The sequence below is a fragment of the Nematostella vectensis genome, chromosome 1, assembly GCF_932526225.1.
Source record: "Nematostella vectensis chromosome 1, jaNemVect1.1, whole genome shotgun sequence".
In the NCBI taxonomy this organism is placed as follows: domain Eukaryota; kingdom Metazoa; phylum Cnidaria; class Anthozoa; order Actiniaria; family Edwardsiidae; genus Nematostella; species Nematostella vectensis.
Genome location: NC_064034.1, coordinates 11,622,899 through 11,758,077, shown reverse-complemented (window position 1 = coordinate 11,758,077; position 135,179 = coordinate 11,622,899). Strand labels below are relative to the sequence as shown.

Sequence of the window (135,179 nt, the reverse complement as noted above, 5' to 3'; positions counted from 1 at the left end):
TTGTTAGCACGGGGCTTATAAAGTGTGCCCTCCATGCACGGCAAAAATAATGTTTTCATAAAAAAAACTAGAGCGCTTATGTCATGGCAAGATGATAAAGTGCGCAACGTTCGGAAACCGCCGGCACACAGTGTACATACTTTGTGCAAAAGGCTAACATTTAATTGTGCCGAACAAATAGCTCACACTGGACAGACTTCACCATACAGACAGTGCACACACCATAGAATTCACCGTACAGCCAGCGCGCAATGTACAGACTTTACCAGATAGACAGTGCATACACCATAGAATTCACCGTACAGCCAGAGCGCAATGTACAGACTTTACCAGACAGACAGTGCACACACCATGGAATTCACCGTACAGCCAGCGCGCAATGTAGAGACTTTACCAGATAGACAGTGCATACACCATAGAATTCACCGTACAGCCAACGCGCAATGTACAGACTTCACCATACACAGTGCACACACCATAGAATTCACCGTACAGCCAGCGCGCAATGTACAAACAGCGCGCAATGTACAGACTTCACCATACAGACAGTGCACACACCATGGAATTCACCGTAGAGCCAGCGCGTAATGTACAGACTACCATACACTGTGCACCACCCTAGAAATCACCGTACAGCCAGTGCGCAATGTACAGACTTCACCATACACTGTGCACCACCATAGAATTCACCGTACAGCCAGTGCGCAATGTACAGACTTCACCATACACAGTGCACACACCATAGAATTCACCGTACAGCCAACGCGCAATGTACAGACTTTACCAGATAGACAGTGCACACACCATGGAATTCACCGTACAGCCAGCGCGCAATGTACAGACTTCATCATACAGACAGTGCATACACCATAGAATTCACCGTACAGCCAGCGCACAATGTACAGACTTTACCTGACGGACAGTGCACGCATAATGGGATTCACCGTACAGCCAGCGCGCAATGTACTGACTTCACCATACACAGTGCACACACCATGAAATTCACCGTAGAGCCAGCGCGCAATGTACAGACTTCACCATACACAGTGCACACACCATAGAATTCACCGTACAGCCAGTGCGCAATGTACAGACTTCACCATACACAGTGCACACACCATGGAATTCACCGTAGAGCCAGCGCGCAATGTACAGACTTTACCATACACTGTGCACCACCCTAGAATTCACCGTACAGCCAGTGCGCAATGTACAGACTTCACCATACACTGTGCACCACCATAGAATTCACCGTACAGCCAGTGCGCAATGTACAAACTTCACCATACATACAGTGCACATACCATAGAATTCACCGTACAGCCAGCGTGCAATGTACAGACTTTACCAGACAGACAGTGCATACACCATAGAATTCACCGTACAGCCAGCGCGCAATGTACAGACTTCACCATACACTGTGCACACACCATAGAATTTACCGTAGAGCCAGCACGCAACAGCGCTCCACCAGTCTTCCCCATACAGACATTGCGCAATGCATTGAATTCACCAGAGAGACAGCGCACTCTGAACAGATTTCGCCAAATTGCTCAGAGCAAATAAACTGTACAGATTCTACCAGATAGACAGCGCAAACCGGGCAGTCTTCATCATACAGATAGCGCGCACTGAACAGACCTCACCAGACTGACAGCGCGCAATGTTCAGACTTCACCAGACAGACAGCGCGCACTGTACAGACCTTATAAGACAGACGGCGCGCACTGAACAGAAAGACAGCAAGTAATGTAGAGACCTCAACCGGATAGACAGCGCGCAATGTTCAGACTTCACCAGACAAGCGCGCAATGTACAGACCTCACCAGACAGACAGCGCGCAATGTTCAGACTTCACCAGACAGACAACGTGCAACGTACAGACCTCATAGTCAGACAGCGCGCAATGCACAGAACTCACCAGTCAGACAGCGCGCATTGTACAGACCTCACCTGACAGACAGCGCGCAATGTACAGACCTCACCAGTCAGACAGCGCGCATTGTACAGACCTCACCAGACAGACCTCAGCAGTCAGACAGCGCAGATTGCACAGACCTCACCAGACAGATAGCGCGCAATGTACAGACCTCACCAGACAGATAGCGCGCAGTGTACAGACCTCACCAGTCAGACAGCGCGCATTGTACAGACCTCACCAGACAGACAGCGCGCAGTGTACAGACGTCACCAGACAGACAGCGCGCATTGTACAGACCTTACCAGAGCGCGCATTTTACAGACTTCACAAGACAGACAGCACACACTGTACTAGCATGCGTAGCAAGCGAACGTTGATATAAACGCTTGCCCGTACTTGTCTTTTCATTTTCTGATCGCATTCAAGGTGTCTGATTGGCGTATCCAAGGCTGAGCGCATTTCGCAGTGCTCGTACACGACGACTGACAGACTGCCCTTTTTTATCTTATAGCTCTGTACAGACCTAAACAGAAACAAACAGCGGGTAAAGTACAGACTTTCCCAAACAGACAGCGCGCATTGGACAGACCTAACCAGAAAGCGCGCATTGGACAGACCTAACCAGAAAGCGCGCACTGTACAGACTTCACCAGAAAGCGCGCACTGTACAGACTTCACCAGAAAGCGCGCACTGTACAGACTTCACCAGACAGACAGTGCGCACTGTACAAAACTGGGGCTCTACGGACGTAATCAGACAATGCGCAGACACGAACAGCGCACAATGTACAGCGCTAACAAATATACCATGTCAGGCGCGCTAGGATTTGCTAGGAGATGCTCATGCATCAGTATCACATGCAAAATGTCTAAAACCGCATTCACACTAGCACTTAAACCAGTTTAAAGGTGGTTTGATTAGACCGGTTTAAATCTCAATCTCTTAAGAGTGGACAGAACCAAGAAGAAAAATCAATAGACTGTGCTATACATGTTACTATAGTGATCATTTAGCTAGTAAAAATTCAACACAATGAGAAACTTGGCAAGTTATCAGACAAAAAAACCTTGTTTAACTAAACATGGCTCTGGTGAATGCAGCATAATATTTGTCGATTCTTTTAGAAAAAATAACCGCTTTTTGGTAGCCAAGAGCCTGTTATGTGCTGTAGCAACGGTCTTGTATTGTCTTCTTTTTTCTAGATTTCTTAACCCCTATCCTTTGTCCCTTGACATAATAAAATCGGTACGACATGAACATTTGAAAATTTTTATTATGCGCAGATCGAGACGTTTGGCAGCAAAAGTAAGCGGCGCTTCCTGAAAGCATATGTGTACCACTTACAAGTGCACACCCATGTGCACATTACTGGGACATATGCATAGTGTAAAACAATACATTACGTATGACATGCAAGTTACAGACATCGATAACGCATGCTTCAGAATTATCAGAAGTGAAACACGGATATTCATATTAAATCCTTATTCAGGTTCAACTCAGTCCGCATTAGGATCATTTTATTAGACATTCCTTGAAAGGGTGTGGTCGCCCACGATTCAGGAGTTGAGACACATACTTCATTTAGTCAGTTAAGATCCGAGCCATCCATCCGAGCTATGACTGATCACAGTCAAGTAAAATATACTCCATTATTTCCTATGGATTATTCACTAATTATACTTAATTATCAATGTTTGCGGCAGATGCTTATTGCCTAATTATGATAATTCTATCACATTTTTAATAATAAAATATCTGAAGACATCGATAACGCATGATGCATCTTTCTTTTCAATTACATTTACAGTATATACAGTAGATAGTCACAGCATTGGCTATATTTTAGGCATTAACCCCTCCCTCTGAACTTCCCTTCCAGCGAAACATGGAAAAATATGAATCGACACGCGCTGTTACGGTACGTTTCTGACTCCACGCCCTTAAAAATAGAGAAATTTATGAAATATCTCCCGCTTTGAAGGACAGCAAAGGTTACTCACGGATGTTTCCGCGATACAGGGAATGACATTTCTTAATGCGTTCTGACTGGGGTGTGACGAACGAGAAAATAAAAAAGAGCGATCAATGGCAAACAATCCCACACCCCACCCTCCCCCCCAGGAAGCCATCAACTAAGTAAAATACCCTCCAGAAATATTGAAGTGCACTGCGCGATTTAAAACAGCTCTATCCCCACCCCCTTCTCGTCTATTTTCAAAAAAGCGCGTCGCTGATCTACATAAGTATTCTAGCCCTACCTATATCCATTACCACTGTCCCCTCCCCCGTTGGGGTAGTTATAGTACGGGTATGCATTCGGAGGCATGCTGGGATAGTTGCCTGCCCAGTGGTAGTACCCAGGGTTCGCATAATACTGCGCATAGTTCTGGGGTAGCTGTGGCGCCGATGGGTAGCTGTATCCGCCTGTGTACTGTATGCTCGTGGGGTACTGGTACCCAGGCATGCCCGCGGCCTGGTACAGCGGTTCCATAGCGGGCGTCCTTTGTTGAGCGATCGCCTCATCAACAGGAGTGATCTGAGTCATGTCCTGTGCCGAAGCCGCTTGGCTGTGCTCCAAGCCAGTGTCCTTCTTCTTTGCCCTTTTACTCCCTCCAGGGGGTGTCTTGCGCCGTTTGTTCCCATTGTCCCCGTTCGACACAACTTCGCGAGCCTGCGCGAGCATGAGAGGACTGGGGATGAGGGTTTTCCCCTCACCGACCGGGCTGGGCAAGAGGAGTTTCCCTTGAGGGCTGACCCGGTCTGGGCTGTAGCCGCAGCTGACAGGACTTGTGCTGGTGGTGGAGTTGGCGTCGCTGTCGTGGCTCGCCGCAGAGGCTCCGCTATCGCTGTCGTACTGCATGAGAAGGCGTAGAGCTCCTTGCTTCTTGTTTGCAACCTTCTTACCTCTCGGCTTGGAGGCTTTGGTGACAGGAGACCTTTTAGATTTTTCTTTAGGTGAGGTGCTATTGCTGGAGTTGTTTTTGCTCGAGGTGTTGTTGGGCGAGGTGTTGTTGGGCGAGGTGTTGTTGGGCGAGGTGTTTTTGGGAGAGTCATTTAGTAGTACACTGAAAGAAGAGGTTTTTTTTCAAACTAACGCTAATGAGATGGTACTCATAAAAATAATCTAGCGTACAAAAGGATAGAATAATAGACAGACAAATAGAAATGCAAATAAAAGGGAACAATGGACAGACAAACGAATAGAAAAGTAGAAGATGGGATGAGGGGTGAGTGGACGGATGAACAAATAGATGGATGGACAGACAAATAGAAATGCAGATGGAAGGGAACAATGGACAGATGAACAGAAAGACGGATAGTCGGACAAATAGAGATGCGGACGGAAGTGAAGAGTGGACAGATGAACAAATAGATGGATGGACAGACAGATAGAAATGCAGATGGAAGGGGAAAATGGACAGATGAACAGAAAGACGGATAGTCGGACAAATAGAGATGCGGACGGAAGTGAAGAGTGGACAGATGAACAAATAGATGGATGGACAGGCAAATAGAAATGCAAATAAAAGGGAACAATGGACAGACAAACGAATAGAAAAGTAGAAGATGGGATGAGGGGTGAGTGGACGGATGAACAAATAGATGGATGGACAGACAAATAGAAATGCAGATGGAAGGGAACAATGGACAGATGAACAGAAAGACGGATAGTCGGACAAATAGAGATGCGGACGGAAGTGAAGAGTGGACAGATGAACAAATAGATGGATGGACAGACAGATAGAAATGCAGATGGAAGGGGAAAATGGACAGATGAACAGAAAGACGGATAGTCGGACAAATAGAGATGCGGACGGAAGTGAAGAGTGGACAGATGAACAAATAGATGGATGGACAGGCAAATAGAAATGCAGATGGAAGGGGAAAATGGACAGATGAACAAAAAGAAGCACGGACAGACAATTGAAATACAGACGGAAGGGAAGAATTGACAGAGAAGCAGACAAACAAATGGAGATGGAGAGGGAAGTGAAGAGTGGACAGATGAACAGAAAGACGGATAAACAGACACATAGAAATGCAGACGGAAGGGAAGAATGGACAGACAAGCAGACAGACGAATAGACAAATAGAAATGCAGACGGAAGGGATGAGTGGACAGATGAACAGACAGACGGATAGACACAAACAGAAATACAGACCGAAGGGAAGAAAGGACAACTTACCTATCAGGAGCAGGAGGGAATGACTTCTGTTTTGTTGGTGAAAACATGGCATCAAATGACGGCAAAGGTGCGCTCCCTCCCCGAGATGAAGGTGAGGCGGGCATGCGTATTGGACTTCGGGAAGAGCATGGGTTGCTATCCACAAGCGTCGGGGCTGCATCCTCTGCAACACCACACTTGTGCTCAGAGGAAGAGATGGATGGAGATTGCGGGAGGGGTTCCTTGGATAGAAGACTGCTGACCTCCACATCATGTCCATCGACAATCGGCTCTTGCACCGGCACTGACAAGCTGCTCGACTGAGACACGCACGGTGGGCTGTGTTTTCTAGGAGGCACATCACTTGACGAAACAACCTTCCCAGTGGGTGACATGACAGAGGACACCTCATCTCGGGACACCTCCACAGGAGGGGGGACAACCTTAGCTGGTTTCTCTTTGGGTGGATACTTTCTCGGCCTTCCAGGTCCGCGTTTCTTAGGGGTGGCCATTGATGGGCTATCCGCAATGACCATGTATCCGCCCTCACTTACAGGCATGGTGACAGATGGTGGGATGTCCACATTGGGTCTGTCATTTGTAGCAAGCCTACTTGCATCCCTCAGAGTCTCCTGGCCTGATAAGACCGGGGAGGAGGAGGTTAGTCTGAAATTAGCAGCCTTTCTTGTGCCCTGTTCCTGAGGTTGGCTCACAGTATGTGGACTTCTTGGCTGGCACTGTGGGTCATTGTAGCTTTTCACCTGCGATTCTAATCCAGCCAGTGCTGAAATTTGAGAGACAGGAGGACTGTGATGTGTTGGTTGTGGTGACTGGGTTGCTACAGGAGAACAAGAACTGTTCAAGTCCTTTGTTAAATGTGCAATACTGAAATTCGAAGGCAGTGAGCTCTTTCTTGATCCAGGGCTCTCTCTGGCCATTGAAGGTGTGTGATGAATCACAGGAAGCGTCGCCCCAGGGGTACTTCTCAAAGCATCCGCCATTAACTTAGACGGACTCTCTCTTGCTCGGCTACCAGACAGATGCAGAAGAAGCTCTGCCCTGTTGCTATCTGAGTCTAGAGCACCTATTTCCGAGGGAAAGATTGGGATGGGTTTAGCAGTAGATGGACTGTCCCTCTTACTTGATACCAGCTGAGGGGGACTAGCGCTGGTTATCACTGGGGTAGGCTTCGCAGTAACAGCAAGCTGAGACTCGGGAGAACTTGTCCTCACAATGTGACTGATACTAAAGGGTGAACTCCTTGAGGATTTGTCAACAGGGGAGTTGACAGGTTTTGGAGAGCGCTTCTTCGCTGGTGAAGACTTTCCATGTCCAGTGGCTGGGGATGTACGTTTACCAGGCCTCTTGTTACTGCCAATGGCAGTCTGATCTACAGTCTTGGCAGAGGTCTGGTGAGCTTGCACAGGCACCAAAGAAGCTGACAGCTGTGCTTGTGCCTGATGATTCACCCGTTCCTGGGTGCTACTAAGGGTTGAAGAAGCAGAGGGCGGTGTTGAGAGGGACATAGGAGTGCTAACAGGGTGAGGGAGTGCAGCAGTGGTCGACAATGGCTGCTCTGGGAGTGTCCCATTCAACAGGTCACAGAGGAGCTGAATCCCAGACGTTCCATACTGCGGTTGTTCTCTTGACTGCTCGGCCTTTTCTGGCTCTGACCCACTCACTCCTCTACTGTTGGTAGAGTCTGTAAGGAAACAGTTCTGGGGTTTTAGACAATGAATTCCCGGATGGGCGAGTGCTGCCATATTTAGTGACCAAGTTTGCACTTTCTCAGCTCCACCAATTGTAGTGTGGTACGTGGGTTTCTGATTTCGCTTTTGAGACCCTGAAAATCCCCCATTAGTCTTTTGGGGAATGTGATTATCAGGGCTTAATGGAGTAATGTGTGACAAAGCTTTCTGTGCAAAAGATGCTACTGTGCCATATCTACCAGGTAACTGTGGTAAAGTGCTATCATGTGCCTTGTGCTGGGGCAGACTAGATCCTGAGAATGTCAACTTGGCATTTATGCCATGGATCTTCTCAGAAGGTGCATCTAAAGTGCAAGGTACCCCTCTACCTGTAGCATGGCTACTGGGCTCCGTGCCAGGCGTTGTCCCTCCCAGCTCGCTCTCCATGTGGTTAATTTTCTCCATCAGGGTCTTGCGCTGTACCCAAGCCTCGTGGATACTGTTCATTAGCACCTTCTGCATTTTGATGCTGGCTTGCGGCTGTGACAGTAGGAAAAACTGTAATTAGATTCAGATCCACTAAGGCTACTATGCCCTAATAATATGTGCTAATATTTGCTCTAATAATCTTTATCATGAAGCCCAGTGAAAACCGCTCCAACAGCAATGACACCCATCAATGAGTCTGGTCAGATTCTGGACTACATTATGGAAGCCTTTAGGTTTTAACAGGTTGGTGATCAATTCAATCATTAACCACTATATAACCACCTTATTACACTCTAATGTGAGTAAGATGAATGTCTGTGTACTAACCGGATGGGCAACAGTTTGAGTGAATTCTCCATTTACAGGTTTGTCTTGCTTTGATATTTCCTCTGGAGGCAACTGCAAAAAAAAAAATAATAAAAAAAAATTTCTAATAAAACAGAAAAACTCTAGGTAACACACTTCATTGTGTGCCCTTGCCCATAATCACACTATGCCCCTTAGTCTTGCATTAGCTCTTAACTTGCAATAATCAACTCATTCATCTAATATGACACACACATACTGTATGGATACCTGCCTCAAACTGACGCCACAGAAGACTCAAAATTTTAAGACATATTACACCCTCAAGCAGTCACATATTTCTGTTTCCAATTTCCATTCTATTCACAATGAATACGGCCCACTCTTGCCTCCATACTTTGCATTTTACTTATGTTCAAGATACTTCTGCTCTTCCCTCTAAATCAATTTACATTTCTTCACCATTTTCTTTTCCCTTCCTCCAAAAAACATGTAAAAGTATTATTGACATTTTACTCCCTCTTCAAGCCCTTCCATTAAATGCTAACTCCTCATTACTTCTTTACTTTTCCATTCTTTTCTACTTTTTCAGAGTGGAACCTGGATACAATGGATATCCTAGAAAACAGTTACAATTTTTGGTTCTGACAAAAAAAAACATGGGAAATATTTTTGCTCTTAAAGGCCATACCAGCTAAAACACACGCGCACTGCATGTACAGTATGTAGGTTACTGTGATAAATTTGTCCAACAAACTATACAAACGCATGCGCTGCATTCTGGTTGCTGTGGTAGCCGGCCTAGGCATTTCTGAATGAAAATGAACATGCGCACTTATAGCTGGAATCACCTATTATTTCTCATTGATAACAATACCATGTGTATGTCCCTTGCCATGTCTTGTAAAGGCAATAAAACGCACCTGTGTCTTGACAATGTTGTTGTTGTTGTTGTTGTTGTTGTTTATATTGTTGTTATTGTTGCGCTCTAGACCTTTAACATCCTTCTCCAGTCTCTTGACTTTTTCCTTCAGTTTCTTGTGCTGGGTCAGTAGCTCTCCTGCTTTGATCAGCAGTTCTCGTGGAGTGGTAACCCCAAGACCAATCTGCAAGTTACCAAATAATCAATTCTAAATTCACAACATAATCCAGAACCTTTTTGCTTTGGATTTCTCTTTCAAAGTGAGTATTTCTTGCTTCTTGTCATGATTCATTTACTACTTTTGTTATTTAGAGAGTGACGGGGGACACAAGCATGTTCAATAAAGTTGAAGCTATGTACTTTAAACTTTGATCTATCCAGGTTCAGCCACTAAGCAACTATTTGGAACCAATTTGTTTTCTTATTCACTGTCCACTAACTTGGTATGGCTGCCCAACTATCAAAAGTACAGTTCAACAATAATTAATTAAGAAAAAAAAGGACATCTGGCCAATGTACATATTCATGATTATTTTGTTTGGCTGTTACAGGACAGATGAAATGGGAAATGACCTCATTTTTGTTTTGTGTTTTGTTTTGTTTTTGTGTTGTGTACTCTGTTTAGCTGCCTTAACTAAATCTTAGCATGGGCTATTGGATAACTTTACTCCAAAATGAGGTCTAATGTCTTGTTAGTGTTGAATAAAGCACATAATCCTTCCTAAACTGGATATTACCTACGCGTTACCTCGTACCACTTTCAAAAGCATGCTTTTTAACTGCCACTGCCTGGTAAATGATTAACTCGAACCCCAGCAGATCCTTGTTTTCTTTCCCCACTAGAATTTATCAGGGTAGGAAACAGATGCACTTTCCATTGTTCTCTCGTCTGCTTGTCTTCTTACCCATGACTTGACCAGTTACTAGGGACAGTTATTATGGGTCCATCCTTATCAAAACACATCCAACCACCAACATCCCCTGTAGATACCAACTATCCTATAGCCCGTGACCTTAGCCTACGTTTTTTCTCCATTTGCTATTTAGTTCCCAATTAACTAACCTCATCCATTCTTTTAGCCAATGATCCAAGTGCGTCTTTCTGCAGGCCAACAATCTGAACTTCCATTTGACTTATTTTACTCAGAAAATCTTTTTTCCTTTTCTGAAAATGAAAAAGTACAGTATTAAAAAAATTAGAGTAACAAGAGCATCTTGGGTGAGAAGACATCTTGGGCAAGGAGGCATCAGTTCTTAAGACATTCACAGATTCTTTCCATTAGTTGTATGAATAAGCCATGTAACTGACAAATTTGTTACTACATTTGCAAAGAAAAAGATATTCCTGTGCCTTACCTCTTCATGTTCAATCTGCAGCTTGATACTCTCAGTATAGGAAGGTGTAAGCATGTGGTTGAAAAATTGGATATACTGCTGACGGAACATTTCTGCAAAAAGAATGCTGTATGTATGATTTAAATTAAAGGGCAAAATAGATTAGAGTGAAAAAAAAAATGTTGTCAAGACATTTCTACAAGAAAAAATAAGGATGAATGGAATGAACCAAATTATGATTGATGGATGTGCAGTCAACAAGACAGGCAAACAGACAGACAGACTATGTAAAGTATGTGGTAAACTGAGGCTCTTAAGTGCCATAATTCAGAAAAAGTTACAATAATCTACCAATCTCTTAGGGCTAGTCCCCTATTGAACAATTAACTAAAAGGTCCTTCATTTATTACACATTATTCAGTGGGAAAATGAAATAATAGATGAATTTCTCTTTGTTGGTGGGAGTGCTCACACACAAATCTTTTCTTGACAAAGGACTAAAGCAAACTGATCTACATTGTAACTGATGTAAATTGGCTGTCCCAGAAAAAAACAATAAACAAGCAATTGACAGATAAAACATACCTAATAGGTTGTATAATCCTGGAAGATCCTTATGTTGTTTTTGCCAATCTCCTGGTTGAGCACGGTACAAGTTTGAGACAGGCGGTGGAGTGGCAGACAGCAGCCGCAGACCATTTTCTGATGGCAACTTTGGAGTCAGGTTCTGACAAAGGAAATGACAGAGTAAGAAGCCTACAGAAGAGGGTAAGGTGGCATGGGGGAACATGCGTGTACCACATTAGTTTCTTTTTGAAGGATCATCAATACAATCCTACTTTTATTTGATACCTATGACTGCAAACACCCCTCAAAAAATGCTGAGTTTGTGCCTACAGCAGACTGAATGTAATGATGTTGTACTGTAGTTCTTCGCCATTGTCACACACCTGAAGTGCACTTCTTGTTGCTGCTTCAAGTGCTGCAGCGGCAGAAACCTTAGGCTTGCTCCTTACTTTCTTGTCTTTCAACCTGGTGAGAGAAGGCTTAATGGCCTTCTTTGTGACCCTTCCACCTTTAGGGCGGTCTTTCTTGTTCTTGAACTTCTGCTTTGTCTTTTGCTGTTGCTTGTACTTCCTCCGTACCTTTTGAGCTGCACTTGGTCGGGATCCCTAGAGAAATAAGACCATATACAACGTGTGAGAATTTTCCTATTTATATTATCAAGACAGTACTTAATCCATTAGTAATTAAAGGTCTGATCGATAAAAGCTAAGGCAGTTCACTATTCACAATTAGAACGCAACATACTTGTAGTTTACTAAGGATGTCCCCTCCATTTTCCTTTTCTGGCATCTTTCCTTTCACTTTCCTGTCCATCTTGGCCTGTTCACGAGCCCTCTCTACATTAAAACTGTTGGTAGACTCAATCTGTTTGATGAGCTGACTCCATTGTTGCCGCGTGGACACGCCCATCATTACATCGTCAAGGTCGTCCAGGTTAGCTCGGCTTGTTGCCGATTCACTTAGGCTGCTGACATCACTGAAGTCCTTACCCTCCTGATAAAAAATAAATCCACTTTGATTCAAATTTTTAATTACTGTATATATGGTGAAGTTAAAACATGCAGAGTGAAGAAATGATAATAAACAAGCACAGTACTATAAAACCCACGGCAACCACACCAACAACTTATAATTTTCAAATTAGAAAGGAAAAAAAAATTACAGAAGCATTTGGATACCTTACCTTTCTTCTTTTCTGGTCCGCAAAAAATGTTTCCAGCTATAAGGTAAAGGTAAAAAAATGTCAGACATTGAAAAGTGACTTCAAAATTTTTCACAACCGCAATTCTATGTTTTGTTGCCTTGATCTGTCCATTTGTTTTTGATGTACAGTAATAAGAGGTCTTGTGTCACTCGATACATGTCTCATGCTGCGAACAGAGCAAACCATCCATTCGCACCTCAAGTCAGTTTCCCGCCAAACAAAGCACGCAGTAGCTTGACCATATAAAGTTTATAGGCCCATATAGAGCGAAAAATTTTAGCGAAAAATCTCGCTTTAATAGCCTGAAGAAGCATCACAACACATTTGTAGCCAAGTTTGCTTCTAGCTATTTTACTAGCGTTTTAATATTTCTGCATGAAATTTTAAGACAAGCGAGAATACTGCAAAATCTAAATTCTCACAGGAGAGCAACATCATCAAACAACTTCTCTTCGAATGCGGGTTGATTTTCGATTTTTAACATTCTTATTTCACTTCCCAAAAAAATTCAAATGAACATTTTGTGTCACACTCCGGCTAGATTTTTTTTTAATAACTAAGGAAGGTATTTGTGAAGGAATTTTTATATCAATAGCTTGCATAGTCGCGGAGAAATTTGCCACGAAGATGAAATTTGCCACGAAGATGAAGTTTGCGTGGCTCACAGATTGTGGGTATCAGATTTCGCATTTTCAAACGGATTGACTCGAAAATATTTTTCCTATAAACCTGAATAACTTCTTAAACTTTCACTGAAGTTTCAAAGGAATTCGGCTTTTTGTGTAGAAGATATTACAGCTCAAACTTGGTTAACAATTTCCAGGAAATAGCCTCTGGTAGTACCTTAAGTGCACAGCTGATGTGTTCATTTAGGGTTCTTACCTCTATTTCTCGTAAAAAAAGGAGAGATTATCTTCGTAAGAGTGCGATATTTCGAACTGAATTTCGAAAACAAATAAAATGACTAGGCGTTTTTTGCTAAACCGTGAAGGCCTAGAACTAATAATAAAATACCTTTTTTAATTGGCTGGTGGCTAGGTGCCAATGAAAACTCGCCTAAGATATTTTCACGCAAAAAAAATTAACCTTATCAAGTTATTTTGTGCTTTCCTTCGGTACAAAATGCAGTTTGGGCGTAACAGTTGATATTCCGTGTAATTTAACATGTAATTTAGTAAAGAATCCTGCAAAATTTTGATTTTTAAAGAAAAATGTATAGCAAAATCCAGCGTAATTTAGTGCGTAATGATTGATTTTGCGTGTAATTTAGCAGAGAATCCCGCTAAATTTTGAGTTTTTTTTCAGCGAATTTTTTTTTTTATTAGCTTCGCCACAATAGGCAGGGTAGCTGCAACAGCATGGCCATTTACTGCGGACCCTTAATTCCAAAAGCCCTGACTTGATAGTTTTCACATAACAGCAGAGCACAGGTACAAGCCACCAAAACAGTTGCTGTTGTTGTGTGTGAAATGCTTGACACGGCAGTGACTGCTTAGAGTCTAGCAAATCCATTTCCCAGTCTACTTTTTTAAGACAGGCAGCACCCTCTCCCTTATAAAATCTCTTACTTAAGACTTATCTTTATAAAAAATATTGATTTTTCTGTAGTATTTTCACTGTAGCATTGTAAAGCAACATGGAGCAGTAAGCGAATATATGGCATTAATAAAAAATATAAATATTATGATATTATTCATAGAAAAAACATGCTTACCAAGCTCCTATCTACGACATGCACATAGTATGAGACAGATTTCCCTGTCCAAGACACAGCACGAGCTAAAGGTTTCAGCTCAGTAACATGCAAGATGGTACCAATATCTGGAAAAGACAAGGCTGTAAGGATAGGGCCAATAATAGCTTAAACCAGCAATTGCATCAGTTTACTTCTTGTCAACTGCGTAACAATTTCCCAGCAACTGGGCTTCTTGAAGCAATGATCTTTAAAGGTATATGTAAAAAATATATCAAAAATGAAAAAGCAGCATGTCTTTTTCGGAAGATTCTTCAAGAATGTGACTGGTTTAAAACCCCTTAAATATTTTAATAGATTCTTATGTCTATGGCAGTGGTTGGGGCTCTTGTCGGCTCAGTTCTTGTAAACTGATTGATGCTGTAAGCAACAATCAAAAAACATAAATACTGACAAAGCATCTTTCAGCAAGCAAAACAGTAGTAAAGATTTTTTTGTCAACAATTCTGTTCGCAGGGGCTTTATGAGAATAGAATAGAATATTGCTTAACTTTTGAGCATATTCTCCCATCCCTGTTCAACAAGCCACATTGGCATCTCTCTTGTAATCAGAGACAGGGGGGGTACAGTATATTGATGGTGCATTATTACTTAACCCAAGTTTCATGATAAATGAAAACAGAGTTCAAGGATAATGCAGGTAAAGTAATTGAGAAACCATGCAATACCTGGGACACATGCATAAGTCCTAAATAAAATTATATATACTTAGATTGCCCATTTATGGGTTTTGCAATTGCAATAACTTTGCATTAGTTATACAGGTGTATGGATTTCATGATCTGTATGGATTTCTTGTAGTAAGGATTTTATTGCCAGATAAAGCTATGTATCTTTATTTGACACTACGAGCAAATGAACTATAGATAAATTTTCAGCAAATATCAAGTGTATGAAAAAAGTAATACATTGTATTCCTTTTCACACACAGTCGTTTGAAAAAAGGTTATCGTCAACGGGCCTTGCGACTACTGTACGAGACAAGCCCGCATGTAAGCATGGGTAAAAAACACTAAAGAGCCTAGCTGCATATATTAGCCACTGCATAACTTCAGACTTATGTAGAGGAGGTAGCAGTGGCTAATAAATGCAGCAAGGTGCTTCATTAGTTTTCACCCATTTACATGAAGGCTTGCCCCATAGTCCCAAACCCGGTTAGCAACAACATTTTGTCAAACAACTGTCTTCACAAATTTCACAATGTTTGCGTTTTGAACAATTTCCTGATCACATGCTATATAAATCTTATCACTATATTATAAGCATTTGCCATACATACCTGAAAGGTTTCTAGTTGTAGTTCTAAAGTTCAGTGGACAAAAAGCCTTAGAGGATATAATCATACTTCCTGAGGCAGAAAAACCAAAACAAAGGACAAGTGACAAGCATGTTGAAATGGACCACAGCTTTACACATAATACAAGTATGAATCATCAAGACACCACATTAAACTCACCATCTTTCATAGTTGAAAATCTTTCTTTCAGTTGATGGTCCACAGAGGGACCAAAGGCAAAATTATTTACAAAAATAATGCTGAAAATAAGAAGAGAATGTCAGGATGTAGAACAGAGGCCACAAATAGTCAAATAACCAAGCAATAAGCTAATACATACTCTGTTGTGGTAAGTCTCTCTCTCATTTTCTCATCTAGAAAGTCTCCCTTTACCAACTGGGAAAAATAATATGATAAGCTCTCACATTTAGCAAGTGTTCATGAAATGCAATGGTCATCTGGACTACTTAGTATTTTAACAAATAGAGAGATAAAACTACCTTTGGTAGCCCCAGCTGATCCTAATCAACAGTTTAGAAGTTTGTGGGGGATATCATTTTCAAAGAAATATTGTCAGCTCAAATGGCAAATGCCATGAAATAACAATTGTACCCATATAAATATGGATAAATAACCTACTTGTCTTAAAGCATCAGCCAGTCTTAAATGTCATTTGCATTCACAGTATTTTCTGGAATAAGTACATAACTTACTGTGAATGGCTTGTAGGTCTTGCCAAACCAATGCATCCATTTTCTAAAACATCTGTCCATCTCCTGAAGTAACCAAGTATTTGAAACAAAAGAACTGTAAGCAACAATTTTTTACAGTCTATAATATAGCCATAGCAGGCCAAGCATTATTGGAGGGGGGGTATGATACACAAACACCAAACAGCCACGCCCCTACTGGTCATTTCCTTATATTTTTTTAAAATATCGGGGGGGGGGGGGGGGGGGGGGTGCATCAAGTGCACCCAGTGCCCCACCAACTGCTACAGCCCTGTTTAATAAGGTTCTGTTTTTGTAGGGGCCTTACTAAAAGAGGTGCTTATGGAGATATATTTGAGCGCATCAAATTTTGAAGTTTTCAAAAAAGAAACACCACTTTAGTCAGTTAATAGCAGATGTTACCATACCATCCCAAATCCCATACCATTGAGTAAAGGACACACACTACTAACTGCCTGCCTGTTTTTCTTCATACTTTGTAATTTCCGGACAAATACATACAACTTGTAAAACATTGCGCACCTTTGCATATCTAGCAGGTGTATCAGCTTTTTCTACCCCAAAGCACTCCTTGACATTCCCTGAAGCAGCCACCTGAAGAATCACTTGACCAACCCCTTGAGAATTATTAGAAAAAAATATCAAAATATCAATAAAAATAGAAAGAGTGTAAAAAAAAAACAATTAAATTTGACACATATTAAATGTCTGAGTACAATACAACAGTGAAAGCCATCGAATTCCTCATCACATGACACTAATGTACAAACTCAGGCATACAGTGATAAATACACCACTAACGCATTACGGTTGTACCTTCTCATTCCCAGTAGATAGTGAGTAATCAAGTATGGTTGGTTATAGGATATTTGTATTATATGACACAAAACCAACACATACTGCCAGAGCAAGTACAATTTTTGGTAGTGTGAGAACAATTAACTACAAGCCAATGTGAGAACCAGCTGATGTAGACTGAGGAAAACCTACCGCTTCCTAAGTCTATAAATGTCTTTTCTCTTCCCATAGGCACTTCCCTTATCATCTGAGCCACCAAGTCAAATGACGTCTCCCCATACACCTCAAGTTCAAAGAGCACAATGACGCATATGAGAATTCAGATAGTGGCTATGGAATACTTAAGCTAGAAGATGGAGCTATAAAAGGCTCACAAAGCAGATATTATTTGAGAGAAAAAAATGTAAAGATAGGCTAAATCTATCAATTCTAAAAGGTAATACTGAGTTGTGCTAAGACTACATCACACAATCCAGGGTTAACAATGGGACTTTAATTTAAGACTTTTGAGCCATAATTCAAATGCCAGTAACTTTAAACATCAAAACATTAATTACCTCTGGTGAGAATGGTTCATAGGAGTTCAGCTTCTCTGGGTCGCGGACAGCCTTTGCATAGACTGTCTGTATGATGTGGCGGAGTAGATCAGTAGAGGGTGGGATACCTATACAAGGTGGCGGAGCCCTTCCCTTCCACTAGAGCAACATAAACAAATATTTTGTTTGAGCCTCTGATATAAATCAGTCAACAAGAATAGTGGAATTTCGCTCTTGTCATAGGGCAAGCGACAGAGAGGGTGAATTGCTAAATCGATAAATTCTATCGTACTAATTTGATCATTGCCAGGACCCAAAATGCTGATTGTTACATAAACTATTGTTATATTGAGGCTCTTCTGTACAACTGGCTAAACTATGAAATAAATAAAAAATGCCACAACAATAAAATAAAAAAGATAGTGTAAAAACAATACACATAAGAGGGGTAAGAAGGGTTATTTATAAAAACAATACACATGTAACAAGGGTTAATCAAAAAAACAAATTATGCTCCAAAAATAAAATAGGTAAAAAATTTGATTTGAAAAAATACACAAAGTGGGAATGACAAAATGGGTTGTATGTCAACAGGATTGTTATTAACAACAATTGGAACTGATTAAGCCTACAGCCTACTAATGCACCTGCTAGAATATACTGCTAAAACAAAGGGATTACACTGTACAGAAATGGTATTATTTACAGAGGCACTAGAAAGAACAAAAGCACCTTATGATCTTAAGATAAATATTTGACAGACAAATAAAAATTGATTTGAATTAAATGATTCATATTTCTCTATAGGAATGTAAACATTAATCTGGACATAACAATTTGATTAACTTATTACAAATTCTAGGAATGTTTAACTGGAAAAGAAAACATAATATATCAGTTTGGTTAGACATAGCAAAGCCTAGACAAGTTGTGTTAGGTAAAAAGGATCTTTAAGTGATTTTATATACCGTGTGTAAAGGATTTGAAAACAATACCAATGACATTAGTGAAACACGTGTTTTCAAATTAAAAAATGAGGCGTTCCAAATAAAGCCATTTCAGATATCACGAAACTCAAAAATCGAAAACAAGCGGTTAAAATCGACAATTTCAACAGGCAAATTTTCAACCTAGAATTCCCCCGTCAATTCGTCGCTCACTAGCTAGCAAACCCGGAAACAAGAATAATTATAAAGTGCAAGTGTAAATCGGTGAACTTGGCGAAACATTCCGCGAATTAAATTTATAAAATAAATTCGTAAGGAACTTACCAATTGTAAAATACCATCGATCGCTCTGTTGTATCGCTCGCAGAGTTTCGACATACTCTCATAGCTAAATCAATTTTAAAAATGTGTTACCTTATAAATTTATTCCAGCAAGAGGGAATGAGTCTCTACGCATTTGTAGGGGAATGCACCGGCGAAGCAGTGTTTTGCATGTAATTTGCACTAAAATAATTGTTGAGTAATTTCTTGCATAGTCTGCAAGGTAGATGTAACAGATCTTACCTTTCAGGATCGAAGCTGCTTAGAACATAATTTTCAACGGCTAGTTTGAGCTCGGGAAAATCTTCGCACACCCATCTGAGAAGATAAAGCGGTTGTGTTTGGTTTTAGATGGAGCTTCGGGAAAAAAATAACTGCCTTGTTTGAAGTTAGTACTAAGTGTCTACTTGCAAATCGATCGGTACCTTATTGCTTCGACGATCTCTGAAGCGTCATCTCTTCCATCCTGAGGACAATAAACAGGTAAGAAGTCTTGCTCAGATACTAAAAAAGCTACCATAAGGATTGGAAAGCAGACGAGAGCGCTTTCTAGGAGGAAGCTTCCGACTTCCCCTACCTTGTTTAGCGGCCATGTATACACCAACGAATCACCCCCAGCCGGGCTCTTTAACTTCAGCTCTTTCGCCATTCCCTGGCCTATTTTCTTGAAAATAAAGAGTTAAAATAAAGACTAAATTGGAAAACTTAAAAGCAAAACGGTGGACGCCATTTTGCCACCTAAAACTCGCGGGTTACAGCCATGCGTCCCCTCAGCTGCATAGTTATGCCACGTGACGGGTATCGCGCCTTTGATTGGCTAATACTAAAAGAGGATAAATGGTCGTTTGTTATTCACCTGTGGCTGTGTTGTGAAAAGTGTGGAAATAATTAGGGAAATGTTTAGAATCACAAGACGCATAAACCTACGATTATTGAGTTGTCATAATTGGCAATATTTTTTATGAATAAATATAGTTTGTATAAGTAAATATACCCGATAAGACCCCTGTCTAACGGTTGTAAACTTTGATAATCTCATCTCTTACTTTTTTTCCAAGAACGGAAGCTTCTTTAGATTCTTTCCTGTAGAAGCTGACCAAGTTGTCACGTCTAAAAGCCGCTCATAATCACTCTATGTTTTATACTTTCTGATGGAGTGTGTAGGCTACGCTTAAACTAACACAATAATAATCACAGCTCGCCCACATCGAGTTTGTCGTAACCGAAGTACGTCATCTAAAAACGCGGGAAGTTAATATTCCGCGTGACGTCACAAGTTGAAGCGTTTATATATTTAGCAATCAGCTTGCCTAAGGTAATTTGGCGCTATAAAAATAACGTGTCATTATCATACTTTAGAACCAAGCAGAATTTTGTAATTACTTAAAGAAAAGTAATTAACTACTGAGACACGCGATCTCGCTATAAAACAATAATACTCTTTTTTATACGTAACCATAGGTCATTTCCTTATAATTTTTCAAAATATTGGAGGGTACACGTGCCCCCAGTGTCCCACCCCCTGCTACGGCCCTGAAAAGGCATTCGTCAATGAATATTTAGCCCATTTTTCTCAACAACAATAACCCAAAAAAGCAACGGAATGTGTTTTAAAATGTGAACTTCCGAGTCTTTTTTTGTTTTAGTGGATGAGGGAGGTGGGATAAACGACTATTTACAGGCTACCCACAATGTCAGATTTCTTCAGAAAATCTTTTTATTGCTTTATACAAAGAAAAATTACTATTTTACATTTTGTTTAGTGGTCATGATCTAACCGGGAGTTATATCGGCTGTGACTGGATGTGGGACATCTTATGCAAACTGCACCAACATCACCCATCATTGCTGGTGCAGACCCTTCAAACAGAAGGCAGAGCGCCAACATCACCGATCATTGCTGACATAGCCACCTCAATCGCTAGGTCCAGCAAAGCTGTGTTTATCTGGCATGCTAGTGATCATTTCATGGCTAGACAGGAAAACTTTCTACTAGCATTATTGCTATGCAGCCAGGTCAAGTCTCAAGTTATTATGCTAAAAAGCTACAGTCAAGGAGAGGCTTATGTAGGTAATTTGTGTACAAAAATAATGTATTACTGACTAGAAACTGTCAAGCTGTCACGTTTAAGTAGACAAGAAACTGCCAAGCTGTCACATTCAAGTAACAATGGTATGTATACCCCATTGTAAAGAGGGCTATACAATAAATAGTGATCTGTTCAACCTAAATCTGCAATGATGCATTTTGCATCAGTGAAGAGAGTGCATAGGCAAGTTCTGAGTAGATAGACAGCTCCAACTCATGGCTGTCTGGCTCTGGGCAAATGCAAGCATAGTTGTGACGAGTGACAAGCCCCAAGGTCCCAAACCCCAACTCATAGCTGTCTGGCTCTGGGCATAATGCAAGCATAGTTGTGATGACTGACAAGCCCCAAGGACCTTTGCTTGGTTAAGATCTTTTCAGCAAGGCTATAACCCCAGCAGTGCCTTGGCCTCTTGACTTTGCTGCATGAGAGCTTCACTGGCATACTTGTCAAGCAGTTCCTGAGAGGAGGAAAAGGGATTAGTTAGAGTGGACTGTTGCTTCAAGTCACCCTCTATGATACCCTTACAGGTGAAGTCAGTATGTTTACATCCTGCAATGATTGAGAGAAACCTTAGGGGAATGATCTGTTTATCTAGTAACACTCGCAAAAGAGCAATGTGTAAATAACAAACAATTTAACTTATTTAAAAGATAACTTGTATAACCTACCCTTTTCTTTCTCTGAACAAGAAGCTCCTCAACCTGAAAAAAAATTATCATATCTTATAAATTTTGAAACTTTTCATCCTTATCTAGTTCTATGAGGAATATTGTTAGCAAAATCAATAATAATAAAATATTGTACATTTAAATAAAAGAAGTAAAATGAAGTTAAACAAAATAAAAGCATGTGTGCTACAATAAAACTTCAGTTTTGTGTGGTTGTTTGAATCTGGCATTAAAATAGGCTAACCCTATTTATAAAAAAATATATACCAATGGCAATGGAACTGCCCCTCCTTTGAACCTGTCCCTAGATAATTCAAACCAAAGTAGCATCATACATGGTATACCCGTCTATTATTTAGTCAGCATAAGGAAGAAGAGCAGTGGGGTCAGTTTTGGATCAGCAATTTTCCCAAGGGGGTGGGGATCAGAAAGTGGCATCAGAAATGGCCCTACTAAAGGCTATCCTACAAACTCCCCCTTCCCTGCTAGCTATGACCCCCACACAGGTATGGACAGCATCTCCCCATCTTACTAGGACCCTCTTCTACTTGCTAACGACACCCTTTCATCTGCTAGTTACAACCCCTTGCCAAATCTATCTACAGCTTTTTACTGCCTCTCCCTATCCTACCTAGTGAGGGGGAGGGGTCACCTGGCTAGCATTACCCCTTATCTCCTTGATAGTTACTTTATGACACCCGTTCTAGCTACAGCTCTCTTCAGTATCCAAGCTCACCTCTTTCTGTGAGGGTACTGGGACATGTGCAACAAAAGATTGCTCCTTCTCTGCCCCTTCTTCAGTATCCATATCCTCGTCATCACCCTGTGTGTAAAAACAGTTAATTGATGAGGTGTAACATATACACAGTAACAATAGCCTAGTACTACTACTAGACTAGTACTACTACTACTTTTACTACTAGAAGAATAGCTCGCTCCAAAGTACTTATTAAAAAAAAAGTCCCTGTTAACAGGGTCTATACCTCAGGTCCAGGTTTTACAGCATAAATGTCTTCCTCGTCTTCATCTTCTAGTTCAACTTGGCCTTCCTCCTTTTTCCTCTTCCACTCATCCATGGCTCTGGAAATCGCTACAAAAACCCGCATTAAAAAACACTCTCGACAATGGCAAAAAATCAAATTTAAAGGGTTACTAGAATTCATAGATCGGACGTGTGCACGAATATCTAATCAGAAAGCAGCAAATAAAAGCCAGCAAAGTGCAACCCAGATGTCCCACAAAAGTCCCACAAATTGTACAACATGTTGGATGAGGTCAGTGAGTCCTGCTCAGATTTATCTAAAATAAAGACATTAGGGGTTTTCCTGCATCTTGGGAAATAAAACACGGTCACCTAAGATGATGGGAACTTGTCTTGTTGTCCAAGCTTGGTGAAAATCTTGTAAAAAAGCATAGAAATAGATAACTACTAGTATCGTTGTTGAATGGAAACGGAATAAATCCAGCTCAAAATACGAAAACTTGGAAATGATAAGATAAAGCGGTGCTCTCTTCGGTAGGTACTATGTGTTTATGTGTCTCCAAAGTTATTTTTGTCAGAGATTTAAGTGTGGGGAAAAGTAGAAGAGAAAGCCAATTTCGCTGTTTATGCCTGACTTCTAAACTACAATTTTTATCGGCAAACGTCAAGATTTATAGCAAAAGTACAAATGACAGTCTCATTTTTATATGTAATTAAGTCTTTCATTACTATTATGCCCTGAGACGCCTGTAAAATATAGGCCCAACTCCAAAATGTCAGAAATGCAAACTAAACATCACCAGACCCGGATACTCATGGATTTCTCCAAGGCATAGACGACCTTCAAAAGCGCATCCAAGAAATGTAATAGAATTTACTCTTTTGTCAAAATATCAACCTTGATTTCTGATCAATTCGTAAACAAATGCTTAAACTCAGAAACGTTTCCTTACCAAAAAAGACACAAAATTCTGAACTACAAATAGAAACAAGCAAACACAGATCAAGTCACAAATAGATACTTTTATTGCACTCCGTCAGGTCCCATTTTACAGCAACCAGTAACAATAATCAATTCTAGAACCTCCATTAGAAGCGAGTCACCATGTTTAGCCTATTTTGCATGCCTGCACTGCATCATCGGAGTCTTGGAAACACCTTGACAGACAGGCTGGCAATCTCCTCCTCCAGAATCATAACAGTTTTTTTTATAAGTCTCTGTGCCCTGAAGCCAAACAAAACATTTCCAGGTCCAAGGAACCCAGAATAAGCCTGAAAACAATTTTTGAATAAGGTTGGGTAGCAAAGATGGCCCACATTGGAGAGTATGAGGCCATTCACTAGAGAAAATTCCTTTCTCACTTGGTGAAGCCCTTACAAGGAATTATCCCATTGAATCAACCTCAGCATGCAAACATCCATAAGCACAGCATTAATTATGCCCAAATAGACTTTATGATGTCCTAAGGCACTCTCCAGATGTGAAAAAACTGTAATTTTTAAGCAAATTACAAGCAACAGGCTGTAGCAGTGCAGTCGCTAGAAAGAAAAGGCACAGTGCATTGTTGGAAACTTCAAGGCATACCTTCTTGGGTCAGCGGTAGCTTAGCTTAACTGGTAGTGTTGGACTTGAAATAGGGGTGGGGGAGGTTTCTGTTTTCAGTCTGTTTTTCTTACAATTTTGCTCAAACGTTCCCAGGAGTGAAAGGGTTAAAGTAACCTAGGATAATATCAAACACAAGTTTAATGGTAGGACTTAAACTGCCCTTGTATGTGGTTTGTTTGCTTTTTGTTTTTCTTTCCTCATAGTAAACTGTACATGTTTTTCCTGCAATTTGAGTTGCCATCCCGATTGCCGACTTTGTGGGACATTTGTGGGACCACATGACTGTTATTACATCATCTCTTTCCTGATTGATATTCGTGTGTATGTGATTCACATGCCGGATTTATGAATCGATTTACTATTGTGACTCTATATCAGTCATAAAACTTGAAAATGCAAAGTTATAAGCAGATCATTCATCCTCATCCTTATAATAAGGCATTAAATCCCAATTGAGAAAAAGGATACAGTTTTCTGTGGAGTAACATGTGGGAAAGTTACAGATTTACTAACCTTTCACATTTTTAAGTGCTTCAATCATGTCTAAGTCAATCAAGCCAATCAATATCGCTCTCACAACAAAAATGTCTTTGCCATAATCTGTTGGACTTTTCTTTTCAAAATAATTAAATGGATTGTGTATCATATTAACTATAAGTATCTTATGTAGCTTGTTATTCACTGAAGTACAGTATGTAAAGAAATTTGGACCTAACATAGTGAGTTTAATATATCCAATGTATTCTGATAATAATCATGATAACACCCACCCTCTTCCTCGGCTTCTTGCTCTATAGGCACCAACACACCATCATCCTCATCGCGGTAACCATAGTAATCAGCATCAATATCCTTATACAGCTCCCCCCTGGTTTTTCTTGGAGGTGCAGGAGCTGAAGAGAAACACGAAATGTAAACATGGATTTTATCAAAGTGAAGGAGATAAGAAAGAAATTAAAGCAAAATGCCTGGTTTTGAAGACTGTCAATTTTCTAGCTTTCTCAGTCAATTACTTCTGGGGACTTATTTTCTTCCACCTCAATCATATTTTCTCTTTTTTATTGCCCTAAAATTCTCTTGGCTTCAAATTATTGTGTTGTTTATATCCAAAACCACATTTAATTGCTGAGGGCATGGCAAAAATGTCCTCAGCAATGAATTTCTTGGCATGAAAGCTGCATAATTTTCTTGTCCAATCCATTTTTGTGTGAGATGGCCTAGGAATTGTAGAAAAGGAATTTACTAATCTATAAAGGCTTATTTATGGCAACTTACGCTCCTGCTCAAATAGTTCTCTGACTCCAGGAAGCTCTTTTGCTGCACCAAAGTACCTGTTAAATAGTTTTTCGTTTATTTATTTACTATTATATGGATAAAAACAGAATGCCACAATTATGATTTCATCGTGTGTATTGCATGAATCATCTCATATCAAGACACAGACAATTTTACCTATCTACCGTACAATAAAATTTACGTAAACAATTTTACGTATCTATCTGTACAATAACATTTTCATTTCATGCATGTTACTTAACTTACTTATAACCTCTGTTTCCTGGGACCTCTTTCCCTTCATGGTCAAGCATTTTGGGTCCAATTTTCTAAAGACAATGTTTTTTTAAATATAAAGTGTGAATTTGTGTACAAGCACTGTCAATGAGCATGGTACCCCAGCCCAGTATCCCAATACAGGTTCATTCTTAACCAAGAGCAAGAGAAATAGTGTTATAAATACAGTACAATAGTCAACCTCGAGAGGGCCAGGTATTTATACTGAAAAGGGAAAGTAAAAAATACCCTCGAACACTGGCTTGAAAAGGACAGCCCATACCACTGAGCTTTAACAGCTCTTATTAACCATTACCGTATCTACCGTATCATTTTGACAAAACAAATAAGGGGCTTTTTTTATAGGAATATCCTTCTTCCCCATTCAAAACACTAAATGTACAAATTACTCACCCCATAATCAGGCCCTCCAAGCTCTTTGATCCTGTCTTCCCAATGGCGCTTCTCTCTCAACAACTTATTGATTTCATCATTGAGATCACGGATGCGAAATTCACCAAGACCAGCTAATGCAAAAATGATAAATAATATATGTGAGAATTAGAATGTTATCTGTAATAGTAAAACAATATCAACTCACCATTTTGAATTTGAGCCACTTTCTTTGCAACCTCTCGGATTATCTAATGAGCAAAAGTTATGAACATACTTATTTTCCACCTGGAAGTTGTTTAGGGTTTTAAATAGTTGGAGCAAATAGTGGGAGCAAATTTGTGGAAAAATTCCTTAGGGACCACTCTGTCCATGCAGGAGTCAATAAATTCATTATATTACCTGATGCCTCCATTTCTCAGCTTCTTGGAGATTATCGCATTCAGTTGCCAAGAAAGGTCTTCTTTCCTAAACAGATAAGGAAAATGCTCTAAACCAACTTACTACAACTGTGTTATACCTTAAATTGGCTTGAAGATTGCTGTTTTTTAGAAAAGAAACAAACTGCTTGGCCCAAGGTAACCATAAATGTGACGACTCACGCGAAAACGTACGACCAAACTCGCGCCCGTTTTGCGGAAAGCTTGTGGCCTTCTCGCAGAGTGCCCGCGCTTTTCTTGCGGAATGCTCGCGCCTTAATAACGGAAAGCTCGCGCCCAACTCGCAGAACGCTCGCGCCTAAATAACGAAAAGCTCGCGCCTATCTCGCGGAACGCGGGAAGCCTCGCGACTTGCTAAACACAACTTGCAGGTTGTATCTTATAAAAGACACGGAATAGCGACCAGCAAGTTGATCCTTATTCAACTCCGATTTTTCGAAAGGACTATTTTTTTTTACCAGCACAGAGCGACGGCTTTGTCTAGAATTTGTGTTGTTACAGCTTTTTTAGAAGAGTACCCAAGCACCTTGACAAACTTTCACAGATCGTACTCGCTCTCGAATCGCAAATACATACGAAATAGTTAGCCTGGCAATTTAAGGACAGTTTTGTGTAAATTACTAGAGATAAGTAGTGTATTCGGGGAATAAGGATGACAGTTTTTGACATGAACTCTTGAAAGTCTTTTTGGTGACTGTTTTTTTAAACAAAGGGTTACCGAAGCCCGATATCAAACTATCACTGATCGTTCTAGTGCTACTGAAAACGAAAAGAAATATGTCCTTATGTAGTGTTGTATTTTGGCGGAACAATTTGGTGAAGTAACGTAGGAATTCGTAATGTATTGGGTAATAAAGGCGAAATGCGTTTTGGAACTCGTATCGGTTTCAAGCTTCACCTATCACAAAGATCTCTATTCCAAATGAGATCTTTGCTATATGTTATCCCCAAAAAAGATTCCCCGATATGTGAGCTTTCTTTTGCAATAAACATTGTCGCAAATGCTACATTGCTCCATTAGATGGAGCCGAGCGCAAACCAAGGAAGCGGCGCCGTTGTTGAACAACGACGACATGTTAATGTGTAGCGGCGGCGACGACTAAATCATGCCAGTTTATGTTTGCTCAATAACTCGCGTATTAAACAGACCCCCCAAAAAAAGATTCCCCGATATGTGAGCTTTCTTTTGAAATAAAGATTGTCGCAATCGCTACATTGCTCAATTATATAGAGCCGAACGCAAACAAAGGAAGCATCCCTGTTCGAGTGTCTTTGTTGAAAAACAACGACATGTTAACATGCCGCATTGCCTCAAATACTTGCATTATTGTGTCTGAATACTATTCAGATGTTTACTTCTATCCTAAGAGAGGCTTTTTCTAATGTATAGACCTCAGTAGATGTCTATCGCGTTTCACCGACTTTGGAAATTGAAAGATTCAGCCCTTTTGCCGATTGTTACGTTATGTGCTCGCGACTCAACAACGAAAGTCTCGCGCCCGTTTTGCAAAAGCTCGCGCCTGACTCGCGGAACGCTCGCGCTTATCTCGCTGAACGCTCGCGCCTATCTCGCGGAAAGCTCGCGCCTATCTCGCGGAAAGCTCGCGCCTATCTCACGGAATGCTTGCGCCTATCTTGGGGACTGCTCGGGCTTATTTCGCGGAATGCTCGCGCCCGTTTCGCAGAACGCTCGCGCTCGTTTCGCAGAACGCTCGCGCCCGTTTCGCGGGTTAATTTGCGGAATTGAGAAGCTTTAAGGTACGTTTTTGCGTGAGTCGTCACAAATACTTCTGTGTAAGCTAGGGAAAAAACAAATTTACTCAAGTTAAAAAAAACTATTATGTTTTCTCTTATTTATCATTGCTGTTTAATTTTCAATATTTTAAAATCAAGTGCTGGCCTTTACTGAAAACCAGTTTTATTTTCTTTCAAACATAGGACCTCGTTACTATTTATAAGTACCTTTATTCCTTTGCCTGCCTCCTTTCTTTGCACATCATACCACCTTGACAGCATGGTCCTATAACGGAGAGATACCTGTACTATGAACCTCTAGATCTAAGCAATATGCGGAGTGAACATTGCCTTGTTCTACCATCTCATTATCTACACTTTTTAGGGAAGGGAAGAAGGCCAGATGTGCAGTTAGGCGGGTGATCCGAGACCATACGCACTCTCCTAAACTGCCAAAAAGTGGGTCTTTTTTATTATGAAAAGAAAAACCTGGTTGTGTGTCTGGAAGGGAACCTTAGGAGATTTCTTTTTTTGCCTGTTCTTTTCATATCCATGGAATTTTGGCTGAAACCACGCCATGTTCCTGAAACCTAATCATCACAAAACTAGGAGGGGAGGGGAGCTTTGGATATGTTTGATGATTTTGTTTTTTAATCCCAGTTTTCTGTGACTACACCATATTTTGGACTGTCCAATTGTACTAAAGTTAGCCAAACAAAAACAACTACAAATAAATTAGTTAACAGAATACTTTGTGCAATTATTCAACTTACATCGCTTTTTCAGCGTTTCTAGCCTGTGGAAAAAGGAAACCAATTTGTCAAAGCAAGGTCGTGAAGTGAATGTAAGTCAAATAAGAACCGAACAGATCCAATCTAAGCATTCTATTTTTAAAAATCAAAAACTTACCATGCTGATGAATGTATTTTGGGGCAATTAACCGGGAATCTCTGAAGAAATCAAGTTATTTTGATAGTTTTGAACGCGCTTAGCGCTACATTAACGTTTTCCGCCATATGCAATTTTGCAAGCGGCGTGGAAACTGGTAACTAGCACATTCACTCCCCGAATAGCCACGAGTAGATGACGGAATTGTCCGGTGCATTTTCGTTTAGTGCTCGTGAAATGATGCTTTCCGCTGACCAGTGGTTTAGTTCTGATCCGCCATTTTGTTTTGCCACCAAAATGTCGAAGATTCAACAGTCTTTGAAGTTTGTGAAGGAAATAGGCGGCGTCAAAGGTGCATTTTGGCGTTTCATGCGAGAAAACACAGCCCGCATTGGAGTCTTTGTTGGAGAGGATAAATATGGTAACAAATATTATGAGAACAACAAGTATTTATTTGGAAGAAATCGGTTTGTGGAATATCCATATGCTGGACGGATGGAGTACCATGCTACACAAGTCCCCCCTGAATGGCATCGCTGGTTGCACAACATGACCGATGACCCCCCTTCCAAGGTGCCCCCAGTACCGAGAAAGTTTTTTTTGGATCATGAGACAAGCAAGACGGGAACGGATGAGAAATATGTGCCATACAGTACCACAAGACCAAAAATTGAGAGTTGGACTCCACCAAAAGCCAAGTAGCAATTGCGGTATTTTGAGGGGAAGCAAGTTATGAGACATTTGATGGAACATGTCACTTAACAATCAAACAATATTTTCTGTAAATGGCCAATTTCTCAACTGTATGTAATATAAGTTTAAAAAAAGGATTGTAAAATGTTAGAAAGACTGTGTTTTTTCACTGTACGTGAAATTCCATAAAAAACAATTGTGTCCGGGTATAGGCATCCCAGGGCTGTATACAGTTTTTAGCCGGCTATCAAGATTTTGCTAATATTCGGCCATTTGGGTGTATTTCATCATAACCTGTTTTTGATCCCTGACTATTAGTTGGCTGAATTTACAAAAAAAGAGACCGAAAACAGATACCTCCCCCTATTTTAAGTTTTTGACAGCCTTTCAAAGTGAAACACTGCTGCACCTAGTCAGCGGTATCCAAGCTTTCCAACAGTGCTTTACAATCCTAACTCTAAAGCAAGTTGAGGAAGTTGTTTGTATTTTTTTATCAAATATTACAGTGTGCTGTGCTCATGGATGTTTGCAAGCTAAGGATTCATGATGATTTTTTTCTTATTTGGCTTTGCAACAGCTCTCCTGACTTTGGCTTTGAAACAGCTCTCCTTTGCAACAGCTCTTCTGAATGCAAACCAAATTTTCTCAAAAACTGTTACTCTACTATTCTGGGTCTGTATGACCTGGAATTGATTTACTCGGTTTTGGGGTGAAAAGACTTATAAAAACCGTTTAACTGTGGGAAAGGTGTGTTGACTGGCCGCATTGTTGTGAATTCTTCTATGGATATCCCAGAATGCTTTGCAATCTGTTGGTTTCATTAGCCTTCAAGGATTGAACATAGCGTTTTGAGGACAGGAAAATGGACCTGGAGGATAAGAATAAAGGTATATATTTGTGTCTCGAGTTGTATTTGCTGATCTCGTTCTCTTGTGTGGAATTTTGGGTTTTGTCAAGAGGGTCAGCTCTGCTGATTTTGATTTGAAATTTGTCATCTAAGAACCTGAGCTTTTAAATGGCTGAAGAGTAGATGCTATCATCTTGGTTGGATACATAACTTCAAGACCATTTCTCCCTTAGAACATACATTCTTAGAATGATACATGAGTGTCTCGATCTCGTTGTATTTATTTTGAATATATGAATTTTTGGGCGGTACAGGCCGGTTGATGGGGCAATGGGTTAAAAAGATCTTCAAAAAGCTTTGTTAGGGGGATTATAACTGACTGAAAGACTTGTACTCCCCTGCAGGGTTTTGTCCCTAACCCTTACGAACTAGAGCCCAACCAAAATCAATTTCCTTTGCATAAGCATCATTATACAATGTATTTCGATCTCCAGTAATTTAAACCAAAATTGATTGCTTTAGGTACATTGCTAGGATGTGCCTGTTCCGTTTAACTTCTTTGCTTTTATTGTCATATCCTTAGGATTCTTTTTAATCAGAGCTCAAACAAATAAAGAAGAAACAATAGATCAGCTTTTCGAGAACAAAGTAATTTTTTTTATCTTTCCAATTTCTATACAATTAGCCCACCCACAGTATTCAAACCAGTTTTAAAATCTATTATTTGGTAGAGTATAGACGTCGGTTCGTCTACATTGCTGTAAAATTTCTTTTTTTTTTTACACAATGGGAAAAAATGAAGTTCTGTATCTTTTACTAAACACACTACTTTTCAAACTTTTTTCGGAAGATGCAGTTCCTAAACATCTCGTACTTAAACTCATCGTCAGATAAGTTGGGGTTAGGTATCGGAGCGCGTACTCGTTGCCAGACCAAGCGCTACCCAGGGAACCATGGCAACCGGGCCACAGCTCCCCGCCACAAGGGATACCCGTCACACTGATCTCAGTGGAATATACTTACCATAAGCTTTGGGAGGGTGGGTGGGGACTAAAAAGCGTGGATCATATAGGTTAGCTTCACTCGAAACGCTGCCAGTGCAAGAAAGGCGCGGGGTTGTCGTTCTCCTGACCAGGGGCCGGCATTCGTCCCCAAGGAACGCGACCGTGACTCGGTTTAACTTCGTCTAAATTTCATTCAGACACAATTAAACTCATCGTCAGATAGGTTGGGGTTAGGTATCGGAGCGCATACTGGTCGCCCGACCAAGCGCTACCCAGGGAACCATGGCAACCGGGCCGTAGCTCCCCGCCAACCAGGTGCTTGAAAAGGAGGGACTGTGGCTCGGCTACCATGGGACCTCCTGACCCCAACAAAACCAAGCACCAACCACAGAATGAACAGGAGGTATCTCTTATTAAACCAAACTAACAGAAGCGGCTGCTAACGACTCTACGGGGGTACGGATGTAGCCCTTATACGCAACACTAGACCAACGGCCAAGAGATTGGATCAGATGATCTGAGAGCCCATTCCTAGCCGCCACGGTGGCGGCACCAATACGGAAGCTGTGGCTGGAGTAATCATCGGCGAAACATGCTGCTCTCATAATCTGTCGCAACCAAGACGTCAGGATAGGCCGAGACAAGGGCTGACCCGACTGCAACAAAAAGAGAGGGCCCGGTGTAAGCTAGGATGGCCTCAACCGCACACAGGGGAGGTCTGGCTTTACCAATATAGATGAAGGTTCCTTTGCGAAAGGGGTCAGTCTTAGAGGCCTTGATGTTGACACGTATGTACTTGGGAGCCGACATGGAATCTAACGTAATGTCCTGAGGCTGCAGGTGTCGCTGTGACGAGAAGCTGTTCAACGAGTCTACTGTAAACTCAGATGCTCTCAGAAAGCAAAGTAGGCGAGGCAGCAGGCAGCCAAAAACATAAGGTGGTCTGGAAGCCCGAGGTCCAGGTGGCGGTGGATAGTATACATTACCTCATCGGTAATCGGTAACCGGGACGAGGGATTCACACCGCGAACCCTTTTGATGCCCCTCAATACTCTCTCGAGTCGTAAACAGCCCGCAAGAGGGTCCTGGAACCCCTGTTCAATGTGCATAGCACGAACTCCAGGCAAGTAAACCTTGATTGACGACGGCTGAACAAAATCCGCAAGAAAGGACGCAAACAAGCAAAGCGTCCACTCATATGCCGGGCATGGAGACCCGGTCAAGGGGTTGAGCTTTCCCAATTGCGCTCAAAAGTTGACAAACTTTCGCTGACCTGTACCATACGACTTACGAGTGGACGGGGCAAGCCCCTCGGAGTTGAACCTCCAGCACCTTGTTTCTATGGGTGAGAGATATTTGCCAAAAGCCACGCCGGGATGGGAGTATGGGAAGGACGAGCCCAAGGCGCCAAGCGCAGAAATTCCTGCCAATTGAAACGGGAAAGAGCGTCATCAAGGGAATTTTCAATCCCTGGAACATGGGCTGCGGCGAAAGAAAAACCACATCTCGCAGCCCACATGGGTAGCCTACGCAGCAATTTCATGATGCACGGAACCTTCGAGGTCCTAGAGTTAACGATGTGAACCACGGCTTTATTGTCGGACCTGGAAGGGCATGTCCCCTACCCCATCCGTGTCCCCATACATGCGCTGTGATAATAGGGAAGAGCTCCTTGTAAGCTATTGACTGCGAGGTCTGAGAGGCGAACCAGAGCCCATTAAACCACTCCGTCCCAAAATAGGCTCCATAGCCAAAGGCGCCTGCTGCGTCAGAGGTGACGATAACCGTAGGCGTCGCTTCTAAAACAGGATAAAGCCAGAAGCTGACACCGTTCCAAGATTCCAAGAACTGTTGACACCACGCCAAGTCGCGACGAGTTTCATTGTTAATGCGAATTGGGTGTCTGTCATGTCTGAAGCATCGGAGTTGATCGATCAAGCGCCGGATGAACGCCCGGCCAGGCCACACTACTTTAGCAGCGTGATGAAGGTGGCCGATTAAAGATTCTAAACCGTGCCTGGTGCACCAATCTAGGCAAGACCACTTATTGATAAGTGCGCGTAGATTCGCCAACTTGTCTGCTGGTAACCGGGCTACGCGGTTGACTGAATGTAGTTCTATACCTAGAACGGTAAGTGTCGAGGAGGGGCCATCACACTTGCCCGGTTGCAAAGGAAGGCCAAGATTGGCGCAGACCTGTAGCGCCACTGCCAGATCTCGCGCACACCTCGGAGAGTCTGGTGGGCCCCCCAAAATAAAATCGTCAAGGTAGTGCATAATGTCCGACACTTGGTGATTGTTTACCAGAATCCACTCCACCATAGAGGCCACTGTATTGAAGATGTATGGGGCGGATAGGAGGCCGAACGGCAATGCAAGATCAACATAATAATGTGCGCGCCATCTCATACCCAAAGATAACGATCGGAGGGGTGGACTGGGACGTTCCGGTACGCCGACATGACGTCGAATTTTGCAATAAAAGCCCCCGGGCCGAATTTGTCGACTCGTATGTAGTTCAAGGTAAACTGTTCGGGATCAATCACGTCATTCACACTAGCACCCTCAGGCGATGATAGGTCGACAATCAAACGTCATTTCCCGGGCTGCCCGCTCTTGGGGATCACCCCAAATTTGCTGATGTGTAGGTTGGGAAATGGAGGGTATGCAAACGGCCCAGCCACTCTACCTAGCGATACCTCATTCGCCAGATAATCGTCTACCACCGAAGGGTGCTCCTGTGCAGATTGCTTATTCTTTTTGCTCGACTGGAGTGCTGAAGACCCGTCAAATCCTACTCTAAACCCATGGCGTATACCATCCAGTACATATGCCACCAGGTGTTGATTGGGGTGTTTAATCAACTGTGCAGCGAACCTGTCGGGCTTTAGAGGCGTCACCGATGGGACTGATGCGAGCAATGCTGCAACAAAAAGTCACTCATCAACTCCCAAAGCCACTAGAGCAGGCAGGCTGAAAACGGAGGAGGGGAGGGGGCAAGCTGGCCCCTGCCGCGAGCTCAGAGGATCCTTGAAGATAGAATTACCCTAGGAGTTGGTAAACCTGGGTGAAGTGTGGACTCCCGTGAGCGGTGTCGAATCGCTCGATGAATGGTGGTGAACCTTGCACCACGCGGGCGTAGATCAAACCCCCCTTAAAGCAGATCTGGCCGCACCAACCTGCATGTGCCATGCTGTAAACACTCTTCTTGAACACCCTGCCCGAATAAGCGACCTGTAACAAACGCAAACCTTGCTATCGCGCATGCAAAGTAACACCCAGCGCGAAGCATCCTGGGAGAAGGATGAAGAACTATCTCACGTGCGCAGCCACATCCTACGCGAAACAACCCGCACGAGCGACCTTTCATCGCGTATGCACCGAAACCACCCGGCGCGAAGCATCCTGGGAGAAGGGGGAACCTTACCATCCCGCATGCGCAGTAACAAACCCTTCGAGTAGGATCCGAGGAGAAAAACCGGACCGAACCAGGCCACATGCGCTGTAACAACCCTGCGCGAATCGTCCTGGGAGAAGGGCGCACCTTACCATCCCACACGCGCAGCAACAACCCTGCGAGTAGTATTCTGGGCGAAGAATGACAAGAGGCAAGTACCGTGCGCGGTAACAACCCTGCGCGAAGCACCCTGTGGGAGGTCCAGACCAGATCAAGTCGCGTGCGCGAAGGCAACCCTGCGCAAAGCATCCTGGGAGAAGGGCGAACCTTACCATCCCGCATGCGCAGTAACAACCCTGCGCATAGCCTCCCGGGCGAAGACTTGACCGAACCAGGTCAAATGCGCAGTAACAACCCTGCACGAAGCATCCTTGGAGAAGGGCGAACCTTACCATCCCGTATGCGCAGTAATAACCCTGCGCGACGCCTTCTGGGCGAAAACTTGACCGGACAAAGTCGCGTGCGCAGTGACAGCCCTGCGCGAGGAATCCTGGTAGAAGGGCGAATCTCACCATCCCACATGCGCATTAACAACACCGCGCGAAGCACCCCGCTTGAGGAAGGCTTAACATCCTGCGGGCGCAGTAACCACTTGCGTGCGTGCGCGGCAATGTCCCGCCTTGGAGGACGGCAAACCTGTTCAGCGCTGAAACCGCACTGCATGAAACACCCTGGAAGCATATATCTATCTATCTATTTTTTATTTATTTATTTATTTATTTTTATTTATTTTTTTATTATTATTATTTAATATCCCAACCAACCTACGTGCGCAATATCCCCCACGGGAAGAATCCTGGAAAGCGGGCGAGCCTTCCTATCGCTATCGGTGCCGCAACCTGCGCGAAGAGTACGGGAAAGGAATAACCTCAACATACTCCGCCCCCCTTACCGGGTGCAATAACAACCTACGCACTCGTAGTCGAGGCGCGCTATCCTAGACCAGAAGCGAAGTCCGAAACCTAGACTTGGCCTCGAGGGGGGAGGCAGATGGGAAATACCAATCCCGGCCCGCAACAACTCTGCGCTAAGTATGCTGGGAGACGGCACGCTAATATAACACCTAACACCATAGAATAAAGCCAAACTCGTGGTTAATAGAGCTCGACTGCTCTTGACAAGTGCATCCAAAAGTTAGGCTTACCGAGCCTAATACTACATACACAATAGATGCTCCTACTAATTGACTACGCAATAATGAGCCTACTGAGCATAACAAGTGTCACTTATCCGACCTATAGGTTAATATAGGTTTGCAAAGTCAATATCTACAACCTTATCGGTGATTTTGGAGGCTTGGTGCTGGGAGAGGAGGAGCGCGCTCTGTTGGGTTTGCGTCCCCGGCTAGCACACTCCACTTGTGGGTGAGGTTCGGAACAGGTCGCACAGCGGTGGGACAACTGACAGACAAAAAACGTCGGTGAAGTGCACTTCCCACGATTCCACGAGTAACATTTCCCGTCAGCAGATGAGGATGCCCGGGGCGATGCACCTGCCGTGTGGAAGCTAAACAGCTGTGCGTCTATCTGGGACCAATCGGTCAGTTGGTTTGCGGCTGCCTGTTCTCGAAAGGCACAATCGTACGACAACCAAGCTTTCCCGCCGAATTGACGAAAGGTACGCAGAATGGAAAGTTTATACTTTGTGAGATCTTGCCACCGATTAGGAAAATAAGACACTAGTACCGTCGAATAAATAGTGAAGGCTTCGCACCACGACACGACGTCCTCCAGTCGCCTTTTCGGTTTCTTGGAGCGGGGAGCCGACAACAACAAATGCCCGTCGAGTAACAATTGAGGTTCAGGCTCGGACATTGGCGAGAGATTTGCTGGTAGCAACTCGGAGAGGTCGACAAACTTATTCGACACAATCTGAAGAACCAGATAACCCTGATAAGGGACTAGTATGCTGGGAGACGGCACGCTAATATAACACCTAACACCATAGAATAAAGCCAAACTCGTGGTTAATAGAGCTCGACTGCTCTTGACAAGTGCATCCAAAAGTTAGGCTTACCGAGCCTAATACTACATACACAATAGATGCTCCTACTAATTGACTACGCAATAATGAGCCTACTGAGCATAACAAGTGTCACTTATCCGACCTATAGATTAATATAGGTTTGCAAAGTCAATATCTACAACCTTATCGGTGATTTTGGAGGCTTGGTGCTGGGAGAGGAGGAGCGCGCTCTGTTGGGTTTGCGTCCCCGGCTAGCACACTCCACTTGTGGGTGAGGTACGGAACAGGTCGCACAGCGGTGGGACAACTGACAGACAAAAAACGTCGGTGAAGTGCACTTCCCACGATTCCACGAGTAACATTTCCCGTCAGCAGATGAGGATGCCCGGGGCGATGCACCTGCCGTGTGGAAGCTAAACAGCTGTGCGTCTATCTGGGACCAATCGGTCAGTTGGTTTGCGGCTGCCTGTTCTCGAAAGGCACAATCGTACGACAACCAAGCTTTCCCGCCGAATTGACGAAAGGTACGCAGAATGGAAAGTTTATACTTTGTGAGATCTTGCCACCGATTAGGAAAATAAGACACTAGTACCGTCGAATAAATAGTGAAGGCTTCGCACCACGACACGACGTCCTCCAGTCGCCTTTTCGGTTTCTTGGAGCGGGGAGCCGACAACAACAAATGCCCGTCGAGTAACAATTGAGGTTCAGGCTCGGACATTGGCGAGAGATTTGCTGGTAGCAACTCGGAGAGGTCGACAAACTTATTCGACACAATCTGAAGAACCAGATAACCCTGATAAGGGACTAGTATGCTGGGAGACGGCACGCTAATATAACACCTAACACCATAGAATAAAGCCAAACTCGTGGTTAATAGAGCTCGACTGCTCTTGACAAGTGCATCCAAAAGTTAGGCTTACCGAGCCTAATACTACATACACAATAGATGCTCCTACTAATTGACTACGCAATAATGAGCCTACTGAGCATAACAAGTGTCACTTATCCGACCTATAGATTAATATAGGTTTGCAAAGTCAATATCTACAACCTTATCGGTGATTTTGGAGGCTTGGTGCTGGGAGAGGAGGAGCGCGCTCTGTTGGGTTTGCGTCCCCGGCTAGCACACTCCACTTGTGGGTGAGGTACGGAACAGGTCGCACAGCGGTGGGACAACTGACAGACAAAAAACGTCGGTGAAGTGCACTTCCCACGATTCCACGAGTAACATTTCCCGTCAGCAGATGAGGATGCCCGGGGCGATGCACCTGCCGTGTGGAAGCTAAACAGCTGTGCGTCTATCTGGGACCAATCGGTCAGTTGGTTTGCGGCTGCCTGTTCTCGAAAGGCACAATCGTACGACAACCAAGCTTTCCCGCCGAATTGACGAAAGGTACGCAGAATGGAAAGTTTATACTTTGTGAGATCTTGCCACCGATTAGGAAAATAAGACACTAGTACCGTCGAATAAATAGTGAAGGCTTCGCACCACGACACGACGTCCTCCAGTCGCCTTTTCGGTTTCTTGGAGCGGGGAGCCGACGACAACAAATGCCCGTCGAGTAACAATTGAGGTTCAGGCTCGGACATTGGCGAGAGATTTGCTGGTAGCAACTCGGAGAGGTCGACAAACTTATTCGACACAATCTGAAGAACCAGATAACCCTGATAAGGGACTAGTATGCTGGGAGACGGCACGCTAATATAACACCTAACACCATAGAATAAAGCCAAACTCGTGGTTAATAGAGCTCGACTGCTCTTGACAAGTGCATCCAAAAGTTAGGCTTACCGAGCCTAATACTACATACACAATAGATGCTCCTACTAATTGACTACGCAATAATGAGCCTACTGAGCATAACAAATGTCACTTATCCGACCTATAGGTTAATATAGGTTTGCAAAGTCAATATCTACAACCTTATCGGTGATTTTGGAGGCTTGGTGCTGGGAGAGGAGGAGCGCGCTCTGTTGGGTTTGCGTCCCCGGCTAGCACACTCCACTTGTGGGTGAGGTCCGGAACAGGTCGCACAGCGGTGGGACAACTGACAGACAAAAAACGTCGGTGAAGTGCACTTCCCACGATTCCACGAGTAACATTTCCCGTCAGCAGATGAGGATGCCCGGGGCGATGCACCTGCCGTGTGGAAGCTAAACAGCTGTGCGTCTATCTGGGACCAATCGGTCAGTTGGTTTGCGGCTGCCTGTTCTCGAAAGGCACAATCGTACGACAACCAAGCTTTCCCGCCGAATTGACGAAAGGTACGCAGAATGGAAAGTTTATACTTTGTGAGATCTTGCCACCGATTAGGAAAATAAGACACTAGTACAGTCGAATAAATAGTGAAGGCTTCGCACCACGACACGACGTCCTCCAGCCGCCTTTTTGGTTTCTTGGAGAGGGGAGCCGACGACAACAAATGCCCGTCGAGTAACAATTGAGGTTCAGGCTCGGACATTGGCGAGAGATTTGCTGGTAGCAACTCGGAGAGGTCGACAAACTTATTCGACACAATCTGAAGAACCACCTTCGAGGGGATCGGGGAATACCCTGGGCCCACCACAAACGAGTTGTGTAAAATTGGGACTGCTGATAAGGGACTAGTTGTCGCTGGGGTGGACAAAGTTGACACGAGTGGAGTCATCAATGGAGTAGACCCGGCCAACGATAAACCAGAGCAAACCGATGCGACCGATGTTGGGGAAAACACTTGTAAAAATTCTGGAACTGACCTACCTCCTGGGCCAACCGGCGACCGTGCAACCGAGGTGCTCGCCTGAGGCAGTGAGAAGGAATTTGACGTCATCCCGGCCGCCGCAACCACTGTTGTACCTTTGCTAGAGACAGGAATCTCGTTGTTACATGGCTGGTTGTTAGCGCTCAGTCGCGCTTGAAATCCCTGCTGGACGGCCATCTGAATCGCTGTGAGCACTGCCGGGGCCAGACTAGGTGTTGTTGTTTCAGGATTCATAATTAGCTTTTTTTGTGAGTGAAAACTATGATCTTTTAGACTAAAAATCGTGGATCATATAGGTTAGCTTCACTCGAAACGCTGCCAGTGCAAGAAAGGCGCGGGGTGGTCGTTCTCCTGACCAGGGGCCGGCATTCGGCCCCAGGGCGCGCGACAGTGACTCGGTTTAACTTCGTCTAAATTTCATTCAGACACATTTAAACAATTATTTTTTTAAAGATATTGAATGATCAGAGCGAACAAAATCTTTTATAACGCGTTGGACATCCATTGGATAGCTGTGTTATTGAACATTCACATCTATTTATAATTTCTTTGATGGGAATATTTTTATTGAAAAGACGGGAGTAAGAAGTAGATAACAGCAAGGAGCCCAAGGGCATTTACCGATAGAAATAAGCCGGTGGGGTTCACTTACAAGATTCAAACAGGTGCAAAGAATGATATTAATTTCTTAATATTATCTAACTTACTGATATTGTCATTTTTAAGTAGTGTATGTGTAAATACAACAATTAACAGGTAATGGCAGAGTCGATTCTTCCACCGAAAATCCCTGGGGTTACTAAAACAATCGTTCGATTGGTCTGGTCACAACTTTGTGATACCGAAAAATTCGCACAGCGCATGGGTTTACAATGAATAATTACATATGGCGGACTCAAAGGCCGGAATATCGGCGCAAATGGCTACAACACTATCTAACAGATCGTTTCATATCAATTTTGCTTTTGGGATAAAACTATTCGTGAAAATTCCAGTACTTTGCCAGTGGAACTGCATAAGGACGGTAGTGCATATAAATTTGGATAGGAATTTTTGGATAGTTCGATGTGATTCGTGCGATTATTAAGCAGGCTGTGCACATTAGCGTCAAAGATCTGTGCTGTGCTTAGTCTCTGTGATTCTTCGCACAGAAAATGCTTATATTGTATACACTCATTTTGTTTTACAAGAACCTATTTTCACAAGAACGTCCAGCCTGAGATTTCATCAAGTTCTAAGAACATGCAAAGAACATGCCTAGGCTCTAATAGCAGCAAAACAATGTTTTGTTTGTGTGATTGTTATTGTATCCCTGTTTTATAATATGTTATGTTTCTGCCATCCGATATCAGAAACATAATAGTGATTCTGCGTGGAAACAGAATCAAATTGTGTCCATATAAACCTTAGATATTATATACTCTGAATATTTCCAGTCTTAAAATGCTCGAAAAATAAGAACGACCTCAACTGTAAATTTTAGACCATAGTTAGTCGATAGACGTTCTATTACAAATAGATGTAATGCCAAATAAACAATCATGTCCATGTTTTAACTAGCAAAAAAACTGGGGGAAATAACTCCGCAAAATAAAAAGACGCAGTACGCCCAAAATGTTATGGTTAGCACAGCTTTCTTTCTGTTTGTTTCTATCAGTTCACTTATCTGTGTCGCGTCTCTGTTCTTTTGCGTTCTTGTTTGTTTACGGACACAAACAAACGTGAAAAGAAGGAATAAGGCTCTGTTAGGAAGGTAATGGTCAAGTGAAAGGCGAATGTTATTAGCTAAATAGGCGTTTCAGTTGATGAGGGGACTTCCAGGGAATGCGCAAATTCCGAATGCCCATAACATAAACCTTTTTCTGTTTACCTTGCCAGACGCTCCTTTAATTTGAGACTGAAAATACCTTCCTCTCGGATAGGATGTCCTGTCTTCTAATACTATATTTAAGATGCCTAATCAATCCTTTGGTATTGCTTGCTTTTGATATTGGATGACAAATTATTGAAATTATGCAATGAAATATCAAAATGACTAATAGTTTTATTGTTCATTCTATATTCGAGTTTGTTTTCTGAAAAAAAGGCTATCCTATTATAAATTCTTTGCTCGATTGATTTTGGTTTTCTCGGAGAAATACGCAATCTTTTTTACAAGCTTACATCCACAAACTTAACTCCGCATTCAGAGGTTGTGGCTCTCATCTCCCCACTCCAACCCCCCCCCCCCCCACCCCCCAATCCGAGTTTGCTTAATTCGATCGGTCCAAACTTCAATCAACCTTTCAAGATGCCGTAAATTAATATCACATACGGAACTGTTTTCAATATATCGGTTATGATAATCGATTGTTTTCATTTAAGCAGTGAAACATTATCAAAGTTTGAAACGTAATGAATGTTTTATTCACTCACCAATCCGAATACAACCAGGGAAGTGCACTTCCCTGATACAACAGAGTCTTGAATGATATTTGAAAATTCGCCTTATAGCGATTTTTTATTATAAAAAAAAGAAGAAACAAATGCTACCGCGGTGCAACGTATCACTCTGTAAAATCCTTTGTTGTGGGACCGCTTTATTTTAGACTTTAATAAGTTAGCCTTTTTATTGATCAATGAACCGTCAACGAAACGAAGTCACGCCCTCCTTTGCCTGTTTAATTAACTGGTCAACAGATTGTATCAAAGGGCTGGGTAATATAAGGAATGTCAAAACATCGTTAACAAATGTCGTGTAAATGCCGCGCCCCAAGAATTCTTCAATAAATTCTTCTTGCCCAGGAATTCAATACTTCTCATACGCGAGAATTCTAAACATCAGGGATAAAAACATACCTCAAATCATGGTAACAGTTTTTGGGAGCATTTTTGCCCTTTTTTACTTCAAACGGGCTTCGTCTACAGTTTGCGCATTACAAAAACGTTTGGAACGTGTTGGGACTCTGCGATTCTTTCAATATATCAAGCGAAAATGAGAATGAACAAAAGATTCATGGGGAATTCTTCAGATTAGCTTCCGTTATTCCAATGGCGGGTTGTGACTATTCAACCAAATTCAACCATTTTGAAAGAGAGTCAACTATTCAAATAGACACGTTTTTAAATAGAATACCACAACATAAAAGACAAATAGGTTTGGAGACATATTATGCTAAAAGACTCCCCAAGAACCGACAGGTTTTGTCAATGTTTACAAAACATTTTCTTTGAAGGTGAATTTATGTCAACAGCCCTATCGATGTCCCCTGTAGTCGTTTTGTAATACTTGTTAGCGTCATTAGCAACGATTTCTCCCCCATCTCCCCCCAACTAACCTATGGTAAAAATGAATGCTACGGCTGTCCTGATGCGTTTGTAAAACGACCAGTTGAGTTATGCAGTGAGGCAAGCAATACCAATGAGCTTTTGATAAGCCGACAAGCCGCAAAACCTGCGCTTTTGAATTATGGAGCCCTTCCTGCTTTCTCTCAGACTCTCTTTTTTCATTTGGTTTGCGCAAACTTAAAGGGAGGTGAAGTAGAAATTTAAAAAAAAGAAGTCTTTAGTTTTTGGCTCGCAAGTTTTAGCTTGACGCTCGTTTCTGGAATTTGCTTGGTTGTTGGATACAAGGTTTCATAAATAATTTCTATGTTTTGATAATATTATGAAAGACTTGACAAATTGGCACAAATTAGTTCTTCCGACACACTATACCGTAACAACGACGTCTATTCATCAGTGTTCTCTTATTGAGGCTTTATTAAACAAAACATCAATTGGTTAACACTCGAATGTCAAGGGAGATAAAATCGTCGTTTAGCCTTTTATTTCCATGTAAACAAAGCTAGACGGTCTCCAAATAGAGCGTGAAAACGAGACTTTGTACGTAAGCATTCCGAAGGTGAATTTATTGATTGATGTACAAGCCACAATTTGATGAGCATTAACACGTACTTTAGGGTTAGTTGAAATCAAAACATCACATACTTGACAGCTGTTTTTTTACCGAACTACCTTGAATCACAGATGTCCGGCGTGTAAAATTTTACTCTTGTCGTTTTTTTCGGGAAAAAGGCATACACAATCCCTCGACACGAGATTAAAATGAAACCTCAAGGTTGCATTCTAACGATTACACCGTCGATCTGTTAATAGAAAATTGCTAAGTTAACGTCCAATTAGAGCATATTATGGTATTACAGGTGTAATAGACAATGCCCATTGTAAGACCACTCAGGCTTTCAATTGAGAAACAATAACACAGCCACTTGTTGTTTGTGTTGAATGAATGGCGTTTGAATACCCATCGGGTCGTGTCCTGTGCTGTATTCTAGTGGGCTACAAAAGCAAGACGCGTGTGTGGAGTGCAAACAACACAGCTCAATCCACGGTCGCACGTGTGTATTCAGTACGCCCTACTCGGCTCTATTAAGTGTCAATCCGCCACTCAGCAAAGCACAGTCGAGTACAAACCCAGCAGACGTCGCCTTTTTAAACGCGCTGCAGAACGCCCAGAGTCAGTTGACGACTCGAACCGTGCAAAAGCTACAGTCCGAGCCTCGAAAACCATTTAGACTTTGAAAGAATTTCAAGCCAAGAAAATGCCTAAGTCCTTCCTTCTCAAACGGAATTTTCATCAAGTTGGTACCTGTAAGGGACAACGCACTCGGAAAGAGAAGTTTATAGGTATTTATTTGTATTTTTATTTTTATGTCGTTCTGCACTCTTTCATTGGAGACTCTAATAATGTTGGAACAACCACAAAGTCTAGAGGTGCAAATGTAGGTTGTTAATGATAGAAAGTGTACAATTAGTTTTCTTTATGTACTTGCTAGAGTACCTGTTGTATCGATTAGTTTACATGCTCGCAGAATAAGAATTCGAAAATAGTGCACGACTTTGGAGTTTAACAAAAAGGCGTGTTCCAATAGACACTTTCTCTTTTCTGAAGAAAGCAATGTAACTTACGCCCCCAAAAGATAATCTTTTCAAAGATTTAAAAGTTGCTTATGGTCCACAAAAGGCAATATGAATTTGAATGTAACCGTCTTTTGTTTGTTGCTGTTTTAGTTTTCGAAAAGGACGCAGTTTTGGAAAAAGACAGGGAGTTTGAGAGAGGAGTCTATGGAGAAGACGCCACGAGAATCCACTTCCAAAAAGAACACCATCCCAGCGCATTCATAAAATACGGCCCGACCTTCGAAAATCAGCGCTTCAACCAATACGATCTCAGACAAAATCCACTCTACTACCCGCTCGGTCTTCCAAATACGACTGTTATCCAACGGTGCTACCAAGAAGAAGCATTTCCGCTCTACTATTGCCAGACTGAATTACCCTTGCCCACGTCTTTTGCAAACCACGGATGGCCACCAAAAGACGAAGTGTACCCGTTGAATGCAGACATTCTGAAAGTCGACGACAGCGAATTGAAGCATCCCTTGAAGTGCAAGCAATGCGGGAAGAACTTTAAGACCAAATATACCCTGGCGATTCATATGAAGATGCCATCTCATACAGGCACTCGTCCCTTCGTGTGCGGCGTCTGTGGAAAAGGGTTCCGACTCTCGAGTACCCTTTGTAGACACAAGATCATCCACACCACAGACAGGCCCCACAAGTGCCACATTTGCAACAAGGCATTTAACAGGTCATCCACGCTCAAAACTCACATTCGCACGCACAGTGAGGTAAAAGAGTATATCTGCGAGGTATGCGGAAAGGGGTTCCACCAAAAAGGCAATCTCCGAAACCACAGTCTTATTCACACTGGCGAAAAACCGTATAAGTGCGCTCTCTGTGAGAAAGCGTTTAACAAACTGTCCAATTTAAAGTTTCATATGCATGTACATACGGATAATTCCCCGTACAGATGTAAATACTGTAAAGTATCATTCTCGAGAAGGTGTGACCTGAAGTCACACATCGCAAATGTTCACGAAAATCAAAACTAAATGTATTTTTAAGCAGTGAAGTGTAAAATGTATATAAAAGCATGCACACATATTAGACATCAAAGTTCACATTTTTTAATATCAGAAGCTTATTAGCTCTTCTTATTTACCTTTTCACAACACTAAACTTAAAATTAAGTACATTGTACGATTTTTCTTTAGACTTCGCAGCTTTTTATCTTTAATGCTTTTGTAATATTTTAGTGTCATAAGGCGTAAATATAAACGAAAAATCATCTGGAGGATACAGTTATTTTAGAATCATGCAGAGATAATCATAATGAAAGAAGATAGTTTGCTAGAATAAAGGCTTACGGCGGCGCGGTATACATGCTTTAATAAAAAGCAATAAATAGCTAATGAATGAATGTATTATTGTAAATTACTGCTATACAATAGCAAAACAAATAAGCGAAAATAAAAGAATGAATAGAATGTGGTAATACAGTCAAATGATGGAACCTTACCGAAGCGAGAATGGTTTTGACTCACAAAACATAAAAAGAATAAAAAATACCCCCGTTTCATTATTGTTGCCACCACAAACACCATCCGAAAAAAAAATAGTTTTGTAGTGTTTGATTGAAAAGGGGAAAAATAAACTGATAATGCGAGAAATAAAAATAAATAAAAATCAAGGAGAAAAAAATAACCAAATGCAAACTGAGTACGAGGCCTCAAATGTTAACTGTATTGTCTTGTGGTTAACCACCTCCAATTAGGCCTTTTCAAAATCAAGTGACCGAAACCACCGAAACCCAAACCGATAATCACGCAAAATTGTCGGTTATTTAACTGAAAACTCTCTTAAAGCCATAACGATACCTTTTGATATCAAAATGAAATCCCCCCTGAAAGACTTCAAGTAAATCTAGTGCTTAGTTGAAAAAAGTAAGCGAAAATTTGCTGTTAAACATGGTCACCTGTTGTTACGTGTGTGACAGCGACCCCAGACGACATGTGGCCTGAAAATGGCGGGAAAACTATCCAAAACAGGTATTAAAAGCTATCAATTAGTCATAAGCTTGTTGTTCTGGATGCTTTGACATCGCTAACGACCTTTTAGAGTTGACACCTGAAATGCTATTAAGGCAATAAACATTTGCAAGTAAATCATTAAACATTTTGAACTTTTTTCACGAAAGCGATAAGAGAGCAACCGAGCAGTCAGACTCTTCCCTTAACCCTAACCCAGATAGGTTGAATACTAAATCCAAAACTTTATTCATTAGTCTCAATACCTTTGGTTCCCCAATAAAGCCGATTAATCCAGCGGAAACCGAGACGTTTTCCGAGAATAGTAAGAAGAAAACGTATTTGGTGAACATTTTGTTTCCACAGTGTCATTACACCGTAAACAAATAATACATCAGTTCAATTGTATCCGGATTAAATTTGGAGGATTTTAGATGTTTTAGACTTGTTTCTTGCGTGTGTTTGTGATTAACGTTCAATCACGAGTTGTTGAAATCATCTTGACGAATAAAATCCGAGGAGTGTCAATATTTTTTCGATGTATAGACATCGAAATATCATGTCGACCCTTTCATGGTTTTGTATCGTTTTACTCGCTGATTGAATTGTTTCTTATCGTGAATATACAACGAAGTAAAAAAAATTACATAAATTTAAATAATTTTTGTTACGCTAATCACCCTATTCGCAGTTGAAACGCTGACTTATTAAAGGTGCGTCGAAGTGAGTCAAAGGCACTTCAAGCACGCTATGCTACCGCCATACAAATCCTAAATGACAACAATCGAAATTGTGCCAACCAGGTTCTTATGGAGGGAGGGAAACCGGTTCCCTTCTGCGCAGAGCTTTCTGTGTCGCTCGTTTACTTTGCTCACAAGCAAAGTAGACAGGTAGAACACCCAGGGGCGGATACAGGGGGGTGGATTGGCTGGATATCCACCTCCCTTTTTGAGCAAAAAATATTGAAAAGTCACTTTGTTTGAAAAAATTACGGAGAAGGTACAATTTATGTGCCATCGCCTGCTTGACTTTGCTGCATGACGCGACAAATTCAGCTTGAAGTATTGTTAGATCTATGTGACCTACCAAGAACCACTGGATCAGATACAAGCCGCCTAGGCCATTATCTACCCCCTATTTTGAAATCCTGGATCCGCCCTTGAAATCAAAGATCCCGAACAAAAACCCTCGGGGCGAAGGCAAGGGCTTTAGAACTAAACAAAATCGACTCACGTAGGGAATTGAACTCCTGAACTCGGAAACAAGCGCCGAGCGGCGAAAGGCACAAACACGGAGCTCTGCCAACTGCGGTCGCTCAATAAAATGCATACCAGCAAGATAGACCTGTTGTAATGAGGGTGCATTATTTGACACAATTTTTTTCCCTGACTTGTCATAATCATTATTTTTTGTCATCAGAAGCCTGAATAATCAGTGTGTTGTATATTGTCTAGATGACCTTGAGCGACTCCCCCCTCCCACCCTCCCATCTCGCAGAATGAGGGATTCATTATTTATTTGCGGTTTCACTGGCTGGAATAGAGTTGGAATAGAGCATCTGAAAACAAAAATTCCCTCAAAAAAATAATACGCTTATATTGTACTTCTTTCAAAAATGTTAATATTTGCTTTGTTATACGATTAGTTTATACAAAAGTTGATTTCTTTTGTATATTCATTCAAAGTATGAAGTCGTGTAATATTTTTAAATATTTATTATCTAATATTTCATAGCTAATTCCAAAATCAATCAAACAAGACTTATAAGAACGAAAAAGCTTTTTTATAAAAATAAGTACAAAAATATAACGGTGAAAACAAGCCGTAAAGAAAAGGAACATAAACATAAAACGCAATATAAAATGGATTGGAAGGGTGAATGTCCAGGATCCTCCTCAGTTGTTGATTATGAATGGGAAAACGTCTATGACCTAAAGCGTTTTCAGGGTCCATGTCCATAATTTGGTCAATGATTAGCGGAATTAAACAGTAAACAGCGTTCCAATTTGATAGAGTTTGGAATCCATATTGATCTCGACAATGAAGACTAGATATCTAAAACGTGTTCTATGGAAACAGAGACAGAAAATTTTCATATGAATAAAAATAGAAGAGTAGGAAATGTCTGAATTTAATGCACAGGGAAATCTCCACATTAGAATGGTAAAAACGGTAGGATTGCATGATCTGATCCCACTTTATTGTGAACAGATACCAGGCACTGATCCATGCCTATTTACACATGTAAACTACCGCCGTGAACATATCGAAATGTTTAGAGTTAGTGTGTATGAGCTACATTTCTTCATTCTGTGTTCAGCGCTTTTTTTCCTAAACAAGTCAGAATTTTATTTGCTGGATCACGCGCGCCCAAGTTTACCATCCCTCACTTATGTTTTCTATGTATTCGAGCCATTCAAAAACCTTGTTAGTTTTCATCATTTGGAATTCGCACACAACATGATAAGTCCATGAAGGGTTTATAAAAAGCGAGTGGCATCTGATTTTTTAAATTGACCGAAGCTATGACCTCCTATTTTGAGTCCTTTACTTCTACAAAAATGATGAAAAAAAAAAAAAACTCAAAAGGCACGTTGGAAAAGGAGTAATTAGGAGAAGTATCACAATAATTGAAGCCTGAGTAATTAAGACTAGCTTGAGGTACCTCGCAGGGTTATTAAGAAGAGCATAACTAGATCCTCCCAAGAAACAACATATGGAGATGTGACAACGAACTCAAGCGTGGGAAAATCGGCCTATTTACATTACCACCGCGTGAAGTTATCCTAGCTTTTGAGTAATACTTAGCTTCCCTAGTAACAGGTTTCTAAAGACCTGCTGGGTGAGAGACCCATATATGCCCGGAAGGATGCGTTTAATGCATACCTTACAATGGAAAGAAGATTTGAAAAAGGAGACATTAAAACTTTTTGGCGAGAACTGCGCTTCGCATATACCGGTTAAACCAACTCAAAAAAGAAAGAATAAAAGTGAAGCCTTTTATGAAACGAAAGTAAAGTAGAAAAAAAAAACCTGGAGATGGATCTTTTTTTTTCATTTAACGATATACAGCGATTTTTATGCAAAGTTAAGAACATAAAAATTTAGCAAGCCGCAAAACCATCAAATCGCATAGAAATGGTCATTACATCGCAGAGAGATAGTCAAGCGCCCCTATCGGGTGACCAAGTGAACCACAAAAGTTCATGTAGTACTCTACATGTCCAATTCTTATCGCAGACTTTAAAAAAAACCGTAGTCCACGAAACACATTGATAATTGCGTTCTTTAAGAAAGAAGTCTGGTAGAAAAGCCTTGGAGAAGACTGCGCCGCTTGCATCCACCATTACTCAGCTTCTTGCGATTTAGCAAATTGTCTCGCAGAATGTGCTGCCGTTTCTATGCGGTTTATCGGGCAACAGCCTTTGCTTGCTTAATCGCTTTGGGCTGTCAAAAATTTTAAATGTGACACTCTTCTTGTTAATGTCCGATACCGTTTTCCCCGAATTGTCTTTGTGTTTTCCCTCCTTTCTTGGGCCTTCTGTGGTAGAGATGGCTGGTTGGAAAGCTGGTGTCTCGTCCCAGTCCTCCTCTGACTCGGCATTGCTATCCACGTGTGTGTACATATCACTTATGTACTTGGTCATGTCAAGATCAAGATAATGCTGCAAATATCATACAGATATTTTAGCAACTGAAGTATTTTTAGTCAAAGATCACACATATATTTGCGATATTAGCAACTAAGGTTTTTCCAGATATTAGCAACTGCGTAATGACAACTGAATAAAAATGAAATGTGTTAAACGGAATCTGAAAAGGGGCGTTGCAGGGGGTAGGGCAACGGGGGCATATGAACCCCCAATATTTCCAGAAATTATAAGGGAATGACCAGTAGGGAAGTTTATGTGCCCCCACCCCCAATAATATCTTAATGGGTCTATATTGTGCCCCCCCAATCTTACATGACCTGCAAAGTCCTAGCAGTCGCCGTAACAATTATGTTTATGTCCCTTAAGTACTTCATACCTGCTCTTCAAGGATCTTTAGCATGGTGTCATGAAGCTGGTCAAATGTCGGGCGATCTTCAGGGTCTTCTCTCCAGCACTCTGTCATGATCTGATAACTGTCACAATACAGAACAAGAATAAGAGGAAATATGTAAACCAGCCATGGACTGATAACCCCACCCACTCCATCCCCCCCCTCCCCGGGAGCGTTGCGTGACTTCGACACAATCGGTTCATGGGTAACGTATAATAAATGGCTGAATCCTAGTCTTCGAAAACCATGCGAGTGTTTACGGACAAAAGAATGCTTCACTTTTCATAACCTGAATTTGTTTGAATTTACACTTATACAGTTATATCCTCATGTATTTGATACCCATGGGGCAATGCGGATTATGACTCAATCATTCTCCGAGTGCAAACGTATTTGAAATAGATGTATGACTGTTTTAACAGGTGGGGCGTACTTACAGGTCATGGCTGACATGTTCTGGTCTAGGTATGCGATATCTGTTCGCTTGAAGCTCGTAGATTACTTTATACTCTCCCCAAGAGGGGTAGGGTACGCCGCCTGTGGCATCCAAGAATAATAATCTTAACCATCACACATTAATCTATTGCCGAGAAATGATCAAGCCAGTCTTACCAAGGGTGAAAATCTCGTACAAAACGATGCCATACGACCACCTATGGGAAATGAAGAAAGAATGTATTATACTTCGATGCACGCTACTGACAAAAGTTTTTAGAAATTTAAGGTTGTTATGTACTTCAACAGGGGCGGATCCAGGATTTCTAAATGGGGGGTGGATGATCGCCGGATAGACGGCTTACAACTGATCAAGTGGTTCTTGGTAGGTCACTACATAGATCTTACGCTGAATTGGTTTGTGGCGGCAAAGTCAAGCAGGCGAAGGATAATGGACAGTACCTTCCGTCCCTCAGACATTTATTTTCTTCAAACAAAGAGAATTTTTTTTTACTCAAAAAGGGGGTTGGGTATCCACCCCACCCCACCCCCCTGTACCCGCCCCTGTCCAAGTACGATATCTGAATTGTGCGTATTGAATGAGATACAGATAAAAGTCTGCTTGGCCTTAACGCACTTCGCTTAGCTGGACATTCTCTGAGTCACACTGAACATTGTCCAACCGAAGCGATGTCATAGGGCGAATAACGTAAAGGTTATACCGCTAAGGCGATCCAAGCGAGAATTTATACGCCAAGGTTGTAAAACAGGTCAGAATTACGAGGGGAAAAAATTATCTTACCACACATCGCATTTAGAGGACACTGAATACATGCTAAGTGAGAATAGAAGCTCCCCGGTGAAGTATGCCTACACAGGGTAAAAATTACTCTTACTTACACATCGCATTTAGAGGACACTGAATACATGCTAAGTGAGAATAGAAGCTCCCCGGTGAAGTATGCCTACACAGGGTAAAAATTACTCTTACTTACACATCGCATTTATATGACACCGAATACTTGCTATCTGAGAACAGAAGCTCAGGGGCGCTCCACTTGATGGGTAATCGACCCTGCAGAGATATACGAACAATTGGGTGTAAGCAGACGATAAGCAGTCAATAAAGTAAACCAGGCGCGTAACTTCCCCCCTACCCCCACCACTCCTCGTTTCAGTCCTGCATTCCACACAATAGAAGTCAGCGCTGGCATGGGTAACGTTCTCGATTTGAGCCGCGCGATAGCTCAGAGGTTCAAGCTTCGCTTCTCAAGCCATATTGATTTGGTCATGTCAGCTTGGAATATATTTATTGGAATATTATTTACTGTTTATTTAGGTAAAGAAAAAAAATCGACACAAATCTTTATTGGAAAATAATGTCATCAAGGGCGTGGGTACGTTAATGGCGTTATCGTCGAGCTTACCGACCTGTAGATAGGAAAACGTCAAAAGCCCAATCCCCCCCCCCCAGCCACGCCGTTATAAGATACCAAACTTCCTAGCAGTATTCCCATATTTGTACATGGACTTGGGTAACGGACCTGTAGATAAGGAACGTCAAAAGCCCAATCCCCCCCCCCCCCCCCCAGCCACGCCGTTATAAGATACCAAACTTCCTAGCAGTATTCCCATATTTGTACATGGACTTGGGTAACGGACCTGTAGATAAGGAACGTCAATAGCCCAATCCCCCCAGCCACGCCGTTATAAGATACCAACCTTCCTAGCAGTATTTCCATATTTGTACATAGACTTGGTGAACGCCAGGCCAAAGTCGGTGATTTTACATGTGTTGTTTGTTCCCACCAGCACATTCCTGGCAGCCAGATCTCGATGAAGAATCTAAAAATAATAATAATTAAAATGATAAATTAAAAAGACAAAGGCTAAAGTTTGCACGCGATTAAAATATGATATAAACAGGCGAGCGGGACAATCCCGACAAGCAGCAAAGATTGAAATATCTCTATAGCAGACACCCTCGGCTGCTTAAGATTGTGTTAGTCGGTACTTTACAAAATAAGAAGTGAAACCCTTGTAGAAGAACTGGTGATATGGTTGTCGAACCCAGGGGTGGTTCCGTGGGATCAATAGAACCACCCTCTTTAATGAATGTCGATCAACCACTCCCTTGTTATTGTTTATCATTAAAAATACAGCGGTTTATTCGAAAGGACAGTTAGTTCCTGTTATTGACGATATTTGGTTGAAAAAATATTGGTTTCTCGCTTGAATTAGCCGATGGAAATAGATGCTTTGTGTGACTCGACAGCGAGAGCATAAAATGGCTGCGTGATTAGCCTTCTTTAGACACACCGATGGTCGTCCTTAGGAGCAAGCGATTGGAGGCTTGGAAAACTTTAGCATAGTTTCATTCTCCATTGGATAATCAGTCTCGTACACAGGGCCCCCCTTTGGCCTAAAAAAACATGGGTCCCTTGTTATTGAAGGCCCTTCAAATAGAGTGGAACCTCGATTTAACAAACCTCTGTATAACGAATCCTGGGTATAATAAACAATTTCCTTCCTTCAGCCCGGCCAAATTTACAGTAACACGTATGAAAAAAACCCTCGATATAACAAACCTTCGATATGACGAAAAGATTTTCCCATTTCCTTGGCACTTCGCTAAATCGAGGTTCTACTGTCCTATTCTTTTTCCATAAGATACCTATGCCCCCTCCCCCCTGCTCAGCCAATCCTGGGTACGCGGCTGATAATGGGCCTTTTTGAAGCACTGAACCTTTCTTGAGGCGAGAAAACACATCCCCGCTGCAATTTGCCTGGCGAAGGAGATCATGTCGTAGTTGGTGATCTCGACTCGGCGTTTCTCCGCGCATGCGTAGTACTTGTCTTCAAGACCTCGGCTGAGGCGCAGGTAGCCCAACAAATCCCCATAAGGAACATACTCCATGATCAGCATTAGAGAACCTGCAAACACCATGATCAGCATTACAGAACCTGCAAACACCATGATCATCATTACATAACCTGCAAACACCATGATCAGCATTACAGAACCTGCAAACACCATGATCTGCATTACAGAACCTACAAACACCATGATCAGCATTACAGAACCTGCAAACACCATGATCTGCATTACAGAACCTGCAAACACCATGATCAGCATTACAGAACCTGCAAACACTATGATCAGCATTACAGAACCTGCAAACACCATGATCAGCATTACAGAACCTGCAAACACCATGATCTGCATTACAGAACCTGCAAACACCATGATCAGCATTACAGAACCTACAAACACCATGATCAGCATTACAGAACTTGCAAACACCATGATCAGCATTACAGAACCTGCAAACACCATGATCATCATTACAGAACCTGCAAACACCATGATCATCATTACATAACCTGCAAACACCATGATCAGCATTACAGAACCTGCAAACACCACGATCAGCATTACAGAACCTGCAAACACCATGATCAGCATTACAGAACCTGCAAACACCATGATCATCATTACAGAACCTGCAAACACTATGATCATCATTACATAACCTGCAAACACCATGATCAGCATTACAGAACCTACAAACACCATGATCAGCATTACAGAACCTGCAAACACCACGATCAGCATTACAGAACCTACAAACACCATGATCATCATAACAGAACCTGCTAACACCATGATCAGCATTAGAAAACCTGCAAACACCACGATCAGCATTACAGAACCTGCTAACACCATGATCAGCATTACAGAACCTACAAACACTATGATCAGCATTACAGAACCTACAAACACCATGATCAGCATTACAGAACCTACAAACACCACGATCAGCATTACAGAACCTACAAACACCATGATCATCATAACAGAACCTGCTAACACCATGATCAGCATTACAGAACCTGCTAACACCATGATCAGCATTAGAAAACCTGCAAACACCACGATCAGCATTACAGAACCTGCTAACACCATGATCAGCATTACAGAACCTACAAACACTATGATCAGCATTACAGAACCTACAAACACCATGATCAGCATTACAGAACCTGCAAACACCACGATCAGCATTACAGAACCTGCAAACACCATGATCAGCATTACAGAACCTACAAACACCATGATCAGCATTACAGAACCTGCAAACACCATGATCAGCATTACAGAACCTGCAAACACCATGATCAGCATTACAGAACCTACACACACCATGATCAGCATTACAGAACCTGCAAACACCATGATCAGCATTACAGAACCTGCAAACACCATGATCGGCATTACAGAACCTGCAAACACCACGATAAGCATTACAGAACCTGCAAACACCATGATCAGCATTACAGAACCTACACACACCATGATCAGCATTACAGAACCTGCAAACACCATGATCTGCATTACAGAACCTGCAAACACCATGATCAGCATTACAGAACCTGCAAACACCATGATCAGCATTACAGAACCTACAAACACCATGATCAGCATTACAGAACCTGCAAACACCACGATCAGCATTACAGAACCTGCAAACACCATGATCAGCATTACAGAACCTACACACACCATGATCAGCATTACAGAACCTGCAAACACCATGATCTGCATTACAGAACCTGCAAACACCATGATCAGCATTACAGAACCTACAAACACCACGTTCAGCATTACAGAACCTGCAAACACCATGATCAGCATTACAGAACCTACACACACCATGATCAGCATTACAGAACCTGCAAACACCATGATCAGCATTACAGAACCTGCAAACACCATGATCTGCATTACAGAACCTGCAAACACCATGATCAGCATTACAGAACCTACAAACACTATGATCAGTATTACAGAACCTGCAAACACCATGATCAGCACTACAGAACCTGCAAACACCATGATCTGCCTTACAGAACCTGCAAACACCACGATAAGCATTACAGAACCTGCAAACACCATGATCAGCATTACAGAACCTGCAAACACCATGATCAGCATTACAGAACCTGCAAACACCATGATCTGCCTTACAGAACCTGCAAACACCATGATCTGCATTACAGAACCTGCAAACACCATGATCAGCATTACAGAACCTACAAACACCATGATCTGCCTTACAGAACCTGCAAACACCATGATCAGCATTACAGAACATGCAAACACCACGATCAGCCTTACAAAATCTGCAAACACCACGATAAGCATTACAGAACCTGCAAACACTATGATCAGCATTACAGAACCTGCAAACACCATGATCTGCATTACAGAACCTGCAAACACCATGATCAGCATTACAGAACCTGCAAACACCATGATCATCATAACAGAACCTGCTAACACCATGATCAGCATTACAGAACCTGCAAACACCATGATCAGCATTACAGAACCTGCAAACACCACGATCAGCATTACAGAACCTGCAAACACCATGATCAGCATTACAGAACCTACAAACACCATGATCTGCCTTACAGAACCTGCAAACACCATGATCAGCATTACAGAACATGCAAACACCACGATCAGCATTACAAAACCTGCAAACACCATGATCAGCATTACAGAACCTACAAACACCATGATCTGCCTTACAGAACCTACAAACACCATGATCTGCCTTACAGAACCTGCAAACACCATGATCAGCATTACAGAACATGCAAACACCACGATCAGCCTTACAAAACCTGCAAACACCACGATAAGCATTACAGAACCTGCAAACACTATGATCAGCATTACAGAACCTGCAAACACCATGATCTGCATTACAGAACCTGCAAACACCATGATCAGTATTAGAGAACCTGCAAACACCATGATCAACATTACAGAACCTACAAACACCATGATCATCATAACAGAACCTACACACACCATGATCAGCATTACAGAACCTACAAACACCATGATCATCATAACAGAACCTGCAAATACCATGATCGGCATTACAGAACCTGCAAACACCATGATCGGCATTACAGAACCTGCAAACACCATGATCTGCATTACAGAACCTGCAAACACCATGATCTGCATTACAGAACCTGCAAACACCATGATCAGCATTACAGAACCTGCAAACACCACGATCAGCATTACAGAACCTGCAAACACCATGATCAGCATTACAGAACCTACAAACACCATGATCTGCCTTACAGAACCTGCAAACACCATGATCAGCATTACAGAACATGCAAACACCACGATCAGCCTTACAAAACCTGCAAACACCATGATCAGCATTACAGAACCTACAAACACCATGATCTGCCTTACAGAACCTGCAAACACCATGATCAGCATTACAGAACCTGCAAACACCATGATCAGCTTTACAGAACCTGCAAACACCATGATCAGCATTACAGAACCTGCAAACACCATGATCAGCCTTACAAAACCTGCAAACACCACGATCAGCATTACAGAACCTGCAAACACCATGATCAGCATTACAGAACCTGCAAACACCATGATCATCATAACAGAACCTGCAAACACCATGATCAGCATTACAGAACATGCAAACACCATGATCAGCATTACAGAACCTGCAAACACCACGATCAGCCTTACAAAACCTGCAAACACCACGATCAGCATTACAGAACCTGCAAACACCATGATCAGCATTACAGAACCTGCAAACACCATGATCATCATAACAGAACCTGCTAACACCATGATCAGCATTACAGAACCTGCAAACACCATGATCAGCATTACAGAACCTGCAAACACCACGATCAGCATTACAGAACCTGCAAACACCATGATCAGCATTACAGAACCTACAAACACCATGATCTGCCTTACAGAACCTGCAAACACCATGATCAGCATTACAGAACATGCAAACACCACGATCAGCATTACAAAACCTGCAAACACCATGATCAGCATTACAGAACCTACAAACACCATGATCTGCCTTACAGAACCTACAAACACCATGATCTGCCTTACAGAACCTGCAAACACCATGATCAGCATTACAGAACATGCAAACACCACGATCAGCCTTACAAAACCTGCAAACACCACGATAAGCATTACAGAACCTGCAAACACTATGATCAGCATTACAGAACCTGCAAACACCATGATCTGCATTACAGAACCTGCAAACACCATGATCAGTATTAGAGAACCTGCAAACACCATGATCAACATTACAGAACCTACAAACACCATGATCATCATAACAGAACCTGCAAACACCATGATCGGCATTACAGAACCTGCAAACACCATGATCAGCATTACAGAACCTGCAAACACCATGATCATCATAACAGAACCTACACACACCATGATCAGCATTACAGAACCTACAAACACCATGATCATCATAACAGAACCTGCAAACACCATGATCGGCATTACAGAACCTGCAAACACCATGATCGGTATTACAGAACCTGCAAACACCATGATCAGCATTACAGAACCTGCAAACACCATGATCATCATAACAGAACCTACACACACCATGATCAGCATTACAGAACCTACAAACACCATGATCATCATAACAGAACCTGCAAACACCATGATCGGCATTACAGAACCTGCAAACACCACGATCAGCATTACAGAACCTGCAAACACCATGATCAGCATTACAGAACCTGCAAACACCACGATCAGTATTACAGAACCTGCAAACACCATGATCGGCAGCACGGCCCCTTTAAACTCTCGCTTGGGCGTGTGTACTGACATATGTGCCGTGCTACGCTGGTTGCATTGATCGTACATTTCATGGGATTCGTTATTCCCACAATCCTCGTAATTTCACTTGAAGCAAACGACAACAAACAAAAATATACCTTTGGAAAGCGCTAGCAAAGTGGGCTGGGTTTCCATGGATTTACAAGTTGTAACTGTATAATTCTGGAGGCAATTTCCTACGCAGGATTTACCTCTTGTTGTGACACAACCCAAGAAGTTAACGATGTTTGGGTGACGCGAATCTCCCAGTGATTTGCCTAAGCTGATTTCACTCTCGAGGGCTTTTGTCTCCGATTCTGCGCTGTTGCCTGATGAGGGAGGAAAAGTTAAAGTCACACTTGCACGTTTGAAGAACGGTTATTTCCTGTAGGACGAAAACAGTAAAAGCATGCGAAATATCCAGCATAGCCATCTAGCTTTATTAAATGTGCATTGGTCTTTCGACTAAATACAATGTTGTGGGGAGTGTAAGGTGGTGGTGGTGGTGGTGGTGGTGGGGGGGTATTCCACCCCCTTGATCTCTCCTAAATACTCCAAGATAAGTAAAAGTTTCTGCTGATAGAGCAAAAAAATGACAAGTTTTCCCAAAATAAGGTCTGGTTAACTTCGGTAAGCTTGAATTTTTGCATAGAGGTTTCTTATGTTATGTAAACCAACATATCAAAAAGTGTTTTCTAATGGGATTCGTCTTCGAGATATGAGGCTTGAAGTGCAATTTTCAAATGTTCAAAGTATGAATTCTCCTCGTTTTTAGGGAGAAGTCGGGCTCTGATCAGAAATTAAACCAACTTTGCTCGCTAATATCTAAATTTCATATCTTCTAAATTTCTTTAAAATTTGGAATAAAGCTTTTGGTCAGAGGAACTCTTTGTATGCGGAATCTTGAGCTTATATATTGAGAATTGAAAAATTTCATGCTATTTTTTGGCTCTGTCGTTTCTGCTTACATTTTAAACGCTTAACGGCGACCTTCTGTGGTCCTTTATACCCTCGTATGTTTTGAGCCGTTGCGGCCCAGACCTCTCCGAAGGAGCCTAGGCCGAGAAAGTACTCCAAGTAAAGTGAGCAAGGCAGTACTTCCCACTCGTCCGGCGCTGACTCGTCTATCATCTTCATCTCCTCGTGAAACATTCTGTGTACACGAGGCAAAAATAACCGAGGAATTGGGTTAGAGGAAATACCTGGTTTTGGTTGTGGTGGATTATTTAGTGCTCACAACAACCTCTCGCGGGTGATTTTTTTTTAAATTCGTTCAAATTGAAACCCGTTTATTAGCCCCTTCAAAGCGTGCGTTCGACCTGATCTCTAGAGAATATAATCACCGATGGTTCTAAGTTTGCAAATTTATAAATAAATATGAGAAATATGAGCAAATAAAATCGCAGTTTAGGGAAAACCCTGTAGTTGCAAACACTCCATGTCTTGTATTTGACGTCAGTCCAACTTTATGTCTGATATGACAAGCGGACCACCGAATCGATTCTTTGGAAATATCGAAGAATACGTTAGAAATTGGCACTCGATTTTTTTTTCAATTACGCGCGAGAAGTCTTAAAAGCCACTTAAAGACGGTGTTTCTGGTATCATTGGCTGATTGCATCTTTTATCCGCACCGGGGGGTTGCGGACCTAAAAATCCTAGGGGGAGGAGTGGTGTAACAACTGCCGCTTAATGTAACAACTGCCGCTAAATGTAACACTAACGCTTAATGTAACACTAACGCTTAATGTAACACTAACGCTTAATGTAACAACTGCCGCTTAATGTAACACTAACGCTTAATGTAACAACAAATTAACGCTTAATGTAATAAAACAGTCAACGCTTAATGTAACAAATTTTTAACGCTTAATGTAATAACGGACTTAACGCTTAATGTAAGAACACTCGACGCTTAATGTAATAACCATAAATTTAACTAAGGACGAAAATACTCATATCTCGGATAGAAACATCGTCGGACAACCACACTTAGAGAATGTCATGTAGGTGTCAAGGGGGGTGCATAAATAGTCATGTGAGGTGTGACGTCATCGATGGCGTAATTAAAGCGAAAATACTCATATCTCTGGATAGAAACATCGTCGGGCAACCACACTTGGAGAATATCATGTAGGTGTCAAGGGGGGGGGGGGGGTAGTCATGTGATATGTGATGTCACCGAAGAAGTAGTTATGAACATCACTTCAATGGCAAGACCACTGGATGAGCCATGCGTTTTTACCAGCCTCCGGACACTCACGTATCGCCCGAGAATTGTGCCACTGTATCTGGCACTGCTTTACTAAATGGCGTGATTCTAGTGCGAGAAGACAGCTAATAAATGGCGTGATTCTAGTGCGAGAAGACAGCTAATAAATAGCGTGATTCTAGTGCGAGAAGACAGCTAATAAATAGCGTGATTCTAGTGCGAGAAGACAGCTAATAAATAGCGTGATTCTAGTGCGAGAAGACAGCTAATAAATAGCGTGATTCTAGTGCGAGAAGACAGCTAATAAATAGCGTGATTCTAGTGCGAGAAGACAGCTAATAAATAGCGTGATTCTAGTGCGAGAAGACAGCTAATAAATAGCGTGATTCTAGTGCGAGAAGACAGCTAATAAATAGCGTGATTCTAGTGCGAGAAGACAGCTAATAAATAGCGTGATTCTAGTGCGAGAAGACAGCTAATAAATAGCGTGATTCTAGTGCGAGAAGACAGCTAATAAATAGCGTGATTCTAGTGCGAGAAGACAGCTAATAAATAGCGTGATTCTAGTGCGAGAAGACAGCTAATAAATAGCGTGATTCTAGTGCGAGAAGACAGCTAATAAATGGCGTGATTCTAGTGCGAGAAGACAGCTAATAAATAGCGTGATTCTAGTGCGAGAAGACAGCTAATAAATGGCGTGATTCTAGTGCGAGAAGACAGCTAATAAATGGCGTGATTCTAGTGCGAGAAGACAGCTAATAAATGGCGTGATTCTAGTGCGAGAAGACAGCTAATAAATAGCGTGATTCTAGTGCGAGAAGACAGCTAATAAATGGCATGATTCTAGTGCGAGAAGACAGCTAATAAATGGCGTGATTCTAGTGCGAGAAGACAGCTAATAAATGGCGTGATTCTAGTGCGAGAAGACAGCTAATAAATGGCGTGATTCTAGTGCGAGAAGACAGCTAATAAATGGCGTGATTCTAGTGCGAGAAGACAGCTAATAAATGGCGTGATTCTAGTGCGAGAAGACAGCTAATAAATGGCGTGATTCTAGTGCGAGAAGACAGCTAATAAATGGCGTGATTCTAGTGCGAGAAGACAGCTAATAAATGGCGTGATTCTAGTGCGAGAAGACAGCTAATAAATGGCGTGATTCTAGTGCGAGAAGACAACTAATAAATGGCGTGATTCTAGTGCGAGAAGGCAGCTAATAAATGGCGTGAGTCTAGTGCGAGAAGACAGCTAATAATCTACGGTTTTTGCAAGACAGTGTATAGCTGGTGTGGTTGAAAACTTGTCAATCAACTATCAAATTCGTGTGCCTGTACGGATGTAGTCACACATTTCAACAATCGTTAGGTTTCCGCCCAGGTATAAATTTGTTTTAGATGACAATCAAGTAAGGATCGATTTTTTTTTATTCTACCCGCGCTGTGCAATTAAACATAAAACAAAAAAGGCGACATTTGTCGGTAACAAATTTAACCTAATTTCGTCGGATAATTTTAGGGGAAGTAGTTTTTGAATAGCAATTGTTCATCGACTTGCTCGCAAATACTCGCAATGGTCGGAAAAACTTGGCTAGTTTAATTCTCGAGTGCTTGGTTCTTTCCGGATCGTCAAATGTTCGTTTAAAATGCTCGGCTCGCAAAAGACATAACCTCAAAGTGCTCTTAGCATGTGATACCCCATCTGTTAAGCGTTAGTTTTAGAGATGATCAAAAGGAAAGGCCTTCTAAGACACCTCAATCACGTTATTCATTTTCAATTTTAAAGGAAATTTTACAAGGTTTAACAGGAAGTTCGCCGGTGAACAGATTTTCTAAAGCGCCCTAAGGGACGACAGATTTTCGGCTGATTTTACCTAAAGACAACTTGGCCTAAGTTTGGTCGTGTCACAACTCTCGCAGCGCAAGATATGATTTGTGCTAGTTATGTTGACGTAATTGATGACGTCATGTCAAGTGTCCATTTTGCTGGAACCCGTTTGACGTCAAGACAACTTGGCCTAAGTTTGGTCGTGTCATAACTCTCGTAGCTCGAGATACGATTTTTGCTAGTTATGATGACGTAATTGATGACGTCATGTCACGTGTCCATTTTGTTGACCCCCCCTTGACCTCAAGACAACTTGTTCTAAGTTTGGTCGTGCCACAACTCCCGTAGCTCAAGATATTGATATTCGTATTTGTCATGACATCATGGATGATGCAACGCTAAATGACCCCTCGTTACACCACCATAACGCTAAGACGACTTTTCCCTAAGTTGGGTTGTCTTGCGAATTGTTCTTTCAAAATCTTTCCAAATTCTATATCCAAATTCATGGTTATTACATTAAGCGTCGAGTGTTCTTACATTAAGCGTTAAGTCCGTTATTACATTAAGCGTTGACTGTTTTATTACATTAAGCGGCGATGTTTGTTTCATTAAGCGTTAGTGTTACATTAAGCGGCAGTTGTTACATTAAGCGGTGATACAAGGAGGTCTCCAGGAGGAATTCCGTAACTCGTAACTGGCAGATTCTAAACAATGTAGCGGTTAGACACATAAAGACGCCTTAGACACGACACGTTAGTGTGAGCCGAGAATACGTCGCATACATACCTAACTTCCTCAAGCTCTGAAATGAAATCGAAGAATAATGTAAGTCATGTGCATTAGTCATGGAGGATTTTTAGTTGGCGCTTCTATCTCAGTTACAAGAAAAATAGGGATAATATAAGAACAGGGCGCCGGCAACACGATACTTGGTTGTTTGCATAGGGAATTCTTGTCAACTTCACGTTATCATGGTGCGAATTGTCATTTTTTAGCGATTCTTCGTAAAAAGCGACGCATTATTTTGCCTGCTAAGAGTTATGCACATGCTCCGAGATGCGCGCCTGATCAAATTATATTCGATGCATGGGCGTAGCCTAGCCCCCCCCCCCCCCCTCCCCCCATTTCTAAAATCCAAAAATGCAGTAAATGTATGAGGCATTATCTAAAATACAGAAGGAGAAAATGCCTTGATAGGTCTTTTGGGCCCTCTCCTGTTAAAAATCCTGGCTACGCAGCTGCGATGCCTTTTCTATAAATTCAAAGCCAACTCACTTCTTTGGTTTCTCCGGGATCGCCAGCCCACGGCAAGTAACACCAAGCCCAGGGTTATTCCCGCCAATATCGGCCCAACGACGATATACCACTCGGTCCGTGATGCATGCCGGGAAACCACCGCTGACTGGTCCACAGGCGCAACGTGCAGATAGAGTGTGGCATTTACAGTGCCTGCGCGGTTGTACGCTGTGCACGTGTAATGGCCTTGATGATCACGTGATATGTTAAAGAGATGAAGATTCATGCTGCGATTGGCTAGTTCATGGCGCCCATGGGACTTGGCCTGTTTGCTCCAATAGACTATTGGGAAGGGTGTGCCTTCAGCTGAACACGTGAGCACCGCTTCTGAGCCCTCGAAGTACGTTACGTTTTTGGGCAGCGGTAGAATAGTAGGTGGCACTGGAAATGGCAGTGAAATGGTTGTATGATACAAACGCGGCAAAACCAAATAATAATAATGATGATGATGATGACGACGACGACAACGACGACGATGATGATGATGATGATGATGATGATGAAAGTTGTTGCCTTATGAATGGCACGTTAACGCTTCTCTTTTAGCGCGTCCATGTTTACATAGGTAGGGTCTGAGGTCTTTGCAGGCTATACCCGACCTTTGATCGTGCTATATCACAAGTACCCAGGCGCATGCGCAATACAGGTGTCACACAAGAGCACCGGTTTTCTTCCGATAACTCATGCTCTTGCACCTCACTCCTTGCGCATGCGCTTGCGTTTGGATCCAAGTGAAAAACAATCAAATTTTAGTTGACTCAGCTTGGCTTACCATCGACATAAAGGAACGCTGATGCCACGATCCGCCTTTCTTTCTGACCGTTCAGGCGCCAAATGGCAGTACACGTGTATCGACCCTCGTGTCGTTTCTTAGAAATGTTACGAATAATCAGGCTTTCCCCAGTCTCTCGCAAAAACACGGCTTTCTCGTTGATTCGGTTTGCAAAGCTCCATTCCAGATGCGGTTTTGGGATCCCTGTGGCTACGCAATTGAACACTGCATCTTCGCTCTCTCGTCGGACCTGATCGGAAGGCTCTCGGCGAAACGATGGCAAATCTGAATGCCAAACAGTATAACAATCAGCAGTGGGCAGTCGTGCAAGGAACGGTGTATTAATGGGTGAATCTATAACTACTAGAATGATGTTGCGTATGAATTAAGGATACCGACACGCTGAAATGATGCTTATATGGCTGATAACGTTACCTGTGAGCCCAGGTGTAATAGGAGAAGATGCTGGGGGGAGAAGGGCTTCGTAGCCTCATAACGCCCTCTATTCTCTTACGCGCCTTCAGGGGTTTTGTCCTCTTTTTTCCGACTAATTCATCCTTTAAAGCCCACGATACCATGCTACTCTGGACCCGATTAAACTGTGGTTGGTAGGAGGTATGACGTCACAGGAAACCTTCTAGGCTGGCATTCCCCAACAACCCTCTTTACGACTAACCACAGTAATCCCGAGCAGAATGTTAGCGACTAGGCTGCCGTCTCCCCCCCTCCCCCCCAAACCCAACCCCATTACTCATACCGACTCTCAATACTAAACTAGATGTTCACATCGCCCCTTTAATAACAAGAAGATGGATTCCTACCATATACAACAAGCTGCGTGGAGACCTTGAAAACCATGTCAACATAGCCCATGTGCTGGTAAACGGAACATGTGTAGTTGCCCTCGTCGCTCTTCTGTACCTCTGGTATCTGGTACTGGGTGGAGTGCGGTCTCACAGGTACCATCACACTGTAACGGTCAAGAGGCACCCCATTCTTCGTCCAAGTCACCACGGGAGAGGGCGTGCCCTCGGCGTTGCACCCCTGGACTAAGGCGGTTGTGTTGTATTGGATGTACTGCTTCATGGGTAGCGATCCAGAATGCGGAAACACGAGAGCTGTGAGAAAAGAAAAAAAGTCATTGTTTGTTGTGAACTCAGTTAACGAGAAAATTAACACGAGGAAGTAAGCTGCATTAGCGAATTATAAAAGGGCAAATTCAAACGATAGAAAATAACCACTACGTAGTAACTTGGATCCCGTTAACTGTTACTCTATGAAGGCTTCGAGGCAGAACGAACCTTTTATGTAAACGGTGAAATAGCCGACGTTCTGGGACCCGTGGAACATGTAGATCCCGGCATCGGATATCTTGGCAGCATTCATCTCTAGGCTATGGTCAGCACTGATCCTAACTTCTTTGTCTTTTTCCACGATTGGGTTTAGCATGAGGTCTGTCCATCCTGGGATAAAAAAAAGCGCAAATAAGACAGCTCTGAAAAATGCATGCGTGTGTTGAATTGTTGATTATAGAAACAAAAGGTACCCTGGGTACCAGAGGCTCCAAGCTTCATTTCCAAAGACAACGACAGTGGCGCGGCTGTCTTCTTAACTACTCGTCTTTTAGCTTTCTGTGCAAACCTAAACTAAAAGCTGAAAGACTGTAAGGAGAATCGTTCGTCGTGGAATCCAGAACAGATGACAGGGAATGTAAAGAAAAACAAATGCAAAGGGGACCCCTTATCTCCTGAAACCGCTGATTAAAGTCTGCGATTAACAGTTTCGAATTGCACTGTTTTCGTTTTCTGTTCTAAGTAACTTAGTATTTAACAATACAAAAACTTGTGAATTCTTTGTGACATTGGATCTTGCAAACCTTTTGCCAAAGAAGGAGTCTCGCGCTAGATTAATGCGTCCTTGTCGTGTGTTTCAACAGTGGAATTAGAAACTATAGATGCCATTTATAGTTTCTAATTCCATGGCATGCGGGCTAAAAACGGGTATATGGACCGAACCTGTAGCGTTCCTTGCTCCAAGGCTCTCGAGGTCAGGCGACATGTGGACTTTAGAGCCGACATCTATCCTCATCGACTTGGCAACATTGGCCGTGGTGTTTTCTACGAAAAAAAGTTTTAATTTAAGCAGAATAGTTAATCTTGAAAAACCCTTTCCCTCAATGAACATAGCAAACATATCGCGCCTAAAAGTCTAGCCTACTAAAATTGGTTTAGCCTAAATTATTATTAGCAAGGCTATTTCTCCTTTAACTTCAAACTAAGGCTCAGTCCCTCCTTTTCTTATGTTATCTAATATAACGGAGCCTTGCGATATGACTTGAATGGGAAAGGAATAACTCGTTACATTCTCAATTGCTTCCGATTAGTCTCTACACGCAGCCTTCACCCCTGGAGCGCCGACTTACATCAAAACACTAAGGAACCTCCGTCCCATCTAGCCTCACCCTCTACCCCCACCCCTCCTACACCCAAAGCATCGCCTACAAAAATCACCTGGTAAACACACAACCCCAGCAGCACGATGTGAGAGGTGTGTAAACGGCATATGCGGACAGAAGCACACGCTACTCTCATTTCCTTGACACCGAAAAGCCATGAACTGCTCGATGACGTCATCTCGCGGGATTCTGACGTTGATGAACTCGGCCACGGCCTGTGAAAAGCCGAGCTGGCGGCAAACCACGTGGGAATTATTGATATTCCATCCATTTTGGTCAATGTGTCCCCAGTATCCATTATAGTGGATCTCGATCAGACCAGCGCTGGATATGTTTAGGCCATGCAAGCGAATGGGCACTAAGGTAGATAGGACGGAACAATCAGTCAGACCAGCGCTGGATACGTTTAGGACTAGCAAGGGATTGGGTGATAGGATAGAAAGGGAGGAACAATTAGTCAGCTCTGGTTACGTTTAGGCCAGGAGAGATGGCACTAGGAGAGACGGCTATATAGCATCTAGTTGCAAAGTAAATGTGTATATTTTTTTATTCGATATGGCATTGTTTTGGATGACAAAATGTTTTCACTCGATAATCCATGTGACGCACATATAAATAACAATGCCACGATTTTTTGTATTTTATATAATTTAATTTCACTTATTTGCTAAAGTTCTTTATAGATACCCTCTCCCCCAGCACTGTCCAGAATACCTTGACAAGTAAGGCGTTCCGTTTGGGTACAGTCCACTTAAGTCTCTATACCCCTTCCACCGCCCCATTTCCCAGCATTGTCCAGAATACCTTGGCAAGTAATGTGTTCTGTTTGAGTGCAGTCCACAAAAGTCTCTATACCCCCTTCCAACGCCCCCATTTCCCAGCATTGTCCAGAATACCTTGGCAAGTTATGTATTCCGTTTGGGTACAGTCCACTTAAGTCTCTATACCCCTTCACCGCCCCCTATTTTCCAGCATTGTCCAGAATACCTTGACCAGTAATGTGTTCTGTTTAAGTAGAGTCCACTTAAGTCTCTATACCCCTTCCACCACAACCGTTTCCCAGCATTGTCCAGAATACCTTGGCCATTAATGTGTTCTGTTTGAGTACAGTCCACTAAAGTCTCTATACCCCTTCCACCGCCCCCTTTTCCCAGCATTGTCCAGAATACCTTGACCAGTAATGTGTTCTGTTTGAGTGCAGTCCACAAAAGTCTCTATACCCCCTTCCAACGCCCCCATTTCCCAGCATTGTCCAGAATACCTTGGCAAGTTATGTATTCTGTTTGGGTACAGTCCACTTAAGTCTCTATACCCCTTCACCGCCCCCTATTTTCCAGCATTGTCCAGAATACCTTGACCAGTAATGTGTTCTGTTTAAGTACAGTCCACTTAAGTCTCTATACCCCTTCCACCACACCCGTTTCCCAGCATTGTCCAGAATACCTTGGCCATTAATGTGTTCTGTTTGAGTACAGTCCACTAAAGTCTCTATACCCCTTCCACCGCCCCCTTTTCCCAGCATTGTCCAGAATACCTTGACCAGTAATGTGTTTTGTTTGGGTGCAGTCCAGTAAAGTCTCTATACCCCTTCCACCGCCCCATTTCCCCAGCACTGTCCAAAATACCTTGACCAGTAATGTGTTTTGTTTGCGTGCAGTTCAGTAAAGTCTCTATACCCCTTCCACCACCCCCTATTTTCCAGCATTGTCCAGAATACCTTGACCATTAATGTGTTCTGTTTAAGTACAGTCCACTTAAGTCTCTATACCCCTTCACCGCCCCCTATTTTCCAGCATTGTCCAGAATACCTTGACCAGTAATGTGTTCTGTTTAAGTACAGTCCACTTAAGTCTCTATACCCCTTCCACCACACCCTTTTCCCAGAATTGTCCAGAATACCTTGGCCATTAATGTGTTCTGTTTGAGTACAGTCCACTAAAGTCTCTATACCCCTTCCACCGCCCCCTTTTCCCAGCATTGTCCAGAATACCTTGACAAGTAATGTGTTTTGTTTGGGTGCAGTCCAGTAAAGTCTCTATACCCCTTCCACCGCCCCATTTCCCCAGCACTGTCCAAAATACCTTGACCAGTAATGTGTTTTGTTTGCGTGCAGTCCAGTAAAGTCTCTATACCCCTTCCACCACCCCCTATTTTCCAGCATTGTCCAGAATACCTCGACCATTAATGTGTTCTGTTTAAGTACAGTCCACTTAAGTCTCTATACCCCTTCAACCGCCCCCTTTCACAAGCATTGTCCAGAATACCTTGACCATTAATGTGTTCTGTTTAAGTACAGTCCACTGAAGTCTCTATACCCCTTCAACCGCCCCCTTTCACAAGCATTGTCCAGAATACCTTGACCAGTAATGTGTTTTGTTTGGGTGCAGTCCAGTAAAGTCTCTATACCCCTTCCACCGCCCCATTTCCCTAGCACTGTCCAAAATACCTTGACCAGTAATGTGTTTCGTTTGAGTGCAGTCCAGTAAAGTCTCTATACCCCTTCCACCACCCCCTTTCCCAAGCATTGTCCAAAATACCTTGACCAGTAATGTGTTTCGTTTGAGTGCAGTCAACTTAAGTCTCTATACCCCTTCCACCGCCCCCATTTCCCTAGCACTGTCCAGAATACCTTGGCAAGTAAGGTGTTCCGTTTGGGTGAAGTCCAGTAAAGTCTCTATACCCCTTCCACCACCCCCTTTCCCAAGCATTGTCCAGAATACCTTGACCAGTAATGTGTTTCGTTTGAGTGCAGTCCAGTAAAGTCTCTATACCCCTTCAACCGCCCCATTTCCCCAGCATTGTCCAGAATACCTTGACCAGTAATGTGTTTCGTTTGAGTGCAGTCCAGTAAAGTCTCTATACCCCTTCAACCGCCCCATTTCCCCAGCATTGTCCAGAATACCTTGACAAGTAATGTGTTCCGTTTGAGTGCAGTCCACTTAAGTCTCTATACCCCTTCAACCGCCCCATTTCCCCAGCATTGTCCAGAATACCTTGGCAAGTAATGTGTTCTGTTTAAGTACAGTCCACTTAAGTCTCTATACCCCTTCCACCGCCCCATTTCCCTAGCACTGTCCAAAATACCTTGACCAGTAATGTGTTTCGTTTGAGTGCAGTCCAGTAAAGTCTCTATACCCCTTCAACCGCCCCATTTCCCCAGCATTGTCCAGAATACCTTGACAAGTAATGTGTTCCGTTTGAGTGCAGTCCACTTAAGTCTCTATACCCCTTCAACCGCCCCATTTCCCCAGCATTGTCCAGAATACCTTGGCAAGTAATGTGTTCTGTTTAAGTACAGTCCACTTAAGTCTCTATACCCCCTCCACCGCCCCATTTCTCCAGCATTGTCCATGTACTCCTCCACCGCCCCCTTTTCCCAGCACTGTCCAGAATACCTTGGCAAGTAATGTGTTCCGTTTGAGTGCAGTCTTCAAAAGTCTCCGAGATGTTCAAGCAGCCCAACGGTTTCTCAAAGAAATCCCCAGCATCGCATGGCCCATTAGCTGTGACAGGTGCACATGCCTGCGTCTGGTTTTCTTCAAGGTAGGCGGGTTTTCCTTCTAATGTCCCATTGAATCCCAGAATGGAGCATATGACGTCATATCCGGCCGAGCCGTTTGGTTGGAGGGCGAGCGGAGTCTGGGCACCTCGGAGGTTTACGTAGGCGGACCCACTTGCCGGGTTCAAGCCTGGTCCCTGCAACGTGATGGCTACAAGCGAACAACATGAGGAGGCTTTGGTACTTTTTTATCCTCCCACTAACGAGACACACATTTGGATGAAGGGGCAAGCTTTAAAGATACCTGGTCAGCCACGCTTCGTTATTGTTTTCACTCAGTATCTGAAGACAAATTTTGTGACGAAATCTCGAAACAACAATCTACAAACAAAGATTCATTTACTAGATTCATTAAAAAATATATCGCAATAGTTTCCGAATCAGCCGACAGAGAAGGGTGCTTTCCTTTCTGGATATTTTGCAAGAATGGCTGAATCCTGGTCTCTGAACGCCGTGTGAACGTTTATAAGTACATAAACAAGAATACTAAAGCTCTCCTAACCTGTGTTTGTCTTTATTTACGCTTATTTATTTGATACCCATGAAGCACTGCGGGTTATGACACATAGATTCTCGGAGTGCAACCTTATTTGAAATAGTTGTATACAACATTTCCCTAAAACAATTACTAAAAAAAGCTTGAATCCGGCCTTACACTTCTTGTATTTGTGCGGTCAAAGTCCCCCTAACGCAAGTTATTTGACTAAAAAAGAAATAGACAAACTTTCATATTCAAAATACAGATCAAGACGTCTGACGAGATCGCGTTTCAATTTCATGGCCACCATTATTGTACTTTTCGCACATTGCCGAGTCAGAAAAAGCCTACATATCCATCGGCTAATTCAAGCGAGTATCCAAGATATTTTCAATCAAACATCGTCAGACTTCACTCGTAGATTGTTCTTTTGAAGTTTTTTAGCGAATAAATCGCTGTATTTTCAATACTGAACAAAGGAGTGGTTGATCGACATTCTTTACGTAAGTCCTTTCGATAGAAACATTTTTTGGAGATGTAGATCCAATAACCGAGACACGTTATTATGCTCACAAGCGTTATCATTCTTTTGCGTGGAAGGGATTCGAATATAAATACTCCCCCCCCCCCCCTGATAAGTAACGCAAATTATGCTGGGAAATTAAATAAAAGTCTTATATATCTTCTTTCTATTAGATGATCTAGATCAATTGGTTATATAGACTTTTATTTAGGTGCAATTTGGGTTGTTTTTATTTTTGTAAATGGGATTTAACATGGCGCGCGCCTAGTAACTAAAATTATCTCCCTTGTTTATTCTCTTAGTATACGTTTACTTTAATAGCGACTAATGGTTTTGTCGATTGAGAATGGCCAAGGCTCCTAGCCTGCGGGAACTTTGTATCTTAGAGTCCTATCGTCTGTCTGGGAATGATTAGAAAATGCATTCAGCGAAAGAAGTATTAATGTTGCTTTTTTATAGCTAAATCCGATTTGAATTCATCTTGTTGAGAGCAATTTGAAGCATCTATAGTTCTTAAAATGATTTTTTTAAAGAAAAACCCTGTGTTCTATAAAAATCAAAGGTATCAATTTAACACTTAGATTATTTTTTTCTTAAATGTTTTAATTGTATAATTGCCACGCAGACCTCCTTCATGGCCGGTTGACTATAAGCAATTTCCTTTTTATTTTGTTTTTGGATTTGAGTGTACTTTATTTTCAATATAGGAAATTGACGTTAATTTTTTTGAAATGGAGATACCGTAAAGAAGATAAAAATATTTAGAGGATTAAGTTTAATGCATTAAACACTTTTTTAAAAAAACTATTGAATGGGGTCTCTTAAGCAACTGAGAATACACGCCTTTTCGGAAGCCTCGGACAAAGCACTTAAACAGTAAGCCCAAGATACAGAAACAAATGTAATGAAACACGAGATGAAGAGAACATGAACAGTAAATAAATATAGCTAATAAACATTGGAATCTAATCAACCTCCTTGTAGCTGGAATGCTGAATTATGAGAGTAAAAAAAAAACGTGGTCGAGTCGGGGGCACAGGGGGCGCCTCAGCTTGCCACCATACAACTCGTGTCTGACCAACACAGCTTAAAAAATTTTGGTTTTGTTGGGCAAAGAAAACCGGAGAAGCAGAATAAGTACGCTCAGTAAGCAAAGAGACAACCAACTAACACAACTCACGTTGGACCCAGGAATCGAACCCAGAAGCGACTGGTGAGAGGCACAGCACTACAGAGCGACAAACTTGTTCCAAACAGGCACAAAGATGAACACTGTATACTACCACCATTTGCAGTGAAAAATGAGATATAGATATGATTTTAGTCACAAGTCTCTGTGTACAAAACCAATGCACTTTGCGTCTCGAAATATATGATCGTTCTAAGCCTAAAAAGCCTTAACCTAAAAAAAAGTGTGAGAAAGCATCCGTTTCAATCGGCTGATTTGGGAAAACTTTTTCCATTGAATTTGGTAAATAAAACATAAATATTTGTTCTAATAAAGTTATTTCGACTTTTTAACCTTATGTGTATTGCACTGACGAATGAACACAATAACTACAAAAGTATGGCTAACATCAAGGTGCCAGTGTCTGCCACCATTTTATCAATACCAAGTGTGAGATTAATCGGAAGCTTTTGCGACATTCTCGATTAAATTTGTATTAAATTCTATATATATCGAGACCCTCAGGGAAGTTCGCTAGCTTGCTTTCTAAATTTCTACCAGAATTTTCCCTTTTTATAACAGGCAAACGACAAGAAAAACAATAAGTAACGCGCTCAAAAAGAGCATCCAAAACAATAAGTAACATGAATAACATCAACATATCATTCAAACAACAACAAAATTACTATTAACATCATAGTAAAAAAGTGATATCAATAATAAATAATAAAAACAGAAAATATATCATCGTTAAAAGTCGCAAAAAAGGTCAACAATTACAGTAAGGTCACCATAAAATGTACAGAAAAAAAACAGGGTAGTATTATAATACATTTCCGTACCTGGGACGTCGAAAAGTTCCCACATTGGTGGTATTTTGTCTGCAACATTCGGCAATCGATCAAGGCCGCTTATCCAGTAAGTAAGATTTGGGCTGCTTGCCATTAATTGCAACCTTCTGTCAATCAATTTTCCAACACCGATACACAACACCACGTAACCTTTTCGCTTGAGAGTATCAGTTACTATTTTTTCAGCAGCCACGTCATTATTTAAGGCATGCACCGAATAATCCAGAACTAGAAATGCAAGTTTCATAGCATCGGGTCGCGTTTTTTCCTCCGCTATTTTCGTAGCGAGCGAAAAGACGTTCCCTATTTCGATCTTAGTAAGGCCAAAACTCAGTTGCCCTACGGTCGAGTGATGCTCGCTGACGGCCTTGTAGTATTGTTGCTTGTCGCGAGGCAAACTAAAAGTGTCGAATCCTATGGCTTGTCCGGCCGTCAGTACGGCGATGCGGTTGTTCGGTCCCACGTCTGACACCATGTCAATAGTCCTCTGAATCCATTCCAAGTCTTTGTTTCTGTCTCGTTTGCGAACGACCAGGGAAGGATCATCGATTAAGATAACATCGAGGTCTTTTAGAAATCTCCCATTTGTTTGAGTTGCTGCAAGCAAGATAATCTTTCAGATAGCTTATAGTCTAAGATCACAAGGGCGCCGTCGCACTTTGCTTTGGCAAAAAATGTTGCGTATCTGAAGATCAGAGTTTTGTTCTCGTTACACCGCAGATAATCAGATATAAGTCTAGTTTAACTAACTAGCTATGAATTGAAAATTGCGAGATTAGTCTTTTTTCGAACCTTAGCAGTAAACTGCGGCTTAGTAAAAGATATAGATACCTCAGGTAGTTTGTTCGGCATTATCAACCAAAAATTGCTTGTTTCATCTAATGATTCTTTTTAAGTCATCGATAAAGAACAATATATTAAATTGAAGACCTTGCTTTCAATCAAATCTGCGGGTCTAATTAAATGGGCTTAATTTTGAATGTGATTCTCCTTCTAAGCAAGCATTTCAAAGTGTAATAACCCAGCTTATGCGACAGAGCAAAAATGGCATGAAATTTTCCAATTCTCAATATTATATAAGCTCAATATTCCGCATACAAGGAGATCCTAATGACTAAAAGCTTAATTCCAAATATTAAAGAAATTTAAAAGACATGAAATTTAGATATTAGCGAGCAAAGTTGGCTTAATTTTTTTATCAGAGCCCGACTTCTCCCTAAAAACGAGGAGAATTCACACTTTGAACATTTGAAAATTGCATTTCAAGCCTTATATCTCGAGGACGAATCCATTTGAAAAAAAAACATTTTGATAAGTTGGTTTACATAACATAAGGAACCTTTATGCAAAAATTCAAGCTTACCGAAGTTAACCAGACCTTTTTTTGGGAAAACTTGCATTATTTTTACTCTGTCAGCTTATGCAACTTGTCAACCACATAACAAGGTGTTCTTTTAAATTATACCTGAAAATGACGATGATGGAGTCAAGACGACGATATCCACAAAACCGAAGACGAAGATTATCCAACAATCCATACTTATAACGCTTAACTTGGAAAAACTCAATTATCTAAGAGACGCCTGTCTTCCTCTGAAAGCTGAACCATAAATGGCAACACCAAGGCATTCAAGCCATTTAAGCCATACGTGAGCTCGGTCTAGTCCCTGCGCACCATTTAGTACCGGCGGAAATGGCGGCTCTACTCCCGGTACAATCAGCTTTTGCTCATTGCTGAGTGGCTAACTGAAAGGAGCCACTTGATAATCAATTAACGCCCTGTTTACACAACATGTTATTGAAAAGCATTTCCCAGGTTAACGTCACATAATGAATAAAATACAAGACTGATCTGCCATAGCAGCCACGCCAAAAAAAACTAGGTAGACTTCACGAGAAAAAACTGCGCACAAAAATCCGCACAAAAGAAATTTTCTAAATTATTAAAGCCAAATGATGCTGAGTAAAAGGCATTTGTTCCATTTGGGCTTAAAGATCTACCTTACCCAGTCGCACAGATGCAAGAACCGAATGACCAAGCTCATCAGATTATGCGTCCGATTTAAGGCTCGCTTCTAAGCAATTACTACGATTTGTTCACCAACATATGTGGTATGGCATCAATATTAAGTCCGCTTTGATTATATAACTTGTCTGGTTTATGCAGCAATGCGACGTACTGACATAATAATTGCACCCGGGAACCTTGCCAATATTTGCCACAGGTCAAAAGCACGTTGAGTAATCTCCACTAACGCTCTTTTATCAACCTTAGTGAAGCATCGCATCCAAAACACTTTTAAGCTCGCATTTTAAAAGAGATTTTTAATAAATACCAAACCATCATATCGCGTATCAAACATATGATTCGCAAGCCCGCAAAGCATCAATGCATACTGAATACCTGTATTACAGAGAATACTGACCGTATGGATATTAATGTGATCTGGATTCTCTCAGATTTATAGTGATGTAAAACATGGCTCAAAAGAATCTACAATAACCCCGAAAACTCGAGCTTGGATAACAAGAAATTCCCGCTAACCCGAACTGACTGAAGATCCCGATACTATTTTTCAGTTATTTTTACTTGGATCACTCGAGCATCAGCGATAACTTGAACTGACTATTTTCCCGTTATTTCTACTTGGATAAAGCTCCCCGCTAACTTGCTGTTTTTGGTTTTTTTTTTTTTGAGGGCTCGATTTAATGGGTTCCACTGGTTTACTACAAACCCAATGCGAACCAAGGTACATATTACACAACATGACCCATAGAATATAACTTTACGTTATTTAAAATAGTTGTATTCCTTTTGCGAAAAAGAAAAGAAACGTCGCTCTGGTAAAAAAAAAAAAAACTTTTGGGTTTTTATTCTTTAACGATTTTTCAAGCAGGTAATCTAGTTGTTAACTTTAAAATAGCTCTGCCAGCCGCAAATTTCTAGACGTCATCCGGCAAAATACCAAGGATGAGGGAGCATTTTCTCCATACATATTTTAATCATACATGAAGCTGAAGTATTTCAATCACTTGTGCATTTTTTTTCTTGTTTATGGTTTGCCGGTTCGCACACGATTTCCTTTTAACATAAGCAGCAGAAAGCAAAGAAAATGGAAAGTTTCTATCTCCTGCTTACATATGTAATAGGGTGAAGGTTAAAGTTTATTTAATGGGGTGGGGAAAGGGGGTTGTATGGCAACCGGTCTACTGTAAAAACTGAAATGACTAAACAAAATATCTCCGCCTCATACCATCACATGAGCATGCAGCATCTGACTGGATTCGCAGCGTAATTCATCTCTAATCTATAAGATCCGTTATTAAATCGTGCCCCTAAGCGTGCGCTTTGATGATGTTTTTTTGCCTGCAGCGAAGCCGAATTATTAGTTGCCCGAGTTATTTGTGACCAATGACAAAAGTATAAAAAAGGCGACTACGGTATAATTATATTATCGTCTCGTTAATATGACACGTAAAGTATGAGCGGGAAAAATTATTTTAAACAGAGTTATAGGCGAAGGATATCAATTTGAGCGAACCTTATTTAGAGTTAAGTGATAAACTTGATGGAAATGGCTGAGCGTAAAAATAAGAATCTCTCTGCCCGCAGGTATCACTTACTGCGCTAGCTACAAACAGACTGATGGCTACCAGGGCGCGCCTTCAAATAAGTTGCTTTTGATGGAATAAGTTGGAAAGACTCTCCGTCCACTAAAGACACACCCTTTTGACTAATCTAATGAAGACCCGTGCCGCTTGAAAAAAAAGACAAAATATCATAACACAAGGAGTTAAAAAAAAAAGAAAATGCAAGAGCAGCGTTGAGAGCAACAAAAATGCGCATTACATAGAACTTTTGAATTCCCGTTTCTTATCTTGGTAACCACTCTGGGATTTTCTAAACAATCCGGTCCAAATTAGTGTCTCTCTTAAATTAACATAAAGCCTTCAAGCGACGGTAGGTTTGGTTATAGTCGGAATATTACTCATTAAGGAGCACCCCGCCAGTCGGGAAACAACTAGAGAAGCGTGAAGTGCAAATGGAGCAGGCAAGAACGCTGAGACGTGAAACACGTAGAAAACACACGCCTATAACTAGTATACGGTAACAAGTTAATATTCACACACGCGGCGGGAGCTTTACATTATATATTAGTCACGCACAGCACTCGGTGTAATCGACAGAAGTAGCTATTAGAACCACGAGCTTCTCTCTGGGCTTCCTGTGGAACGCACCGCCGCCATCTTGGAAGCGAAAGTCTCCCGTACTCTCAAGGGCGGTAGGAACATTGTTAGGCAAAACTCTGATAATAAACAACGAATTTCCCTCTAATTTGGCTAAAATGCGCCTTTTTGGGACGTGCTCTCCGTGTTTGATTAGAAAACCCGGTCAAGTTACGTTGCGTAATCCGAGCGACTACCCCCCCGCGAACTGACCCGACGCGCAGCCGAAACGTGCTCGGCACGCAAACAAAGCACACTTCAGCCAAATTAGAGGAAAATTGGTTTATTATCAGAATTTAGCCAAACAAACACTATTTCTACCGCCCTTGTACCCTCCAACAATGATTTTTTTTAACGGAAAACGCAAAGAAATATCTCAAAATTGTATAAAAGCAATGCGTCTTTTGGAAGTTTCTTTTAGTGTGTGAGTAATAATATCGAGCGGAATCTTCTGTCGATTTAATAAATCATTTTTTGTCATGGATGCCTAGCAATGTCTGGCCAACTTCGATTTGGATGTTGTCATTTTTTCTTTCAAATAAACACAAAAATGGCTACGGCAGTCAAGCCAGAGAGGGGAAAAATCTTTCAATGGAAATACAGTAAGCCCTTTTTGTCATCCGACTGGCGCATTTGCTTTTGTTTGTTATTTTGCTGCCAAAAGCCGTAGAGTGAGCGAGTTTGCCAACCAAAAAGTCACGTGCTTTCTAAGTGCAGAATTGAAATGATTATCAAATTGGAATAGGGTCTAAAAAGTGTAAGGCGTCCGACACGCAAGTAAAGTACTTGTTATTTTTATTTTACATGAATTTACATTAGTTGTTAGTAACAGAACAGCCCTATCTACATCACTGCGCATGCTCGATGGCAACCAGCGGCTACTTGGGGACTTACCGCGCGAGAGCCTGGGAAGTGGCCTGCGGTGACCACTTGGTAATTTAGTATGCATTACTGTCACAAATACTTATTAAAATTCACCATTTATTTACCCTATCATTTTTAAAATGACTGCTTGCTGTTTGACAAGCTTCCCAAAGGAAATGGGTAATCCTGGGGTTTGTTGTATGTTTGGTTTGTTGCACGTCTTCTAGTGTAGACGTTCTTGGTCGAAAAATAACTCCGTGAGGTGAGGGTATAGGCATTTTCGGAAGAAGAAAATCTTTGACATGCGGAGGAAAAACCATTTGCCCTAAAAACCTAAAATGCTCGTGAAATATGACCAGCTATATTATTATGATACAATTCTTGCGGATGTTATTTTCCGTCTGATTGGTAAACGTATTACTTTGATTGGCGTGCGCTTTAATTTGATTCGTGGATTAAACTCTAATTTAAGCTGTAGTTACGGCTACATGATGATCTGTGGTTCTGGCGAAGATGCTCCTATTGACTTATGGGGAAGAATCCGCCCACCATTGATGTACAGCTCGTCTTTTACGATCACATCCTCGCCGAGGACAGACACGCCTTCCATGCGCACCTAACGAGAGGGACACATAACTGCTTTAGAGTAAACTCAGTGACGTATTGTATAGAAAAGATAAACCTTTAGAGGGACACAGAAATGCTTTAGTGTAAACCCATTGACGTACGGAAAAGATAAACCTTCAGAGGGACACAGAAATGCTTTAGTGTAAACCCAGTGACGTACGGAAAAGATAAACCTTCAGAGGGACACAGAAATGCTTTAGTGTAAACCCAGTGACGTACGGAAAAGATAAACCTTCAGAGGGACACAGAAATGCTTTAGTGTAAACTCAGGGACGTACTGTATAGAAAAGATAAACCTTCAGAGGGACGCAGAAATGCTTTAGTGTAAACTAGGGACGCACGGAAAAGATAAACCTTCAGAGGGACAAAGAAATACTTTAGTGTAAACTCAGGGACGTACTGTATAGAAAAGATAAACCTTTAGAGGGACACAGAAATGCTTTAGTGTAAACCCATTGACGTACGGAAAAGATAAACCTTCAGAGGGACGCAGAAATGCTTTAGTGTAAACCCAGTGACGTACGGAAAAGATAAACCTTCAGAGGGACACAGAAATGCTTTAGTGTAAACCCAGTGACGTACGGAAAAGATAAACCTTCAGAGGGACACAGAAATGCTTTAGTGTAAACTCAGGGACGTACTGTATAGAAAAGATAAACCTTCAGAGGGACGCAGAAATGCTTTAGTGTAAACCCAGTGACGTACGGAAAAGATAAACCTTCAGAGGGACACAGAAATGCTTTAGTGTAAACCCAGTGACGTACGGAAAAGATAAACCTTCAGAGGGACACAGAAATGCTTTAGTGTAAACCCAGTGACGTACGGAAAAGATAAACCTTCAGAGGGACACAGAAATGCTTTAGTGTAAACTCAGGGACGTACTGTATAGAAAAGATAAACCTTCAGAGGGACGCAGAAATGCTTTAGTGTAAACCCAGTGACGTACGGAAAAGATAAACCTTTAGAGGGACACAGAAATGCTTTAGTGTAAACCCAGTGACGTACGGAAAAGATAAACCTTCAGAGGGACACAGAAATGCTTTAGTGTAAACTCAGGGACGTACTGTATAGAAAAGATAAACCTTCAGAGGGACGCAGAAATGCTTTAGTGTAAACCCAGTGACGTACGGAAAAGATAAACCTTCAGAGGGACGCAGAAATGCTTTAGTGTAAACCCAGTGACGTACGGAAAAGATAAACCTTCAGAGGGACAAAGAAATACTTTAGTGTAAACTCAGGGACGTACTGTATAGAAAAGATAAACCTTCAGAGGGACACAGAAATGCTTTAGTGTAAACCCAGTGACGTACGGAAAAGATAAACCTTCAGAGGGACACAGAAATGCTTTAGTTTAAACTCAGGGACGTACTGTATAGAAAAGACAAACCTTCAGGGGGACGCAGAAATGCTTTAGTGTAAACTCAGTGACGTACTGTATAGTATAGAAAAGACAAACCTTCAGGGGGAAACAGACACGCGTAAATGCAAACTCAGGGACGTATAGAAAATATAAACCTTCAGGGGGATTTTTTATACTTGTCAGTTGTTAGGAATAACACCGTATATAACAAGCTGTACGTTCAATCCAACTCTATTCCAAGAGTCGGTGTAATGAGTGCTTATAAGGCCCTGACATTCCACTTAACATACTTTGCAGCCACTTTTCTTAACTTGTAACGTACCCACTGTCCTACGACTGACTTCCAGCCAATGATGGAGGACTGTATCCACGAATGCGAGCGAATAGTGGCATCCTTTAAAACCACACACCGGGAGAGGCAAGCACCTGGAAAATTATATCCGAGGTAAACTTAAATAAAGTACTAAAAGACAATGATAACACAATAAGCAATCAGTAAGCCAAGCTCTTTTCAACAGGGAGTTTAATATTTAAGCCCATCCATTCATAAAGCCACCATTTTATGCCACTTTTAATTGCAATTAACGTACTGACATAATTCTTACAACACTCACCATCTTGTACAACAACGCCAGGTCCGATAACCACATTGGGACCAATTCTACAGTGGTCTCCTATTTTGCTTGTAGGACACTGCAAGGAACAATTACACTTGAATTAGTTTAAAAAGTCCATCATCAATATAACTATAAATAGTCAAGCCATAGGTCCCTGCATACAAGACCACACCCATACCAAAGGGTAAGGGGGTTCATATGACCCCCTTTTATGACATTGTATTGTAAAATACTACTGTATACATAAGAATAAATAACTAATTTAATCTATTGATTTATCAAATCATGATAGAATATGTAAAGAAACCCACACTTTAAATCTTTGAGTCATTCAGAAGGGGAAAAAAAAGGAAAACCAACAGAGGTGTGTGGACAAACTGAGTGGACTCAGAATCCACGCAAAATCCACGTAGAATGTTAAAAACATTCAGTCTGTACTGTAAGGGACCAATTTTGAGTGAAATCATTATTGAAATTGGAGATCTACAGTAGTTGGTTTACTCAACGCAAGTTTGAGTAAAATGTTCAGACTGTACCAAAACCAAAATGTCCAATCTGCTTGATGTGAAACGTTAAAACCCCAATATTCTAACCTGATGATTATTTTAGTTTTTCATGAGCATTAAAAAATGTCACTTTTCAACCAAGTGCCACTTTAATTTGTCTTTCATTATTCTGTCAACCCTTGTCAATAACTGCTTTCTGCCTTCCATCTTTCAAACTAACAGAATCAAATTTGGTGCTTTTTGATTGAACGGAACCTTGCGGGATGTGGCGTTTTCTGTGGGGATGTGGAGTCTTCTGTGCTGGCCAATGGAAACGCTTAAATGATTTTAGAGGATGGAAAATTGAAGCAATAGATGCAAGATTAAAAACGTCTGGGGTGTAGCTAGAGCAACAAAAGTCCCAAAACATTTTGATTCGATACATACTACTAATACATTGCTGATAAAACCAGTTCTAAAAAGCTTTGATTTGATACAGACTACTAATGCATTGCTGATAAAAACCAGTTCTAAAAAGCTTTGATTCGATACATACTACTAATACATTGCTGATAAAACCAGTTCTAAAAAGCTTTGATTCGATACATACTACTAATACATTGCTGATAAAACCAGTTCTAAAAAGCTTTGATTCGATACATACTACTAATACATTGCTGATAAAACCAGGTTCTAAATAGCCTTAACTTGATACATACTGCTATACATTGCTGATAAAACCAGTTCTAAAAAGCTTTGATTCGATACATACTACTAATACATTGCTGATAAAACCAGGTTCTAAATAGCCTTAACTTGATACATACTGCTATACATTGCTGATAAAACCAGGTTCTAAATAGCCTTAACTTGATACATACTGCTATACATTGCTGATAAAACCAGTTCTAAAAAGCTTTGATTTGATACATACTACTAATACATTGCCAATGATTCCAGGCCCCTCATGAAGAAGCTCTGGTGATTTTTTCCTCAGCGAATTCAGGTACATGCACATTCCAGTGAGAAAGTCTTTTGGTTGGCCTACATCCATCCAAAACCCTACAGGCAGGATGAAAGGTAACAGTGAGTACTCTAATATACATGTTCCCATTTTCTGGGGCTTACACTGCCCTTGCCATGAAAGCTTAAGAATCTAAACAAAAAAAATATTAAGAGAACAGATGTGCATAATATACATACCTTGTAAATCAAATGCAAATAATTGTGAATCTTTAGCCATGAATGGAAAGACCTCCTTTTCTATAGAAGTTGGTCTCATCTGCAAGAACGATAACAAAAAAAACAGAATAGATACAACAAAATACTATAGGCTAAAAAGCTCATTAAAATCTACCAATATAAATGAAAATGTACAAGAAACAAGTCAAAGTACACACTACAATTGGTTCAATATTTTTGGGGGTATTTTTTTGTATGTACTGTACAGTAGGTCAACATTTTACTCATAAGTGAGAAGATTTTGTAAACTTGAGGCAGCAGGAAGTGTAGTTAAAATTATCATAAAATTGCTACATAACAGTAGCTGGGAAAATGTTCAGAAGTCAGGTATTTTAGGGGTATGATAATTCAGGGACACGTAGTTTTGGGATGGTAGGTTACAGCACTTGATATCATTTTTATAGCTGAATACTCCCCCTTTTACTATACTTTTAGATGCTTGGTATACTATTGAAATCTGGCTTACCTCAATTCTGTTGAGAATAGATGGGTTGAATATATACATTCCAGCGTTGATTTTATTTGAAACAAAAACTTCAGGTTTCTCAACAAATCTCTCTATGCAACCGGTCTCTGAGTTGTACACTACAACACCATACTTGGAAGGTTCTTCAACTTTGGTTACCTGCAGATATAAGGAGAAAAATGATTAAAAAATGGGGCAATATACATAAGGGCATGGCCTGAAGGTGCAGAATATAGCTCTCCCCTCCCCCTTGAAATTCAGATATTGTGAATGACCAGAGTTACTGTATGACGAGGCTGACTTCAAATCATTCACTAGAAAGACTATACAACTTTCAGTTGAGTTGGTTGCTGGTTTAAAACGAAAAGAAAAGGGGGTTTTAGCATAAGTCGTAGAGCTTACAACAATTGTTCCTTCTTTGCCATGCTTTTTATGAAACTCCACCATCTCTCTGAATGGAAAGTCACAGATCACATCACTGTTTAGCACAAAGAAGGGCTCATTGTTGACTGTGAGGTAGTCATGTGCCAACGCGAGTGGACCAGCTAAGGATAGAAAAAAAAACACGAAAAAAACATTAAGTTTCTAAAATTGCTGACTCATGACCAAGCCTAGAATTAGAAGTTGAAGAACCTTTGGCTCAGTTGGGCAAACTTTTTGTTTTATCTGTTACATATACTTACAATGCAAGAATACTTCTGAAGGATAAAAATTATTTTTATGCTTTTTTTTTAACATTAATTATACAAATACAAATGTGTGCTATTCTGATGTACTGTAATGCCTACTCTATTCAAAGACATGGTACTGTAACGTAAGAGAGAGTAAAGTGACTGCATTTTAAAAACATGCCATCATCTACTGTACCTGTTCCTAGAGGCTCCTTCTCTTGTGAAATTGTAATCTTGATGCCAAGCTAAAAACAAACACCAAAATAAGGCATATTAGCACATGTGCCCACTCTTCTCCCCTCCCTTCACAATTACAAGTCAATAGTAACCTTAAGAGTTATGGTGGCACAACACAAGCATTTTCACACTAAAAATAAAAACATTGTTGAATGATTAAAGAATGTTGACCAGCAACTTGTAACATTTGAAAATACCACAATTTTCTAGAACTTTAATTTTTGTATTGAAACTATCTATTCGTTCACTTGAATTTTGCGACAGAAGGTTCACAATGGACTATTTGGCCAGGTTCACAATGGAAACTTCAATCAGAATTTTAGCATTGAATTGGACATCCATTAGTAGGTTTGTATTGGCTCGTGTACTTTCTAAAAAAATCATTAGCACTTTTATGAAATCAATAAACAAAAACATGCATTTGATTGAGTGTTTTGGACATTTCTTACTGAAATTTCCATTGTGCTCTTGAGGCTTCTTAAGTGTTATTGTATAGGTGTTCGCTTTGAAGACAGTGCTTTTGCGCTTGGGTGAATATCCCTGAGTTAACTCACCTTTTGTTCTTGCTCTTTCATTTCTTTCTCTAATAGTTCTGCTCTGTAACTTACGGCCAAGATAATATGTTTGACTCCAGCCTACAGCAAAATGATCAATAGTTTACACTACTATAGTGAGGGGTGGGGGTGTTTAGGGGGAGGTGGTGGTGTCTTTCCAAGAATCATATATATTTATTATTTTAAAAGTTATGTAGCAACAAAGAATTGATAATGGTGAAATTATTATGTAGTAAATCACATTATTTCAGCTCTTCTAGTAACAAATATCAATTTTAGATACAATGTCAAACATAAACAAAACAAAGAAATGTTATTCAGCTGACGTGGAAACCGTTCCAAGGAGTTCTTGCAAAAAAATTGATCTTCATTCATATATATTAACACCCCTCCACAATTTCCAAATGCTTTTTATCAATCACTCAATTCCAATAATGCCAGCTTAAAGTTACCTTATAAATATTATGAAAATAAGCGAAGGAAACTTCGCAAACATCGTATTACCTGGACTAATGCTTCAACTTGGTGCAAGAGCATCGGCTTGTTGCAAAATTCAACCAAAGGTTTCGGTTTAGAAAGAGTGAGCGGCCGAAGCCGAGTCCCGTAGCCTCCAACAAGAATAAGAGCCTTCATTTGTGTTAATTGTAGAGGTCGGAGGAAAAGAATCTTTGAGTATGAAATGAATAGAATTGGCGACTTGTCACACACACCGATTTGCGAAGTGCAACGTGTCGAGTGAGAACACGGTAGGAAGAAATTATCTTTTGATATATCAGTTATACATGGCCGGTTTTTATTTTCTGCTTTTTTCTTTGAAACCCCAATTGAATATTACATAAAAGCAATGAAATAATTTGAATAATATGAATAATATGAACAAGAAATATATACTCTCATTTTCACAATGTTATGCTGGTTCTTTCGAGATGTTATCAAACAGCTAAAAAAAATTCTCTCAAGCTGACAAACCTATTCCATACAGGATGAGTAGGTAACCAGGCAACTTGAAAATCAAGCGGAAGTAGTATAGCGGAAGTGACGTATCCTGACGTCACTACACTTTACCCGGCGAATGTTACAGGCTGCTTCAAGATTTCTGAGTATTTTCAAAGATTTCTGTTTTTATTTGGTTCCTCTTACCGGGGTCGGATCGCTAAGAGCCGATCATGTCTCATCAAACAGGCATTCAAGGTAAGAAATATTGACTTAGACCGGTTTTTCAACCTCAGGTTGCCAACATTTTCACGAATTCTTCGGGACTACTCGGTTGAAAGCCCCTGCTGAATGTCCAATTGCAAACCTTCTTATCTTTCAATGATTTTCGAATTACTTAAATGTGGTGAGGTCTATTTCATTATCATGCTCTTTGTCTTGAAGTATATAAACGCTCTCACCTAAAGACCCAATCCATAACACATTTCCTTGCTTGATCATAATGAACGATCAAATTTGCACCCAGCCATGTTTGTGCAAGTTTGTAAGAGTAAGAATCTATTTTGATGGATCACGATTTCCTTTTTGATAATTTTGAAGCCACATATCACTTTTCTCCAAGTAAAAAAGTTTGCTGATAAGATAAGCGTATTGTGGATTGTTTACTGCAAGTTGTAATGCAACGTGTAGTGTATAGCATTTGTTTTGAACCTACCCTCCGCCTTTATCGTCCCTTATCAACACATTGTCCGGGCATTTGGATGGCAGTCATTACCATAAGAATCTCAGGTAGTGATAATCACTATCAGATTATAGCTTACAGATTAGTAGAGACACTGAAGACAATAAGTTAGCAATTTCAATATGTGGTAGAAATAATAAAGTGCTTAATTCCATTGTTGTCGCAGTAATTTGGAATTGTTTGTTGTTTGGGTGAGAGTATTGAAACAATAGTCTAAAGGTTTGATTGTGACAAAATACTATATATATTTTTCTACACTGAAACTGGTGAAGTCCCTGGAGATTCAGGAAGATCAGTGTTTAGTGTTTTGCCCTCTTTTATTGGACATACAGTATATCACACTGACACAAGATTTGTCAAGGGGGGGGGGGAGGGTTGACATGCATAGACATCATATACAAATATTAAAGAATAAGAATATGCTGGGTTTTTTTTAGTTTAGAGGTGTGTGTACGCCCATCCCTAGCTGACACACATATTGATCTGCCTACATGTGAATTGTTTTCGTCTTTCAGCCAGTGAAGACCTTAAATCTGTGTTTGCAAGGTCCAAAGATGGTGATATTAGAATGATCAAAGTAGGCATAGAAAATGGTGTGTATAAAAAAAGATGATTATTATGTTAAACTATGTTTAACTTATTTTTTTTATACCAACAGAGGAACTTATTTGTATTACAAGGATAATTATTGTTTGAATTTAAGTGTATTTTGAATACAGAACAAACTATGTTTTACTTTTTTTTATTCCAACAGAGGAACTTATTTGTATTACAACAACTGAACCAAAGAAAGACTGGGAGAGAGATATCCTTTTGCTATAAAAACTGTATCAATTAGGTGTAGTTCTAATGACACCAAATTGTTTTGATAGAATTATCACCAGGGGCTGGGGCACACCCTTCCTTGGCTCAGGAAATACATTGTAGAAAAACAATTCAGGTTTTCTGGGCATCAGAAATAGCCTAGTGGTGTAGGGTTTGCTTCAGACATGTCAGATCGGCATGATATTTTTTTCAGAACTTTAAAAATTCAGCTCTCTTCATTGGGGGCAGGGGGATGTGAATCCCTCATCTTATTGGATTACAGTATTAAGGCGGCAGTCCCTTCTTTTATTGCACTTCAAGGGGAGCCATCTTTGGTGACAGTGAAGACCCCCTTTTGAGCATTCACATGACAAATTTTTTTTCACTGTATTGACGAGATTTAGCTTAAAAGTCATTTGCAAGTGCATATGATCATATGCACATGATCTTACTCTGAACAGTCATTTCACTCAATGAACCCTGGATACCCACCTGGCCACCCAAAAAACTTTGTGTGTTGTGTTGACAACATCTAACTCTTCTGTCCTTGACTGGTTCTACATTATGATGATGCTGTAGTTAGACACCTGGAGGAGAAGCAGCCCTGCTATATTCTGTACAGATTGGATTCTAAGAACAACCAGGGATATGAATGGCTTTTCATTGCATACTCTCCTGACTTCTCACCGGTACAGTTTAAAGTGTCCTTGGAAAACCATACTCTTTTTTTATTGATTAACATACCCTATACTTCGCTCCTCCTGTTTGCTACAGATGGCCCTAATGCAGCCAAAAACAGACTAGTTTACAATAATAACATTTATTTTCTAATAAATGTCTCACAAAGTTGCATGGAGCACAGATCACCTTGCTGAGAATATAAATCATGTGAAGATTGCTCAAGGCCCATAGCTAATGTAGGATTTTGAGCTCACATGCCTTCTATCTTCTAGACAAGTGGGGTGGATCATTCTCACCCCTGAGTCTTGCCCCCCCCCCTGGCTACAGGGCTGAGCTCATTGGCAGTCTATAATAAAATTTAAGATTGTTGTTTCTATACCTGTTTTCTAGATTAGACAGAAGATGTTGTTTGCCGGTACTAGAGCAACATTAAAGAAGGAGTTTGGGGGAGGTCACATTAAAGATGAACTTTTTGGAACAAATGTGGTAAGATGAATTAGAACGATTTGCTATGTAGTTTTCTGCTTAAATTTGTTTTCAACCTTATCATTGTGACACTAAATTCTCCCTCAACAGGCTGATGTATGTCTTGATGGATACCATAGTCATATGACGTCGGCAAAGGCTCCTCCTCCTCTGACTAATGAGGAGGCTGAGCTAGAGCTGGTCAAGAAAGAGGAGGTAAGGAGCTTGTGGCAAAGTAAAAAAATGATTAGTGTAGATTAGGTGATGTAGAATTTCCCTGTTGTTCCTTTTTCATAGAGTATAATTGCTAAAAAAATATTTTGCACCATGTCTTATGCCAAAAGTTGTTGCTAACAAGTTTGGTTATATTAAGCCTATTCTCACTAACAATGTAAGTATAGGGACAGAGAAGCAAACAGAGATGTATATGATGGTTACCACACATGAAAGAGAAAACAGAGGGGGGGGGGAGAAAGGGTTACCATTGTTCCTTGTCAATCTCTGTCCACTTATACTATAGGTACTATAGGTTTGTGTGACTTTCAGTCTGCAATTTCCTTCTCTTTCTCTTGTCTCTTTAATAGTCAGTTTTAACCTTGTCTTTTTCTTGTCTTGTCATTAGACTGTTTAAAACCTTATTTCTTTGTTTTTCAACAGGGTGTGAGGACAGAGATAAGCATCAGCACCAAGCAATCTCACATGACAGGTGTTCACTTCCCACCTACAGAAGAGGCTGTCGCTGAGCTTGAGAAAATGAGAAGTGGAGATGTTGGCTACATTCAACTAGTAAGTTAGCCTTACAATAACAGATACCTAAAATACAATAGTAATAAAGGATAAACAACAGCTAAAGAAAGCCACTTGAAATATCAATTACCCTGAATGCTTGTTTTAGCACCCAGCTTCCAATCAGTACCCTGTATGAATAAGCTGCCCGCAATATATTGAACAACCTCCCCTTTGAATAAGTGCCCCTTCCTCCAAAAAAGATATATAACACAATGACAGAATACTAGCCTACCTTTTTAGCACCTACAAGTCACTCCTTTTTATTATGAAACAAAGTCCATTTACTGTGTATCTCCTAAAGTGAAATAATCCTCTGTTTACAAATGCTCTTAGTTTTTCCCAGGTTTAAACTTCATAAATATATAGACACAGTATGGAAATGAAATATGAATCTTAGAATAAGCCCAACACTTCCATAGGGTGCTAAATCGAGCATTCATGGTAGAAAAAGAATGGTTTTATATTTCTAGAAACTCGACCTTGAAAAAGAGATCATCAACCTGGTAAAGAGTGAATTTCATATAGAAGCAGATGACTTGAAGGGCCATGTTCCAAGTGATAGTGCCCGGTACCATTTCTACCTTTTCAAGCACACCTATGAAGGAGATTACCAGGAAAGCATTGGTGAGTTCTGAACAGCATGACATGCCAAGGTACATAGCTAGGGGTGAGCTATCCTCTCGACCACGACAGGAGCAAAAAATGGCAAAGTTCAAATTGTAAGGTCGGGTTAGCTTATATTTGCTTGATTTTTTGCATAGATGTTCCTTGTGTAATATAAAACAAAATAAGCTTTAGTATTTTTTGGTAGATAATCCGTTCTTGAGATATTGCAAATTGTAAGGCTCTTGATTTGTAAGAAATTGCTCAATTTGAGCGAAATCGCTACTTTTTTCATGATTTATGGCAACTTTGCTCAATCATATCTCAAGAACGGATCATCTACCAAACATACTCAAGCTTATTTTGATTTATATTATGCAAGGAACCTGTAGACAAAATATTAACAAAATATAAGCTAACACAACCTTACAATTTGCCAAAAGCAAACTTGGATTATCAGATATTATACTTTTTCCATAAGACATCTATGAATTCTCTCCCTCCCTCCCTCCGTCATTAAACCTTGCTACATATCTGGTGCCAGATAAAGAATTTTAAAGGGATGTTAAATTTATGAAAACTTTACCATAGTTTTATAAGCCTATAATTTCTGGATTTCTGGATTATCAGATATTTATACTTTTTCCATAAGACATCTATGAATTCTCTCCCTCCCTCCCTCCGTCATTAAACCTTGCTACATATCTGGTGCCAGATAAAGAATTTTAAAGGGATGTTAAATTTATGAAAACTTTACCATAGTTTTATAAGCCTATAATTTCTTGCCCCCCCCCCCCCCCCCCACATAGATAGTCTGTGCTTACTTACTGCATTACTTGTATTGTATTATGAAAAGAGGGAGAACATGGTTGATTTTTTAATGGCGCTGATTAGGTACCCTGAAGGTGTTTTGCAAGATATTGAGGGAGGTGGTATGAAGTTTTTTAATTTTCTAAAGGGGGAACAGCTTTTTCAGTGAAAATTCAATTTGTTGATATGAAGGCGCGAAAGGTGCCTAAGATAAATCTCCCAATGAGAGAGTGCTCTGAAGTTATTTTTCCCCTTGTTTACTCATTTTCTGTTACTTACCTTACACATTGTTTGTTCACTAGTGTTTATCTACTCAATGCCTGGTTACAACTGTCCCATCAAAGAGCGCATGCTGTATTCATCATGCAAAGGCCCGCTGGTCTCGTTAGCAGAAGACGATTTGAAGATGGTTATTGTAAAAAAGGTAATGTCACTAATGCCACTATAGTCGATAGAGGGTCTGCGCGATTTTGGGGGGTCCAAATCAAACTTTTTGCAAAGGGAACTATGATTTCAAAACAGAATGTCAGGGATTTTAATGTCCTAAACACCATAATGAAAGTACTAAAGAATCCGATTTCGGACATAACAAGAATTCCCGGCGGGGACTGATAATACAACGTAATAACCGAAATTCCGCTATCAGCCTCAAGCGAACACTAAATTACAATGTTTCGGTGTTCACTGCACTAATTACCGTGTTATGTACAGATTGAAATATCAGACGCCTCCGAGCTCTGCGAAGATTTCTTAATGGAGGAAGTCCACCCCATTAAGAACGTCCACCGCCCGAAGTTCGCCAAGCCAAAAGGCCCCCCCGGACGCGGCGCGCGCAGGATGGTTACCAAGCCCAAGGCTGAGGATGAGTAGAAACTAGATAGGATAAGATATCAAAGCTCACTAGAGTCGTTCACGTATGAGTTACAATTACGACGCGCGCTACCGTGGTCACCTCGAGTTACAATTGCGACGCACGGTACCGTGGCCACATTTACAATGCTTTGAAAATGCTCAAGTTGGCATAACATCATAGTTATAAAGTTCGTCATTCTTGCATCCTGATTGGCTAACTTTCTCAAAAATTTTTGTTTTGGCGGCGACGTTATCGCGAACCACACTTTAACGGAGTCTCTCAGCTATAGCTCCGAAATGAATTTGGTTAAGTGTGAAAAGTTCTCAAGAAAATTTGCCAGAGATTTCTGCCGTTTTTGTTATTATCCAAACATTCTTGCGAACAAAAGAGGTCAAAGCCGACTCAAAGTCATTCGCTGAAACAATCAAGCTGTGTTACAAGCGTTTGCACTTTGGAGTTGTGTTTCGCACAAAGACGTCTTAAAGATAAAAAAAGATGAAAGAAAACCTCGTTAGACTTCCTTCTGTGCCCCTCTGGTGTACGCGATATGTCTTTTATTTTCCGATGTGTTTTCTACGCCTGTGGTGCACACTGGGTGATTTGATTGGCAGCTGTTGTCACATGAAGTGGGGGATGTTCATTGCCACGCATGCGTAAACGACTCTTTTAATTAGTGTTTTGGATCTTTTCGTTCTAATTGTTTTAGTTAAAATTCAGTTTGTAATCCAAGTGTAAGTATTTTTTTTTTCACGCTGGGAAATGCCTAGTTTATTCTCGAGAGAACTTAAACCTTTCAGAGAACGATTTGATACAAAATGAGATTAATAAAATATGTTTAAGATCAAACTGTTTCTCATTTTTGCTGGTGCTGTTATTTTTTCCTTTATGTTCTGACGATAATATCACTAAACAAGCAGCCTCGGCTGGTCGTTCCCTATTTCCTGTTGAGGTGGTCTTTTCGAAACTGTCAGTCTTTCATCTTACCGAAATGAAAGGACATTTCTGCATCTGTTTGCCAAGCGTATGGTTTTCTGTCAGCATTAGCATGTTATTGAGCTCAGTAAAAATGTAGATAAACCGAAAAAATATCGGCGGTCTGTGTACACGGAAAGAAAAGCAATATCCGAAACATAGTCACGTTAAATCCATTCAAAGTCCTCTTAATTTAAACTGGATTTCTTCTCATATAAATAAAAGTATTCTTGATCAGTGATAATATTCAACACGCATAACTCATTGTTACCTTCGGCTTTTTTCAAATAGGAAAAAAAGCTGAACATAAGAATTTTGTTTACTCATTTATATCGGGCTCATGAGGTCGAGGCCTTAAGCTGAAAAAGCTTCTTCGTTTTCAAAGGCTTTTAGAACTCAGCATTCTGTCTATTTGGTTTAAATGGTGTAAACAAAATGCGATCTTTAATGAAACAGGATGTCAGTGAACTTCAAGAAGAATGCTCAATGGAGTCGGATTTAGTGTAACTCATACTCATATATAGCAGCATTATTCGTAGCCATTTGAACATTTCGCACAACTTGAAAGCCGGAATTTCATGAAAACGAATATATTTTCCTTTCATAAGTTGCAAAATATCGCATTTACAAACAAGTGTTTCAGATTTTTTTTACTTCTTATTTTATGATAAGTGTCCACGATATATTTTGTGTCAGATGACAGTGTTTTTTCCTGGGTATTTGTCTACTTAATTAAAGTTAAAACCATTCTGTTTATCGATTTCGTGGTTGTATAAAGCCAATGTACTCATCGGCATTTGCATTTTCACATTCACTTCCGATATGTTAAAATAAAGACGACATTATTTTAAGCCTTTGCTTTCTTATTAAAGAACACGCTCTTATCTTTAGTAAAAGGGAGACAGGAATTGGCTACTTAAAACGATCCACAAGTAGATAGATGCGAGGAAAGGGAGGACAAATAGAAGAGGGGTTGAAGTGAGATATAAGCATGCATCTATCTATGAAGACAGGTTGTTGCCTGCAAGATGTAGTTTACTAAATTAATTTTACCAAATTTTCAGGAAGGCTTCTATTGATAGAAACTTTTAGTTAATGATACAAATGCATGAATATTTCTATCACACTGTTAGTTCAAACATTGAATATTTGACTGAAATAAGAATAGAAAGAAAGCTGTAAAAAAGAACGTTACCAGTCTACTCACTTTAAGAAATGATAGCGGTTTTTTTATTTCCAGACTTTTTTAAAGTGACTCTTTCCACCGGAGAAACATCGAATCCAGAATTTTCTCGAGTTCTCTAGTTGAACAAATATATGTAATATAATAAAACTCACGTTCTAAGGGTGAAATAATTTGACCGAGGGCTAACGCTCGAATCGTCAGCGCAACTACTCTGTTTCACAGAGGCGTTTAACATACTTTTCCATCCTTGTGTTGATGTAGAGCGAGTTCCTAGGGGACGCCTGCCTTGGTATTATGTCGTCACAAACTTATTATTCACTTAAATAAAGCACCTATGGACAGCCAAGAAGAAAGATGATATAACTTTGATGGACTTCGAATTTCATAGTGATTTTGACAAAAACAGTGGTTCTGTATATATATCTTCATATCTGCTATATAATATATATCTACTATTCGAGTTATGGCGTGTAGTATGTGATTCCATTAATTTCTTGGAGATATCTAGCCACTCAGGACAGTTGACGTCAACCCCACAGTAGTATATTAGGTAAATTTGACAAGCAAAAATTTATATGACGTCATTTTTTAAACAGACATGGTTTAAAAATCTTAATATGCTTAAATATGTGAAAAAAAGAAATTGTTAGTCGATGGCAATGGCGTATCCAGGGAGTGGTTTCGTGGGCTCAATAGAACCTCCCTTTTAAGAAAAATGATGATCGTGTTTAGGAGCAAGCAATTGAGGGTTGAGATTTCTTTGGCGTAGTTTTCATAAATGGAACCACCCTTCGAAACATTTTAGCGTAAGGGCTTGCGGTCATGCTGTTTTTCGGTCTTGCCAGTTTTTGGTGCGGTTTTGCGGTCTCGTAAAACAAAAGCAGTTTCAAGACTCTGATGCGTTCCCTTTTTGCGGCTTATGTGAGTTTTTTTTCAGTTTTCGTGGTCCTCTCGCCCCTGTCCCCCCCCCTTATTGAAGATCACGTATTCGTGATCTTTGTCTATCGTATCAGGCATTAGCTTAACATTAACCTCCTGTAATTCAGCTATTTGAATGTACCTACTCGTGTTTTCTTCTAGATCACTTGAACGACCTTATTGCAAAACTTAGACTAATTGCAAAACCAGAGAGAGCAAATCAAGTTTTCCTTTTAATTTGATCTTGCTCCCTAAGAAAATACCCTAAGGGCCTTAAACAAACAGATTAAATGTTCTTGTTCGTTTATTTCTTTTTATTAAATGCACTTGTTACCCACTCTTTGGCTGGGGATTACTTGTGGAATTCGAATAATATTGATTGACAAAGTAGAAAGAGAGGGCCCGCATCCATTAGACCACAAATTGATCAATGAACACTGTAAGATCTGAAGACAGAAAAGGCGTCGGAGGTTAAAACCCTTGAGCGATTGTCAGCAAATGTGTAACCAAAAGTGCGACCTTCAATAGTTGAGAGTCTGGCGCTATATGCTAGAAGGAGAGAGAATTCTTAAAAGTCCTTTATTGTAATTGTTGTTCTTTGTATTTTAGAGAGTGTTTTTATCGTACGTGCTGCTAATAGATCAAAGCCGATAATGACGAACACAAAAAAACGTTGGTATTTCTTAAGGTATATATTTTTTGGTGGTAATAGTGATTATTGTGGTAATAACCAGTCTGCTAGTATAAACATCTTTATTTGTTATTATATTATTTTTACTTTTTATCAAAAAGTGGCTCGTCTCAGCTTTTGGCGGTAACTTAAAGAATGATAGTTTATAAAGCGCGTCGCCTACTCACAAATTCCAAGTAATTATTTAATTTTGGTTAAAATTAACAAAAAATTCTCATGAGAAATTCGTGCATTGCTTGGCATGATATTACATCCCACACAAAACTTACTTTTTTAAGTGTCTAATTTATTATGAATATAAATCGTTGCGTCCTATCGTAGAAGCTCTTTAAAACATCGCGTGGCAAACGGCTATGGATAGAAAGAACTCCCACAGAGAGACGAAACACCGTTATCGTATTGTGTCTAAGAAATCAAAAACTTCACAGCGAAAAAAATATATTGAAATCACTTCCACGGCGAGGCGCCCGTGAACGTTTTCATTCAATGATTACAAATTCGTGCCAGCATTTGTTTCCCAAGCGCTCTAGACTTTCCCCAAGTTGCCCTCTTTGATTTTCCCTAATACGAGCGTGCGATGTAATGGGCATTTTTCTCAGTAAACAAAGCCAATTTCTCGGAATTTGAGAGTCTACAAGCGCTCGTGACCAGTAACGTGAAGTGCCATCGAAAAAAGGGTGGGACACAAGCTATTTCAAAAGCGGGCGAACTCTGTTCAATTCGTGGGATGTTGTCTCAAAGGAATAATTGCTTTGTCTAATTATACAAAGGGGATTTGGCTCCTGTGACGTAACGAACACTATATATTAAACCAACTAAAGTGTTTTAGGGTACTAACTAAAGTTGTACCGGCGCGGTAGTTAGTCAACGGTTAGACTTGGTTAGACCTGTTCAGAACCATGAGACTTGAGATCGCGATTCTGATTTTATCAGCTATGATATGTAGCATCTACGCAAAGGTAGGTCTTTGGTGTTAATATTCTTATCGCACTAAACAAATACGAATTATTAGAACTTTGTATTAACACTCCTAAAGTAATTCTATGATCTTCCAAAACCTTCCTTTTTTAATGCATTACTCAGCTTTTTTCAATATTTTCCTTGATTCAAATGTCCCTATTATATTTCAACATTATAAATGTGTTAGTGCAACGATAACGCAAACATAAAAAAGTGAATGTACTTTCTGCTTTTCGATATTTGATAAATATTTTAATGGTTGTAATTTATTGTTTCTTTTATAACTTCATATTCAGTGGCTGTCATGTCGACAATGTCATGACGGCTTAAGTCACCAAGCGAATGACACTTTTGCAAAACAGCACAATTTTCGAAATGTGTGTTATTTCGTCACTTTCCTTCCTTCTTTTGAATATTGCCATTTAACTATCCTTTTTGTCAGTACTAAGTGATTGAAAAAGAAAAATGATTAAAAATTTTTTTTTCCCAAGCCCATTATTTCCGGGTCTTTTTCTCTGGAAATAGGGCTCAACTCAACTACACAATCAACGGAAGAGCGCCTCAATCAACCACCTTCGAAAGCACTCTAACACACTTCAAAAATGCTATAATCCAGTCTCGTTTAACTTATTGTGTGAGGTAAAAACCCTTTGAAATCGTCTCACTGGGACAAACGCTTGAAATTTTAATTGCATATAGTAGCCGATTTAGTCGTTGCTGCGAAACAATTTCCATATTATTCAAAAACTTACCGGGATATTGTTAAAAGAATCCGCATTTTTGCACCTGTCCGAGAGATATGTCTTACGCAGGCTACTTTCCTGTTTCCCTGCTGTTAACAGGTTAAGGCAAAAGGTGAGAGACATTTCTTCTTTCTTTTCAAGGCCTAGATATCTGTTATAAAAAACGCCACCTTAATCTCATCTCATATTCAGTAAAAATGCTCCGGAGTTTTCGAAGCCTTATGTAAGCTCTCGTTTCCCTACTGCGCGCGAAGAAAGAACTGATTGATAATCGCTTGCTTTGTAGATATTCTTTACTTCTTTTTATGATATTTTTCTTTTGCGGATTCTCCGAACTACGTTTTATTGATTTTATTTTTCAACAATTAGCGATAGACTGTAGCCTCTATGTCACTGTTTGAAGCCGAAATCCAACAGCTGCAGTAGCCGCATATCACAGAAACATTTTTTAAACAAGGGTTTCATTTTTTATTCTCATTCCGATAGTCCGAGCTCGAATTTTGGCTTCGCGAAACAATGATTTGAAAGTGTTGCCCAATAGATTTTGTCCAAAAACATAATGGGATCCGAAAGGGATTAACGTTAACTGGAAAGTGAATTTTGGGAAGGAACGAGGCAATCCATGGCGACCAGACAAATGCATTAATCTAGAGAGGGGAGTTTTCGTTTGTGCCTCTTTAGATTTTCTTATAAAAGATAGCCTTTTTGTATGAAATTTACCATTTTGCTGTCAAACAAGACCATGGGGTATCCCACAGCACATCAAATATCTAAACATTTTCTCTCCTTACCGAAAAAATGAACAGTCCATAAAATGTCGTGCTGGGATTTTTAATTGTTTTTGTTTTATTTGATACGCTAGCCCATTTTTACAGTTTCCAAATAAAGACCTAAGGCGGTAAGATCCCAGTTCTTATTTCCACGTCTACGAACATCTTTCATATACTATTTAGGTAATCAATGCACTTGTTCTGTGTACTTAAATGGGTTGTGTTTCAGCGAGTCCATACAAATCATCGATTGGTTTAGATATTGAAAGTGACATTATTCAAAACCAATTTGGCCAATGTCCGTTTAGATATTACATTTGATGTCACTCAAAACCCGACTCCACCAATGAACGTTTTGTTCCATACAGTCAAATGGGTTTTGCTAGAGCGAGTCGATGCAGGCCAAAAGTGACATCCCACAATCACCATACAAGAATGGTTAATACTTTTTATACACTTCCTTTTTCATAAGAATGTCGGGTCTAGAATTTCCTTTTTTAAGAGCTTACCCTATGTAAGCTAGCTAACTTTTTTTTTCTAAAAGCTCACACACATCATAATGAAAATTTAGTTATCACCATCCATCACGTTTCTTTTTAATCGAGATCTCAAGATCAATGTTTAGTATGAAATTGCAGAATAATTCAGAAAAGCCGTTGCCTTTTTTCTAAAAGCGGCTCTAAGCAGACTGGCCGAGACTGAGTCGACAAAATAATACATGTATGTCTGTCTATATTTATATGATCTGGAAATCTTTTCTAGAGATTTGTTGAATACATGTTTTCGGTGTTGTATTTGGCGTGATTGACATAAAGGGAAATTTTTCATAGACATTGCGCCCGTCTTGTAATTACCGGCATTTAACCAAAACATCCCCTCTTTAACATTCTGAAACAGGAAATAAGCTGAATTTATGGGGCCATAAAACCCAACGTATGACCAAGTTGGGTCTTTTATTGCAGTTGTTTCATGAAATTGATCCCCAGACATACCATTCTAATGACTATTATTACGTTAATGTCTCCGGTTTAAGCTGTTTGATCACGTTTGGTATAAAAATAATAAAATACACACGTACTGTGACGCATGCATGATTTTATTCAGGGCCGTAGCAGGGGGTGGGGCACTGGGGGTTTGTGCCCCCCCCCCCCAATATTTGAAAAAAATATAAGGAAATGACCTTTAGGGGGGTGGCCGTGCCCCCGATACTTTCTTGATGTTTTTGTATTGTGCCCCTCCAATACTCCGAGGCCTGCTACGGCACTGTTATTATTTAGAGCATTGAGAATCTTTTATTCAATTCAATTATTTTTTTATCTGCAACTGTACCCACCGCTCCCCCTTATCCCCCTTCTATATACCCCCCCCCCCCTCACCTTTCTCCCCACCCGAGTCCCCTTCTCCTAAGAATTTGAGTCTCTTATTGCGCATGACAGCCAAGCGTGCTTCGCTGTGCATGTGTTTCGACACTGCGCCATGGTAACTGAGCTTCTTAGCTGTTATGAAGATTATTAACCTCGCTAGGTTCAGATCTCTAAAAGTCCTGTCTCGGCAGGAGGGAGCTAAATGCCGTGACGATTCAGAGTGCATGAGCAGGGAGTGTTGCGCAGGCGCAACAGCCAAGACCTACGGCGCATGTCAATACAGGCCTGTGGCAGGGGACCGCTGTTCACCTCTAATACCGGTATGTGACTGTGCTGTATTTCCGATTTTGCATTAGGCTCGCTTGCTTTATCTTGATTCCATTGGCGGGAGTGAATATGTTGCCACAATAGCTGCAGGCCAGAGCAAGCGATTTGCACTGTGTGTTGTGTACACCATATTTGGCCAGGTTGTGAAATAGAGGGGACCACATTGCAATGTTGCAACCATTTTTTTTTTTAAGAAATGGCAAGATATGTTGTAACACTGAAAACTATCTGGAACCCAGGATACCTGTTAAACGGCATTGTGTCTAATTTTTTCACAGCCAAGATCCACACTACAGTGTCCCTGTGAGGTTGGTTCTACGTGTTCTCTGTCCTTCTACAACCCCGACTTGGAAATCGCGAAATACTACTGTACGAAGATCAAGGTGGCCCCTGGCGAGGCGGAGATAACGGAGATTAAGACTAACTTTAGCTAGAGCTCTTGAAATTTATTAAATAAACCAACCAGCTATAATAAAAAATAAGATTCGGATATTTTATTGATTTTCTTTAAGCGCCCCTAACAGTCCGAATACGACATGTATTTGAATACGACCTTCCTCGGAGAGTTTCTCGGCCTCGGAGAGTTTCAACTTCCGACTCGAGTTGTAGAGGTGTCACATACAACTAAATCGTGCTGTCTGAATCGGCCTTTACGCACACCGATAAAATCCGTCTGCCCAGAATCCTTTGCGCGCCAGTCTTGCAAGTCGATATCTTTTCTTGCAGGAAAACGGTGCACGGAAAGTGGCTAATCTAATAGATTTGTGGGACATTTATGAAATTTGGCTAATTAGTATTGCTATTGCAAGCCGCTTCGCGAGCTCCGCTAATTGATATTGCTATTGCAAGCCGCTTAACGAGCTCCGCTAATTAATATTGCTATTGCGAGCGGATTCGCGAGCTCCGCTAATTGATATTGCTATTGCAAGCGGATTCGCGAGCTCCGCTAATTAATATTGCTATTGCAAGCCGCTTCGCGAGCTCCGCTAATTAATATTGCTATCTATTGCGAGCCGCTTCGCGAGCTCCGCTAATTAATATTGCTATTGCGAGCCGCTTCACGAGCTCCGCTAATTAATATTGCTATTTCGAGCCTCTTCGCGAGCTCCGCTAATTAATATTGCTATTGCAAGCCGCTTCGCGAGCTCCGCTAATTAATATTGCTATCTATTGCGAGCCGCTTCGCGAGCTCCGCTAATTGACCTTATAATGGAAATTATGACAAATGTGTCACACCTTTATGACAAATGAGGAAGTTATGACAAATGTGGCAGGTTGTGACAAATTTGGCCTCAACAAACGACAACCCACTCTAATTTAGCTTTTCCCTTTTTTTTAGCTTTTTCCCCCATCAATTAAGTCAGGGACATGTCTGATCAAACATCATATTTTGGCTAAGAAATTTATTGAAATCTATTTTCTGCTTTGAACAACTCGTCCTAACTCCAAATACATACTTAGACATACTTAGACACACCCTGTTCTGGCATAAGGCCGACCGTGCGCTGTACCATGGTAACGTTTATCAATGTTCACTTTGATTGTTTATAAGCGACGTAGTCCTTTATGAAAAAGGTTAGTTCTTATGGGACAATTTATGATACAAAAATGAAACTTTGTATTCTGGCGAAAATTCGAGTGTTCAATTTACAAATTATTATACGATCGCCACCAAAGTTTGGTTCATAGTGCTGCTTATCTCCTCTTTCACGAATCTGCAGAAAAATAAAACAGGAGCAGTTACATCCTAGACATCCTAGCTTACAAAAACCATCAGATACCAAGTCTATTTTTCATTTCGTGTTTTTTTTCTAAACGAAAAAGTCGTAAGGTGTTGAAATACAGACATTCTGGCTACAAAACAGTGTGCAGGCTTGACATTTTAGGTTATATATTTAAAATAATCATTTCAATCGGGAGGGGCTATTTTATTTCCTCGTTGCCTGAGACCAAGGACTGACCATAAATTTATCTACTAAGTTCTTTTTATAATTCTTAAACGATAGATTTACGTGTATGTGATAGATACGTTTAGGCATATTTGAACGAAACAATAGCATATCTATTACCTGGGGCTAAATGGAGTAGCACACTTTAAAGATTGGGTGACAGCGTTCCCCCAAAGGACATGCAGAATCACTTGAACAGGACGCAATGGGTGGAAAAAAGCCGTCTGCGCGCTTTTCTAAGAAATAAAGAACATAGCAGTTTCATTAGTCAACTACTTATGAGTACATAAGGACACCATATGGACATTAAGGATCTTTAGGCACGACATAAGTACAGTTTAACCTCGTTAATAAGGACATTAAGGATCTTTAGGCACGACAAAAGTATAGTTGAGCCTCGTTAATAAGGACGCCTTCAGGACATTAAGGATATTTAGGCACGACATAAGTACAGTTGAACCTGGTTAATAAGGAAATTAAGGATGTTTAGGCACGGCATAAGTACAGTTGAACCTCGGTAATAAGGACACCTTAAGGACATTAAGGATATTTAGGCACAACATAAGTACAGTTGAACCTCGGTAATAAGGACACCTTCAGGACATTAAGGATATTTAGGCACGACATAAGTACAGTTGAACCTCGTTAAAAAGGACACCTTAAGGACATTAAGGATATTTAGGCACGACATAAGTACAGTTGAACCTCGGTAATAAGGACACCTTAAGGACATTAATAATATTTAGGCACGACATAAGTACAGTTGAACCTCGTTAATAACGACACCTTAAGGACATTAAGGATATTTAGGCACGACATAAGTACAGTTGAACCTCGGTAATAAGGACACCTTAAGGACATTAAGGATATTTAGGCACGACATAAGTACAGTTGAACCTTGGTAATAAGGAGACCTTAAGGACATTAAAGATATTAAGGCACGGCATAAGTACAGCTGAACCTTGTTAATAACGACACCTTCAGGACATTAAGGATATTAAGGCACGACATAAGTAAAGTTGAACCTCGGTAATAAGGAGACCTTTAAGGACATTAAAGATATTTATGCACGACATAAGTACAGTTGAACCTCGGTAATAAGGACACCTTCAGGACATTAAGGATATTTAGGCACGACATAAGTACATTTGAACCTCGTTAATAAGGACACCTTCAGGACATTAAGGATATTTAGGCACGACATAAGTACAGTTGAACCTCGGTAATAAGGACACCTTAAGGACACTAAGGATATTTAGGCACGACATGAGTACAAGTGAGCCCCGTTAACTAGGACACATTAAGCACATATAGGTGCACATCTCGAAGTTTTTTACCTTGGCTAGAGTAGCACACTTTGTAGATCGGATGACAGCGCTCCCCTTCAGGACAACTGAAGTCACTCGAACAGGTCGAGACTTCTGGGAAAATCCCTCGTTTATCTAACAAGTCAATCACACTAGCGTTAGCAAAACGAACTAACAATGTGAAACGAGACCAGCATAAGACTTTTATATTTATGATGAATTGTTGCAGTGCAGCAAAAGATCTGTCTCTTCCAATTGAAAACATCGCGAAATCTAAGTCGGCCAAACCCGGAATTGTCGTGCGCCGCCTCCCGAAATTTTCATGTAACTAACCTTTCATGCAGTGTAACAGAGTCAACAATAATGCAGCCCTTACCCTGACTTGGGAAGCACACTTTGTAGACCGGATGACAGCGTTCCCCCTCAGGACAGCTGAAATCACTCGAGCAGGATGAGACTTCAGGGAAGATTTGGCGTTTGGCTACAAAGATTGAAAAAGCTATTGCAACCTCTAGAATGAACTAGTACCTCAAACTGCAGTTTTTAATAATCTGCGAGCTTTCATCGACGATTTCCAACTGCTTAAAATCGACATTTGGCTTCAGTCATTCAAAATCCTTGAAGCGTTTTCATTGGCCAGCAATGAAATGGTTTCCAGTCATACCACCTCTTCGTAACACGCTGACAAAATCAAAAAGTACCAAATGTAATTCCGTTTTATGAATGACGGAAGCCAGAAAGCATTTTTTTGGTAGTAAAACACTCGTCACACACAGGCGCGTTCACAGGGGGATGCGCAGGGTGCGCGCGCACCTCCCTTGCCTATTCCATATGACACCTATGACTGCGCTCCCCCACCCCACCCCCCCTTAGCCAATCCTGGGAACGCGCCTGACACAAGACGAATCAGTGTCTTTAAAGAACTGTACAGGAGTTGAGCAGTGGCGAATTTAGATATTTGCCGTAAGGGGTTTTGACACAACGACAATTTGGGGACACACCGAAAAAGTTGACCTTAAAGGTGGTTTCGGGGATAGAAATGGAAAGTTTACATTTTTTTTTTTACTCTTCCAAGATCTCTTCTTTTTTTTTGAAGAGTCATAAGAATTGATTGATATTTTGTATTTCTCAAACCTTGGATAGAGTAGCACACTTTGTAGACCGGATGACAGAGCTCCCCATCAGGACAACTGAAGTCACTCGAGCAGGTCGAGACTTCTGGGAAGATTCCATCTGCGCGTTTATCTGTACGCAAGAGAAAATACACACAAAGGGTGTTTGCAGGCATAATGGTTATTTTCGACCAGAAAGCACTTGTCGTAAAATATGATTTATATTAACAATTAGCTATACCATTTACATTAACTGTAGTAATATATGATAACAGTTCATGAAATATTGATATGAGGGAGGCTTTTTTTATTGCTCTTCATCTCATTTTGTGAGCAAAGCTTTAACGAGAATATGTATGTCCGAGCATGATTCAGATGGAACAATCATTCTTTGCTATGTACTTTTCGAAAAGTGCAAATGGACATTTTACACTCAACGACTCATCGTTAACAACATTCTTAAGTAGAAGAGTAGTTTTGAGCAGAGCAGAACAGTACTAGCACACATAATGACTTTTTAAGAGCAGAACTTACTTCATTTACTAAATTCGCGACATATGACACGTCAAACCAGTGAGAGTAATAAAATACGACTAGAATATCCGGTCAGCCTCCATAATTTCCCCCAAAGAGTGGGATATCATATTATAACTTTATACCCATGTAACTTCAACCAAAGTAGGCGTAGATTGACGCTGAGTACTTATGAGTTTAGCCGTCAGAATTTGTGGCGATTGTATGGTTGTAGGGAGGCGCTCCCTACTATACGGAATATTGTTTTTCCCTCATAAAATAACCCCTAGGGCTGGCTCTTATGCTGACCCGCAATCGTGAAGACTCAGTCGGGAAAATTACAGAAAGTTCTAAGATCACTGAGAAAGACATATTCTTAAAAATAGTCTTGGATATACTCAAAAGGGAAATAACATATAAATCATTCAGGGGAAAATAAGCTTTACATTTGGCCTAGAATCTACAATTAGTTAATAGGTGTATTTTTGTGAGCTTTTGGAGAGAGAAAATAAAACGGACCGCGCGAAAGCTGTTGAAAATGGCGCGAAAGGCACTTACTGTAATCGGCAGTAAGTTGTATATTAACAATATTGCCGAGTTACAAAGTTTTCGAAATCTTCCGAAATATTAGCCACAAGCAATTGGGAAAATCTGTAAAAAAATCATGAGTTTCTTAATAAAAAAAGTTTCATGCTAAATCTGTTATAAATGTTTTGTAAGCGAAAAAAGAAAAATAAAGGCAAAAAGGCAAAAGACGAAGGAAATACATTATTTAATTCTTACCATTTACAGGGCCAGCGAAAACGCCCGATGCCAGAACCATCACACAGAATCCTAGCAGATACGAAGAATCCATTGTGTCTTGAACGAGGTCCAACTATTGCACTGGTTCTGAAGACCTTTACGACTCTCTTATAAATCAGCCGAAACACTCCTAAGATATCACGCGGAAATGTCTAGTTATTGTTTTATACATCTAAGGAAGTCAACTAGGGCAATCTACCGAGACGTTTCAACCTCTTGAAAAATCACCTGGGCTCAAATCAATGAAGTTCATCTTTCGCGAAAGTCTCGATGACGCTGCTTTGTGTTAAGATTTTTAATTAGGGCGAGGGGCAGATCGCAGATTGCATTAGTCAAACAAACACACACACCTGCACGCGCGTGTATCGATGTTTTCCATTCACAAAGTGCTAATAAAATTTGTGCTACGCCTGTACCGGTGTTTGCATAGCCATTTCGCTTCCTTTGCTCATAACAAAGACCAATTACACAAACCTATTTCAAGCAACGCCTATTTTAAGTGGGCAATTTTAAGAGGAAAATAAATCTAGTAAATTCTCATTGTAAAAAGGGTTCGCATAACTCGTCCAGATTTTCAAAACATGAATCTATAGTTCCGGTAATATCGCCCACAGTATAAGGTAAGGTTTTAAATTTGGATGTTTTTAATTTTTTTTTTTTTTAATAGCTTTTTCCAAAGGTTATGGAACAAAGTATATTATGTCGTTTTTCGGCATATAACGAACTCATAAGTATGTGAAAACTACCGATATGACAAAAGACTTTATAAAAGTCGGTGATTTTGAAGAATCAAATATAGGATTGGTAATAGAACGGTCATAGCTGGCTTAGGATGTTTTCTTTAACATAATATTCTCTCTTTTTGAAGCGCAAATTAACCTTTCCCCAATATTGAATCCCCTCAGAACAAATTTACGCAACTGCCGACGCCTATATTTGCACTACCTGTTATTTGTGAGTTTCAGTTTCGTCTAGGGGCTAGTGCCTTAAATAGCACTTTCTCGATACTTTGGAACAAGAATTATACGCGTTAATTGAGACAAATGAGATTCAACAAATGGATAGGTACTCTATGCTCAATAAGGGGAAATTCACTGATTTTTTATTGCCATGCAATGTAGAATTCATATCTCAACTAAGAACTACAATTCCCATGTCATCGTTTTGGCGGTTTATATACTCCATCCATACAGGCGATGCCTTTCCAAGGTTTTATTCGACTTCGCTCAAATTGTTAGTGTGCACTCGTCGGATCTCCATTTTTTTTTTTCGTGATCTGTATTCTATAACTTTATTTTTCTATTTCTGTGATATATATGATAGCTACAAATGCGCTCTTGTCTATTAGTCAGTAGAAATTTCACAAAATAAATTTAAGACCCCAAAAACAATTGTTTTTTATATCGGTGTTACTGAACAACAATTAGAGTAATTTTTCCTTTTTTTGTCACAAACTGTGGTTTTCCATAAATGTTTTAAATCAAAAAGCAATAAAAAGAGCCCCCATTTTTATCAAGTTTACAAAAGTAAGAATACTTCATTTTCAATCTTATTGTAATAGCTTTGGGATATTTCCCCCGCTTCTCTTGGAAAATGCACCTGTTGATCAGAGAAAATGAGTTTATAGACAGAAGAAAATCTGAATAATAAACTGTAGACCAGTATAAAACAAAATAGCACTTCTATTCTTGAAAATATCATTCTTTCATAAACACTTTCTACAAAAGCCTTAATTTACGTACATTTAAGTAACAATACTCCTATGATTTGTGACCTGATGAATGGCATGATTAGATCAGCAATCCTGCCATCGAAATGCTACACCTGCCCATGGAAAGGCAAACTCAGAGCCGTGACCGGAAAAGAAAACAAAGAGAGGATGAAAAGAAACGAAATGGCAGTGAGCTCCCTTGAATGGTCTTCCGAAATGCTTCTTCGGGTTTCAATTTAAAAAAGGAATTAGGTGTTTTGATTCCAATCACACCGCAAATGCTGTCAACATGAGCTTTATAAGCAAATATTTCTCGACTAATACATTATTTTGATTACTATACAATTGAGTATCCTTTTTTATCAACTTGTGAGATAAGAGGAAAAAAAGTCTCTCAAACTGTCGTCACAAATCTTAAATTAAGCACGATCTAAGCGCAAAAATAACGATTTAATTAGTTGAGAACACGTCGTCCATTTGAGAGACAAAAGCCTCATTTAGATTAAAAGATTACACCAAGCATTACAAATCCCATGTTTTGATTCAATAACAAAGATAAGCGTTTAACTAAAATTAAAAAAAAAATGATAATAAATTGTTAAAAACGAACGAGCATTTCACCAAGCTTTTGTAAACAAAGCTCAATACAAAATAGTAAAAATTGTGGAGTTGTAACAGCTTTTGAAATGAGTACTTCTATTATAACTTATGCTTTTTTCAATGCTTCGTTTTCTTTCATAAAAGCTTTGTTTCATCCAGCTGTGAGTTAAAAGCACGTGTTTTGTATAATCGAATACACTCTTTTTTTTTATAAGAGCGTTTAATTTTCATTTGAGGCTGGGCCGTTCTTTTTGGGACATTTTAAGGCTGAATACGTTCTTAACGATGTTCTTAAAGAATATAATACCCAAAGAATTATTAGGACACTAATGATCAATAGCAATAATAAGGTTATTACTATGAGCACAATTTGATTCAGGACAAAAAATATTTTTTTCTGCTATCTGAGCCTCGGCATGTTCTTAGCATGTTCTTAAAATTTGGTAGAATCTCCAGGCTGGACGTTCTTATAATAAAGGTTCTTATAAAAAAAAAAAAGAGTGAGCTGAATAAGCAATAATCATTCATTTTCATATGCAAGCATTGTTCAACATATCGCTCTGTATCCTCAACCGGCCGGAGAGGGCAATATTGGGCGATCGCCAACACGTTCCCGACAAAGAAATTATATTATTTTTTGTTTGCGTCATAGGTATCACTTATACGTTATTCGATATTTTGCATCCCACCTTAAAACTTCCCCCGTACTCCATGGCCTTCTGAATATCCTTTATCTATGCGCGTGAATTGATACTAAATGCACAACACGTCAGACTATGATCAAGTCTATTTTACATTATTTTTCAACAATCTCATCCGCAGCCAAACCAAAATGGGATGGCAACATTAGAAATGAAACATTCTGTTTCTAAAACATGATTTATATTCTCTTTGTTTGCATACCAAAACCGCTCTACAACTATGCATTTGCTATGTATCTGTTTCGAAAATTTTGTTTTTGTCCCAAGTACGTTCGCCCGCTAATCCCCACCGGCTTCATACGTAGTGATATTGGCGGGTGGTAAAACGAGCCATCTTTAATCAATAACGATGAGAAGAAACGAAATGTTAAAACGGGATTCAAACAAAGATGTAAGCTCAAAGATGTAAGTAATAATATATCACCGCCTCCACAGGCACGCTAGCGCAAGGACGAACACGATATTGATAACAATGTGTTCGCGCACGGCAATAAATTTCAATTTAACTGCAATGGACTAACCAAAGCATTGTAGTCAAAGACTTACCAAGCTCTAGAGCTATAAAAAGTGAAAAAAAAAAATGATTGAAGCGGACCCCCAAATATGGTATGTAGTGCCATATAAGGAAATGACCGAGCGAGCTAGAAAAACGTCAGTTTCTAAAACAAGATTGACTGATATGGTTACGCTGACTCCGACACCCTGGGTACCCAAGAATGCTAACAAAAGAGGCAACGGGAAATCTCAAACCCCGCTGTCACTCATCAATAAGGCCTAAGATCTAACAGCTTAAATTTTATATCCGTCAAGGATGTTAATTATATGACGCCCTGTAATCCAGTTTAAAGCAGCCTGTAATTCAGTTTAAGCTGCATCATCATCATAAATATCATCATCATCATCATCATCATCATCATCATCATCATCATCATCATCACCACTGCCATCATCATCATCATCATCACCACCACCACCACCACCATCACCACCATCACCATCACCATCTTTAAGAGTACTGGAAAAGCTAAACTTATGGACTCTAGCCAATATTAGAGTAATATTTTCCACAAATAATAATATAATACAAAATAAGTTTTGAAACTCTAAACATGTTCCGGTGATGGATCGGACGCAGTAATGAGCCAAGCAGCGTTCCGTCACGAGGGAATGGTGGCGGCGGTGTGGATGGTGAAGGTGACGATAATTGTTACGGCGCTTAAATCATGATGATAGTGACATCATTGGTGAAGATGAGGATGCTGGTGTTGGTGATGATGATGGTGAAGATGAGAATGGTGGTGTTGTTGATGAGGATGGTGTTGTTGTTGTTGATGATGATGATGATGATGATAATGGTGGTGGTGGTGATGATGATGATGATGATGATGATGATGGTGGTGTCGATGGTAGTGTTGGTAAGAGAATGCTGGTGATGGCGGTTTATTTTTGGTGTCGAGGGGAGGATAAGGTAAAACTAAGTGTGTGCGCGGTTCTCTCTCTTTTGCAGTCCATCGCCCATGCTACGCAAAATACGATCTCGAAACAAAAAACAGAAAAACAAAACAAAAAAAGAGAGGAATTAAAGCCTAAAGAGCGCATGATGTATCAATACCCTTTCAATAACCTTAGCTATATGATGATTTGAGGGTCGGATGTAGCTCTATTTACTCTTAAAGCAAACATAAAGTTGCGGAGAAATATAATGGTTTGTTTGTTCTAGAGCTCTAGATTTCGTTTACGGTTCTCAAAACATGTTTTAAATGTCCGCGTACAGAGGGTGGTATTATCCGTGTGAACTTGACCACGTTATAACATGCCTCATGTTAACAAGTCTAGTTGTTAGAAAAAAATCCTTTGGCTACTCTCAAATTTCATCTTCATTAAAAAAATATAGTCTAAATTGGATGGGAAAAACGAAACGTTAAATAGCGTGTACACAACCGTTTTTTTTGTGTGTAAACCGTTTAGTGCCACGACTGTTCTATGAATTAAATATTTGTCGAGGCAAAGGGAAGTAAGCTTAACCAAGACATTTAACTGTTTAAATACACTGCGTCTTTACGTCTAAAACGTCTAAAGTAGATAAGATCGATTTTGGGAGTCATTTTTGATGATGAAGGTTCTTGCACTTGCTCTGCTAAGCGTCGTGGGCTCATTGGGTTTCCGATTTGAGGGCGAAAGTGGTCTGAAACACTCCGGCGACGTGCAGGCGAACAACCAAAGAGGGTGGCAAGTAAGTTCTAAAGATTCGTCAAACCAATGCGACGGTAATCCTGCAAACGTATTTTATAAGTCTTCAGAAGACCTGTCAGTTCAATTTTGGGAGAGAAAACTGAAGGTTAGCTAGGCATTGATGACATGTAATAATGGTGACACTTCAGTGAATTTTTACAGCAAAATCAACATTTAAAATGTCCTTACAATATTGCGATCTGTTTATGATATTGCAATTCCATATTTCTTATGTTGACTTTTCATCGGGTTGAGTTTTTTGGCGTGTAAGAAAATTTTTCCGTTTGTAAATTTATTTGGGTTAAATATTTACCAAGCGGCGGAAGGCTTCCATGAGAACGCGCAGTTAAGATGGGGAAAAAGTGCCTAGGGAAGTGTCATGTATTTTGAGTACGATTATAGCCGCATAGCTCCCCTGATAGGGGGCAATGAGCGAAAGACATCCTTACGCTGTAGTCATAATGTATCTGGCAGTTTCAAGAAAACATTAAAGTGAATATTAAGCCACAACTTCTTTTTCGCTACACAGTGGCGCTCGTGCAACCCCAATTCTAAGTGCGCACCCGGCTTCTACTGTCACTTCTCCTGGTGTTACCCTTACTACCAATGCAACCACCACACCCATTGCCCCACAAACTGGGGCTGCGATCACAGTATTCAAGTCTGCAAACCAGGCCTTCAGCGCTACTGCACAAACGACTACCACTGCACCTCTGGGAGGAGTTATTGTAAGAACGGTTTGTGCATGCCGGTTGAGTGTTCCTACCACGGGGAATGCCCCGCCGGGCAAAGATGCAACCCGCCAGGCGTGTGCAGGACGTTTAATGGAAAGTGCAGATACCACGTGCAATGTAGCCACGGATATGTCTGCTACAAAGGTGAGTAGATCATTTCGTACAGCCTAGTCAATGGCACTTTGTTCGGGATTCCTGTGGTCGGCCGTGGTTTCCTGTGACGTCACAAATTCTTATGGACCACAGGGACCCCAATCAGAGACCCGGGTAAAAAGGCTTCGGACTAGGCTGCGCTGACAGTGCTGAAAAACGCAAGACTAGTTCCAGTACCGCGCGGTTAAACCAGCCTTTTTGGTGAAATGGCGGCGTTTTACCGGCGAACTGTCACATTTTGGCGAATGCTAAGAAAACTAGACCAAACCTAAGGCTTTAATTTTCTTTACGATTCCCTCATTATCACACAAATCTGTCATCTTTTGTACAGTATGGTTTTAATGCTGTACAGTAAGTCAAAACAGCGACCGAAGTCAGCCTTTCGTACCTTTACTCGAGCGATTCAACACTGAGATTTTGTTTGTTTTCGCCAGAACACGCGCATGCGCATACGTTATTCAGCACTATCGGCTGCGCTAGGAAATGATAAGTGAATTCGCGCTTTGATTGGTAGAGAACCATCAATATCAAGGATTGGAGATTCTGTACTGGCCGTCAGAAGTACTCACAAGCCGAAAATACTCTGGCATCAGTCTAAGGGATAAATGGTCTTGAAGAACAAGCAATGTGGTTGCGTAGCTACTGCACAACCATATAATAGCTAAGGCTTGTAGACAAAGTTAAAATTGAACATGAAAAGCAGCAGAATTAATAACAAAGTACAAGAAACAGAACAACGAAATATACTGGGGATTTTTTTCGAGTAGAGTTGCAAGGAGTAGCGTAGAGATTTCAAAAAGATATAGATTCAAAAGTGTCCTTAGAGATCCAGTTCTTGGATTAACAAAGTTTGTTCAAAAATCGAGGTGAAGTAATCCATATTTATCATTGGGATATATTTCTTTACAGGTTTTTGTGCGAGAAGGCAGTGTTACCATAACTCGCAGTGTAAACCCGACTTTATGTGCCGTTACCCTGGGATGTGCGAACCAAGCCCAGGGTACTGCATCAGTCCAAATTCATGCGGCGAGAACCAATGCTGCCTCAGAGCTTATAATCCGAACTACGGAACTTGCAGCAACCTGCTGGGGCCTGGGGACTGGTGTAATCTGTCGGTGAGTGGTTGATAAAATTTCGCGGGACTTGAATTTCGCGATGTTTCTCTCGTGGAACATTTCGCCTCTCATTAATTTCGTGGATTGATTAGGATAGAGAAATATTTTGGCCCGCAATTTTCACATTAAAGAAGGCAAATCACGCCACCTTTTGATGCTCCGGCTCAATGGCGAATCACACAAAGCATCCATTCCCATCGGCTTATTCAAGCTACTAATTGAGATATTTTCATGCTTCATTTGTGGATTGTTATTTTGAAGTTTCCTTGCGAATAAACCGCGTTATTTTCAATAATCACCAATAGCAAAGGAGGGGGTGATCGACATTCTTTAAATCTCTAGTTGCAGCTTTCAATATGTATTTCATATATTTTTTCCATTGTAAGGACATTATAATTTTGGATTTGCGCAGAGACCAAATATAGAACCAAATAGGTCCAGCTGAGAAGTGTATTTATTTCCCAGCAAAGACCACAGACTTGTCCGTGCAAGCCTGGGTACAAGTGCCAAGAAGTGCAGCAAAAATGGGGGCAGTGTGTCGCCATAGCAACGCAACCACCACCAACCGAGGTGCCTGGATCTGGCGAAATTGATGCCTGAACGACATACGGATTTGAAATAATCTGAAATAAAAGTACAATAAAGCCACCAACAAGAAACAGTATTTTATTATTTGTTACTCCCTGAAAAGCTGTAAGAAAATTAGAGTATTGAATTGAATTTTATTTTTGCAGGGTAGCCCATTCAGGTTACGCTGCTTAACAATACATACAATTTTTACAAACACAAACACAGTACTAAAAAAACCTAACATCTGAAAATTACATGGTAAAATACAAATTAATTTAAAATTTCTAACTAATGTCTATATAAAAAAATATTTATTTCCTGATATATGTCCAGTTTCAGCCGTTTTTTTTTAACAGTCAGTGAAGTAGATTTCGTATCGTTCGTGAGGGTGTTATAAATCAGTGTTATAAACCAGTATAGCGGAAAGTTTTTTTTTGCCAAGAGTAAGCCAAGGTTTAGGTGGCAGTAGGTCAGAGTTTCTTCTCGTGTTATAGCTGTGATAAGTATAATTTTTGACAAAGTAATTCGATAGATATACTGGGACCAGATTGTTGAGACATTTGTAGACAAGGACGGAGATGTGAATTTTACGGCAAATGTTTAGTGTTGGCCAGTGTAGAGACTGCATTGCCTTAGAAAGTCTTTCGCAACGAGAACAAGATACTTTGCTTTGGCGGGTGATCCTAGGTTAAATCCTCGATTTGTGGGTGTGCTTGTTTGGCATACCTTACTTCGTATCACCTTAAGTACCATGCTACTAGCCTTCCTGCTAAACGGAACAGCACCAGTCAACCCGTTAAATATAACTCGTTTTTCTCGAAAAACGACCGGTTATTATAAAACAAACCTTAACAGATATCCCATTTTATTAAATACAAAAGACACAGTACGCTCAACAAACTCTACTTTTAGAAAATGCGTCATTTATAGCTACTGTTTTCCAGGACAGATTTATTAAGATTGAAGTAGATTGTACAAGACATTCTAAGGAGCTTTCAAGACGATATACACAACACCAGATGATGACATTAATATTGAGTTTCATATCCTTTGAAAGCAGAGGTTGACATGCATCATAGGACCTCTCTTGATATACTTGTATAATCGTAAATCGTATATCGTAGTTACAGTATTAAAAGTAAAACAAAAGTAAACATGAATCATTAATCCAAGAAGGCAGAGTATACTACAAGGTGGGGCAATTACACCACATAGCACCCCAACGCCCCCCTTCTTTACAACACCCTGGATTACTTGATCAGTCAAAAAGGGCAGAGTATTGCAAACTCCTACAACACCCTCCTTCCCTCTTTAACAATCTGCTTAAATTTAAATCACCTATCTTAGGGACGTCACCTGTCAATCTCTCTAAGGCTGCTCTTGGATTCCTCCCATACATACGTACTTGGTCTCCAGGTATTCGTGTATCCCATACCTAGACCCCTCTATACCAAGTCCAGATTGCTTCCACCCGCCAAAAGGTGCAACTTCAGTACTTATCATAGACTCGTTGACACCCACTAGGCCCACCTCTAGAGCTTCTGCAACCCTCCAAACTTGACTCAGGTCTTGAGAGTAAAAGTAGCCTGTGATAAATAATAACAAGTAACACTTTCTCAAACTTGAAGATTTTGCTCAGAAATGTACTAATGTTTGGGCTGATAATGGATAACAGTGATAACAATGTGCCATTTCCACAAGTAAAATGCCACAGGATCAATAGAGGGGCATTCAAGGGAGCCTCCAGACTACAATTTTAAAAACAAAATGCACGGAACCTAAAATTCACCAATTTTTAGTATTTGTATAATGCAAATTAACATCCTCAGACTTTTTCAAAGTGCTTTACAAGTGACTAAATTTATTGTCAGTATATAGATATGTAATGCCTTACACTATTAGGTTCAACACACAGGTTTCCTTTACATCCCATATACAGGTTACATAAGCCCCCCCTCCCCCTGGATAATAACTGTACCTGCAAGCCCGCTTTGAGTTGAGTTAGCAATGGCAACAGCTTCTGCCTCAGTTTTGAATCTAGAATCAGACAGAATGACATTAAGAAATTCCTCTGGCCACCAAAGCTGTGCCATTAAACACTTTCTACAAGTCGCAGCAATAGGCAGCTCATCCATAGTCACCTGACGAGTGGTGCCAAAGGGCCAAAAGTCTCTTCTTTGCAGACTAACATATCTGGGCTGACATCTGTAAGTACTGTTGGCTCAAAAAAGTTCTCTCCCTGTGGATGGCGATGGCCACCTCGCATTAGCTTGGCACCCTTGGACAATGCATCGGCAACATGGCGTTCAACCTGCACATTCATAACATACATAAAAGCTTGTGGTTAGATACTTAAAATGTTTATCACATTGTACTTTGTGGTGGTAGTGTAGATTATTATGACAATGAGAGTGTAGCTATTGTTGTGTTAGGATGTTGCAAAGATTAAATAGAATTACTGGAAACATTTTTAAATTTAAAAATTATTTAAATGCCAATTAAAAAGTTGATATAGTCAAAGTATAGCATTACCTTTTCCACTGCCATTTTGTTGATAAGTGGCCCTTGAGTTGTCCCAGCATCCATTCCATTACCGATTTTCAACTGCTGGTCAACAGCTTCTGCGAAACGCTTTGCGAACTCATCATAGATCCCATCTTGCACAATAATACGATTTGCACAAATGCATGTCTGGAAAATATGATGAGTGAAATGAATGGTATCAGAAACAATAAATAATAAAAATTATATGGATACCAAAATAGGAAGTCTCACCCACCTGGGCTGTATTTCTGTATTTACAGATAAGTGCCCCCTTGACTGCACTCTCAATGTTTGCTGAATTAAACACAATGAAAGGAGCATTCCCTCCAAGTTCCAAAGACATCTTCTTCACAGTATCAACACACTTTGCCATCAGTATCTGATAAACAACAGATTGGCAATCAATCAATGATGCTGTGGTACAAATAGATATTTGGGGGCACACCATCACCCAGTGGGCATCATCCAGGGGCATTACTGAATATGATATGGACAAGTTTGATTAATCCAGGGCATATTGGCCCTAAGCGTAAAATGGCCTATGAGCCGATTTCAAAAGCCCCTGGTCTTTATTATTAGTTATTCATCTTCCTTTAGGAAAAAAAGCCAGACTTATATACTCTTTAACCTTTAATCGTTTATTTCAAGGCTATTGCAGCATAAATGCTGAATTAAGGGACAAAATATATATATATAACATGGTGAACTCACAGCTACAATATCCCATTGTTACAAATGTACTGAAACGTTCAGTTTTTGCTCGACTCCAGTCCATCCTATCAGTGCTCGATCTGAGGCTGTAACCATGTGATTCAATGTTGCCAGAAAGAAGCAGGCAAGCTCAAGCTCTTTGGGGCCAGCAATGAACCTCTCACAAATTTGGGGCCAGCAATGAACCTCTCGCAAATTTGGGGCCAGCAATGAACCTCTCACAAATTTGGGGCCAGCAATGAACCTCTGTCAAATTTGCGGCCAGCAATGAACCTCTCGCAAATTTGCGGCCAGCAATGAACCTCTTGCAAATTTGGGGCCAGCAATGAACCTCTTGCAAATTTGGGGCCCGCAATGAACCTCTCACAAATTTGGGGCCAGCAATGAACCTCTCACAAATTTGGGGCCAGCAATGAACATCTCGCAAATTTGGGGCCAGCAATGAACCTCTCGCAAATTTGGGGCCAGCAATGAACCAGCCAGCAATAAACCTTTCACAAATTTGGGGCCAGCAACGAACCTCTCGCAAATTTGGGGCCATGAACCTCTCGCAAATTTGGGGCCAGCAATGAACCAGCCAGCAATAAACCTTTCACAAATTTGGGGCCAGCAATGAACCTCTCGCAAATTTGGGGCCAGCAATGAACCTCTCGCAAATTTGGGGCCAGCAATGAACCTCTTGCAAATTTGGAGCCCGCAATGAACCTCTCACAAATTAAGCATGACAGTCCGTAAGAAAAGTAAGACTGGCGGACTGGAGGCCCGACCTCCAGTAGGTAGTCGAGTTCTGGGAAAATGATCTTAATGACTCATTTTTGTACCCCCTTAATCATCCCCACCAGGTACCCAGGAAGTGCATTCCACACAGGTGAAGCATATTCCATCACAGACCGAATGATGGAGCAATAATTCCGTTAGCAATAAATCCGTATACACACATGAAAGCCATGTTGACTTACTTTGCCTGTGGCAGTCGAACCAGTGAATGACATCTTGCTAACAAGGTCACTCTTGAGAACAGTGTCTGTCACTTCATTGACACGGTCCCTGGAACACGGAATGGTGTTGATGACCCCAGCAGGAAAGCCTGCTTCTTCTGCAAGCTATAATATGCAATTAAAAAAACAGCAGATTCAGACTAAAACATGGAATTCTTGGCTTGATCAGTCAAACCAGCACCTGCAGTGTATAACCTTACAAAAGTGGAATATTATAGTAAATGTGATAGCACCTGAGCCAGGTTAGAAGACTTTGGTATGTATGTTATATAGGTCACTATACTCAAATATTATATATCTAGTTATTGATTAAATGTTGCATTTTCTTTTAACATTTTAAGAAACACCCAACTCCCAGTCTATCTTATTAATCGCTTATATTTGAAAATCCAAAGGTCTGTTTGCAATGGGTTTTAAAGCATTGTATCTGTCCACCAGTTAAGTCTGATTCTTGCTTATTATCTAGTGCGATTAGATGCTTTGCAATCTGACATTACAGTAACTTCCCTCCTTAGTAATACAACACATGGTACATGGTACATCACCTGCTGCAAAGCTAGAGCACAGAATGGAGTTTCCTCAGATGGTTTGATGATCACTGTACAACCAGCAGCAAGAGCAGCAGCTGCTTTCCTTGTGATCATGCCAAGGGGGAAATTCCACTAGGAGTAAAAAACATGTTTAATGAGAGAGGATAGCCGACAGTATTCACATTTTAGTTTCCTTTTGAGGTGACATCCTCTCCGGTCACCATCCAATTTCTGTATCTATAGTCTGTTTATATTCATTATGGTGCATGCATGGTATCATTTTTGTCATAACTGTTGACTGATGGGGGTTTGGGGTATGTCATGCTGGTAAGTACAGCCTTCTCAAAACCTGCCGGCTGCCAGCTCAGAGAGCTGCCTTCTCTGGAGATTTGACCATCTCTATCCAGACAGAAAATATTATTTTTGTTTTGCTATTGACAAGGAAAATAAAACCTACAGCAACCTAAACCACCTCAATACCCATAATGACAAGCTGCTAAAACATTTTTGAGAATGCTGTAGTGTATTTTTCTCAGCTTAGTGTCTTAGATAGGGTATCAATTTGAATCAACAGTGTCTATTAGCTATTATTGACTCCACTCTAGCCAAGTGTCTTAGATAGGGTATCAATTTGAATCAACAGTGTCTATTATTATTGACTCCACTCTAGCTAAGTGTCTTAGATAGGGTATCAATTTGAATCCACAGTGTCTATTAGCTATTATTGACTCCACTCTAGCTCCAAGGACACTTTTTGTTATCTTTTTTGAAAACAATATTAAAAATTGTATCTTGATATAAAAATAATATCTTAGACCAAGTAACTCCCATCCCCTAGGTCCCCTAGATGAATCAATTAAAAATAATAATCATACCGGGGTCCAAAGGGCTGCCACACCAGCTGGTTGCTTCAGAACAAGAAGCCGTCGCCCAGGTATTGGGTTAGGGACTATATCACCATATACACGCTTTGCCTCCTCAGCAAACCACTCTGCAAAACTAGCAGTATACCTAACTTCCCCCAGAGATTCAGCCAGGGGTTTACCCTATTGAGAGAATAATGATCAAAAATGTTTATTTTCTAGAAAACTGTCAAATTTAAAAAATCTATATTTTGGTCAATCCCTTTACCTGTTCTGTTGTGAGAAGTTCTGCAAGCTCATTTTGATGTTGCAGAATAAGCTGAAACCACTTGCGTAGTTTTTCACTCCTTTCCTGATGAAACATAAAAGGAGATTTAATACTAAATTACATTGAAACTTCTAAGTAATCAGTATAATAAAATGCTTGCCTTAGTACCCTTGATGCGAAGCGAGGCTTATCTAATGTCTTTTATCCCAGATGAGGCGCTTATTCAGGGGAGGCGCTTATACAAGGAAGGTGCCTATATCAAATTCAGAAAACTCTCCTCTTGAACTAGGCATTAACAATTCATGCCTCTCGAAAACTTTTCCCAAACAATCAAATCTTATTATCTACTAAATAGCATCACCTCTTGCTTACAAAAAAATTCAGGCCAAAATTAATTTTTAAATATGCTTAAGTAACTTAATTGTGCAACAGTATTAAAATGATCAAAATAATTTGCAGCCTAAAACATCGTGTTTTTGGATTCCAAATGGTTTTCTAGATGTGAGGTACCGTAATCACCTTTGCTGTTGTTTTCTTCCACGTTTGGAAAGCTTTATAAGCTTCCTGTACAGCTAGTTCCCCTTCTTTCGCACCCATATTAGCGACTTGCCCCAACTCTTCGCCAGTCGCAGGGTTGTAAACAGGGAATGTGGAATCCCCGTCCAGCCATTTCCCTCCAACATAGCCCTTGTGCCTGATAAGCGAAGACTGGCTACGGAATAGCGCCATTGCTGTACTTCGATACCGAGACATACGTACTAGGGGCAAGCCACGATTGGGCCACCTATTATTGATTATTATTGGTTCAGGATAAGTAAATTATGCATTGGATTTCAGTGTTGGATTACAGTAAAAAAACTTGGGCGCCGCCACCTTTAGCGCAATTAACACAGGTATCCCGCAGTCTCGTACCCAGACGCCGCGCGGTGAATTTAGGGGAGGTTGAATAAGCGCACAGTACATGACGGTCAGGATGCGGTTTAGGGGTCTGCATTCGCTTGACGTCTGGCAGAACTCAGACAAACCCAAGTGCAGTGGGGTTCTGATAACAGCGTGGCAAGCTATTCTTGACAGCAAGTCTCACCCAGTAGAAGCAATTGAATTTGATTTATATTACTGGAATTCCTATGTCGTTTGTTTTTGAGCTGGTAGAGAGGGTGGGGTGGTTGGGGGGCGTTTATTAGAGAAGGGCATTCAATACAAACTTGTAAGCTTAGGGTGGGTGTTCATTAGGTAAGAGGCGTTCTTTAGATAGGGGGCATTTATTAGATCATAAAGCACTTCCTGCAGGGAACTCTTTAATACAAATATTGAACAATATTGACATCATTTCTACAACAAGTTGCGGATCAAAACAGAAAAAAAAAACATATACAACCATGCAGTTTTCTTTTAAAAAAAATCTTTCAACACTTCCCCATTCAACATCAACACTTTTCAATTTTAAAAGTATTCTTGTGCTCTTTAAATTTATTTCGTCATCTATGTTTTCTGGCTCTCCAGCATTCAATAGATAGAACTGCAGCCAAGAGGGCCTAATGATTCTTGTCAAAGTCTAAAGGGTGGATAAATTATGAAAACAAAATTAGTTATTCATAAACCTTAACCATGCCCCAAGGGCCATATAGCCAAGAGCACCTTATTCTCTACTGAAACTACCATATTGTGGAAAATTTAGATAACTAGAGTATAATCTATTCATCATAGGCCATTACTGTGTGTATAGTGTCAATAATTTACTCAAGAATTAACATTTACTATTTGCACAGACAAATACTTAGCAAACTAAGATAAAAAAAAAACACCTGTTGCAGTAATATGACACTCCAAAAACAACTAAACAAAAATTATTTGTACCTCCTAATGACAAAATTTACAGGGTTGAATCCACACAATCCAAAAGGGGGTCACCACCAAAATGGGTCACCATGCAACAGGGGTTGTTTACCATTTAATCGGAAATTCTGGAATGAGATCCCAGTTTTTCCTATATTCCAGAATTTCTGGGGTGATTTATGTACCGTTTGGTTCTGTACCCAGAAATTCTACTTTTGGGGTCTCGGTCAAATATCTATGGAAAACTGCAAATGGTACAATTTTCCGGAATTTCTGGTATCCATGGTGAAAGTGGACTACCTCTCAAGCAACTCTAGATTTTCCGGAAGTTTTCCAGTTGGAGGAATATGTACCATTTACAAAACAACCAGACGTACTGGAATTTCTAATTAAATGGTAAACATGCAGGGAAGAGTCTGAAGAGTGGAATCAATAAAATGGTAGGAGGCTTAAAACTTGTTGATTTCAGAACTCCTATATGAGAATTCTAGGCACGTTCTAGGCACAGTTCTAGGCACGATAGGCATGGTTGTGCGTGCACTTTTATTATCATATCAAGATTTTTACACTTGGTGCATAAAATTCTGTATCTGTTTTACCAAGAATATTGTTACACCAAATATAAAAAATATAAAATACGAAAATTATTACATCAATAATTTTTCATTATACATTTTATTTCAATGCTGCCAAAATTGGGTATGTTGATCTTTATACAATGAATATTGTTATAAAGGTCCCACTGTACATACAGGAGTGCATTATACGCAGAACCCATTTTTCTCTGTATGATAAAAAGCAGAAATCAATCAGATAATTTGGCGATCCCATTATGTTAGAAACAGAAATAAAATCATTAAAAATAACATAGTAAAAGGTATTCCAAATGCAGAATATCTTTAGTTTCTATAAATAAAATGAATTGTAAATCAGAACATTTATCTCATCTTGATACTTCTGTTTCTTTTATGGTTGTTTCTCATTTTCTGTTTTTTTTTTTCTATTGGGGTGTGTATTTTATCAGGTTTTTCAATAATTTTTTTAGAAAAATGCCCTGAAAATTGGGGTGCGGATTATATGCAGGTGCGCATTTTACGTCGGGAAATACGGTACTGTACCTCTTATTGGGGTTGAGGTGGAGCCATCAGGTCAATGTCTGAAAATTCCCTAACAGCCATAACTGCAAAAATAAAAATCCCTGTGTGCTTCACCAATTGCCTAAAGAGAGAGCAAAAAAATATAAAAAAATAATTACCAAAAACTTCATTATATAAAATTGATCAAGAATCAATGGCAAAGGGGGCGGGGGTTGAGTGTGGTTGATTAACACTGCAGCTACACACATTATGACATTAGGTCTAAATATGTTTGTAAGCTCAGTTACTGTTATGGGATAAGTTTCCCTAAACCACTTGGACACACACAAATATAATTGTCTTTTTATATAAAAAAAATGATTTCAGGATTTGTCTCAGGGCCATAGCAGGGCATGTGCCCTCTACCCCACCCCCCAATATTTTGAGGCTTGCTACAGCTGTGTGTCTTATGGTTGGTTTGGTTGTCCTGGTGCTGGTTTCATACCTGTCAGCCTCCGAAAATCTAAAGGCTTGAGAATTTTTGGGGGGGAGGGTTATACTTTGTTTGGGGGGGAAGGGGTGGGTTTAACCTTGCAGGAGTTTGCCGTATAGAAAGCTCTTGCGAAAAAATCCACTTATAGATCTCACCAGGCGCTGTGCAAGGGAATTACTGTTTCAAATATTTTAATAGAAAATAGGCAAAATGACGGTTTTCTATAGAATAATTTTTCGGTAGCGATAACAATCGCTAAAAACTAGGAGATTTGGTGCTCAACGCAGGAGAGCGAGACAGGGGTCCAAAATCTTGAGACTCACGCCTAATGCGGGAGAGTTGACAGGTTTGTAGTTTTGTCTTGTGGCATATTTGTTTAATTAAATACAAACAATATGTATTAAAGGCTGAAGGTGTGTGATTGGATCTCTTTAATTGCAAGTCCCTTGAATGGGTCTAAAATTCAGAGTTATCGTCCTTAGTGGAGTATGTCTTTTGGCAGATATCTTATCCAGAACATTATTATTCTGAACAGAAGTCCCCCCACCTTGTGAGGTAACTAAGCAGTGATGAGGGGGTATAGGACTGAAAATGTGTTTATAGTAAAGCATCGACCATTTTACTTGAAAACCATATAAAAAACATTTCGATTAGTTGTACCCCTATAAACGCATGCACTACAAATAACAATTTGATACAATAAAAAAAAGTCTAATTTTAGAACGTTCAATAAAAATAAACATCATCTGTTGTCTTTTATTTAAACACTATTAGACCTGCTTCCTTGGGTTGTTTCGCTGTTATTTCCTTTAGCGCTTGGACAGCATTTCCCCCCACGGGAAATATTGCTCCTGATGGTGAATGAGGGGAGGGGACCCATTTAAAAATTTTGCACGTGTATAAAAATTCTGCGCGTGTTCTGGAACTACTCAAGCTCTTCACCGATTGGCTACAGTCCACGCAGAATCACTCAAACTCTGTTTTGATTGGTTGCTATAACGTATGAATCACTTTGGAATCAGTTGACAATAAAATACCAATACTACCCCTGAGAAAGTAGGTCTTTGCTTGCTTTAGTGTATGATCTCTTGTACACATCTCTCGAACCGAAATCTTGAAAAGCGAAGCATGGCTTCACAAAATGCAGACGTTTCTCGTGGAGAGCCTGTCTGCCGAAAGGAGGAGTGTTTATCCTTTTGATTATAGTTAGAATTTGATCGAATTGATCCCGAGAAGTAGGAATTAATGATGAAATTGTGGCGACCGGACGATAGCTCTTCCGAATTCTCTATGAGCTTTTGCAATGGAAAGTGGTCGCCTTAAGTAAGTGTAATACTTAATAAGTAAGTGTAATACTTAGGTAAGTGAAATACATAATGTTTTTAGCAAAACCCCCGGACAGTGTATTCTTAGTAATGGCATTTCTGTTTGCCCTGTGTTTTAATTGGGAAGATTTTTGGCTGTTATTTCAGTAAGGTAAATAGGCTGGTAAAATCACCTCTTGTACTTTCGAAATTAGCATAAGATACCACACAAGCAAAATTGACAAGTACACGAATTTTCGGTGCCTCTAATGGAGGAGAAACATGCAAAGAGGAGAAGTGCCAATAGATCAGCAACTAGATGGGATAATGCACCGTAAAATTGCTTAGAATTGAGAGGTCATGGAGTCAATTATTGATACGAGTTGCTGTCTGTGGCACAAGCTACGTTAAAATGCAAGGAGAGGTTGTTTTTTTATATATTACAATCAAACCATTTGGCTATTGCCAAGGGGTTTTCGAAGAGAATAACTGGTACTTGCCTCGCCACACTTTCAAGAACACAAATTTGGTTGATTTAGGTAGGAATAGTGTATTGATTATCTGACTAATCGATGAATGAAGTCACTCAGTTTTAAATGACCATAAGTAATACAGCACCGGTAAAACTTAACCTTGAAGTTATAATTTTACTATATAAATCCCTAAAATGCCAAATGCGTTCCTAAAAATTCGGCAGATTGCATGTTTCAAACATGTAATTTCATAAATTTTCTATTGGGCATGCCCCTATACCCCCCCCCCCCCTTGATTGGTCCGTGACCATTTGGAACCAGTCACCCCCCCCCCCCCCCCCCCACACACACACACCCCCCTTGTGAGGTAACTAAGCAGTGATGAGGGGGTATAGGACTGAAAATGTGTTTATAGTAAAGCATCGTCGACCATTTTACTTGAAAACCATATAAAAAAAACATTTCCATTAGTTGTACCCCTATAAACGCACGTACATGGTACATTAAGTCATTGTCAATAGAAGTTCGTGACGCCTGACAAGTGTGTAAATTGTTTTTCGATCGTATTACGCTGTATGTTGCACAATCCCAGCAACCTTTTGCACGGCCTTTTACAGTTTTCCACTAAAATATAATTTATTCGATAGACTTTGAGCGTATAGGCTTACCATTTTGTAGGGTCTCTATAAAAGTCCATTATGAATGATGTTATTCCCCAACTGGAGCCTTTTCCGATAGTTTTTTTTGTGAATTTCGGCGGCATGGTTGATTCTGATCTTTACTGAAAACGTGAAAAACTCGGTTAGTTTCCGTCGGACATTCGGAAGTTTTCCGGCAACGCGTCGACGACCTTATCAAGAAACTCAGTTTCCCTTGTTAGAGGGAATCATATCAAAATAGCTTCAAGACTTTACAAGAACTTATATTGAAAAGCGTAAGAGAGTTTTGTATTTTTCTTATTGGTTTTAGTAAAAAAGATTATAATATTATTTTGTCTGTTTCCTTCGGGTTCCCTGTGGTATGTGACGCAATCTCGAATTCCGAGTCACGAGACCTCAAAGGCAAACTCCTCGGCCATTTTGTCCCCCTTGGCTAAGACGCCACTAGTATTGGATTTTGGACCTTTATCTTTCCTCCGTTGCGTTAAAGGCGGTGAGTACATAAAAATATTATCCTGCATAACTTATTTTTACATCTTTTACGCTATATTAGAGGCATTTGCGCTGCGATTCGACCATGTTGACCGAACTTAGTTTAGTCATTCCTAAATTACTCGAGTTGCAAGATGCACAAACAGCGGATCTTGTTTAACCTCTAAATATCTCCAAACTTCGCCAATCTAACCACAATACGTTAACTTCTCATTTCTCTCCTATGTTCTTGATATCGAATGAATGAATCTGCGTCGTTCTTACGAGAATTATGTCTTGCCGATCCGAGTTTTCATATTGCTTTTTGGTTTCGCAATGCCCTATTTTTCCTTTTTTCCCTAACGTCTCCTTATTGCTTTTGATAGTGCAAGTTTAGAGTCTCGACTATAGAAGCTACAATAGAATACTTCTCTTGTTTATAGTTGTATAGTAGTTGTCAGAAGTAGTATAATTCTCAGAACCTTCAAGTACAAATTGTTCCCACTCATGTCTTATTGAAAATTGCATCTCTGCAATTTGATAACTCGGGCAGTCGAAACAAAGTCAAAATGCTATAAATTACAAAATTTTATTGCGTACATGTTATGTTTTCCATGCTGTTAAATACTGCTTGAAAAATTAGCTGTTTGACATGGTTTTTTCCTAGATTAAAATGAGTTTCTGGACGTTTTCTTTATTGTTTTTTTCCGCTCCACTTCGATTTATTTCCTCGAACACCGAAAGCTATTCATGATCTAAAAATAGAAAGTCTAGTTTTGCTAATTGATTTATACAACAACAAAACAACATAAGTAAATTCCTATTCATGCAAAAATGGGAAAAGTATATAATGGAGAAAGCTATGTTTGTTTTTAGTTTAAATTCAATTTTAGCAACCATTAAAGTCCTTGAAGTGAAAATTCTATATAAAAAAATTATCTTTAAATTCCCTACTACATTACCTTTATTCTAGCAAAGAACATGCGAAAACTGGAGCAAGTGTTAGAGGCACCCGGAATAACTGCCTGCAATCAACCCAGAAAAGCTAGGCACTTTTAACTGGCTTTTCTCAGCTTCACGCATATTTCTGAAAACTGTAATGCAAATAGTGCATAATGTGCATATAGTATAAAAGCTATTACTGCACAATTTGGCACAGTGCTAGTTTATTTTTTCAAGAATGATACCAAATGCAGCTTTTGAGAGGTTTTGAGCAGATCATATTTTATGTCCTTCTGTGTTGTGTTACCTGGAAATTTTTTAAACCTCTCATATTTGCATAGGAATTTAGAAAAATATATTAAGGCTGTACGAAAGGAAAGACAACTAGCCTTTAAATTTTAACAGTCGATTGCAGTGCTTTTCTTAGTGCTTTTTCATCTTAGTGCATTTCGTTTTCAATATATTCTAAATCAAAGTTGCGTTGCGAAGAAAAGTTTCGCACCAATATTTTTTTTACTCAAGCTTCGAAAACAATGGCCATCAAAGTGGACCCATGCAGCTAGTTTGACACATCTTGACCAGATCTCCTTTCCAAAGTCATGATTCCCAGGAAATGATTGAAGTTTGGTCATCAGAAACTCTTCAATTTCACATATTACTGCTGTGCCACACGCCACTTGCGCAAAAAAACAGTGCGTTTGATCTTCTCGATCCTTCCCTTTTCTCTTAGAACTTTCTTTATCTGGGGAGTATAAATTAATTTCAAACAAATTTCGTTTCACATTTTGCTAGAAGAAACTGCATTCGAACAAATCTGCGAGGCAATAAAGCTTTCCGGGTCATGACCCAAGCGCTGGACTCTATTTTTCTCTGTGACAGTTGGTATGCAGCGCCCCAAGAACTGCATGTGATTGGTTTCGTGGGAAAAATACAGCTTCATATATGGTCATTTTAGCTTTATAAAGCATGTATTTGGAATGTTTTCCCGCTGTTTTACAGCAGGCTCAGGTTTGACAAGATGTAAACATCACAAGCGTTTGAGTGTGCTAAATTGCCTGGATTCAACTCAAGACAAAGACATATAGACTCACAAAATACGTTCTATCTGTATCAGGATTTATTCGATCAAACTGAAACTTGGCAATCTAGAAACTAGACATAATTTAGAAACTTTTCATCAGAGAGCGCCATCCATTTATTTTTCATCGCGGAATAATCTCCAGCAAAACTTGAATTCTGATTTTTCGCAACTAATTTCTCGTATTTCAATTTTTTTGGCACACTCTGATGAAAAGTTTTATTTTATCCTTAGTTATTATATACTGAATTTATATTGGGTTACATTGAAACATGTTCGCTGTAGAGCGAAAATAGGCATTTTCGGCTTAATTGACAGCCTGTGGTAATTAGCTGAATCCCTTTAAATTTCTTTTAGATGTGACTAAAATGACAATTTTGTCACAAAGTCGGATAATGTATCTGTTTGTTGTAAAAGTTTTGACCATTTTTATGCAAAAGCAGCCTCATAAATGTAATTTGGAATTTAGGGTAATTTGAGTACATATTCGCCTTGTTTGCCTTTCGTACCACCTTAAAAGCGTGGTGATTGACATAAACCATAAAAAGTAAAGATCTGCCTGATAGTTAAGACACATGAGGATTTTAAGGGATGTGATTGGCTGAAAAGGAGCGCATGATTAAACCCCGTTAAAAATAGCCCATTTCATAAAACCTAGCCACAAATAGAATTATCGTATCCAACATTTATTAAGCTTTCATATATAACAGGAGCATATTCAATCAAATCTGATGTGTGTATCAACATTTTTCCTCGACACTTTGGGTTTTTCGGTATCCCACGGGCTGAAGGCACCCCATAACCTTAAAAAAGGCATTGCTGAATTTATATGAATCAGTCCTTTCAGTATCTTCATAACTATTACATTCTCTCTGATTGCAGGAATAATTTCAATAATGGCATCAAGGAAGAAAGTTTTGTTAAAAGTTATTATCCTCGGGGACAGTGGGTATGTATCAGCTTTTATCCCATAATCAATACTAAAATAAATGTGGTTATGCTATTATTTCTCATCATTTGTATGGTAGCACAATTTAAGGGTTGATGAAGGGTCTGGCCCTAGCTGGTAAGGGTCAATTCCAAGTACCTCAGTGGCACACATGGTGGCAGCTTTCTTAGCTTTTCATGGAAAAAAGTGTATAGGATTCTAGACTAGATTTGTCAAGTACTCCAGGTTCTACTCTCCTACTCATTTGTCATTATTATGTTTCCTTTCTCAGAGTGGGTAAGACATCACTTATGAACCAGTATGTGAACAAGAAGTTCAGCAATCAGTACAAGGCTACCATTGGTGCAGATTTCTTGACCAAAGAAGTAATGGTAGATGACAGACTTGTCACTATGCAGGTGAGTTTCAACATGGCTTTGATTTTGATGAACTATTTTGCAACATTTGATTGACCCTAACATCTTCAGACAAAATGCAATAATGCCTTTATTTCTATTTGCAAATACTTTTCCATTAATTAATTGTGCTCACTTATGGCCAGCTTGTTTCTATTTTTCCTAACTTTGATCAGAACATCAGCTATTTTCTTGACAAAAAAAAAGTTAGTGTAAATAGTAGCTTGATTTGATGCATTAAAGTAAAGTATTTTACATTGCAACTTGCGATAATAATCCTTGTTTGGATGTGTGCATTCTAAACATTTGTGATTTGCTCTGTAAAGTCCCAAAAGTCCCTGTAAAGTCTCTTAGCTCTTGAGGTCAAAACCCAACAAAACACACCCACCAAAACCCACCCTATCTCTGTTTAATATTACTGCAGTCTGTTGATATGAAATGTTTTTCTTACAGATTTGGGACACTGCCGGACAAGAAAGGTTTCAGAGTTTAGGCGTGGCATTCTACAGAGGAGCAGACTGTTGTGTGCTTGTTTTTGATGTAACACAGCCAAACTCATTCAAGACTTTGGACAGCTGGAGAGATGAGTTCTTGATCCAGGCCAGTCCAAGGGATCCTGAGAATTTTCCATTTGTTGTTCTGGGCAACAAGATTGACTTAGAAAACAGAGCAGTAAGTAGATCTATTTTTACAGTTTATCTCAAGAGGAGGCCTAGGTGGTGCAATTGGCATAGCGTTGCTCTGTAGTGCCTGTGCCTCGCACCACTGGCAGGGGCGGATACAGTGGGGTAGATTGGGTGGATATCCAGCCCCCTTTTTGAGTAAAAAAAATGAAAAGTCACTTTGTGATTGGTGTAATTGCAATTTTATTGTAATTGTATTATCTAATAATTTACTGGTGTTGATGTTTAACAACTTTCTCCTTTATAGGTCTCGGCAAAGAGAGCTCAGGCCTGGTGCCACTCCAAAAATGATATTCCATACTTTGAGACCAGTGCCAAGGAGGCCATCAATGTTGAACAAGCGTTCCAGACTATAGCAAAGAATGCTTTGGCCCAGGAGACTGATGTTGAATTATACAATGATTTCCCAGATCAAATCAAACTCTCTGGCGACACTAAACCAAAGCAAGACAACTGTGCATGCTAAAATCTGATTTCTTAAAAAAATATGTGCATTGTATTTTGAACTTGTTGCAAAACATCCTAGCCATATGCTGCTGCACTCCAAAAGTGTTGCAGTAATAAATTGTTCATGATGTTACTATCAGCCAACAGGAAACAGTAGCATTTTAGCAGATCCCTTCAAGGCATCACTGCAGTTGGGTGAAGATGAGGACTGTCATGACATATACAAAACGTTACAAAATTATCACTCATTATTAAAGCATTACTTAATTTTTTAGTCACTGCTAAGTTGAATGATTTTGGTCAGTGTTATCTAGGAGTAATTTGTTTTGGGATGTAAATCTGCCTCTGGTGAACTTAATAATCATCCAGTTTAGATTTAGATTTATCATTGTTGTTCTGGGATATAGAACCATTCTTTTCCAAATACAGTCTACAGTATTCATGGCTTGTCAATAATCAGAAATAGATGAGATTTTCAAACTCTAACAAAACAAAAACATGGAATAAAATCACTTAATTCTTTGTAATTGTTTATGTCTTATCCATGAACTGATCTTCTTTCCCATAATAATAAACAAGACCCTGTGTGCAGGGTTGACTGGGATACCTGATGGGCTACCTGTGTATATGTATGACAATATTTTTGGCCATAATAATACCGCCTGAATATACTAAAAACATTTGTAAAATCTTGAGTTATATTATAAATGCCATATCATAACACTTACTGATTGTCTTATCTTTTACAGTGTAAATTTCTACCAAATGCTATCACAGCAGTGTAGAGAGCATACACATAAACTACATAGAAAGAGATATAATCCACAGCAGAGCATTGTCAGAGAAAATGTGTTTAAAAATTGTTATAAGTGATAGCACATTTGGGGGGGAGGGGGTTAAAACAGTTTTTAGGATATAGCAATTTTCAAACAAATAATCAAATAATCTGGAAAGTCAAAAGATATATTTAGTCCACCAAGTTTTTTTCCAACAGCTACTCTTGTGAGACAATGAGCTGGCCCTATATTTCTGGTGCTGTTTGAATTACTCCTTCAGAAAAGACTACGCCTATCTGGTTAACTTCTAGGATACCATGGATGTAACAAGGGGGGCTATGGCCAAACATTCCTTGGGTGTATTTGCTTTGAAATTTAAAAAAATATAGAAACAGATGTGAAGACAGATATATAGACACAAATGGGAGCTGCTTCTTCCTTTCTTGGAACTCCGGTCTCCCACTGGAGACCTTGCTATTTTCTAACTATAAGGGTTTGTAATAAAATCTGAATACTAAGCAAAAAATGTTTTAAGATATTAGCATATTCATGGCGAATTTATGAGCATCACTTAGGAAGCAGCAGCATTGGGGGAACAATAATAATGAGAAATATTACAAAAAAAACTCTTTTTTTTAAATTTAGTAGCAGTAAGTATTGTAATAAATAAGTACTTACATATCATTATTTAATTCATTGTTCCAATAAACCCGCGATTATTAGCCACAATTTATTTTGGGTCTCAACAGCATTCCCTTGTTGACAATATCAGCCGTTTTCCCACCAAAATGCACACAGAAATAAATGTAATTAACTTTACTTCATTCCTGAGTGTATAAAGCTAAAGCACCTCAAATTTTGGCCTTGAAGAAAGCTCCCGAACACTTGTTTCTTTCTCTACGGCCCTACGGGTCGGGTCTTCGACTAATCGTATCATGAATGGACGAAGGAAATACGCGGTAAAAATTCAAATTGACATGAATTTCCACAATAGCATTATAGATAGAAAAGCTTTGATTGCATTTGCAATAATATAATTGCCAAAGTTGCCTTTTTTACCTGCACAAATATAAGCTAATGCTAGGATGAAATCTCAAATCCAACATGGCGCGTCTCCTGTCTTGAAGTGAATTAGCGATGACGTTATAAGGGCAGAAGGGACGTACTTTATGTAAGCTCAGCCATAGCGTAATGACAAATGGGGACACAAAATAGATGGTACACGAAGTGGCGCAGAGGCTCATGGGGTATTGCACAATATGTCAGATTTCCCGGGACCACGGAAAAAAACAGTTGCATTTTATGACTGGGATACCACAGGTATCCCAGTAATTAATGGAAGATGGATGCATGTTTTAGCTCTCTTGCTGGAACTACACTCACCCATGCAGTTTTAAAGAAGCAGCGTCATGGTACTGCGTATGTCTGGGGTCAGTGTTTATAGTAGGCTTTTAATTGTCTAATAATAATAATAATAATAATAATAATAATAATAATAATAATAATAATAATAATAATAATAATAATAATAATAATAATAATAATAAAATGTAATTAGCATATTAAACAGTAACGAACTCGTTGAAACGACTCTTATTAGTAGGCCTCTGATACGATTTAGATTAATGATAGGAAAAAGAGGATTCTCTGGTTTGATTCTGGAAACGAATCGCTGGCATGCGATATTTCTTCGCTCGTGCAACGTTGGAAGGTTTGCAAACGTGAGTGAGCCCTCATAACTACTACCTGGGAAAGCGATCTTGAGCGCACGCCTCTGAACATTCTCTAGGGCGTCAGACAGATAATTTGGAAGGTTCGCAAAGGCTGCAGACGCATATTCAATGACCGATCTGATAAGTGACCGGTAGACTGTTATCAGCTCTATGGCATCCAGGCCACATTTCTTAAGTACTCTTAGAGCATAAAGCTTTTTGTTAGCCTTTTTAATTATGAAGTCGCAGTGCGCAACCCATGTCAAGTCACACGATATGAGAACGCCAAGCAGCTTGAACGACTGCACCCGATCGATGGTATTGCCGCCTACGGCCATGGGCTGCCAATTGCAACTATCATAGTTTAAGAAGCTAACGGACATTTCTTTGCACTTTGATGGATTAAGGCGCATGTTATTCTTTAGGGCATATGCTTGAATGTCGTTAACAATGTGTCCTAGGAGGGATGGTGAGTTCCTAAGTACCACCTCAATAACAGTCAAATCGTCCACGAACTCAGCCCGCGGGGGCCACGTCCTGACCAAGTCATTGACCATTACACAGAAGAGAATGGGCCCAAGCCTGGTACCCTGGGGGATTCCCTCGTTAAGTAGTTGCGAGGAAAACAGACTGCGAACGCCCTTGTAGAAAGGCTGCAACCCAGCGCAAAAGTGCCGTTTCAACATAAAGTGATCTTAACTTATCTAGTAAGATGTGATGGTCAATTAAATCGAATGCTTTTCTGAAATCCGCGAAAAAGAGTCTAACCGAGCAAATGCCGAGATCAAGGGCCTCAATCATAAGGTGTAGAATATAGACAATAGCCTGTTCGGTAGACTTAGACGCAACTGCAAACTGCTTACTATCTATTTTATCTAAGACAGCGGGGAGCATTCTCGAAAGTGTTAGTCCTTCCATGATCTTGGCGACTTGTGACGTTAGGGAGATAAGTCTCACATCGTTTTCCACAGTCTTGGCATGCTTGGACTTAGGGAGAGGACGTGCGATAGCAGACTTTAGAGGAGATGGGAAGAAGCCATCAGTTTGCGAGCTGTTGTAAAGGTCGCATATGACCGGAGCAAGTTCGAAGGAGAAGGTCTTCAGGATGGTATTTGGAATTCCATCGGGATCGGTCGCTTTTTTTATCTTGGTGGCAGATAGGGCTCGCTCAACCTCCGGGATGGTGGCAAGTAACCTAGCAGGGACTTCATCGACTTGAAAGGATGCCACATCGCGAGTAGTTAGAGGGAGGAGGTCATAGGTCAGCCCGACAAAGAAGGAATTCATCCTGTTACACAGAGACTCGAGAGGGTCGGAATCACTTGTGACAAGGAACTGATCGTACCACTTTCCGTTACGACAGGAGCCACCAGATAAAGTTTTAACCTCCTTCCACCAACGACTGATGTTAGACTCTTTGAGGGCCTCAACCTTTCTCTCATAGAAGGTGCGCTTACAAGATTTAATTAGCCGCTGAACCTTATTACGCCACAAGTGGAAGGCTGGTGAGCCCTTGCCACCCCTGGAGAAGGCTCGTTGCCTTTTAGAAATAGCGTGTTTAATCTGATGTGTAATCCAGGGTTTATCCGAGGTAGACGCGTGGATAGTATTGATAGGAAAGTACTTATTGAATGCTTCCGTCAGAGTACTGTGGAAGAGCTCGAATTTCTCCTTACACGAGGTCATGAGGAATAATTCAATTAGTGAGCAGTTAGCCATCTCCCAAACTCCCTTATTCGGCTATCACGCATATCGCGGCGCTCGATGGTTTTCTTGGGTGGCTTTCTGCGAGGTCCTTGTCGTATTAATATACAATAGTGGTCACTGTTCCCCAATTTCGGGAGTTGGACAGGCTTCTCAGGCAGTTTGGGTTGGTTAGTTAGGCACCAGTCCAATATACCAGTGTCTCTAGTCAGTACATCAACAATTTGACTCAGACCGCAAGAGCGCTTATACACGGACGGCGAGATCTTGGTGGAGGTGGGGTTAAAATCACCCAGGGTCCACTACACTTTGTATGTGCTCGTAAAGCTTGGTGTTATCATCAGTGGACGCTCGAGGTGGATGGTAGATGACTCCAAGCAAGATGCTTGAGACTTATCTAGGGAGGCGCACGGGTCTTAACTGCAACCAAAGTAACTCTGACACACAATCAACAAGCTCCGGGGCGTTCACTTCTTTACATGGGATCTCACTGTTCACGTATACAGCAACTCCACCCCCTGAACT

General features: G+C 40.5%; 12 protein-coding genes and 3 long non-coding RNA genes across 18 annotated transcripts; 7 read left to right on the top strand and 8 right to left on the bottom strand.

Moving 5' to 3' along the window:
- Window positions 1-3,177: 3,177 nt before the first annotated feature.
- Window positions 3,178-20,187, bottom strand: LOC5517386 (histone-lysine N-methyltransferase, H3 lysine-79 specific). Of its 3 annotated transcripts, none has more exons than XM_032387411.2 (23): window positions 20,011-20,187; window positions 19,542-19,628; window positions 19,390-19,430; window positions 19,208-19,282; window positions 18,968-19,031; window positions 17,718-17,855; window positions 17,353-17,443; window positions 16,885-16,979; window positions 16,345-16,407; window positions 15,972-16,027; window positions 15,812-15,891; window positions 15,635-15,703; window positions 14,317-14,423; window positions 12,582-12,617; window positions 12,143-12,391; window positions 11,782-12,003; window positions 11,417-11,558; window positions 10,853-10,944; window positions 10,560-10,661; window positions 9,498-9,680; window positions 8,596-8,667; window positions 6,113-8,319; window positions 3,178-4,990 (listed from the first exon to the last, which is right to left on the bottom strand). In XM_032387411.2, exons 2-23 carry the CDS (start codon window positions 19,611-19,613, stop codon window positions 4,180-4,182), a joined length of 5,067 nt encoding a protein of 1,688 aa, XP_032243302.2. In that variant the 5' UTR covers window positions 19,614-19,628; window positions 20,011-20,187; the 3' UTR covers window positions 3,178-4,179. The 3 variants fall into 3 exon arrangements, with proteins under 3 accessions (XP_032243302.2, XP_032243303.2, XP_032243301.2); XM_032387412.2 differs by lacking the exon at window positions 20,011-20,187 and having other exon boundaries at window positions 6,113-7,793; window positions 8,169-8,319; window positions 19,542-19,743; XM_032387410.2 differs by lacking the exon at window positions 20,011-20,187 and having other exon boundaries at window positions 19,542-19,744.
- On the top strand, window positions 19,064-21,924 carry LOC125566553. The gene is made up of 2 exons (XR_007311568.1): window positions 19,064-19,447; window positions 20,728-21,924. It is a non-coding gene; the product is annotated as an uncharacterized LOC125566553 (long non-coding RNA).
- On the bottom strand, window positions 20,664-29,478 carry LOC5517387 (pre-mRNA-splicing factor ISY1 homolog). The gene is made up of 13 exons (XM_001637411.3): window positions 29,338-29,478; window positions 29,202-29,224; window positions 28,657-28,714; window positions 26,657-26,722; window positions 26,463-26,505; window positions 26,276-26,388; window positions 25,853-25,914; window positions 25,586-25,641; window positions 25,081-25,203; window positions 22,706-22,812; window positions 22,459-22,545; window positions 21,723-21,755; window positions 20,664-21,511 (listed from the first exon to the last, which is right to left on the bottom strand). Exons 1-13 carry the CDS (start codon window positions 29,338-29,340, stop codon window positions 21,437-21,439), a joined length of 849 nt encoding a protein of 282 aa, XP_001637461.1. The 5' UTR covers window positions 29,341-29,478; the 3' UTR covers window positions 20,664-21,436.
- A 135-nt stretch (window positions 29,479-29,613) lies between these two features.
- Window positions 29,614-30,018, top strand: LOC5517444 (probable NADH dehydrogenase [ubiquinone] 1 alpha subcomplex subunit 12). The gene has a single exon (XM_048719912.1). It carries the CDS (start codon window positions 29,614-29,616, stop codon window positions 30,016-30,018), a length of 405 nt encoding a protein of 134 aa, XP_048575869.1.
- Window positions 30,019-44,286: 14,268 nt separating this feature from the next.
- On the top strand, window positions 44,287-46,405 carry LOC5517446 (fez family zinc finger protein 2). Its single transcript, XM_032361814.2, has 2 exons — window positions 44,287-44,694; window positions 45,079-46,405. Exons 1-2 carry the CDS (start codon window positions 44,610-44,612, stop codon window positions 45,960-45,962), a joined length of 969 nt encoding a protein of 322 aa, XP_032217705.1. The 5' UTR covers window positions 44,287-44,609; the 3' UTR covers window positions 45,963-46,405.
- A 2,710-nt stretch (window positions 46,406-49,115) lies between these two features.
- LOC5517388 (fibroblast growth factor receptor 3) lies at window positions 49,116-79,140 on the bottom strand. Its single transcript, XM_048725506.1, has 19 exons — window positions 75,746-79,140; window positions 74,272-74,877; window positions 71,097-71,411; window positions 67,757-68,059; window positions 67,262-67,363; window positions 66,548-66,709; window positions 66,068-66,364; window positions 65,247-65,531; window positions 64,454-64,855; window positions 63,965-63,980; window positions 60,111-60,295; window positions 59,355-59,471; window positions 54,163-54,350; window positions 53,139-53,261; window positions 52,412-52,491; window positions 51,594-51,634; window positions 51,419-51,518; window positions 50,967-51,063; window positions 49,116-50,602 (listed from the first exon to the last, which is right to left on the bottom strand). Exons 1-19 carry the CDS (start codon window positions 75,816-75,818, stop codon window positions 50,303-50,305), a joined length of 3,792 nt encoding a protein of 1,263 aa, XP_048581463.1. The 5' UTR covers window positions 75,819-79,140; the 3' UTR covers window positions 49,116-50,302.
- Window positions 79,141-79,285: 145 nt separating this feature from the next.
- LOC5517449 (mannose-1-phosphate guanyltransferase beta) lies at window positions 79,286-86,401 on the bottom strand. Its single transcript, XM_001637415.3, has 10 exons — window positions 86,135-86,401; window positions 85,631-85,711; window positions 85,036-85,084; window positions 84,571-84,713; window positions 84,169-84,327; window positions 83,664-83,742; window positions 83,395-83,522; window positions 81,973-82,051; window positions 81,681-81,784; window positions 79,286-79,987 (listed from the first exon to the last, which is right to left on the bottom strand). The coding sequence occupies exons 1-10, from the start codon at window positions 86,261-86,263 to the stop codon at window positions 79,856-79,858; spliced, it is 1,083 nt and encodes a 360-aa protein (XP_001637465.1). The 5' UTR covers window positions 86,264-86,401; the 3' UTR covers window positions 79,286-79,855.
- A 265-nt stretch (window positions 86,402-86,666) lies between these two features.
- On the top strand, window positions 86,667-93,156 carry LOC5517389 (twinfilin-1). The gene is made up of 10 exons (XM_001637344.3): window positions 86,667-86,821; window positions 87,821-87,898; window positions 88,060-88,110; window positions 88,671-88,798; window positions 89,181-89,276; window positions 89,367-89,471; window positions 89,913-90,041; window positions 90,515-90,668; window positions 91,760-91,881; window positions 92,169-93,156. Exons 1-10 carry the CDS (start codon window positions 86,797-86,799, stop codon window positions 92,325-92,327), a joined length of 1,047 nt encoding a protein of 348 aa, XP_001637394.2. The 5' UTR covers window positions 86,667-86,796; the 3' UTR covers window positions 92,328-93,156.
- A 3,153-nt stretch (window positions 93,157-96,309) lies between these two features.
- Window positions 96,310-100,731, top strand: LOC116601153. The gene is made up of 3 exons (XM_032361816.2): window positions 96,310-97,036; window positions 100,106-100,234; window positions 100,520-100,731. Exons 1-3 carry the CDS (start codon window positions 96,977-96,979, stop codon window positions 100,673-100,675), a joined length of 345 nt encoding a protein of 114 aa, XP_032217707.1. The 5' UTR covers window positions 96,310-96,976; the 3' UTR covers window positions 100,676-100,731.
- Window positions 100,732-101,629: 898 nt separating this feature from the next.
- Window positions 101,630-106,218, bottom strand: LOC5517450. Its single transcript, XM_032387416.2, has 6 exons — window positions 105,906-106,218; window positions 104,632-104,742; window positions 103,874-103,978; window positions 103,528-103,632; window positions 102,311-102,426; window positions 101,630-101,956 (listed from the first exon to the last, which is right to left on the bottom strand). The coding sequence occupies exons 1-6, from the start codon at window positions 105,906-105,908 to the stop codon at window positions 101,899-101,901; spliced, it is 498 nt and encodes a 165-aa protein (XP_032243307.2). The 5' UTR covers window positions 105,909-106,218; the 3' UTR covers window positions 101,630-101,898.
- Window positions 106,219-106,589: 371 nt separating this feature from the next.
- Window positions 106,590-109,474, bottom strand: LOC125570153. The gene is made up of 2 exons (XR_007312539.1): window positions 108,927-109,474; window positions 106,590-107,525 (listed from the first exon to the last, which is right to left on the bottom strand). It is a non-coding gene; the product is annotated as an uncharacterized LOC125570153 (long non-coding RNA).
- Window positions 109,475-111,013: 1,539 nt separating this feature from the next.
- Window positions 111,014-113,831, top strand: LOC116621570 (platelet endothelial aggregation receptor 1). Of its 2 annotated transcripts, none has more exons than XM_032387415.2 (4): window positions 111,014-111,171; window positions 111,700-112,048; window positions 112,967-113,172; window positions 113,638-113,831. In XM_032387415.2, the coding sequence occupies exons 1-4, from the start codon at window positions 111,049-111,051 to the stop codon at window positions 113,770-113,772; spliced, it is 813 nt and encodes a 270-aa protein (XP_032243306.2). In that variant the 5' UTR covers window positions 111,014-111,048; the 3' UTR covers window positions 113,773-113,831. The 2 variants fall into 2 exon arrangements, with proteins under 2 accessions (XP_032243306.2, XP_048587129.1); XM_048731172.1 differs by lacking the exon at window positions 111,014-111,171 and adding an exon at window positions 111,195-111,623 and having other exon boundaries at window positions 111,687-112,048.
- Window positions 113,832-114,590: 759 nt separating this feature from the next.
- LOC5517390 (succinate-semialdehyde dehydrogenase, mitochondrial) lies at window positions 114,591-120,534 on the bottom strand. Its single transcript, XM_001637417.3, has 10 exons — window positions 120,176-120,534; window positions 119,657-119,740; window positions 119,401-119,571; window positions 118,541-118,657; window positions 117,957-118,100; window positions 116,522-116,665; window positions 116,275-116,433; window positions 115,884-116,053; window positions 115,721-115,779; window positions 114,591-115,328 (listed from the first exon to the last, which is right to left on the bottom strand). Exons 1-10 carry the CDS (start codon window positions 120,407-120,409, stop codon window positions 115,111-115,113), a joined length of 1,500 nt encoding a protein of 499 aa, XP_001637467.2. The 5' UTR covers window positions 120,410-120,534; the 3' UTR covers window positions 114,591-115,110.
- A 407-nt stretch (window positions 120,535-120,941) lies between these two features.
- Window positions 120,942-125,664, bottom strand: LOC125570142. Its single transcript, XR_007312524.1, has 3 exons — window positions 125,507-125,664; window positions 122,611-122,710; window positions 120,942-121,211 (listed from the first exon to the last, which is right to left on the bottom strand). It is a non-coding gene; the product is annotated as an uncharacterized LOC125570142 (long non-coding RNA).
- Window positions 125,665-125,862: 198 nt separating this feature from the next.
- Window positions 125,863-130,984, top strand: LOC5517451 (ras-related protein Rab-7a). The gene is made up of 5 exons (XM_001637345.3): window positions 125,863-125,990; window positions 128,871-128,937; window positions 129,209-129,335; window positions 129,786-130,004; window positions 130,263-130,984. Exons 2-5 carry the CDS (start codon window positions 128,885-128,887, stop codon window positions 130,479-130,481), a joined length of 618 nt encoding a protein of 205 aa, XP_001637395.1. The 5' UTR covers window positions 125,863-125,990; window positions 128,871-128,884; the 3' UTR covers window positions 130,482-130,984.
- Window positions 130,985-135,179: the final 4,195 nt, after the last annotated feature.

What these genes read in the sequence shown, in the direction of transcription:
- LOC5517390 (XM_001637417.3), bottom strand. Translation starts at nt 120,409, where the DNA reads ATGTCTCGGTATCGAAGTACAGCAATGGCGCTATTCCGTAGCCAGTCT. An exon ending in AACTTCTCACAACAGAACAG is followed by an intron (nt 119,572 to 119,656) that starts GTAAAGGGATTG and finishes TTCTCTCAATAG; the next exon opens with GGTAAACCCCTGGCTGAATC. An exon ending in ACAAAATGGCAGTGGAAAAG is followed by an intron (nt 116,054 to 116,274) that starts GTAATGCTATAC and finishes ATGAATGTGCAG; the next exon opens with GTTGAACGCCATGTTGCCGA.
- LOC116621570 (XM_032387415.2), top strand. Translation starts at nt 111,049, where the DNA reads ATGATGAAGGTTCTTGCACTTGCTCTGCTAAGCGTCGTGGGCTCATTG. An exon ending in CGGATATGTCTGCTACAAAG is followed by an intron (nt 112,049 to 112,966) that starts GTGAGTAGATCA and finishes ATTTCTTTACAG; the next exon opens with GTTTTTGTGCGAGAAGGCAG. An exon ending in GGGACTGGTGTAATCTGTCG is followed by an intron (nt 113,173 to 113,637) that starts GTGAGTGGTTGA and finishes TTTATTTCCCAG; the next exon opens with CAAAGACCACAGACTTGTCC.
- LOC5517444 (XM_048719912.1), top strand. Translation starts at nt 29,614, where the DNA reads ATGTCGAAGATTCAACAGTCTTTGAAGTTTGTGAAGGAAATAGGCGGC.
- LOC116601153 (XM_032361816.2), top strand. Translation starts at nt 96,977, where the DNA reads ATGAGACTTGAGATCGCGATTCTGATTTTATCAGCTATGATATGTAGC. An exon ending in TATGTAGCATCTACGCAAAG is followed by an intron (nt 97,037 to 100,105) that starts GTAGGTCTTTGG and finishes CTGTCTCGGCAG; the next exon opens with GAGGGAGCTAAATGCCGTGA. An exon ending in GCTGTTCACCTCTAATACCG is followed by an intron (nt 100,235 to 100,519) that starts GTATGTGACTGT and finishes ATTTTTTCACAG; the next exon opens with CCAAGATCCACACTACAGTG.
- LOC5517389 (XM_001637344.3), top strand. Translation starts at nt 86,797, where the DNA reads ATGTCTCATCAAACAGGCATTCAAG. An exon ending in TCATCAAACAGGCATTCAAG is followed by an intron (nt 86,822 to 87,820) that starts GTAAGAAATATT and finishes TTCGTCTTTCAG; the next exon opens with CCAGTGAAGACCTTAAATCT. An exon ending in CAAAGTAGGCATAGAAAATG is followed by an intron (nt 87,899 to 88,059) that starts GTGTGTATAAAA and finishes TTATTCCAACAG; the next exon opens with AGGAACTTATTTGTATTACA.
- LOC5517386 (XM_032387411.2), bottom strand. Translation starts at nt 19,613, where the DNA reads ATGGCGAAAGAGCTGAAGTTAAAGAGCCCGGCTGGGGGTGATTCGTTG. An exon ending in ATACATGGCCGCTAAACAAG is followed by an intron (nt 19,431 to 19,541) that starts GTAGGGGAAGTC and finishes TATTGTCCTCAG; the next exon opens with GATGGAAGAGATGACGCTTC. An exon ending in TCGATGGTATTTTACAATTG is followed by an intron (nt 17,856 to 18,967) that starts GTAAGTTCCTTA and finishes ATGTTGCTCTAG; the next exon opens with TGGAAGGGAAGGGCTCCGCC.
- LOC5517388 (XM_048725506.1), bottom strand. Translation starts at nt 75,818, where the DNA reads ATGGATTGTTGGATAATCTTCGTCTTCGGTTTTGTGGATATCGTCGTC. An exon ending in GGAACTTTTCGACGTCCCAG is followed by an intron (nt 71,412 to 74,271) that starts GTACGGAAATGT and finishes GTTCGCTTGTAG; the next exon opens with CCATCACGTTGCAGGGACCA. An exon ending in TTTCACCGTTTACATAAAAG is followed by an intron (nt 66,365 to 66,547) that starts GTTCGTTCTGCC and finishes CTTTTCTCACAG; the next exon opens with CTCTCGTGTTTCCGCATTCT.
- LOC5517450 (XM_032387416.2), bottom strand. An exon ending in AGTGTGCTACTCTAGCCAAG is followed by an intron (nt 102,427 to 103,527) that starts GTAAAAAACTTC and finishes TTTATTTCTTAG; the next exon opens with AAAAGCGCGCAGACGGCTTT. An exon ending in GCTACTCCATTTAGCCCCAG is followed by an intron (nt 101,957 to 102,310) that starts GTAATAGATATG and finishes ATTTTTCTGCAG; the next exon opens with ATTCGTGAAAGAGGAGATAA.
- LOC5517449 (XM_001637415.3), bottom strand. Translation starts at nt 86,263, where the DNA reads ATGAAGGCTCTTATTCTTGTTGGAGGCTACGGGACTCGGCTTCGGCCG. An exon ending in CTATTCTCAACAGAATTGAG is followed by an intron (nt 83,743 to 84,168) that starts GTAAGCCAGATT and finishes TCGTTCTTGCAG; the next exon opens with ATGAGACCAACTTCTATAGA. An exon ending in ATTTGCATTTGATTTACAAG is followed by an intron (nt 83,523 to 83,663) that starts GTATGTATATTA and finishes TCCTGCCTGTAG; the next exon opens with GGTTTTGGATGGATGTAGGC.
- LOC5517387 (XM_001637411.3), bottom strand. An exon ending in AGAAACGCTGAAAAAGCGAT is followed by an intron (nt 28,715 to 29,201) that starts GTAAGTTGAATA and finishes TCTCCGTTATAG; the next exon opens with GACCATGCTGTCAAGGTGGT. An exon ending in AGAACTATTTGAGCAGGAGC is followed by an intron (nt 25,204 to 25,585) that starts GTAAGTTGCCAT and finishes GTTTCTCTTCAG; the next exon opens with CTCCTGCACCTCCAAGAAAA.
- LOC5517451 (XM_001637345.3), top strand. Translation starts at nt 128,885, where the DNA reads ATGGCATCAAGGAAGAAAGTTTTGTTAAAAGTTATTATCCTCGGGGAC. An exon ending in ATTATCCTCGGGGACAGTGG is followed by an intron (nt 128,938 to 129,208) that starts GTATGTATCAGC and finishes TTCCTTTCTCAG; the next exon opens with AGTGGGTAAGACATCACTTA. An exon ending in ACAGACTTGTCACTATGCAG is followed by an intron (nt 129,336 to 129,785) that starts GTGAGTTTCAAC and finishes TTTTTCTTACAG; the next exon opens with ATTTGGGACACTGCCGGACA.
- LOC5517446 (XM_032361814.2), top strand. Translation starts at nt 44,610, where the DNA reads ATGCCTAAGTCCTTCCTTCTCAAACGGAATTTTCATCAAGTTGGTACC. An exon ending in TCGGAAAGAGAAGTTTATAG is followed by an intron (nt 44,695 to 45,078) that starts GTATTTATTTGT and finishes TTGCTGTTTTAG; the next exon opens with TTTTCGAAAAGGACGCAGTT.